Source organism: Thunnus albacares, chromosome 23 (assembly GCF_914725855.1).
Source record: "Thunnus albacares chromosome 23, fThuAlb1.1, whole genome shotgun sequence".
Taxonomy (NCBI): Eukaryota; Metazoa; Chordata; class Actinopteri; order Scombriformes; family Scombridae; genus Thunnus; species Thunnus albacares.
This window is the reverse complement of record NC_058128.1, coordinates 18,759,526-18,881,421: the sequence shown is the minus strand read 5'-3', so window position 1 is coordinate 18,881,421 and position 121,896 is coordinate 18,759,526. Positions and strand designations below refer to the sequence as shown.

Genomic DNA, 121,896 nt, shown 5'->3' with positions numbered 1-121,896 from the left:
TAGGCTGAGACTCCTGTATATCAAGCATAAGAGCTTAAAACATATGTCTCTTAAAGCCTAATTATTATCTTAAGAAAAAAAATATTTTCAAAGCTGGTTGTCTCATTCCCACTAGTTGGTGGCACAAAAAAAAAAAGAACAAAAAAATGAGGACCAGTGCCGGATTAGCGGGCTTTGGGGCCCAGGGCTAAAATGAGCCGTGGGCCCCAAATGGCCCACCTGTTCCTCCAACTCTGCATTGTGTGTGTATCCTGTTGCCTTTAAGACACAGTGTGCACAACTGGCTACAAGTGGCAGCTTCATTATATGTACTTTATCAGGCAATTCATGAATATAAATACATAAATAAAAAGCTTCTCTAGCAAATCTGGTGGGAAATTAAGATCATCTAACGACTGGCTATTGATCAGACATCTTTAAATTGACATCAAATAATCTTTCGTCACTTTGGTCAATATGTGGACATTTTAAACGCAATTGTATTTAGGAATATGCACCATGTAAGCACAATATCAATTCAAATGATAAAGGTAGACTATTACATTTTTAGATTATCATTATTTCAATTTATATTGTGCTTTAGTCATGCACATTATAAAACAGTTTTGCCCGTTTTTAAGTCCCATGCTAGGGATGAACAAAGTTATTTAAGTTACTGACTTGAAATGAAATGAACGACCACATACAGTACCAGACAATGATGCTGGGGGCCTTCGGGGGCCCTGACGGTCTGGGAAGCTGTGGCAACAAAAACCTCAGAAAAGCTTTAAAAAAAGGTGAGGTCTCAGTGATGAAATGTGGCGATTTTGAAAATTATAGTTCCACTATGGAGTCCTAAGGTTGTGTTTCAGTGACTGAGATGTTGTTACACTATAGTCTGGTTGCTGTCACATGCAAAGCTCTCATAGTCTGCTGCCTCTGCTCTGATGTTTTGGCTCAAACAAGTTGAAACAGAAACAAGCAGCAACTCCCATCTTCAATATCCCCTCATGTTGACATCACAGACATAACGTTTTTTTGTTTTTCTATAATTCATGTATCAAACTAATCCCTTCCTGTTGAGGGAACAGAATCCTCTCACTTTTCACGCACGGATCATATCAATTTCAATCAAAAACACTGCTCATTTCACAAGATATTTTCCAGTACTACCACTCCAAAGTCAGTCTCTGCAAAGCACTGCTGAACTTGAGGTAGTTACTAAACTTTGCAGCTCAGTTCGAATTGAGTCAAATCCAAAAAAAAAATCAAGTGTGTTAAGCTTTAGCAGCTGAATGGGAGACTTTATCTGGCTGAAAAAAAGCAGATCATCATCTAACATGTGGTAACTTATAATAATCTATCCAAAAGAGATGAGCATGAATGTATGACAACAGTTTGATCCCAACTGTCAAACACAGAGAGTGATAAAACTGAGAAATCTGACATCAAAGTTTATCTTTCATCCTGACAGAGGCACTAGTAACAGATCATTGATCAGGTGGTTTGATTTCAGTTACTGTTGTTTGCCTCTGTAGGACAGGACAGTCCACCTCATGTCTTTAAAGTTATCGAACACAGTGATTTAAGTTAATATGTCAGTTTATGAGCGACGTCACAGCCATTATTGCATGGCACATAAGGGATAGTAAATCCTTATGGTTTGGTTATGGCTTATCACACTGCAGTATTAGGTACTAACTGGTAGGCATCTTTACAGTAAAGACAAAACAATGCTTTAAACCTTAAGGGGTCTTACAATGAAATGCAAATTTGGTCCATTTTAACACAGTGCCAAAGGTGATGAACTAGTTGCAAAAGTGCTCAATGACAAGACACTGATTCCACGAGAAAGCTTACTGCAGATCAGGATTTCACTTTTACAAACAATCCTCTGAGGCAGCGCTATAACAACCAGTGATTGGTTCTGGTTGGATGGAGCAAAAGAATCATAATTTTGGCAAAAAAGGAAAATATCACTGGCAAAGACTTTGTGATGGAAGGTGGGCAGCAAGCTAAGTGTTGTGATTCTGTGGCTCTGTGACAAATTGAGAGTAAATGCAACCAATCAGATTATTTTTGCCTCCAAAGCAGCAATTAATAGAAGTGTCAATACAATCTGAATCATTTCTTAATGTGGTTGATGTTACAGTGAGCACTGTAGTGTGTATTCGTGAAGATAACACTTTATTAGCACTGTGAACAAACAATGTTAAAACAACAGTTAGACATTTAGGGAAATACATGTATCGGATTTCTAGTCCGTTAAATATAAGGCTACAGCCAGCCACCGCGATTAGCTTAGCTTAGCACAAAGACTGGAGACAAGGGAAATAGCTAGTCAGGATATTTCTGGATATTTTGAATCTTACAAAACCTGCCTACCAGCACCTCTAAAGCTCACTAATTAACATGTTACATCTCATTTGTGTAAGCCGTACAAAATGAAAAGTGTAAAAATGATAAGTTGCTAATAATGTGCTAATTAGTGAGCTTTAGAAGTGTTGGTAGGCAGATTTTGTTCCCTTTTGATAAAGACATGCTAGCTGTTTCCCCATTTCCAGTGTTTATGCTAAGCTAAGAGTCGTAACAATCTTCTCTAACTCTCAGCAAGAAAGCAAATAGGCGTATTTCCCAAAATGCTGAAGTAGTGCTGTAAGTTTTTCATGTCACTGCCAGTGAGACTGAAAGGCAAAGTTTTAAGCTTCAAGGTTTTAAATCAAACTTGCATGAAAACCTAACAATTATTATTAACATAATTATTGCAAATATGGGCAGTTTTTCTATTTTTTGTTGTAGTCATTATTAATCATAATGGGTAATTTACAACTATACACACACACACACACACACACACACATACACACCCACACACACCACCATACATTTTATACAGCTTCATGCATTTAAATTATATTTACCTTAAAAAGGGTTCATATTATTTTTATTATTATTATTATTATTATTATCATCATTATTGTTATGGTTGTTGTTATTATTATTAACAATTGTATTACTTTAAAAAGAACTATAAGAACTTCAGACTTTGGATTAATGACAGGTCCATTTAAACTGCATGTCAACCAGTAGTATATTCATGTCCTCTTTGTAAAAAGAAACTGAAGTCATACTGATATTTCAGTCACTCTGACACCTAATGACACTAACTTTCTCTGAATCAAATATAAAAAAGTAATCTAGGTTTATTCAGGAATTACAGAGATGTTGATAATTTTCCAGCAAAAAGAGCCATAAACTGATTGTTATTGTGCTCTGCACAGAAATCTGAAGATAGAGTCACTCCTGTTTTTTTTTTTTTGTTTATTTTATAACAGTTTTCTTTATGGGCCCTTGCTGTTCCCTTATAATAATATAGTAATAGTAATTTTATGATATGTACCTGTATGTGTTTTTAGGAAGGTTCCTTGAAAAAACTTAATTTGGTGCTAATTATAAAGAAAAAGGAGACAGTATTTATAGTTGGTGTACGTTTAAGTTTTTTCTTTTACTAAAGTACAGTAGTTTTATATACAAAATTGGAAAATAAGATTTCCATTAAATAAAGGAATATTTATATGTATCCAAATGTATCTTCAGTCAGTGACAGTTAATAATGACTGAAAAAAGTGATGGCTACAACATAATGTACGCATGTCTCAATACTGTATCAGGTGCTTCAGAAAGAAGGCAAAAAAATACAATTTACTACAATTTGTTACAAATTTACTACAATTTGTAGACAATATGTTTTCATCAGTTATGCTATTACTGACGAATACATAAAGTCAAAATGTTGAGGCGTTACTAACTAACTTGAAGCATCAATTTAATGTAGCGATGCCTTTCTTTGGAGGGAATCAACAACCGCCTGAAACTGTGCTAAACAAAGCAACTACTACATCGTTTCATTTTTCTGGATACTTACTATGAGTACTTTCTCAGAACATTGTCTATATCTTTGCTAGAATTTGCACCAAATTAAACAGTCCTTTACAGGAAACTTCCTGGAATTATTATGAAGAAATATTGGGACCCATAAAATAAAGTGTTACTGTTGGTTTTGCTGCTTTAAAGAGTACTTAAGATCACAAGCTTGTGGTGGGTTTCTGTTAGGAAATACCAATTCGACTCTACAACATTCACTAAACGTTTGCATGCAGTTCCAAAGCAGGATGAATATTTGAAGAGGCTGTCTGCTTTTGCTGCTACCACTGCAGATGTTGCATACACATCATTTGACCAAGATGAAAATGAACACTTTCAATGATAAATTATCTGCAGTCTCATTAGTAGTAGAGAATAAAGTTATAGGCTGCGATGTTATACAACCAAACCTCTTCTTTCTCAGTGGAAATTTAGGTTCTTTAAAAGTCTCTAAATATTACGTCCTCATTGTTCGCCTTAAAACACACAGCAATAGTAGGTATGATACAAATCCCCCACAAACAATATTCCGTAGTGCTATTCACAAAGCACAACACACTAAATAACGAAAAAAGAAGGACTGGAGGAGAAGATCTGAGCTGTGATGGAAGACGATGGCTGTAAGCCAGTACAGCATTTGCACCTTGTGAAATCACAAGCTCAAAGGTTGATTAGCTGTGTGATTGTTTTCTTGACCCAGTGCGTGGGGGATTTTTTTTTTTCGGTTTTATTAAAAAGCACTTTGGTAATGTCAGGCCAAGGTAGAGGAGTCACTACGTAAGCCAATATGTGTCTACAGCACACGGATGTCTGAGAAATGTGGCTGCTGGCAAGATGCTCAGAATCGCTGGTGAGCTGTGAGGATTCAGTACATTTCTCATAAGTTAACTGGAACAGTTTAAGATAAGAATATTGCCGTAGACATCTGCAAATGTTTCGGAAGCTGCATGTCAATTTAAATAATTTAAATGAATTATAAATAAATATATATATATAGACAAATCAAACATGACCAGATAATAAACAGTTTCACTGGTTGGACAAACTGAATGCAGAATACCGACTATATCCCAAGCAGTACGAGCTAGATTATGATTATTTACTGTAATTATTTACCACTAGAAAGGCCAAGTTGTTAATATCTGACTGCTGATCTTAGTTTTAGGGATCAGTCACATGTTTGGGTTGATTCTTTCTGAAATAGGCTCTCCTCCTACCATGAGCCCTTCAGTGCCGTTCAATAAAAACACAAGGGATTATGGGTATAAGGAGTGGGTTGCAGTTCCATGTCTGCAAAGATTTAACAAGAGAAAGGCTGGACTGATGCTTATATGGATCTATTTCTTCATCTGGTCTTAACTGGTATGAACAGCAGAGAAGAAACAGACAGGACAATCAATCTGAGTAAAAGTAACAGAAATTTAAATGGGGTTTGGTTTGATTCTGACTTTGAGGTGACCTCCTACATCTCTAAGAATCTCCTGTAAGGAAGACAAATATGTCAGTTTAACAATACCTTTACATGTTTTTTTCCAACACCTACCCTCTGTGTGTCTGTTCATAAATCACCAGAGGAAATACAGGTGATGACTATATTTGACATCTTCAGTCAACAGCTTGGTGGCCTTTGTCTCGGACACCTAAAATCAGTTGGCCTTTCAAGTGGTAAATTTATCTGTGGACAGCAGGTGTTAAACTTCACAAATACTTAGGAAAGAAAAATAACAGGAAGCTGAGGCTGTGAGGAGGAAGGAGACTCCTTAACAGATTAACCAGTCAGGTTTTTCTTTTAACCTGACAACTGACAGAAAGCAGAAGCGTCTGAAGAGGCTCTTAGTCGGAGAAGAGGCTGGCAAAGGACTGTCGGAGGCTGCGGATGGTCTCAGCTTTGGCCTCGTCGTCGGTCACGTTTCCTCGTAACGTCTCTGTGAAGGTGTTGGTCAGCGATTGGGATTTGCTGTGTGGTAAACAGAACAGTAGTTTACTTTCTGCTCTTTTTCAGTAAGACAGGAAGGCGAAAGGTGAAAAGTGTTCCTTCTGAATGTAACCTTCACTCCACAAATGTTCATTAAACTGATGTAGTTTTTTTCTGCATGTAAGTGTTGATTTAAAGGAGACAGTTTGTCAGCTGACTCCATGTCTCCACCTAGTAGCAGCATGAGGCATTACATTATCTTTGTGATATTACCGGAACTTCTGTCTGGACCTACTTTAGCTGTGGTGACTGTTTCTGAGCTCCAGGTCCGGCGGTGGGGATGGGCCCAGGCTGGAAGGCCTGACTGGGTGAGGTGTTGGCTGACCGGGCTCGCTGTGGTGAACCCTGGGCTGACTGGGAGGGAGAGGCGGAGGCAGAGCGGTGTCCCCCTGCAGTGCATACACACACACACACACACACACACACACACACACACACATACGTCAGTTTTTGACCCTAACACAGCAGCAGCAATACTGCTCTCTTTATTATTAGAACAGTATTCTAATAATAAAGAGAGTATTTCTTACCTCGTCTGGGCTGTGTGGTCTGTGGACAGAGGGACAAAGAGAGAAACACACTGATATAGTTAAGACAGTAGAGGAGGTTTCAGATGTACAGCATATATTTCAGAGACTGTTATTCCACCTAATATTGTACTGTTATTGCACTGTTGAAGTTATATTTCCTGGATAAAATCTGTGAGATAGTAGTAATGAAGTGGCACATTAGATGTAGTGATGATGCTTAAGTAATGTAGTACCAGCACAAATATTAGCAAAAGTAATCATAGTAGTTACTATATACAGGGCCGTAGCCAGGATTTAAAAAATACTGAGGTTATAGTCAAAATTCCCCCAAGTCACATCTCCCAGATACTAAAAACAAAGATTTCGATATTTTATTGATTCAGTTTGCTGTTCAGTTACACCTTCTGTAGGCTTAATTTCCCAACATGAAGGTTTCTGGTTAGACGCTAACTGCATCTCATTGTTAAGTACTTGTTAAATGACAATCTAATCTGATCTAATCTAATCTAATATTATTGACAGGCTTAGTAATATTATTAGTAATAGTAGCAATGGTAGTAGTAGTAGTAACAGAAGAAAAATCAGTGATGGTATTAGTAATGCTATCAATGGTGGTAAATAACATTTTTGTTTATAATAGGAGTTGAATGATAGCAGTTTTATTAGTATTAACAGCGGCAGTATTAGTAGCAGTTGTGTGTACAGAATGGTAATAATGGGTATAGTAGCAGTAATAGTCATAGTAGTATGATAAGTAGTACAGTTGTAGTAATGATAGTAGCAGTAGCAGCAGTTTGAGGTATCAACAGTACTTTTCATATCAGTAGCAGTAGTTACAGCAGTAGAATTTATTATGGTAACTGTTTAAAGCAAATGTGTCAGATGTACCTTAACAGAGGATGGCTGAGGTGTGGAAACTCCCAGCAGAACCTGCGCCATCTTGTTGATGACTAGCTCTGTGATCAGCTGTTTATCTTCCTCCACATGTTCACCAATCAGAGACATGGAGCTGTCCATCACCTACAGAGAGAGAAAAAACAGCCTCCTGGATGGATGTTTCCTAAATCTACTGACAGCGTGGAGTGACAGCTCTTCAGCTGAGGCCCAACACCATTCCTCCACTAGATGGCAGTGTTGTATCTTTTATCATACAAAGATTAGATATTGTATATGCTCTCTCTCAGGTCCCAGATTATGTCAGTGATAATAGACTCAGTGGAGTCTTGCCAGTAATGATAGTTATTTTATATAGATTACATATACAATAATGTTCTGCTATGTAGTGTGTGACTGTTGAGTTCAGAGGATGCAAGTTATAAAAACTCTGCTGATTTTAAATACAATTTATGGCCGGATGCACTGAGCATGACACTAACTTTTCTGTTTGTTCCCATGCACTGTCATGCTCCTCAGAAAGTCCCTCATTCTACATCTGTCCTACTAAACTGCAGTGAGACCCCGTAGAAGATTAGCATAAGAGATAGTTTTCTCCAATGTTTGCTTTTTTTCCCCTCTTTTATCTCTCATAATTCTCCAGCCTCTCAGCCACGAGAGCCATCAATCACGTGAATCAAAGTAAAAGTGAAACTTAAGTTGTTTACTCTGCATGTGCAGCCTGAGATAAGGTACTGCTACATGAGATGAAAAAGTTGTGAGTCACTGACCTATCCTCCATTTAATGTTGTAGATAAGTGAAATGGCATATTTCAGTGCATGTCTTATCTTTTAAAGTATTATTTTTCTGTGCCACCCTGTGCAAAAAGGGAGAAAAATTAGAATTTCCAGTGAGTGAACGATAAAATGTGACTCCATCTGTAAATATTATGTTGCCCCGGGCATGACTTGGAAGGGCACAGACCACATCCATTGCCACACAAATAATTAACCTCAAAAAAAAAAAAAAAAGAAAGAAAGAAAAAAAACAACCAACAACTTTCCCACCACTTCAGCTCACATGCACGTACACGTGTACTGGAGAACCACAGAAGCACATGGAGCTTGGAGACCCGCTGTCCTCCTCCCTGAAGACCAAAACAAACAGCAGCAGAGAAGTGTGGCTGCTGGCACTGCTGGCTTGGATGCAGATGCCCAGTGCAGCGGATGGGGCTGCTGCACCGCGCCCCGACCACAGGCTGTAAACACAGCGCCACGCATGCATGCATGTCCTGATCCGTTCGTACACAGTGTACGCCAAGCACAGCCCGACCATGTGCCACAGAAAGCATGCAGGGATCCCGTTCCAAACAGTGCACCAATTAATTTCACTGAATGGGCTTCCCCATTCTTTCTCTGGTTGAGGTTGTTTTTATTAGTGGCATCAATTCAATACAATTCAAAATACTTTATTTGTCCCTAAAGTGGCAATTCGTGACAGGCAGGTTTGCAACATAAAACACACAGATCAGGTGGTGTTTGGTTAGATTGAAATGTGTGACCTTTGATGGCACAAGACATTACTGATGTACACAAAGACTTTGCAGAGCCAGGGACTTGCTGTTGCTAATGTTACACTATTAAAATGGTCTATATAGCAGCTGATAAGTTGCACTTGGGGCTTATTTCACACCACAAAAACCTAAGAGGTCCACTTTTAGAACCATTTACAGAAACATTTAAAGGTCAGATGAAATTCGGTTCAGGGAATCTATAGTTCTACTACTATATCTATCCTTAAATTGTAGCCTAAAGACCTCTGAATCACCTCCCACATCTGTAATTTATTCAGTGATTCACTGGTGTTGCACCCACTGACAGCTATTGGTTGGAGAAACAGTCAACCAATCAGAGCTTTGTAGGCGGGATCAAGAATGTCAATATCATCTTCTTGCGTAGCCAGCTAGATACCTAGCTAGATCCATGAAACATAGTGACAGAAAAATGGCCACAAAAATGACAATAAGCAGGGATGGTATTGATGCTGTACAAGAAATAACAACTCTTACACTCTCATATTTCCTCAGATGTCATGAAAAACCTTAAATGCTCCTAGCAACCACTATTACAGCTTCTGTGCTGGCTGAAAATGACGTTGGCGGGAAGGATACGTCACTCACTACCTCCACTCCCAACAAAAAATTGGCTAACATGAACATGATGTCAGACTGAACAAATTAATTAAAACAAAATGGCAATTCAGTCTGAATATGATATGTAAATCCCACGCTTTTTGGTCTTTAAAGGTGCCAAAGTACTTAATACACTTACCACAGTGTATAAAAGCTACATCCAATAAAAATATGACATAGATTTTGGTTAAGGCCCAGGCAGACCATTCTTGATCAAGCCCCTCCCAGTGCTAAACTCTGTCCCATGATATTGTTTCATGTGGAAACATGGCAAACCACAAAGGAAAATTAAAATCTCCATTAAATTTGACCTTCAAGAATGCATGGAACAATCCAAATCTGGAGAACTGAAAGAGCTTTTAAAATCCCCTCTGTGTTCTTAGGTACCAATGTTTTTGAGATTTTTAGGATCATACTGATCCACACAGAACCACTACCCTTTCCAAAAAACCCTTTAAATCCCTTCCTTTTCTGCGTGTACCCAGATTCTTGGCTCGGGTTTGGCGGTGAGGTGGGGTGTGGCACGGTGTTTTGGCCAGTTGAGTCATCACCACATGGGACTGAGCAGAGGCCTGGCAAACAACCACCAGGCCCCACTTCAAACGGTGTGTGGTGGCAAGCAGAGCTGGGATCCACCCTGCTGATTTATTAGGATACAGAGTCATCTAGCAGAAGACTGGGACTGCCACTGGCCTTTTCAGCACTGGAACACAGAGGTGTTATTCTGCACTTTTATTGAGCTGCACAGTGTTCTGTCTGGACAATGTACCCTGCTGTATGGGAAAGTTCACAAAGCACAACATGTGAAATGTGTTCATTCAAAATTATGGTGCAGTTGTGGTACAGGGATGGGCACAGGGTAATGTTTTCCTAGGAAAACAACTTGATAGTTGCATTTATACCCCTCCCTCTTGCTAGCTTGATGGTTTTTATGATTTATGCTACTTCTGTCTCATTCAAGTAGCTCATGAATGTCATATAATGAAGAGTCATGGCTCATTCTGTCATGAAAATCATGTCATGGTATTGAGTCAAATCATGAACTGTTGTGTGTGTTGTCTTGTCATATCATTATTGAGTTACATTGTTTTTAAAAAGTATTAGCAGTAATGTCATGTCATGTAGATTTTGATTCATACTATTCTCTTCTGTTCTGTGAGGTCTTGTTATGTCATATAATGTTGCATAACGTCACATAATATATATATCATATATGGCATAACAACATCCATCATACGTTAGCCATGCTAAAGGCTCTGTGAGGCCTAAATAGTGATACATGCTGAAAACATCAGCATGTTAGTATTGTCATTCAATGCATGGTAGCACATATTAGCATGTATAATGTTTTGCATGTTCACCATCTTGGTTTACTGTGTGTTAACATGTGTTAATTAGCACTAAACACAGATGAGGCTGATGGGACTGTCATTAGTTTTGCAGGTATTTGATCATAAAACCAAAGTATTGGACACATCCAATTTTTTACCTAATGTTGGCACTAGATGAAGAGCTAAGGACCTATAACCAATGTTATTGCAATTCATCCTGAATGTTTGTACCAAATTTCATGGCAATCCATGCAATAATTGATGAGAAGTTTAAGTCTGTACTTTGTAAATGATGTATCATGACTGATCATGTGCTGTGATTGTTGTGCGATTGTTTCCTATTGTGTTGCACCATATCATATCACTGTTATGTTATATGAGATTATATAATCAAGTTCTGTTGCATTGTGTCATTTTATGCCCTGTTGTCATGTTGTTGGCATAGCTGGCATGACATGCCATTCTTACTGTAGTCCTTGCTGTCATGTCATTTGTCATTAGGCTGTGCAGTGTCATGATGTTGTGGGAAGTCATGTCACAACATCTTCCAATGTCTGTAGGTTTTTTAATTGAACTGATTCAAAGTCTGCCTCATGTTAATATCAGCTGCAGTAAACTGTTAATGAAGCGCCCGTGAGCACCTAATTACTTCCCATTAGGGAGAGGTGTCATGGCTGATGTCTTAGTCTGGAACAAAAAACAGATTCCCACCGTGATGGACCGACAGCTTCCTCCCTGTCGCGGTTAATTAAATTCCATCATGCTGAAGTGTTAGAGAGACAGAGAGATAAAAAAGAAGAGGATGAGGTGTTGCTCGTCAGAGAACATTGTTACTTCACTGTGTCACTGGTTTCTCTTTCCAAACAGCCCAGCTCTAAGACCACATATCTCTGGGGAGCTGGTAGATATTTCCTGAGATAGTTTTAAAAAAAGAGGCTTATTTTCTCACTGTTGACCTCACCCAGTGTATAGATAGAGAGAAGTGTGATGTCATGCTCTCAGTCTAAATATGGCCATGTCAGATGTCCCAGACCAGCCTGTTTCCTCAGATTTGAATACAATTGAGGCTGTTCTAAAAACAAAACTGATGACAGATGATACAACTATTTGTCTCATGCTTCTCTCCTGAGTACAATCCTTACAGGAAAAGTCCCAGTCACATCATTACATCATCTTACATAGCATATCATCAGCCTTTACCATGTGAGAGCTTTCTAAGGGAATGTTAGGATTTGCCTTTCTACTTTTCTCTCAACATTCCTTTTCTACTTCCACTTCAGCTAGTGACTTCCTGTTTTGCAATGACCAGCATACAACAAGACTGGACCTGTCTGAGCATTTTAAGAGTGTTTTTTATGTGCCAGTGGAGAAAGTGACAACGATAGTGATAGCAAAGTGAGAGTTTTTCAATTTGAGAGAAAGCAAATCATGCCCCTTACTCAAAACTCAATCATCTTGTTCCTGCATCACATATTCTAGTCTATTTTCACATCCTGTATGTGTGGAAATTGGTCTCTGCGCATCTTCTATGATGAATTTCTTGAATTTGCGTGACTGCTGAATACTGGGGCAAAATGGCAGCTGTGAAAAGAACCTTCTCTGTCGGAGGGATGATACCATCAAAACCAAAGAGAAATTGGTACCAAAACATCATGGTTTGCTATCAGAGTTCTGAAATATCTGAATGTAAAACCTCTTGCCTTTCTATCTCAAAATGAAACCTGAATTTGACAGTACTTTTGCCTTATAAATCAGGATTCATGATGTTTATATGAACATGACCCCTTTCACATTACATATTATCAGATGATCCATTGCTAATATAAAAATATTGTTTAGAGCAGCTTTAACTTTAACTTAATGTAACGTGATGTTATTCTCTTTGGTAGATCTTTTCATGAGGAATATTACAGACCTTTAAATGCATACGTTTCTAGCATGGGTGGGAACTAAGCCCCCAACCCAGGCAGAGTTAGTGCCTTTGGAGCAAGCCTCCATCACAGCTTGTGTTAGGTCACGCCAGGCAATTTTATTTGTCTACAAACTAGAAGCAACAAGTCCAATGCTTAACTTTACCAGTCGACTCAAATAAACAGGCTGTGTTAGCAGGCACTGTGAGTCAACCGCTGACTCCTGATGTTGTTTTCATTCTGCAGCCTGTGTTTGGTCTACAGACTAATCATTCTTTCAAGGCTCTGATGATCATGTGCCATCAAGTCTGGCTACACCCTTCCTTGTTGACTTTCACCATGACATGAAAAATATTATCGGCAGGAAGTAGACTGAATTCATTGTAACATTTAGATTAAATTTGCATTGTACAATGTACCATCTAACCACCTTTGCTTCAACAGGTGTTGCCTTCGTTTGTCACCTTTTTTGTGCTGCTGATATATCAAATTACAATTGTGCTCTTTTTTATGTTTTCTAAGACTAAGGTTGAGCGTTATTTTTCAAACAAACTGACCTCAATGATATAGTCATTGCCATCTTTTCCGTGGACAGCCTTCACTGCACAGATGTCAAGGCCACCAAACATCTCAGCGCAGGAGTCCACCCACAGCCGGTATCTGGAACACAATGACACCAATAACTGATAAACCAATAATTAAGGACCCCAAAATCTTTGGAGATATTATTCTTAAATGTGAGATTCAGAAAAAAAGCAGACATACTCTTATATGGAGGTAGTGAATTACTAAATTGGTCTGCAGTTAGCTCACCTGTCAGTCATGGCAATCTGTTCCAACATGGCAGAGCCTGTGTTAGCCTTCCAATTGCCAGAGATGGATGTTCTCCTAAAATCAATGGAAAAGTTCAGGAAATGAATCAATACGCCTCCAGTTAGAAAGCTTGAACGCTCCACCAAGAGTTAGTCACTCGCAACTTTTTCTTGTGCTGCTGAATAGAGAATCTCACGGGAGATGCTATCGTCAGTTCATCAGTGATGATAATTGCCATCCACACCTACATTATGTTTGTGTCAGAGCCATCTAAAGACATGCTTTCATGATGAGGCCAGGGGAAAACAAGATGAGATAAGCTTGGCTACTCTGTTCCTCTGCTTTTGGTCAAGTAATTGTTTAGATACAGAGACTTGAAAGCTAAGAGGGTGTTGACTCATATTCATTGTGACTGTACGCTCTGCTAAATTTACAGAACAAGGTCTCTTGCTTCCAAATGGGTGTGAGGGTTTGAGGAGAGAATGGGACCATGACTATCTGCGAGTGAAAGCACTGTTTCGTCATTGCTAAAATCTGTTTGAAATCCCAAAACTTCTAATCTGCTTTACTGCATTGTAAAGCACTTTGTGAAAAACAACGTTATTAAAAAAGCTTTAAAATTGTATTTGAATTTAGGGACTAACACAACTTGAAATCACCAAGTTTGTGAACCAACACTAACTAATGAGTACTGGTCCTTAATGGTTGTAAACTGCATCCTTTTCAATGAAGGTCAAAGCTGGTGTTTTGTAAGTAGACGTTAATTAAGTGATAGGATAGAATTTGGTTTATAAATAAAGAAAGAAGGTTAGGACCATCTGAACACTGCTAAAAAACAGTTAACAAGATCAGATATTCTCCCTATGATTGGTATTAAATGATAGTCTATATAATATATATAGTGAATTTCTTGGGGGTAGTAACAAATATTTGAAGTTGTTTTGCATGAAAAGTTCCTTTGTTTTGTTTTTTTTTTGGTTGTTTTTTTTTTGTGCTGTATCTCAGAGTTTCTCTAACACTGAAAAGGCGGTGGGTTATAGCTTCTGCCTTACAGATAATTCAGTTCAGTGCTGATTATATGACATAGTTTGTTATCTGCTGCCTATGCTGGCTTTATCTCTGTCAGTCTTTCTGGTTAAATGAAAGTCAAATTAAATGAAATTCTTCCTGGAAAACTTTGGTGCAGTTTCCACTGCAGGAACTTTTCCAGGAGTCCAGGCACCATTTCAGGAACTCAGGAACCTTACCTGTGTTTTGACCAGAGGAACTAGGGACTAAACTTAGTTCCTCACCCATAGCTCCAGGAACCAAAAAAACAACCCCTGGTCTGAAGGTAGCACTTCCTGGTGGTTCAGGAACTGTTGGGGCATGTGAAAATAATGCCTGAAATGTCAGCCTCCTATTCAAGAAGTTATCAGACTAATTTGAAGCAGGTGTGCTGACCCTGATGAAGGCCACAACCCAAAACGCATTGGTCTTATAATAAAGTTCTTTATACTATAAGTGTTCCTGGAGTTTTGAGACTTTGTTTTCCTCCTTCATGCACCTTGGACGTAGGTGAAGTTGTGCCAGAAATCCCTACTTTGCTTTTATCAGATTTATTATATACTTATATGCCCAATCGTGACAGTTCTTCAGACACAGTTGGGATGCAAACAGAAATAAGTTCTTGTTTAGTTCCATAGTTAGTTGTGTGGTTGAAAAAGTCTGTTAGTGAGTGGAATACTGTCTCATGAAGGTTTAAATGCTGTTTCAGAGTGTTTTCCACTCTGACAAGATTAAAACGGAATTTATGACATGAAAATGTCTGCCTCAAAACAATAGCTTTATAGGCAGCTACACTACATTTGTACTAGTGCTGAACCCTACAAGCGGTTACTACTGTTTGACTTTGTAGGTCACTCCTGTCAAATGTAGGATGCTGGTAGTGTGAAACATCTTACATGTAAGCCTTGTAGTTGTTGCCGATCTTCTGGATGCGGATATCATACTTGGACTGGACGTAGGGCTCAGTAGTGGCATAGGTCCCGGCCAAAGCCACCACGCTAGTGATGTCCTGGAAGTCCTGTTGGTTTTCAACTTTGATCTGTTGGAAAGACGCCACTCGTTAGAGAGCTGCTAATTACAAAGCCTGCCGTCAAAGCTGGCAGTGGTCGGTTAGAATCCCACAGGAATTTCACACTTGTGCACAGGCGGGATAATGAAGGGTCTCTGGATGGAAACATTTCCAGCAGTGGCTTTGAACTACGTCACCTCATTCCCATGAAGTGATTAGACTGCAGACTGTCAACACAGACTGAGGGGAAATTACGTAATGGCAACCCATCGAAACAAAACATGGCTGTTACATAAAATTCAGGTAAACTAACTTTAACTCTCTAACAATGAGGTTTGTCATTGTAAAATAGGAAAAAAACACCTAGTTGTCATTCATTCAGTCTCCCATTTGAAGAAGTGCTCGGCAAGATCCAAATTTATTCTTCATTTTAATTCCACCTTTGATACGAAAGTTGACTCTGTCAATCAAACAACCTAATTCTGATGTTTTTTTCCTACAGTTTTCTGCAGATGATGTTTGAGTTTCAGTGGGTGGCACTCTCTTCTTTGTTTCGTCTTTGATTGTGTTGCACAGATTTACGTATTCCACCAGGTCATGGGAAACAGGGCATTTTGGCAGTCAAACCTATCAAGCTTTAATGTATGGCAGACTGTGCTAACTGTCTAAGATGCAAAATGATTCAGTCCAGAGCTTCCACTCAATCATCACCATCCCTCGCACTGGTATCATTACAGTTACACAGAGGAACCAGTGGTAATGGTGGCGTGCCATCACATGAAAGAGAAACCAGAGCGAGAAAGAGAAACCAACAAAAGGAGGAAATATGATGAAAGTTCTGGTCATTGTATTGTATATATAATGTCAGGAAGCTGTGGTTCACCCTCTCCAGGGTTACAACTCTTCACTCTGTTTGCTCTACTGAAGATGAGTGTAGTTTGAAGTGGGCTTATAGTAATGGGTTTGAATGACTTCAACACACTCTAAAATGTTATGGGAAAGTGATTTCAGTCTGTTCAAACTGTTCACTTTGTTACTCTCATACTGTATCATTTTTGTGCCTCAAAGACAAATTAAAGTTTTGGTGGCATTTGAAGAATTAAAATAATAAATAAAACAAAATATTTGTATCGTCACATATGCCTTACATCTGCATGGTGTATTGAATAGCACAGAGCATAAATGGAAACAAGACACTTGCATCTACATGTGACAGTGTGAGGTCTCACAATAATGTTAAATGACCTGTTTTAAAGGTTTTAGGTTTAGTACACTTTCACACACAAACAAATCCTAAAACCCGCTGAAAAAGAAACACAAACTATCAGGGTGGAACAAAGAAATCCCAAGGAACTTTTAAAAATGAGGCAACCCTCCCAAAAATTAGCCACAACTAAACTGACAATGGGAAAACAAATAAAAAGAAAACTGAACAAGGATGAGAATGGTACCAAAACAATAAAATAGGTTTTATTGCTTAAAAGAAGGGTGGGCAGCTTTGATAGTACTGTAAATGTGGTCAAATAAACAATGTTGTCACTTTGATGGGTAATAACATGAATATGCTTGCTGGAACCCACATATAAAACAGTTGTAGAGAACTGTAACACCAAGTTAATCCATTAGTTTCTCAAATGAGCTCATAAGGCAGAGTAGCAAAGAGATAACTGATGAGCAAAAAATGTAAGAACTATTCTTCCCTGAGCTGCAGCCAAATAGTGCAGTGCAGGTGCAGTGAAGACATCGCTTCTATAGGATCTGTGTGGTGTAACAAGGATGTCTATGTTGGTCACTTGGGGAGCAGCTGTTGAGAACAACAAATTGTGTCTATAAACCTTTGTACCGTTGCTTTTTCAACAAATATCAATTGATAATTTATTATCTGATTGATTTTTCATGCTGAAGACACTTTCAATTGCCACAGTTTATAGTATCTCAGTGTAGTTGAACTATGGATAACTGATGAAAAAATATTGACATAGAGCCTCAGAAATCTGCATAGAGACTCCTTATGTCCTTAAAGGGTGACTATGTAACTTTTAAGGGAGGAAATAACTTCCTCTTTCCTCTTGCAAGTGAAAAGTTTAATTTCTAAGGAATAAAATACACTCCTGCTCATTTCAGTAGGCCCACTCTCAGGTGAATTGCTGTTACTTGGTCTGGGAAGAACAGTAGCTTATGTGGCTAATGTTAGCAAACTTTAGATATTGCTGTGTATTTGATATTTCTGAGTAAGTTTTCTGATGTTATAACCCCTCTATACTTGCTACCACTACACTATGTGTTACCATGTCACAGATTGACATTTCAGAGGTGTTATTAGGAAAGTTTATTGAAATGTTCAACCCCTCATGACAAAAGTAACACATTAGTAGAACAAAAAGGAAGTAATTAAGTCACCAAACTAATTCAGTATATACAAAGAAATATCTACTTAAAGTTTGCTAACATTAGACACCATTAGCTAATGGTCATACCAGACAAAGTAAGGCTCATTGTACAGTGTAAGCAGTATCCTGAAGTGAGCAAGGATGTGTTTTAATGCAATGAATTCAACGTTAAGAAAAATAATGTTTTCTTTTAAAAATTACATATTGTTGCTTTAACTTTGTATTGTGTTTGAAATTTGTGTTATGATAATAAGGTCACTCTGGCTGGAAGGCTTCAGTAGTCTTGCGTCAATATAATGTTAGTTTGCAACAAAACAATCCATGTATATTATTTGTTTATTGTCTTTCATATGATTTTATAAATTACACAAAGTAAAGTATGTACTACAAAGTTATTATGAGCATTTCGGTAAATTCTTTCATATTGTGAGTGTTGCTAACAGTGAGCTAACAGATGGACTAAAGTATTGAGTCAGAGTACTGAACCCTGCCAGTTTACAGCAGGTGGGCAGAAGTTGAAAGAACAAAATCAAATGAATGAAGGGAAGTGACTCACAGTTCACATCTTGGCTCTAGAAGTAGAACCTGATAGCTAGTAGCAGGTCCAACACTGAGCTGTACACATGCTAATCCTTTCAGAGAATTATGCAATTCCTCTAAGTAGCTAAACAAACCATAATGGTGCAAACAGAAAGTGAAAAGGTATCCCAGAGAAGGTGAAACACTGGCATAGAGATAAAGAACCACACCTGGTGGAAAATCTCATGTCATACTGTCAGTGTCCAGATCAAACGACATGCAAGAGTCTGATTGATAGCTAAATAACAATAATATTCCTAATAATATCTTTATTTATACAGAACTTATCAAAACTAAGTTATAAAGTGCCTCACGCAGAATCACATAATAACACACAGCAATAAAATGATGAACGTGCCAAATGAACATTAAAAAGCCATCCTGACATTAAATAAATTAGTGAAACCCACAAAACAGAATAAAACAAGCATCAAGTAAAATCAGGGAAGGCTATGCAATAAAAGTACGTTTTGAGCTTAGATTTAAAGTAGCCACTGACTCAGCCTGCCTTATTTCCTCAGGCAGGGTGTAACAGAGCCTCTGGGCTCTGTTCTCCTTAGTCTTCAGCTGAGAGTCTGGAACAGATAGAGGGCCCCTGTCTGAGGATCTCAAAGTGCTAGCAGGGTCATACAGCGATAAAAGGTCTGAGATATAATGAGTCAGACCAGTGCCTTGAAAGTAGCACGTTAGCAGAGCAGCAACAGCACCTTCAGTTCTCAGTCTGTGGTTACAAAGGAGGTGTCCAATCACAGTATTGAGTGTTGGTCACCTGTAATTTTTGATTGGTCCACAACAGTGAGGCCAGCCTTATAACAGTGAATGTCCCTGACTGACTGACTGACTTAATATTGTTTCAAGTGACAAAGTAACCATTTAGATTCTCAATACGTGGTCAATTAATCCAAATAACACCTATTGTGTTTTCGGAGATGTGAGGAGCAGCTGATGACACATGACTCTGCTAGTAGTACATACGCTGCTTTCAATGATAAAAAGCATCTGTATTATGATTAGTATTGGTCATTCTGGACCTGTTATTACATTTTATCAGATCAGAACCTCGTTTTTGAATATGAACTATGAACTACAAGAACAAATAATTTAAAATTTGCTGAGGACATCTTTACTTCTGGTCTCTTTGTTTAGTACAATCCAGCTCTGCATTTGATCAAAAAGCACCAAAACTAGCAAACCGCTAAAAACCTTTAATGTTTTTGTGGTGAGCACAGTGTTAAGCTGATAAAAGAAGTTAACCTATTTACTTTTTAGTGATACTATGTAAAATACTCACTGTAAATCTGAGTCTCTACAATTCAAAATTAATTTAAAATTCAATTACTGATAGACCACAGAAGCTTACTGTACATGCAGTATCAGTACCTGCGTACAGAGATGCTGTAACTGGGAGCTCTATTTTTGTTTTAGAAAAACTGGAAGTGACGCAGAGGAATTACAGTCATTGTGGTGAAGGTTGGCGTTGTGACCACACCGCCTGGTCTTCATAGACAGTTGAGAAGCTGTGAGTACAGAGTAGTCGTTCTCTGGCTGCAGCCCACTGGAGCACAGGAGGTGTTATCAGGTAATTCAAGTATTACTATTTTATATATATGTTACATTTCAACCTCCAGTTTTGGCACTTTCCCTCTCTGTAGTATACACAGCAATGGAGTATTATAAAAAATAATACTATTGCATTTTGATATACGATATAATAATATAATGATATATGATAAATGTTGGTCTCACAGATGAAATCTAAGACTTGTAGCTGTCACATTAGTTTGTCTGAATGTAAAGTGAAGCTTCATGTTTTTACTGGACAGAACAACAGTGCTGCCTCTGGGGCTCTATATGTACACATATCAACACATTTCAGTCCATATTAAATTTTGTTTTATTTTATTAAGCTACATAACAGTTTGGATTTTTATTATAGCTACATTACAGACTGAATAACATAATTTACTGCATCTCTCTGTCAATTATGTTATTTTTTGTGAGAAAAAATGTTTTACTGGAGCTTTGATTATTTTGTCAGTGTACAGTCAGGTAGGTGTGTTGAAGCTGAGCTGCTGCTGTTCAAATTGCAGAATGATTGTACTGCGTCCTCCTGTCCTTGGACTTACTTTGAACTTGCCAAGTCCGAACTTGGCGTACTTGGTATTGAGAAAAGCCCTGTGTCAAATTGGCTTCAGTCAAAGCCATGTTATTTTTTCCCACCCACATTCTGCAAAGATCTGCCCCTACTCTGCCTCTGATTGTCTCTGACCCTGATATTCTTACCCTAATCCAACCATCTCACTTTTCATGCCTAAACCTAACCAACAAGGACAACGAGTACTAGCCAATCAGAGGTAGAGAAGAGTGGGTCTTCGCAGAATACAGCCGGAAAAAAATGAGGCATCAAAGCCCGGCGCATTTCCAGGGGACTTCGTCACCACGTGTTGCCACTTCCCGTATCTGTCGTTTCAAATTAAAAACCCTGTAGCGTTTCATACCCAGTCTAGCCATACACTACGTTTTGACCTAGTCTTGTTATCACTGTAGTTACGCATGTAAATTGGAAGAAAATTGATTTGAAGTGTAAAAATACAGTTCGGGATGCAATTACGCATGCAAAGCATGGGTGAAACTCATGCCGTTATGCAGCCTGTATAAACAGCTGTATTGATTCAAATAAAAGCGTATCTGTTCTGTCAGACACGTGTGAGATGGATGACAGTCAAGGCTGTCAAGCCTCAGCAATCTATACATTACTCTTTGACTTGGTCCAACATTGGGTTGCAACCCAAGCTTGGGTTTAAATCAGAATCTTTCCAGGACTATGCCAAGCTTTCTATTAACATAACTACAAACTTGCTTGCTTACGTATGATACATTCACTACCACAGCCTAAAGCTTGGCTGAGCTAAGGTTAATATAGACGGTGCTGCGTGACCAAATCACAAGTAACATACAGAGGTCTATACAGAGTTTGAACACAATTTCCTCCTGCCCTACTGCTTATAGTCCAGAATGAAAGTCTAATCAAATCTGATAAAAATGGCCTACTTTAAGGATGATTTTGCAGGTTTGAGGTTCTTCTTGGACTACTTGGCATCAGCCAAATGTGGAAACACTGTAGATTTCCCTCCCCAGAATGAATGCGGTTATGATTTATTAAGAAAAAATGCTACATCTAGCACCTATAAATAAGCTTTATGTATTGATAAAGGTGATAACTTGGATGTTAATGTTGTATTAGCAGGCTGGAAATGCACATTTACAGCTCCACTTACTAAGGCATTTCAGGTTTCTGTCAAAAGCAAACAAAACATCAATGGCCTAAATCCCACATGTTCCTGTCTGTTCTCCGAGTTCTGTGAGGTCTGAGGGGTTGAATGAGGTCCTGCTCTACAAGGGCCTGCCAAATTCCCCCAGAGACTTATGGGAAACTCTATAGTGTGTCTGGCTCCTGAACAGGAAACCAAGCCCATCCAGACAGACGAGGGCAAAAGACATATACACTGTAGGAAGTGTCCCCTGTGAATCTAAATAACTGGCGGGAGAAAGGCACAGAGATACAGTACATGTTCAAGAAAAAGTATGTGAACTTTCTTACTGCTGTAGCACTCGTCTCATTCTGTATTCAACAGATGATAGACATCAGTCCACAGTTACTTCCATACAGAAGTGTACCAGACTGCTGTGTAAGAGAACAACAAACAACAAAACTTAAAGTATATCAAGATGAGACTGATGGACTGTGCTCAGACCTTATCAGTGGCGTGTGTGTCTGCTTGCTCTTCTTCTTAGAAAAGATCAGATATCCGTTCAGTGAAAGTAAACCTAGGAACACACTACACACTTCACAGCCTGATTATGACTGTGATTTGGCTGGGCTGCCCGCTGAAAGTTGATGAGTTGAATCATCCGTCGGGGACCCCTCAGTCAACTGAGATTCTTTAAGTCAAGCAGTCGAGTTTTGTGTTTTTTTGGTCACTCAGTGTGGATTAAAATAACAGAAAGAAGCTTACTAAAATGCACTTACTATAATACAGTAGCCTAATAAGCCTATCCTGTTGAAGACGAGAAGTTATTATTTCAAAGCAGACAATGCAGTGAATTATTTTAAATTTGCAGGCCTGCTGTTTTTATTTTATCTAAAAGTAATTCCAATCTTACATCATTTGATTCGTTAATAAATATGTGCTTAAAAAGACAGGAGCTAAAGCCTGTTTCAGACAGAGGCTGAACTGAGGGGCTGCATGAAGAGCTAGTCAATAAGGAGATTTTTGAACTGTGACTCATGCAAAGCTACTGTAGTGGAGTCCCAGAATAAAAATATTGAGCTGGAAATTAGCATAATAGGTCCCCTTTAAACTGTTTCAATTGTTTATTCATTTACACATTGTTTTTAATGTTTAAAGTGAAATAAACAAATTAGGCTATAAGAGCTTGATTTAAACAGAAATTCATGTGTGCTGCCTGTCTCATTATTCTGACAAATGCTTATGGTAGCCCAACATTATATGTCAGCAATTCAAATAGGCCACAATTCAAATCTTGCATCATATGCAGCTGTCTTTTATTGATTTTTAAATGCTCAAAAATATGTTCCCATGACTCTGTTGCGTTTGACTACATTAATGAGGTTGAACTCATCACTGAAACTCATGCCAATGGATTTACTGTTTGCCAGATAGTCTATATGAAAAAAGAGGAACAAATAGTCGAATCTTCCTATTGAACAGCCAAATCTGATTCGGGCACTAGATTTGACCATCATGACTGATTTTCAAGATGATAGAGAAACTGGTCCAGTCTGTACAAACTAGGACAGAAGGGTGTTTAGGTTTCCAATCTCTTACCTACTGTTTGAACCTCAGACCAGTCAAAACTGGCGTGATAAGATCACATGTTTGATTTGCATGACTGGGATCTAGACAAATCTCAATGTGGTCCCATAATCTGAGCTCGTAAAGATTGAAATATGTAACTTTTGAGCTTGTCTGCAAAAGTGCTGTTAGTGTGACGCAGGTTCAGACATTTCAGTCTTTTGAAAATAGATAATTTAAAAGTACTCTTGTGTTCCTCCTGGTTTAAAGGAATAGGTCTGCATGTTGGCATATATGCTTCTTTGCTTTCTTGAAGGAATTACATGAGAATATTTATACCATTCTTATGTCTTATGTCTGCTAAATGTAAACCCAGAGCTAAGAGATGGTTAGCTTAGCTTAGCATGAGGACTGGAGGCTGGGGGAAACATTTAGCCTGGCACTTTCCTAAGGTAAAAAAGTCTGCCTACTAATTTTGCCTAATTTTAACCTTCACCCAGCTGTTTCCCCATGCTTCTAGTCTTTATGCTATGCTAAGCTAACAGTTTCCTTACTGTAGCTTAATATTTAATGTACAGATATGAGAGATGCATTAATCATCTAGATTTAGGGTTTGATACAAATACATTAGTGTGAATGTGAGGGTGTTTATGTCTGTATATTTCCAGAAACTCACCTTTCCCATGCCGGCGTGCGCATGGCCCATCTTCACCACCACAGGGTAGGAAGGGGCTGTAACCTGAAGAAAAGGACAACATCAGATTATTAGCTGGGGTGATAACTACTGTCTTATCACAGGTGTGTGGAGAGTTTGTACTTGTCTTCTTTGCATCTAAATAGCATTCCTATTCAAAAGCAACAGAAAGGTCAAAGGTCAAATACACAGCTTTTTTAAAACTTTTCTGTTTGAACCTGCACTAACTGATTTTTGTGGCCAGCAGAAACCTTGACATTTACTTATTATCACCCTATTAAGTTGATAAGGTGAAGATTAGCATACATTTGGAGTCTTGTTTTTGGCCACCTGGCAGATGTAAGTCCAATATTTACTCTCCTTCTTGCTCTGGTTTGGTTTCCACCACCTCCTGAAGGAAATATTGGACCTTTTAGCAGTTATGCTAAATGCTTACTTTGTCTGTTTGCTGCTTGGTGCTGGTCAGGTAGTGTAGAGTGAGCTTATCAGAGCTTGTTTGCTACAAACTGCCTGCTGCATCTAGAAATAATGCTACTTAGAGTGGTGACAATGAACCAAAGCAGTAAAGCTGTAGGCTATAAAACCAAAAATGGGCAAAAAGACCTTTAAACACTCTAGAAGGCCCTGTGGGTTCATGATGAGCTTGTTCATGAGCGACACCTTTCACATTACAAGTAGTCATTTTTATACATTGTTAAGATGATGATATTGATTATAGTGGCTTTAAATAATGCATTAATGTTGATATGTTGGAGAAAGAATGAAGAGAAGTAGGGATAAACCAATAGAGTGACCTGATAAGCACTACATCGTGAGACGACCAAGAGCAGAAAACTATTTCCTTTGCAACTGATTTGAATGTGTACATAAAGTATCTAGAACTGCCTTGTAAAGAAACACGTTGGCTCTCATGCCGTCACCCTAAATCTAAAGCTTAGGGTGACAAAGCTTAGGAGGCCTGAGGTGGAGTTGCAAGAATGTTGGGTTTATTACACAAAAGAGGGAGATTCTGGGAAGCTGGCTGGAAGACCACAGCTCATTGGGATGGATTTGGACAAACCAACAGACCGCAAACGTGCTGTTTCTCATAGTTTTGCAGAACTGAAGTGGATGAAACATCAACAGATTACTTCAAACCTCCCTGTGGTTTAAACACCCCTTGATAAATCTACTGATATGATTGTAAATGGGACTGTAATCTAAAGAGGGACTTTTCCAGTTTTCCCTGTGTGAAATAAATCTAAGGCAGCAATGCCAGGTTATGTAAAGGGCCCCTGAGTCAAAGTTTACAGCAATTATGATGCTGAAACACATGTAATCACTTATATCGAGGTATGCCATAAGATCAGGTGATATTCAGGCCAGAGGCACAAGGCCAAATTATGCATGGAGAGCTCAGACCTGCGAAGAGGAAGAAAACGCCCTGGCCAGCTGCTGTCGCTTCATCCAAACCCTCCCTAACAGTCGACAAGACTGCACATCCTTATGTTGCTGTCAGCTTGTTTTGTGCAGAGCACTGAGCAGACATCGCGCAGCTAGAGGGTGTGAACGCTGCCTCTGTTGACAGATTCTAACAGTAGAGGCCTGGCTGACACGCTGCCAAGATAAAGTGTACCCTAATTGTCTCTATTATCACTTTACAAGAGCCAGATTACAGAAGGGAGGTGAGACTGTACTTGGAAGTCTACTTTGTAATTCGATTCAAGTGCTGTGCTGTGTATATGAATTGTTTATTAAAGTGTAAATTAAAGAAAAGAAGTAAATGCAAATGAGAAGAATATGGATATAGGAACTCATGACGTGAGACAATAAAGTCATTCTACAGCAATGGCAAACTGAATGATAAACTTAACATAACTAACTTATAAATGATAAACTGAACAACAAACTGAACAACTATGATTCGATTCCAACAACAGATACAAACAAAATCATTAAGACACTGGAAGTCATCCATAAAGTGTGTATTTGGACATTGTTGGCTCTGTACCCCACTACACTGGTTTAAAATGAAACAATGGCTATGATGTTAAAGCTCTGACTTTCCATTTTAAGGCAGTTTGACAAGGCTGGTTTTCCATTTAGGCAAAGTGGGCAGCTGCTCCAGGGCCCCAGATCTCCGGCGTACCCCAAAAGGTCCAGGCTTACTGTGTGTCCATTTGATTGCAATAATTTAATTGAACATTTGTTAGGAAGTATACACCACAAAAGCACAACATCAACTGACATGATAAGGGTCTAAATGTGGGCCCCATTTTTTAAAATTAATCTTGAGGCCCTATCCTGTAGATAGTTCCTGTGTCAAAGTCTACTTCTAATATCCTTCAGTGTTTTGGTTTTCATTTGCCATGCAGCAAGTCTTTGTTGTAACTCAGTTTGTCACAAAGACTGTAAAATGGCGATTTGTAGTTTTTACACTTTGTTAGAAGATACCACGTGTTAATTGGTGAGCTTTAGAGATGCTGATAGGTGGACTTAGGTTAGTCAGCCGCTAGCTTTATATTTCCCTAAATGTCAAACTTTTCCTTTAAATTCTTACATCATCATATGTGGCCAATCATCTTACTGTCACCTAGCCATCCTCTTACCACCATGATCTTAAGGATCATAATCTGAGAGGCCATAACTGTTACTCCATTACAACCAGGGCCCTGACTCAGGGGGATCCTGTCCTACCTCCAGTCTTCACAAGAGTACATTTAAGGACGATGCTACAGGTTAATGGAGTCTTTTTCATTTACATTTCCTATTGATCTCTCCATATAGAAACATCAGTCACTAATGATCTTGTACTTGCAATCAAAATGATAAATAAATTGTGATGTTATCAATTCAAAACTGAGTGAAAAAATATTAACTACTGTAAATGTGGCACACAATTAATGTCATATAATGTGTCTAAACTGTCTTTAATGAATTAAGCTGAAAGTGCATGTTCTTGTGGTTTTGTGAATCAAATAAGAAAACAAGGGAGAGCACACACCTTCCAAACAAAATGAGATAATAATCTTTGTGTTGTACATCAGTCTGGTGGGAAGTTGAAAACTTCTACCGCAGTTGCGTGTCATGTGACGAACGATAAAATTCCTGAGGTTTAGCGAGTATCTGAGAAGAGCCCAGTGGCAGCACTGTGTGGGTGTCTGTGTTTGTCTGCAGGAGAGGGTGTTTTGGGTGGACGGAGCTGCAGCCACCCACTCTGTCTGAACATGTTCCTTCCAGTCATTCTCATCAGTGTGGCAATGACGGCAGACGCTGAACATGCCGGGGAGAGACGACCACATCCTGTTCTCCTCCTGAAACTGGAGCGTCAGACAGAAATGTGTGCTCTCTCTTGTATTCTTTTTTGATTCACAAACCACAAAAACATGCACTGTCACCTTCACTGCTTTAACACTATTAGGGGAGGAGAACATACACATACGATTGCCTTATTTAAGAACATCAGGCCAGAAATTCACTGACATTTAGTCACCATATCAGCCAGATTGTCTGGAAGATAGCAGCAATTCCACTGAATGATTTCACCATAAAAAATATTTCACTGCAATCTTCCACTTTTTTTTTTTTTACAGAATTTGTTTTGTGTAATGGTGTTTAATCCTTATTTTCAACTTTTAAGACTCTGTTGCTAATATTGTAAATACATAAAACAATCAGCTAAAACAGATTCTATGTCACAGGTGTGGATTATTGCTGGAACCTTCCCCTCAGACATAAAGGAAGTTATTTTATGGGAAGTGTCTTTATTTTACAGTGATTTGATATTCTTGAGATGGTTCAACAAAACAAGTTTCCATCCTTAAAAAAAAGTCTTGGTGGCCATTAACGCTTGTGAGCTCTCAGATGTGGAACTTTTGGTTTAAAACTTCAGCTTTTTGTTTCATCCCAGCTGCATCAGCGCCACACGGCCTTTTGTTCCCAACATATCTGTAAAAGGCATCGGGTGTGGTAAAGACGTTAAGTAGTCACATGCTAAAAAAGCTTAATATATGGTGGGTGATTTCACTGGTCACATTTACAGTAAATGTTCTAGACGACCTGGCAAATTATGGAAATACTTCAGGGAAGCCCATCCAGCCCACACACACCCCCTCCTTCCGGCTGTATATACCAGGCTTGCTGTAAGTGAGTCACTACAGGTCAGTGTCTGAGGGGACTCATGCTTCCCTAACTTCAAAACACCTTGAGGCATTCCAATCCCAAAAAGTTTTTTTTTTAGTGTAGTGGAAGTTTCCAAATCCCACTGTGCACATTCAAAACATGAAGGGACCATTAGAGCATGAAGAACAGCAGGTCCAAACTAGCTGTATTTCTGTATTTTACTGTTTTAGGGCCAATCACAACTAAAAACATCTCCACTTGCTGACAAATCAGTTACTACAAGGTCAGTTTAATAGCTGTTGTGGAACTTTTGGTCATATCACACAATCTTCCTTTGCAGATATAATATATGTGATAAAATTTTTTTAAAAAACTCCACAACAGCTACTAAATTAATTGTGTGGTGAGAGTGTTCTTCAAACTTCTGTTTCCAGACCTATTTCAATCTCAAATCCCTACAAGCAATAAACCTTTTTCATAGCAGACATATCAAAGTAGGGAAAGCACAGGTGCAATTAATACCATTAATGGTGGCTGAATCCCATTTAGTTTTTCAAAATTCATGACCCTGGTATAGTGCATGATGGTTCCCCAGTATGGCTTCCTTTGACACTGGAATGAAACTGAGCCATCATTATTGTTATCAGTTATACCTATCATTTTTTCTGCTATTCCAAGTCAAACATTAGACAATAGATGAGCTCAAATGATAAAAATATTAATAAGTACAGTTCTAATTGTACTGTGACCTTCATGTTGATCTATAGGTAATCAGCAGGAATTACAACATTGACCAAACTAATTTCTACTTCTTCTGCACCAGTTGAATACTGAATTACCACTGCCTGTTAGTGACTTAAGTATAGTCACTTTGTAAAAAAAAAAAAAAAGCATAAAACTTGTGTATTTCTAAGATAAATTACAGGCCTGACTTTTTATCAGCAACTCTATCAGTCCCTTCAGATTATCATCATTTTGTGCTATGTGGGGCAATACAACTTGTATTTATTGCCAATCTAATTCATATGATAAAATAAAATAATGTAAAGCCCACTCTGTTACAAGTATTAAACACAAAGCCAAGGAGTTGAATCAGTCTTTAGGGGCTTGTGCATTATCCAGCAAAACACATGGTGCATCCATCCTGCATTTATGATCTCTTAATTTTTATTATGGCCACTCAAACCTGCCACATCAAGGAGAAGACATGAGGCACAATGGTTTGGGCAGACGACAAGAGCAGGGGACCCTGACCCAGAATCCTTTTCAAGAGTCCGACCGCAATGGCACCAAAGACAGCTTGCCCACATCAAACCCAGCCTGAGGATTAAGTGGGCCTCAGGAGACCAATAATGTTTATCGTGTAAGTCTGTGCTGAGTTACTGACTGAATTCATACACCTGACAGGAATGGATTCAGCTTTCTTTGAAAGTGTAACCGTTCACCTTAAAGGGGTATAAAAGTGGATATATGGGCCTTGGAAATAAAAATTCATTCTGAAAATAGTCCATGGGAGGGCATATTTTACACTGTGATAATGGGTACAAGAGCTCAGTATGAAGGGCTTATGAGTATTATGGCTCTTTTAGCCACACTAGTGGCTCTGTTGGTCTGATGGAGGTCGGTCCACCACTTTGGTCCAGTGCACTGTATCTTAAAAACAATTGGATTGCCATGAACTTTTGTACAGACATTCATGGTACCCAGAGCATGAATCCTAATGACCATAATGACTTTTCCTCTGGCGCCACCATGAGGTTGACATTTTTGGTTTTATCTCTACACTTGTTAGACAGACTGTCATCAGATCAGGATGAATTGTGATCACTTTGGTGATCTCTCAATGCCATCATAAGGTCAGAAATTTGATTTGTCCAATGCTTTGGTTTATGACCAAATTAATGACATTCCCATCAATCTCAGCTGTACTTTGTGTGTTGTGCTAATTAGAAATATTAGCATGCTAACACACTAAACTAAGAAGGCGAACATGGTAAAAATGATACTGTGCCTGCAAAACATCAAGTTAATATTTTTAGCATTATTTGTCAGCATATTAGCATGCTAAGATTAGCATTTAGCTCAAAACATCGCCTCCCAGGACCGCTCTTAGTCTTTTCAACACATGGAGTGTAGTGCTCCAACTGTCTGAACATACACAGTATGGAGCAATAAAGACAAGAAAAGCCAGGAAGGGTGATTTATCACCTAAGCTGTGAACCGAGGAACAAAATGTTTCCAGTTTTACAAACAAAAGGGAAAAGGGAAATATTTGCGTTGTCTCACTATGGAGTACAAATGTGGTTTACATGGTAAATTGATACTGCTCATATCTTAACAGTAATATGAGCACCAAAAACCACCTGTAAGCTCAAATGTTGCAGGGTCTTATTCAGATTATCATGTTACTCATTATTTGAGCAGCAACCACTAACTGGAGGTAAACTGTCTATTACTGTGAAAAATTAACCTTCAGATCTAAATTTAAGCTTCAGCTACCAGTTTTCACATATCTCCCACACTCCTCATACTGTATTATTGTGAAAGACACTCCGCCTGTGTTTTACCGCAGATGTCAACATGAGGGAAGGTTTTGATGTATTCTGTCTTAAAATAAGGACTAAGAATTATAACATCTGTTCTCATGTCTACGATGTTTCATTTCATAAATTGAAATGAGTTTCAAGTGAAAAATATTAAAAATTTCAAAGTGTCCCTAAACTCAGTGTCATACTGTGTGCATGACACATTCAGGAGTTCCTGGATACACCCCCATAACAGCCAGTTTGTCATGGTAACCCCTTAGGCTGACATCCGCCCAAAATTGCAACTTAGATGCCCATTGTTTTAAAGTGTATACAGTAGAGCTGTCTAATGGGGTATGGTAATTATTGTTGTGGAATTTAAGCTCATCTGGCTTCCATTATGGTCCGTCCTGGTGTATTTCCATGAGGAAGACAGTTGTCTGGAAAACACAACTTATTCTTGAGGATGGAAGTTTCCAGGGCGGACTGTTCCTGACAACACCGAGGTGCTGATGGAGAAGTTACGGAGATGATTAGTGGCATCTTTAGGTGGTCAAGCCACCTGCTTTGTCATCACAGCTTTCTAAGTGATCGAAAGTGGAAGTAATGTACAGTACAATAGCTGAGATGAACAGCCCTTTGTAATTTTTGCTCCCTTCAGTTGCCAAGAAATACCATACAGTACAAGAGTGATTCAATCTACAGTCATGCTTTGGGAGGATCTTTGCTTTCTGGGAAAATGGAACAACAACCATTTGTTATTAAGTCAGATTTAGATTAAATAAGCAACCATCTGTACAGAGTATTACAAGTTGAGTTAATGTCAAATTGCCAAAGCATCAGCTACATATTACTAAATATGTCCCCAAAATTAAGAACAAGAATCTTTTTTAGTGGAAGTTGCCATGACCGTCTGTGTCATTCTGGAAGTTTTTTTCAAATACAGGATGTTTCATCCACTTCTAAAAATAAAGCTGGCAATATGTACTTATTGAGTCAAAAACAAAATAAACAAATAGCAGTGCATACTGCCAAAAACCTTAATATAGTACAGCATAAATATTACGGTGTGCCAAAAAATGATTCATCAGTGCTTGTCTCTTGTATGCATAAAACGTGATTATTATTATTTTTAAATAACTTAACACTGAACAAGCAAATAGGAAGGGTAAATACATGTGCTCAGGTCTGTATATCTATATTCTACCTGTACTAAACTAGGTTTATAATGCTTTACTTACTATTGCCATACAGTAATGTGATTACTTTTCAGCAACAGTGTAACGATTAGAATGTGAAATTGAGCAATTACATTACATTTACTAATCCCAGTAATGCTCAATTACTTAAACAATTTGGGGATCAGCTTGTTTGCTGATTTACCAGGAGTTTGACAGTGAAAAGACTTTTCCGGTAGGGTGCTGGAAGTTGGGGAAACAGCTAGCCTCCGCCACAAGACAGGAAATTGGACATTGTGTTAGCTGGCTTGCTAATGTTAGCCAATGGAAAGCCTACATTTAGGAATCAGCTGGGTTTTGTTCAGAGTTTGAAGGTGTGTGAGCCCTGCAGTTTCACTGAGGATGAAACTTCCGGAGTGCTGCATGAAGGGCTAAAGTTAAGCTAACTGTCAATGGAGGGTAAATACCTCCAAACTATTTCTACACCTGTTAAATACAGAAGATGCGACATGTGAGTGTGAAGTCTTTGGAATTGTTTAATGGCACCTTTGATGAAGCTGGGCTGAGTAATAAAAGTACTGTAGAGAGTAATGTTAAGTAACGTAATTACTTTTTAAATGAGCAATTGTAATTTTCAAGTAACTTGCCCCATACTGATTGTATGTGAAGAGGTCATTTAATGCATAAGTTGTATTCCCCACAGTAACTGTGTTTGTACTCTTCCATTTCCTTTTGCTCATTTTACTCATAGAACTGGAGTTACATCCAGGTAACCGCACCTTACTGAATACAGCCATGTTTACATTCTTTCATTCACAATGACAGAGTCGCGATAGCAGTGAGCAGAGGGTGAAGATGGCTTAGCTAGATATGTGTTACTGAGTCTTTCTTCAACTTAGTCACTATTCATCAAAATCTCCATCAGAATAAAAAAGTTGTAGGAGAAAACAGCCCAAGATGACCAGTCGCAGGTCTTGCAGTCTCGTCATGGTACGTCTGTACAAAAACTGCACGTATAAGAGTTGCTTGTAATTATTCAGTGGTCTCACAGGTGGTTAATATTACAGATGGTTAACCAATATGATTTAATAACAGAACACAGCCACCGCTTCAGTCCAGTCTGATCATTTTAAATAAACACAGATTTGTTTGAAAGTCAGTGTTAAGTACATGTCCAGACTGTACTAAAGTGGAGCTATTTCAGTTCAGCTTCTATGTGGTCGTGGGACCTGGACAAGCCTTATTAGCGCTAATCAATTCACTAACCTACATTCCTGCTTCAGAAGAAGGAAAAAAACAAGAGACCCGCCGTCAGCAGGACAGACGGGCCTCGGGCGAGCCAATCCTGCAAAAACCATCAACGCTGTGCCACATTCCTCTCAGTCTAAAAGGAAAAGTGATGTTTCATTCCCATTTTCCAGGGGCTCCTGCAGTATTAGGTCTTGGAAAAGGCTGAGCAGAAATGAGGTGACTGTATGCAGTTTTGGATTCCCTGTCCCATGATCCATGGACTGAATGGAATCATTCAGTCAATACCTTCAGCTTAGTGATGTTGGCGAAAACAATCACAGATCCAAACCTGCATCTGTGAGCAACCTGACAGAAAAGTGTATGCAAACAGGAAGAAAGCTTTAAGTCAAATTTATTTTTTGAGACACTTTAGAGATCCCATTTTCCACAACCCAAGGAGGTCAGAGGTCAGGGTCACACATTTCTGGCTCTCCATGAAAGCTGCTCAGCTGCCGACAATTCAGTCGCCTTTCTGTCACCACGATGTTTCCAAGAAAACGTCTATGCAGCCTTTCTTTGAATAATTCCTTCCTGTTCTATGTCCCGCCCCAATATCCTGTTTCCACAGAAAGTACATTTAATGAAGGAAGCTGGATGCTCTAAACATGCAGCTTCATTGTAACTCTCAGGATGTAAAGCAGATGTTGGAGTCTGGATTTGATGGAGCAGATGGAGTGTTGCTTTAACTACCGTTACACTGGGCTTCACTCAGTGGTTTGCCACAATTTCATGCAACATTGTCAAGAAAATTACAGTTTGCCAAAGCTTAAATTAAATCCCACAAACTTAGTATCAAGTTATTTTCAAAAGCAACAACAGGCAGAATGGGAAGTCAAACTGGTCAAACAATGAACTCACTGAATGTACTTCACCTGTAAATCATATAATCAAGAACATGGAGTTAAAGTCATTCACTCTCTCCAGAGAGTATACATTTTGAATGCCAAAACCACAGCCATGGATTTCTAAAATAGTGTGATGTGTTCTTAAGTTTGGAGGTTAGAAAAAGGTTAGAGAAGACACCACATGAGTGTAACAGGTGCAAACTCAGAAGCTGGATTCTAGATTCAAAAACGCACAAATCAACTGCAGAATGCTGACACTTTCACTCACTGTGAATGTCACTACATGACAGTAAATTTAGGACATATTAGGAAATGTTTCCAGCTCTCTGTTTCTGATAAGGTACACTGAGTGAAGGGATACATGAGGCAAGAGGAGTCAGCAACTTTTTGACAGCGGAGGAAGGAAAGGCGGGCTGCTGCAGAGTGCATACCAGGGCTCAGCCCAAATGTCAGCACCGCCACTGTTTCCAATTAAGACACGGTACATAGGGAGGAGAGAGGAGAAACATCAAGGAGGAAGATGTTTTGGAACAGCTGGATGTGGCAAAGCAAGTCTGGATTTATAACGGCTGTGCAAGCAGCAGAAATGGGTGGTACTCTGTAATACTTTACTGCAATATTAGAGCAATAACTGTATTATACTTTGATATCATGAATAACATGAAGGCACTTAGGCTGTACAATCATCTAATGATATTTTAATGACGGGAAATGTTAAGGAATGTGTAATCTCCATCTGGATTTGCATCAAAATAAACATGGTGACTAAACATGTATGCTGATTGGCTGATGGCAGCCATGATTTTTGGATACTTATTAGGATTTTGTACAAGGAGGAGAAACTCAGAACAACAGATATGTTCATTGCTGTACACTATGTGCCGTCAAAGATGTAGTTGATGTGTACTTGATAATAAAAGAACTTGGCAACTGTAGGAAAATGGTAGGGGTTTGAAAATAACAACTTAATAACTTAATACTGTAGCAACTGACCATTTGTTTTCCTAGAAATCTCCATATACTGAAAGAATTGTCTTGCACCAAGAAATCCAGTGAATTTTGCTTCTATGCCTCATGTCTCAGGAGTTATGAGCCATAATATAAAATAAATGCAAACTTTAAATCCTTTATAAATGACAATGTAGTCGTGTTATTTACACCATCTATCATCCTATGATCAACTAAATTTAGTTGTGGAGATATCCTGATAGCTAACAAACAAAGACAAGAACATAACTAGCTTAGTGTATGTAATGAGCAGTAATGTTTGTTGTCATTTGTGTTAATACCAAACTTTTCAAATTATATAAAAGATTAGTATATCTCTTTAGAATCAACCAACTTCTACAGTACTACTAGTATCAACTATTCTAAAATGTTGGTACTGGCCCTCAAAAACCCAAGTTTAGTAAACCCCAGGGCAGTGATTCTACATTTTTTTTGCTTTTGACCTCTTAATGCAAATCAATGTCCAATTGTGACCCCTTGCCACAGGTTGGATGTATAAATTGTGAGCAATTAAATTGTAGAGAAATGTATCCTTTTTACAATTTTTCATTTAAATGCAGATTCAAATTGTAGTCCTGAACTATACGGTGTTAAACTAAACATTGAGGAAAAAGCAAATATTATAAAAATGTACCAAAAAAAACAACAATTTTGTGTGGTATACTTTTGTTTTTTATTGTTTCTTACACCAGTAATAACCTTTCGACCCCTTAGATTTGTCTTGTAAACCCGTTGGGGGTTCCGACCCTCAGGTTGAGAACCATTGCTCTTGAGAAATGCTGACATGAAACAACCACTCCAAGAGAGAAGCGATTGTGCTCAAGATTAAACAGCACATTTGCATTAGTTCAACAAATGAAATTGTAAATGAAATTCAGGTTTTGTTCATCTCCAGGGGTTACAATAAAGGAACAAACACAACAGAAGGTCAAGTGTTTGTGATATGACTCAGATAAGGCAGAGATCCTGTGTCAATGTTAAACAAAAACGCTGTTATTATAAGCTATCTAAACACTATTATGAATTTCTTAACAGCTAGAAAAATAATTGCGTAATGTGACTGTGTTTCCATGCTGTGCATAAATGTTTGTGTAGAGTCTCCTGTCTGGTTAATGGGGGATTCCAGCCGTAAAAAATAAATGTGGGATGACTTACCTCCTACTGCGGTTTGTCCAGCAAATCATGGTCAAATAGTCAACAAAGCCCACACCCTCTGGTCTCAGCCAGGGGAGGGTTCATCACCCACAGAAAGACTGAGTTTTAATGGAAAACCCGCCCTTAACAGTTTGTCATAGCTCAAAACACATATTGGTGAAGTATGTCCATTGAGATTGGTGTATTTTATTTTCTTCTCCTGGGAGACTAACAAATACACATGATGTCACATGATGACATTCACTTAGCAGAAAATGAACAGTGGTTCCCAACCTGGGCGTCAAGACCCTCAAAGGGATCCCAAGAAAAGTCATAGGGGTAATGAGATCATATGGATAAACAAAGAAAAATATAGGGATTGTCTTGGTGGCCTAGCAGATGACCATGAATAAGAATGTCCCCAGATCAAGTCCCACTGGATACCTTGGTCATTCCCCATCTCTATCTTCCTTTATTTCCTCTAAAACGCCCAAAAATCCTTTAAAAAAGAAAAACATACAGTATGTATCTCTTAGAATACTTTCACTTTTTTCAAGCCTCTAAAAATCCTTCAAATGAAACAGTCTGACAAGGACAAATCACTCTTTGGTTGCACTACTTTTTCATTTTAAAGGGGTTACCAGCCAAAACATATAGGGGCCACTGATCTTAAACCTACAGTAATTGATTTTTTTGGCCACTTGGGTGCAGTGCAACAAGCTAGAAACACAACACTGCCATATTATCACCATATAAAGGTGTTACAGCGAACATGTTTGCAAACAACCAACAGACACAGAGGAATATTAGCATTCATTTGGAGGCTTGTGTTTTAGGCACCAGTTGAATGCAAATTAGCAGTCTAAAGTTTGGACACACCTTCTCATTCACTTGAATAAGAAAGTGTGCCCAAACTTTTGACTGGTACTGTTAGTTCAGTAGTCACTCTCCATTTATCTCTGTTTTGTCTTCAAACTCCTGAGGTAAATATCTGGCTTTTTAAATGATTCATTAGGTTCATGAGTAAGTTACTCACTCACTGCTGTTTAGACAGGTCACAGCGAGTTTATCAGAGCCTTTTTGCTGGAAACCTGCTGCCTGATGCTGCTAGAAACAAGGTTGATGAGAGCAGTGAGAGTGAACAGACACAGTGAAGTTGTAGGCCGTAAAAACAAAACAATGAGCTGAAAGACACCAAAAAGCTTTGTATAGTCAAAGAAAACTACAAAGTTGGCGGATATTTCTTTGAGGATTTGTCACTAGAAGCAACATCTTTCACATTAAACATAGACCAATTGTTAATATAAAAATATTAATTATTGCAGCTTTAAAATATCAACAGTAAACACTACATGAGAACTAGAGCTGTGTTTTAAAGCTGCCATTTTATACCAATGTTAAACAATCACACAGATAGAAATCCACTGTGAAAGAGGCACAAAGGCAGTATTGCTTGGATTTAGTGATAATCCATAGAACTCAGAAGATTTTGTTGTGTTTTGTTGATGTTTAATGATAAATAGTCATTTCTGTGGTATTTGCCACATCCCACAGAGACACTGAAATGATACTATTTTTAAAACAATAATTCTTCTTTAATCAAAGGTCAGATGACTCATTATTTACAAAAGTAACTCGTTAACTGCTTCAGTTTCCTGCCAAACATCAAGGGTAGATAACAGAGCTTTCGAATGGTTTTGCAGAGAAACTCTATACAGTATATGTTTCAACAAGAGGGAAATTAAACTGACAGGGGTGTCCTAACACTGTGATGCCATTTCTAAATTTAACCCTGCCTGAGTCCCTCCACCCTCGCAGTGTGTGACGTCAGCATCCTGTGGACCCTGCTGACACCCTTGACCTCTGACCTGTTGGTGACTCACTGGTTCTCCCCTCTTCCCTAAATTAACTTTCTCTGTCCTCCTCCCACACACACCTTCCCTCCGCTGCTCAGGTTTCTGGGAAACACTATCTTTTTATAGTTCTCTCAGCGGAAGAAACACTGGTACAGTTTACTGTGTCTTCAAGATGAACTCTACTTAATTTAATTGGAGCACACTGTGATACTTAAAAAGGAATAACACACGGGTTTATAGGGTAGCGATATGAGTAAACACACTTCTCAGTTTGTGCTCCTTTCTAAAACAACTTAAGTGGTTGTCTGAGACAAAGTTATTGCTTTTAGTTGATATTTCTAAGAGCTCATCACAGAAAATAATCTGACCAATACTGTAAATATCAGCTTCCTTAGAAGGAGGTGAAAGTCATGAGTACAGTGGTATGCAAGCATCAACACTTGCTCCAGCACATGTTTTGTCCAACACAAAAGTTAGCATGGCAATTATTAGCCATGCAGAGCCCTGGTTCTTGTGTTTGCTAAGTGGGTGTAGCTATACATCGCATTATGGTGTCAGTCAACCTCAGCCAATATTGGGTGTATATGAAAACTTTGTACTTCTTATCCAGGGTTTCCCCTGCCTATCAAACTCAAAGGGGGGCCACCTTTGCATTACTGGCTGCCACCTTTGTTGAAAATTCTGGCATGTGATGTTGACGGAACTCCTACTACAACGGCAGTGCTGCATCCGGACCGTCTACAGCGTGCACACGCTAGCTTTACCTTGTTGTTCAGTTTCAAAAAAATGCAGCTGTTGTAAGCATTTTTTGATTTAATGACTAAATAACTACCTTTGCGAGACAAATATATATTGTATATATTGTTGACAAATATATAAGTATATTGTGAACTCTCTACGCCGTCACTCAGAGACTAATGTTAGCGGAGGGGAGTAGTGAACTCCAGCAGAAACAAACAAGACCGGCTGACCAACACACACTGCAGCATTAAACAACGTAAACCAACTCTGTTGCAAAGAAAATAACTCTGTGCCCAGTCTGTTTCACTTCAAAAACCCTGAGCTTGCTCACCGTGTTGGACAGCAATGTCTTTCCCCGGAGCTAACAGTGCAGCAGAGAGGCTGCTCTCCACTGCTGGAGACATGACGTTAATAATAACACAGTGGAGCACTCCACCTCCCCCTCATTTTGTTATTCGCATACAGACAGGAGACTGTGAGATGCTTTCAAATGAATTAATTCAATAATTTATCTTATCTGCCAGTTCAATTTCATATTGTATTTCAGTGGACTAAGGACACCAGTGAATGGTTTGACACCCAGTATACTGAAGCAAGAGACTGAAAATAGCACCCATTTTTCTATTCATTCAGTCGAGAATCGGTATTGAATTGAGAATTGATTCTGAGTCGAATTGGCACCCAAGTATGATGATAGCATTGAATCAGGAGATAAGCATAATGTCCCAGACCTACAAAATAAACACCATCATTTGTCACAGCCTTTATTTTTCATCTTTCTGTTCCACCTTGGTGTAAAATTTAAATCGATATGGACACCTTCTGTCAAATCATGATTTTTTTCACTTTGTCACTTTCACCAGTGCACAACACTCTAAAAGTGTGCACTCAAACTGTATACGTCACACCATGCATGTCCTTTGAAGCCTTTGCCACCTTTGTCTCAAAAAAAATCCAGGGAAAACCCTGTTATCAGTAGTATTAGTTTATTTTTTTCAACCACTTAGGGACAGCAGAAAATGCTGCAAACACAACACTGAAATATTCATAGTTATTAGTCATAATATTCAACTTGATATGGCAAACGTGTTAGCAGTTGCTTAGTTACCCATCCACCAGACACAGAGCAACATTTGCATTTATTTGGAGTCGTGTTTCCAAACACCTGGTGAATATGAGTCCAATATTTACTCTTCTTTTAGCTCTGTTTTGGTCTCCACCAACTTCTGATGCCTATTTAGCTGCTAAATGCTCCAATATGTTGGCAAGCTAGTCACTAACTTCTGCTGTTTGGCACTTGGCAGTAGTTGTGGACTTAAATCCATAACAATGACCCAAACCATGCTACCAGGTTCCATAGAGTTAAGGGAAACTGCAGAGTTGGATGCTCATTCTTTGTGGGTTCATCACTAAGAGCAACAACTGTCATATTACACATAATCCTTTGACCCACTGCTAATATATAAAAGTAGTGGATTTTAAGATATGATTGGACACCTGATACCACTTACTGGTGAGTCAAGAACAGAAACCTTTCCACATTGTTAATTCTGCCTTTCCGGAGAATGGGTGTAATTGTCAAAAATAGATTTATTCTATAATTACAATTATTATAATTATTTTAAAAATATTTTATATTTTATATAAGTTTATTCACATGGAAATCTAACAGATCATTGCTATGATGACCTAGTTTCAGCGTTATATATATATATACCACTATAAAACCTTACAAAACTCTTTTTTTCACTGTGCTCAGCATCAGACCTTGTTTAGGCATTCCCTCAACCTTAAGGAATTCCTCAAAGCTATTTCCATGCTGTCATATGCCCGTGTTTATGGTTAGGCCTGGTGTCTCATTGTCTCATGCTGTAATGCAACATAGTCATTTTGTGGGGTTTCCTGACCGCACACACACCAAATATGTACAGTAGAGTACAGCAGGGGACCCTGCGTCTGTGCAGCAAGCGCTGTGGTTGCATTTGGCCTGCCTGAGTAGGAAGTTACTGACCGTTCATCATATTTTATTGCAGGGGGAGTCCCATTGTGAGCGGGATCATGGGTCAGGGCCATGTTTGTGTTTCCTTCTCTGATGTCTTAACTCCACATCAGATGACAGACGTGCTGGAGTTGAAAAACAGTGAGCATCTGTTGAAATGTTCAGTGGAGTGGACAGACCAGGCCTTGATATCACTTCCTATTCAACTGAGAGGGTGGGGACGCGGAAGCCACCCAAACAATCAATATGTCACTGCACTGACAGCTCTCAGATACTGAGCTTTGAGCTCATTTCCAACTATTCAGCCTGCATTGTTCAGATAAAAGCTACAAAGATATCAAAGGATAACTAATGTCACATAGCTCCGAACCAAATTAATTCTGACAGCACTTGTGTCCATTCTGTCTTAACCAGGCTTTTATGCTGCTTTCCTATAGTAATTATTTTCATTTATATTCATTCTGTCTCCTCCTTCCTCCAACTGGTCCACTGATGTGCTGGCCAAGCAGGGTCGAATTGACCACTCTTTGTGTGGTCAACTTTAAATTATTGGGTGAAATGGAGTGGAATGAAACATTTTCTGAGCAGTTAAGCAGTTTGTAGAGAGCACCAAATAATAGCACTGAGGCTAGCATAGGCTATACATTCCTAACTATGTAAAGACATGACAACAAAATATACCCAATAAAGGAGCCCATCTTTTGTTTCTTAGTAATTAATCTTTGAACCTAAAAAATGCAAAATGATACTAAAGTAGCACATATTTTATAATAACAACAGATGTGAGGCCTTCTCACACCTGAAAGTACGAACCAAAGTCTGAACCAAGGTTCAAGTTTTTGGTAAATTGTATACATTTGATCTGGTTAGTTTTGATTTCACATTGCAATTATGTGAGCGCACTTAAGAACTTTACATGATATACGTATGTCAGGTCATCATCACCTACGTGGGCTGCGTCCCCCTATACTTGACATTGATTGGTTTGTAGAATGGCGTGCGTCTGTTGTCAGTGTGTTGACAGTTCGGCAGTTAGCCTTCTATCCATTTTAACTAGTTAATTAAAATTAATTGAGAAAATAAATGAACGGATTCATTTCATTGCCACTATAACAGTATTATGACTTACTTTATCTTCAGGTGGCATTGCTGTCCTGTCCTCTCATATCTTCTCTCTCTCATTCTCTCTGAAAATACTTTGAAAAGTGTTGGCATTTTAATGAGTTTTTTCCAGTTTATTTTCATAACTTCGTCAGGCCATATTTCAATTAAAAACTTGGTCTCCTCCTCTCCCCATGTGCTACCACGGCTTTTTCCTTTCTCTGGTTCTGACAATAGCCTGCCGGAACTGCCTGTAATTGGTCCGAAAGTTCAAACCATCCAAAAAATGTTTTCACACTAGAAATGAACCAAACCATTGTTCAGTATGATTCAGACCACCTCTTTTCGTCAGACTGATGTTTGGCTGTCTGGTGCGGACCGTGGTCGGGGAGAGGTTTCACACCTGTAATTTTGGTTCGGATCAAAATGAAAAGTCTGAAAGTCCGGAGCAAATGAGGTAGGTGTGAAAGGTCCTTATATGACTACATGTAATGTCAAAGACGTTGCTCATAGCGACCAAATCACAGCCAATTGTCACCCAACAGCTTTTCCTTTCAGGTCTATGGAGTGTTTTTGCGTCTTTCAGCAATTTTTTAAGATTTTACTGCCACCAACTTACTGTTTTGCTCCACTCTTCTAGATCTAATTAACCTAATTTCCTGCAGCTTCAGGCATTTCTGATAAACCCAGTGTATACTACCTATCAAGTAAATTTTTCTTTGCAATTTATACAGCATACATTTGTACGACATACAGCATACAACATCCTCTATCCTTAGAACCTCGATTTGAATAAGGAAACGCTTCCCCCAAAAAACCTCAAGAAGAGCAACAGAGGAGGGATCCCTCTTCCAGGATGGACAGACATGCAATGGATGATATGCTTACAGAATAGACCAAAATGGAAAAATTACAGTATACTTGTCCAGCACCAAACACCAGACAGACAAAGTTAGTAAAGAGGTGGTGAACATAGTGGAGCATTTGGCAGCTAAACAGCCAAATAATACCAGCGAGTTGGGCCAAAACAGAGCTAAAAGGACATTTAATATTGGACTTACACTTTTGGGTGGCCAGAAACACAACTCCAAAAATAACCTAACACACAAAAGAGGGCGAGAAATTGTGCTTTTACTTTAACATTTGTAAATATCCCAGAATGGAATATTTTATTGCACATACTCTGATTATCGTGATAAAGTACTAAAACACGATCTGGGAAAATCATATTATGTGATATCACCATCCTACCAATAACCACATTCAAAAGCACTTTGTTGGCCATTAGTAGTGGTAGTCAGTATTCCAGACAGGTGTTTCCTCTCTGATGATGCAGCCACCCAAGAAGCTGGAGAGAGATCCAATGCTAAACCACAAGATCCCAAATCCTCCTTACGACCCTAGAAGTGAGGTCACAACTCTTTGCAACTAGGAAACATCCAATTACTGTTTTCCTCCTGTGACATGACTTCCACTACCCGTCTCCTTGCAGCACAGCGCTGCAGAGCAGGGGTCGTCCTGTCTGTCCCACTTAACTAGAATGGCATGTGGGCCGAGCAACAGGGCCGAGTGAGTCAGGGCTGGACGCTTTCCCTCGGTGACCGTCGCTCCCGGCGGTGCTATCTTTTCAAGTTTCGCCTCTTCCTGTGTCTCTTTAGCGGCTTGTCAGTTGGATGAAAGGTATTTCCTCTGAGTCACTGCTCTGTTCTCTTTTGTCAACCCAGAAGTACGCAGGCCTTAAAGACCTCCAGTACACAATGCTGTCGTCTGCTCCCCCGGCGGCCGGCCAGCCTCAAAACAGGCCTTTTTCTATAATTGGACTTTTTTCAGATGAAATGTACTTTGCTCTGCATTATGCTTACAAAGTGGTGGCCTAGTTAGGAAACATCATTTCCAGAGGGTCCTCAGTTTTTTCAGTTGCGTGGATCAAGTCATAGTGACAAGCTGTGACAGACACACATAACCAGAATATTCTGGAGACTCTTCCGTTTTATGTTGTCCCATTTCTGACAGTGAAGTTAAAGTAGAGCATCCAGTTTTGCACATAACTGGCCAAAGATTTCACTAGTATTGCAAAGATATTCAAATGTAGTGATCTTCTTGCTGAGCTGAAAAATAGAGAGGAGGACTTCATCTATCTTATCCTGTGAGGACAGCTGCATGCCAAGAAGACACAGTGATCCCACACACATATGGTGAGCAGCTCTCCCTATTCAACTGTTCATTCTTAAAGAAAAATACTCCTTCATACTGTATACTGTTACACAATAAATTATTTCTTCTTTCCATCAATCTGCCTCGTAAAGCTCTATTTCAGTTTGTGACTTCCTACATTTTCAAGAAGGCCTGTTGACAGAAACCAGAGAACGAGGTTGAACTTGGTGCTTTCTGTGCAGATTAGAGAGAGTATAAACAGACTGAATGGTGAGAGGAGAGTGGTGTAAGTTCAAGTCCATTTATAGCTCTTTATCACATGAAAGTCTACTGAGGACTCTAGAAGGCCTAAACATTTAATGAGTCAACAATCAATCACACAACAAAATGAAGCGATACAGAATCCAAAAACATGAAACGCATGGCAGAAAAACAAAGCACAGAACAAAGAAAAGCACTGTAAAAGTCAAAATGATATGTGGCCCTGTTGCCTTCTGGCCTATTTTCTGCTTTTGTGGGTGTACAAATTGGTCTATGGCATGATGGATTTCTCCCTGTATGATAGTTGAGCATCAGTGAAAAATGGAAGCTCCTGAAAGAAACCATTGTGCTTCGAATCTGTACAACTGATATCCCCGTCTGGGGACCTATTTTAATCACGCAAATGGCAAGTGGTAGGTGTGAATGTCTCCAAAAGTGGTTCATGTATGTGCAGCAGCACAAAGTGCAAAAAAGCTGGATGAAGTGGACTATAGATTGGAGGGTGTGGTGATTAATAAATATACTCTCAGCCAATCACAGCACTGGTCTGATAGCTCTGAAACAGTTGAGTTGATCACAGTGAAGTATGACAATAGTAGTTCAACGAATGGAAATCATATTGGTGCCTGGAAAGTGCAGAGTGGCATGACATGAACACACAACACCTCAACGTGTTGCTTTTTTTTAACGATTAGTACCACGACAACAGAAATAAGAGAGAAAAAAATTGTTTGGTGAAGTTGTTTATATGATCGGATCTATCCATGTTAATTCTGCTCTATCTTATGTTGTGACACAATAACACTTGCACCACAATGATTTCAATCAAACATGAAACATTGGAAATGAAGAGAGTACTGATGCACGGGATTAATGAGCTCCAGTATGCTAATGTCTCCAACATAAACCGGCAGAACACTAAGTTATGACCAGACGAAAGTGTGCAGAGGTATGTGTGGTTTTTTACTAGTAGCCTGGTGTCATTTGCATGTGATTTAATCGAGGTAAACAAAGTGAACAGAGGCTGCAGATTTATCAACATATCTCCCCTACTGCTGTTAGATGTTACAGGAATTTAACGAACTGAAGAAGAAGCTTTTCATACGGCATTACACAGCTGTGGACAACACTGTAAGAGTGGACGACACAGTAAGAATCAACCATATTAATTCATAGATTAGTGCAGGCTGCTTTAACCACATTAAATGCTATTTTTGATGTCAAGTGTTCCACTGAAATAATTTATTGCTGCGCATTTGCTCCTAGTATTTAGTCTGGCAGTACCTGACATGTGGGCGTGACATCACATGTTTTACATTTGGTCAGTTATTGACTGGAAGACAGATGTCACATCAAACACATTAGTGGAGCCACACTGTCACTAAAATCTGTTCATTTGTGTTAAAGGAATCGTTTGACGTCTTGGGAAATATGCTTCTTTGCTTTCTTGAACAGAGTTAGATGAGATTAATACCATTCTCATGTCTGCATGCTAAAAATCAATCCAGGAGATGGTTAGCTTAGCTAGTATAAAGACCAAAGGTAAAAAAGGTTTTCCACCTGCCAGCACTGCTATCTCATTTTCTTGGCCAGGCCAAGAAATGGATTCAGCACGCAACTCGAGATGTAACGTGTTAATTAGTGAGCTTTAGAGGTGCTGACAGGTGGATTTTTTTGTACCTATGGACAAAGTCAGTTTCCACTCCTTATGCTAAGCTAAGCTAACCATATCCCAGCTCTAGCTTCATCATTAATCGTATCAGTCTTCCCAACTAACTCAGCAAATAAGCTTATTTCGAAAAATGTTGATCTATTCCTTTAAAGGGTGAACTTTCCTTTAAAGCAGTTGATGCAATAATGTATTCCCTTATTAGGTCTGCTTCCTTCTTTCTGCCAGATTTATGTTGTTATCTTTGTGGATATACTGTGTGTGAGGAATGCAGGGCTGTTTTGCCTCTTTATGTATGAGTGAAGTCATATGTAATACTGACTGAGTGAATCAGTTCTCTCATCAGCCTTCCTCTGACCTCCCATGAATCTGAACCTTCCTGTCTTCATCACAAATTAAAATCCACCTGTCACGCATGCTGCTCCACTGTCTAACTGAGGAATGTTGCATATCTGTTGGTTCAGACTTTAGTTTGGAGGCTGAAATAATATCTGACTGGGCATTATCAATGGTTAATGACAGCCAAGCAGCTGACGCATTTCCGCTTGACGTCTGTTGGAGCTGTTACAGCCATCCAACCTGCTCTGGACCTTCAGGCGAGACCGTACCCCTGATTAAACATGACTTTCAGGATGATGATGATGATGTTGATTTTCCACAGATGTTGTACTTATCTGTATTTTGATGTACAGCACCTGAATGCACCGCTGAATAAACAATGGCTTGTTATCGTGGTTATAGTGAAAGTACTAACACATAGCAAATGATGAATTCTTGATGTGACTCTGACTCATGGGTCAAGGGTGAATGGAAACTGTGAAAGCATTCAAGACATTTTCCATGTGCAACATGTATACAGCAACATATCCTGTTTGTTGCATTATTACCTGAAGTTTATCTTTCTAAAAACAGTCTTCAAGTGGCCGACCAAGTACCTAATTTGCCAGACGCACTAACATCAAATTCATGAGAAAAGCAGTCTGAATTTCCAGCTGTTACTTTGAACTGAATCCTTTCACTTTTAAAACAGAAGTTTGAAAATTTGAGCAATATTACAGAACATGCTTATCAATTCCATGCAAAATAAAGTCTTTAGCCTACCATGCAGGTACTCTAAATGGAGATAACTGTTAATGAAGACACATTAAGGGTCATAATTCCTCAACCTGATTATTTCTGGCTTGGTTATGTAACTGTTAGTAGCGTCAGCCCTTTACATAGCTCCCTCAGTCTCTGCAGATAAGCCTCTGCAGCGATAACGCAGCACCACTCAGGTCCATGAACATAGTCCGAAAGAGGAGAAAAGAGAGTTTACTTGACTAAGTAGACTGATCGTGCCCTGCAAGTAACTTGAATCAATCCATTTCAGAATAAAATCTAAATGAGGCTGTGAACGCTGCCTGCAAGCTCAGGCACAGGTAGTGGTAATTGTCTTTACATTAGATATAGGGTCATCCACGATGAAGACCCTACGTATATCTGAAAGAGAACCAGGACCTTCATTTGCCTTCACGGCTATTGTTTCTCACAGTTTCTCACAGAGAGTAAGCAATCTTCTGGTTGCCACTGATTGGTGCTGCAGACTGAAGGAGTCTGGCTGCACGTATTGACTGTAAGTATTACTAATTAAGGGGGCGTTAGAGGGTGGGCAGGATGACTAACTGAGACTCCTCGGTAAGATGTGAACAAAAAGAAAAGGCTTTTTTAACTAATCTATCTATCTATCTATCTATCTATCTATCTATCTATCTATCTATCTATCTATCTATCTATCTATCTATCTATCTATCTGGCCCCATCCTAATGGTCTCAAGATAAATCTGATGGGTAGAGATAAGATGATTAATGGGATAGGGAAGAAGAAAAAACAGTTCTGCTACACAAATTTGTATTTTTAATTTTTTTTTTTTACATTCCTCTTATCTTTGTTTTTTTGTGAAATAATGGATAATTTAACCTGTTTCGGCTTTAAACACAGTCTAAATAAAAGCATGTGAGAAGTTAAGAGGGGAAATGTCTGTTTGGTGGAACTACTTACAACTCAGAGACAGCCTATAAACAGCTTTTTTGTAAGTGGTCATAACCCAAAAAGGTTGGGAACCACTGGTTTAATCTTTAACTGTGTGTTGTATTTCATGAGTTTATATGTTTTCAAATGTAAAATCTTTAATCTGAAAAGTGTTTGCTGCCAAATAAAATTTGTGGAATGAAAAGTAAATCTATCTATGCTCTATTCTAGTCTAATACTGTATATTACTACACTACATACTGTGGGATGTATGTCATTTATAGTTGTACTATGCTTTTGTTATTTTATTATGCAATATGGAAAAAATGACCGGCAAGTTCCAGTATGCACAAATAATATTTCCCGCCAGTCTTATACATTTTTATTTCTGTGCTCCCTTGAAACATTCTGCATGTCTAACCAGGTTTTTTTCATACTTTTTTCAGCCAGTCTGGGAAAATAAGACGAAGCAGGGTAAAGTTCCAGTATGTCATCGCGTCTGTTATTTCTGATGGCATCACCGGCCGCTGATTGGCCGCCCCGCCTGCGACTTGCAGAGGTGGAGAGGGGCGTGAACGTGTGTCCGGGCGCGCTATATGTACGGCTGTGCGGCTCTCCGGGATCAGGGAGAAGCGCTCAAGCGAGGCGAGAAGCAACTTCGACAACAACCAGCCAGAGCCTTGGACATTATATACACAGCCTACTACCGCAGCAGAGAACAGGAGCGGACCCAGGCGGACTCCATACAGTTTATTACAGTAGCAGCAGACAGCACTTGGAAAGTTTGGAAAAATGCAGTCAGTGTACCAGCACCTGATCAGCCTGCTGTTTGTCTTCAGCAGCCTGCAGGTTAACCAGCTGACGGAGGGCTGCTCGTGCGCTCTGACGCACCCGCAAGACGCCTTCTGCAACTCCGACATCGGTGAGAAACAGATTAATCTCGACCTTTTTATTGCTGTAACTCAGTGCATTTGAATTTTAACCCCGGTACAGAGAGCAGATATTGAGATATAAGTGCTGCCTGTCAGTCAGTAGAGGACAGAAGACTGTATGCACGTCGTTGAAGTTTCAGGTTGTCAGTTAAATCTGTCTTGGCGCTGCGCAGAAAACATAATATGTTGCAATGAGGTTCTGTGGGGACACTACTGCGTACTTTCACTCACTGTTTACACCAGAACTTTAACTTCTGCTTGTTTCATTTTCAGAATAGTGTGTGTGAATAGTGTCGCATAATATACTGTGGCACATTAGAGTCAAGTGCTTTTTCACTATTTAATGGAACTATCTTAAAATATAACACACATTTAGGGCTGGGTGATATGGACAAAATTCAAATCACGATTTTTTTTTAACCAAAGACCAAATATTGTCGGGATGACTATTGGTGCTTTCACAAAATATTTACACAATGAGATTTTTGATAAATAATCATCAGTTATGTGGGTAAAGTCAAGTAATTGAACTGCTGGTTAGTAAAGCCTTTAAAATCAGGAGAAGACAACACTTATGCCACATCACGATATTGTGATATCCAAAATCTAAGAGATATCTAGTCTCATATCACGGTATTGATATAATATCGATATATTTCCCAGCCCTACACACATTATATATTTTTAGTCAGTAACACCAGTGATGCTGAGGCAAACCTTTTCAAGCCAGATCCCTAAAATGACCCAAACTGATCACGTTTTGATTTTATTTAAGACATCAGGACATTCCTGATGGATTCCTGGAGACAGTTCAGGGACCAGTTGTTTATACTTTTCACCAACCTGATTTAGTTCACAGGCTTTCAGGACTTGCACATTAGCAGAGCATGTCACTTCTCTTCACTTCCACTGCCACTCAGCACTCTGATCATGTTTTTTTTCCCCACCCTTTCTGGCTTAATGACCGTAACTCAACATTCCTGAGAATCTCTTACACTGATGCCTAAAAATTGTTACTGCGTTTGGAGGTAGCAGCACATTAGGTTTGGTTTTCATTCTCATCAAAGGTTTTTGCTTTTGGCTTGGCAGAACATTTACATCTAACTAAAACTGAATCTTTTCATGCTACTGGGTTGTTCTCTGTGGTAGCATCAGCACATGGTGTGAATTGACACAGTAAGCTTAGATGTTTTAAATCCTGGTTATTTATCTGCACATTCTGGTATTTCTCTGCCAGACAGCCACCTGGTTGTAACTCAGATATTCCCATCCTCTGGTTCATAAACAACGAGTGAAGGGGGTTAAGATGGCTTGTTTTACTGCCTGCTTATGCTTTCACTGACTCCCCACAATAATATGAATTAAGGATTCGGCTTAGCCTGGAACGCCAGTCCAACCTGGCCTCTGTTTTTAGAAAACACTGGTAAAGACCTGGGGATTATCTGATCTGCCCTGTTGGGAGAGATGGTGTTTTGGGTCATCTTGGGGGCACGTAAATCTTTCAGATGGGACAGAAGGGCTTTTGATTTCTTGTGTAGTAGCATGAGCTTCCCTGATTAATCACCTGCCAGTTAAAGCCACACACAGGACAGGAACACACACACATTGGCAAAGGCAGAAGCTTTTTTTTTTTTATTTCTATTTTATTTCTTCTAAATATCTTTTATTTTACTTATAATATAATTTGACCCCAAAACGTGAAACCATCATGAGGCACTTTAAAACCCTAACCCACAATCAAACAATAACCTCTCAGTCTAAACCGAGCACACACACACACTGCAGCCATGTGTGTAGCCCATGTGTTCGCCCTATCGCCTAGTGTCGACTCACAAGGGAAGTGCTACTTTCTGCAGCAACTCCCCCTTATACACACAGACACAGACACACACAGACATAACTCATGTCACTTCTAATGATGTTGCACTTACTACTGATCACCACTAGAGGCTGATAATGGTGATGGATTACAAATGCTTTAAAATGATGAAATGAAAGACTTTTTCATGTTTAGATGCCTACAGAATAAGAATTTTTTTTTTTGTAATTCTATGTGCAAATTTAATTTCTTATTCTTACAGGTACCACTGTATCCTTAAAGGAATAGTTTGACATTTTGGGAAATATGCTTATTCGCTTTTTTGCAAAAGTTAGATGAGAAGATTGATACCATTCGCTACGCTAGGATAAGCTAGCTTTTACACTTTGATTTTTATATGAATTAAAAAAACAAGATATAACTTGTTAATTAGTGAACTTAAAATATGCTGGTGGGCGAATTTTGTTGCCTTTGACTAGCCAGGCTAGCTGTTTACCCCTGATTACAGTCTTTATGCTAAGCTAAGCTAACTAGCTGCAGGTTATTTTTAACATACAGACATGACAGTGGTATTGATCTTCTCATCTAACTTTTGCCAACAAAGAGAATAAATATATTTTCTAAAATGTTTAAGTATTGTTTCAATTATGACCTCACACCATAGGAATAGGTGAAAATTTAAACCCTTGATAACTAACGATATAACATATGTCTGAACAATCTTGCCTTTATTACCCTTCCTGTGAGATAAAACCGCTTTTCCCTTCCTAACTGATCCTCTGTTGAATAACACTTTTGAATTATCGCTCCGCACCAAGACAAAATACTTGACATTAAAGTCACAACATGCCTTCAAAATACCATTTCATTAGCAGTGGCCTATTTCAAGACTCAATACATCATAGTCGCTCTAAAAGGCTTTCCTTTTCCAAAGGCTCCTCCAAATGCTGCTGTGAAAGGCTTCTTTTGCCCAAATTTGGAGGACACAATCAGTGTATCTTTTGTTGGTGTTCAGTCACTTCTTTCAGTTCTGGCATTGGTGGGAACTTATGATGATGCTTTGGTGAATCTTTTGGTCAATCGCAGAGGGGAGGAGGTGCAGGTTCAGCTTGCCAGCCTTCAGTCACACCTTTTTATAAAAGGAATCCCCTCAAATAGTACACAGATATTGTGACTTTAAGGATCCAAAACGGCCACTCTGTGTCTCTTGCTCTTTGGTAACCCTCAAGCCTGCATCTTCAGCCAAGTGACCTGTTTGGAGTGAGTGAAAATGCAGCTTCCACAAAGACTCATGCAATGCCTTTCAAGGTCTTTCAGATCTTCAGATAGCTCATGGTGTTGGCACCAGCTGAAACTTGCCAGTGTAGAATCTAGGACTGACTTCAATGGGGGCAGTGATCAGTTAGGAGCCCCACAAATCCCATTTCCAAGGTCCCGGCTTAGCTCAAGGTGTGCTTTGAATGCTTGCGGTTCCCTCTTATACATCTGAGGGAAACACTTCTGAAACAGTAGTGGGACGCAGAGCAAAAAAAGGTCACACAGATAGTAACATTCATTAATCTGGGTCAAGAAATCCTTTTTCCTGGACTTCCTTAACTGAAGTAAACAAAGGTCCAGATTGTCATGATCTGTGCTGGAAGCCTGAATGGTTTGATCTAGCCTTTGATGATGTTGTAATTTCATCATGTTTGGCTGAAAATACTTGTTACATCCCCGGGCTAATGATTTGATTTGCATATCCTTGACATATTAAACTTCAGGTGTCGCAACTAAAACTTGCAGTTCTGTTTGCATCACTAAACTTGGTTAAAACATGAAGAGGTGGAAAACAAAAAAGTATGGGGTTGAAATGCTAACGCAGCATGGGAGAAACCCTGTAATTCTCACTGTCGACATCAAAGGCGACAGGCCTGAATCTTCCCAATTTAAAAGCCGTTGTTCAGTTCAAAGCGTTTTGCTCTTGTTTTCTTGGCCCTGACCCATAATCATCTGCAGGCACTTCAATGGATGAATCACAATTAGGTTAAAGTGTTGGAAATTTGGTTATTGGAGTTTGTCTCTCTTTATTTGAAAATTTTAAATAAAAAATATTTAACAGTTTTTTTTGTCTCTGAGCTCTAATAACAGACTGCTGTAGTGTCTGCTCTTCCCTTGGTTTGCTGGCCTGGAATACATTTGAGTAGATTTGTTTGAGTTGACATTTAAGTATTCACTCGTAAGATGTAATTTTTGTGATTTTTTTTAAAAATTTTATTTAGAGAAATATTAGAGGGAAAGGTTCTACGGTGCATTTGATTGGCTAAGCTCTGTCCTGAACAGGGTCAACACATCCAGTCTGTTTCCCTGCTACATACCTGAACACCAGGCAGTGACCTGACTGCTTTCTTGTGCAGAGACCTAGTTGGCTGCTATTAAGCAGCTGAGTTAAAGCGGCCCATTCACAAGTGGAAATGAACAGGGCTTGTTTTTCCATAGCTCACCGAAAGCAAGATTAGAGGCCTGGCAGTAAACTTTGACCCTGAGATTTAATATCACTCCATAACGACGCTCGTTCCCAAGCGCTCGGGGTGACAGGAGCAAACCTTTACATGCTTGCACCGTGAACCAGGTCAGTTGCTGAGGATTAGCATGATATGTGGTTATGCTCGGTTTAGGATTGAGGATCACGCATTGAGAGAAACAGATCCTGCCCTGCTGCTGGTATTTTGCTCTGTATAGAAGAGCTTTGTCAAACAAGTACAGCATAGTGGGTTTAGAGTGTTGCGTGGCCTAGGGCTTTGTGACGGCACTCGCCTGGTACCAATACATCCTCCTCCTCCTGCTGTTAATGAGTTATGTACTGTAGCGTTTACTTAAATCACTACTCCCTCTGGCAGGCGATCTCCGCTTCATCATCTGCAGGTCAACAGGTGGCAGGTGATAACCTGAGCGAAGCCAGGACTCCTATGTTATGAGATGCATTATGTAAGCTTGGATCAGATATCCACGGTTTTCCCAAAAGTGTGTTAAAATACGTTGAGATGTGAAAGGTTCTGGATTCCATACAAGCCTGAGATGTTTGTCCCCTGAGCCAGGCGTATTAAATCTCCAGCCCAGCCCTCCCTTCTCTGATGACCACACAGCCGCTCAGGGTTTCACTGTTTCAAGCAGGAGGCCAGCAAAGGGGAGATGGACATCAGCCTAACACATACTCATGAAAATACAAGCACTAACCCTAAACAGGGGATTTTAACTGCATTTAGTTGTATTTTTAAAGGTGCCATTAAGTAATTAGTGACCTATATCAACCATCACTTATATCTATGGTGGCCTATAAACTGTAAAGTCAGATTTTTACAAAAGACAGCAGTATGCTAGATAATCCAAGCAAGACTAAAGATTGCAATTAATTTAATATAACTGACACGGAAAAGGTTATGTAATCATATGACCAATTGGTCTAAAAAGAAAAGGAGACAGGCAGCCAACGAGCAAGAGATGCAGCAAGTCAGTGAAAGAGATAAAAAGAGAAGGCAAGATAATAAGAGAAATGCAAAGCAGAGGTAGCAGGGATGCAAAGATGGGGCTGGGCCAACTGACAGAGCTTGAGGTGTTGGTTATGACTCTTTTTCAGTGCACTCATGGATACTCTCTAATTTGGAGACAGGCCTTTGTTGTGAAGCAATTCATTTAAATTACTTTGGCCAAAGCCTACTAAAGGCACCAATTTTAGCATCCACAACTAGCATTTTGCAGGTCAGCTAGCATGACATTTGCATTTAAATGACTAGTTGGTTAAAAATTCCCACGCTTTGATACAACAGAAACATGAAGTGAAGAAGAAACATATAACCTCACCAAAGAAGATAAAAGTAAATATTTTATCTTTTGTCACACAAGACTTTTGTCACATTGTAGCTAAAATGTGTAGCTGTTTTAACCCTTTTCTGTGTGTAGATTTGATTTATTACAGAAGTTGATTTGATGAACAAAATGTGCTCTTGCTCAATTCAATACACTGGTATTACTTGGTTCTGGTACTACGTGTTCCGGTACGACCAAGTTAACGTTAGCTAACGTAACACAAACTTTAGCTAACTTAAATTATTTGTGTAACTGAATTACTCAGCTGGCTTTGACTCTTTTCTACTTGTTGCACTGTTACACTGCAATATGTTCATCAAAAGTCACAGTATAGTCTTACTTTAAATTGTCTCTAGTGTGGCAGAAACAAGCTTCTGTGGTATCAGAGGTAGTGATGAGAACTGTTTGCTTCAGACGCTACCTTTGCATTTCACCGACCAGTAAGTGTACGTAACAGTCTTTCCACTCCAGCATTTTCCATCTGATACAAACCTCTACAGCAGGGATTCAGTTTCAGTGTTTATTTTTGAGCGTGGTAGTGTGTCGTCCTGAGAATTCCTCTTCCTCCCACTCACCTCCTCAAACTTGGACCACTTTCTGCATACTAAAATCACCGTCACCCGCCCTGTGCCTCGCTTTCTTTCTCACTCTCTCACACACATAGACACACACACAAATGAGAAACCTTATTCTTGTCATGCCTACAGTTTGCAACATTGTACGTAGGCTGAAATGAATGTTTAACTAAATTACATGCTCAATTTAAGATTAAGCGTTTGCATTCACGCTTGTATAATCCCTTGCTTTAGGCAAGAGATACTGAGTGAAATGAATTCACTTCCTTTTTTTGTCAGACCCTGGTTACCTCTCTTATCACGAAAAAGCCTCCCACTCTTGAAAATGTGTCAGGTCCTCTGCAGAAGAAGAATCCTTGTGCGTCACACCACTAGCCTGTAATTCCTTGTGTTAAACAAAGTAAGAGGGAGAAAGACATTACAGTGTGGAGTAGCTGATAGATATTTCAACTCAACTATACTATTAATTAGGTCATTTGACCCCAGTGGTACCCTTAACCTTAACATTAACTGCATAATTTAAAGTTGAAAGACAAACTGAAGTGAAAACAAATTTTTCGCATAACTTTGGCAAGGTGGTAATTAATCAAAATGACTCAGCAGGTGTTGAAATAACATGAAACAAAGATCTAGTGTTTGTGTTCTAGCAATGTTAGCGCTCAGATTTCAGTCAACCGCTGCCAAGGGAAATGCCTACCCAGAGGCTTGAAGCTTAAGGACACTAAAAAAACAAAAATCTGATCAGATTATCGTCTCTATGGGGGAACAGTGATGTCAATAGGAGTTCAATAAAATACGAAAGTAGGAATTGGTGAATATAAATCATTTATGAGGTAGTATATAAAGAAATATGTACATGTATAGGTAGTTTAAGTACAAGGGGTATGTAAAAAGAGGTAGAACAGACTGAAGAAATAAGACTCTTATCTACACTAGTGTTGTCATGATATCAAAATTACGACTTCAATATGATACCTGCCTACATATCTCGATATCAATACTGAAATGATGCCACAGCAAAAACCTAAAACATCAAGAAAAGTAATGGAGTAAAATAGAACTTACATTTTTTAAAATGTTTTTTATTATTAATGGGGGGTATTGCGATACCTAGTATCGGTATACTGAGCAACACTGGCCTACACACTATGTCCATAGTATTTAGTTGAATAAGGTGACGTGAAATCACTTTATGAAACTGGGTTAGATAAACACTCGTAATGTAGACTTTTTGACGTGAGCAGGCAGCCCAGAGGTTGTATGTAAATATAACCGCTGAATGGAGAGAAGGCCAAGGGGTCACTCAGGGGGAATGACACAAATCCTCTGTCTCCGGAGCAGCTGAGGCCTTTCACGCATTCCTTTGGGTGATGGCACCATCACTGGCCAATTAGTGGCTGCCGTCCAACAAGAGGGGTCCTATCTGGATGTACTTCAGTTGAATCAGCTGACCTGTAGTCCTTCAAACACTAACATTTGTTTCTCCTGAGGGTGGTTTTGAGGTCAGGGCAGCATAGGAAACTAGACTTTGGGGTGACACTTGAAAATAACGACAGCAGTGTATTTAACGGAGGCAAAAGTATCCTATTATATCCGCACATTCCTCTGTAATTGTGCTCTGGTTCCTCTATAATTGCTCCGCCAAACATCTGTCAGACAGAATTTAGGTAAATTTAGCCAGAGGTCGATCAGGTAATAGCACTCCTGGGTTCATATTAAGAGAGTTGACAGATTAATGGATCAAATGCTCTGCAGCAATTTATTATGACAGTTCAGAAAGCGGAGGGCAGACGGAAGGTCGGTACATTGATACCGACAGATCTGAAATGACCTGAATTTTACTTGGCTGTGTGTGAGTTCTTGTGAAACTGTCAGTAAAGTTTGTGATTGATAATATATTGCTGGCAGGTGGAAAAAAAAACACCTCCACTAAAGACTTGGACCGTCACATGCAGTTTGAAAGCTTTTTCCGTTTTGCAGTTCTGTAGTGCTGCGTTTTTAATGGATGGTTGAAGCTAGATTTTAGTCTACTTCATGAAAACAAAGAACTATCCCCAGTTTTTTGCTTTTTCATCAACGATCAGAAACATTTCTCTAATATTACCAAATTAGAGAACACTCTGTTAACTGCTGGATGGCTAAATTTCTTTTATTTGTTCATACTGGCTAAAAATAAAGACTTTTGGGGTTATTCAAATAAATTCTTGGTTCAAATCTGGGTCTTCATGTCCAAAACAAATTGTGGTCGCCACTTTTGGGTGGCCATGCTGTAACTGCTTCCTGTTTGAGTCTTATTTTTATGCCCATTTCCATTTGCCTGGAAGTAGGGCAGCTAGACAAATACAGACCAAACAGAAGATGCCACATGCCTCATTTCTTTCTCCAGTCAGAAAGAATGAAAGGCTTCTCACTTTTTTCATTTCTGGGGAATGTGAGCCCCCGAAGAATGTGGGAAGGAAATTCCACTGTGAGGAGATAACAAACATGGCCAGTGTTAGTTGTGTCTGCGGCTTCCTGGCTGTGGGCAGCAGGTGAACTTCACAGAGGACTGATCGCTTATGCAGGACCCGCAGGTCTGCTTAGGCTCTATTCACCGGCTCAAATTATCACTCATTTCTACACTCCCCGCTCCCAGCCTTCCACAATAAGCCCCCTTACTCCAACATGAGGGAAAGCAAACAAATCAAAGTCGCCACTGAGCGTTTCCACCTCGCCAACGTTTACATGAGGGTCCTGCACACAGATAAGATCTTTTTCAAGCCCTGATCCCAGTATAGAAGGCAGTCTGTTTAAACAGAGGAGACACACCATGCAAGTTCTGTTGTTTTTAACCAGCATAAAGCTGATTGGAGTCACGTTTTTCCCAATTTTGATCTGGATAATAAATCTACAAAATCAAAACCAAGGTACAAAAAGTGGATGTGCTGTCTCCTGTACTGTGAGCAACAAATCAGCACAGCATGAATGAAGCCTTGCTTTTATAATACATGGACAGGGCCTCTCCTCTAATTTCAGTATCACACTCAAACATCCCTTTAGAGTTTTTTTTCCCCATTTGCCCTCCTTGGCAAACAGCAGTAATGCAGAAAATCGGATAAACGGATTAACTGTGGTGCCAACCTGGTCCTGAAATGGTATTTATTTGGGGGGGGTTACTAATGCCTCCTACTGGCCAAGGCAGTGTGTTATTTAATGGATTGAGGAAGACAGCTCGAAGTCAAAGGAATGTGACAGTTTGTTCTGATCATCTCAAAGTGGCTGACCAGCCTCTCTCCTCTCTCCACAGTGATCCGTGCTAAAGTGGTGGGCAAGAAGCTCCTGAGAGATGGACCTTTTGGAACGATGCGCTACACAGTCAAGCAAATGAAGGTGAGAGCTTGAATCCTGTGCTGAGGTGCTGCTGAGCAAGACACTGAATCTCTTCCAGCTTTAAAGAATTAGTTTGACATTTTGGTAAATGCACTTAATCATTTTCTTGCCAAGAGTGAGATAAAAAGATTGATACCACTCTCATGTTTGTGCAGGAAGTATGGACTGCCAGAAGGTAATTAGCTTAACATAAAGACAGGTAGCAGGGGGAAACAGTTAGCCTAATCAACACCTATAAAGCTTGGTAATTAACATGTTGTATCCCATAAAACCACAACGTTTTACAGTTATGTTTATTACATTATGATACAGTGTTTTAATTAGTGAGCTTTAGAGATGCAGGTAGGTGTAATTTTTGAACTTTGGACAGAACCAGGCTAGCTGTTTTCATCCTGCTTCCAGTATTGCAGTCTATGCTAAGTTAAGCAAACTGCCTTTTGGCTTTAGCTATATACTTGGTGCCCAGACATGAGAGTGGTATCGATCCTTTCTAACACTCAGCAAGAAAGCGAATGAATGTAGTTCCCAAAATGTCAACTATTGCTATTAGAAAAGCTGTTCTATAGCAGACCTCCCGACAGATCACATTGTTCACATTTACAACCAAGCCTTGGTTGCATTGTTGTGGACATGTGTTTGAATTTTTAATTGGTCTGCAAACTTACAAAAAATGTAAAATCTTCTTGAATAGGAAGTTAAACTTCAATTGTTCAATAAGAGTTGACCACAGGACGAATACCCTGCTGAGTGAATATTATATGTGTGATTGTAACCACAAGGTCATTGCATAGAAAGAGTTGATTAACATGAACCTTATTTTCCTTCTGTCAAATCCCAGTTTTTGGTCTCCTGTTTAACCGCACAGGCAGATACAACCGGTCATACACTGGATGTTGCAGGAACTCTTTAGTTACAAGACTGTCTCTCCGCCCCCTCAGCCTCTGTGTGATAGCTGAAAAGCAGTTTGTGGTACTTAGCCTGAAAGCCTGTTCTTCACTTCCTCTATATTCTTACATAACGCTGCATATTTCTGACAGATGCTGACATGGGCTTGCTGCTCAGACAGGAGCCAGGCCGAAGGATTAGTGGGCTTACAGGCATTACAGCTCAACCAAACTCCTCACTCCGAGTATAAACATTTCAACAGAGTCATGCACTGCATCACTACAATCCCAGTTAGTAACAAAAGTATTAAGTGGCCTATTGTTAGTAAAGCACACCAATCATCACTGTAAGGATTATCCTCAGGAATCAGATGTGACCTTTGCACCTCTTGGGTTATTTGTTTGTATTACAGTCTGCTGTTTTATAAAGCAAACAGTGGTTTTACTTGTGGGCTAATAAAGAATGCAATTCCCTCCAAATTTCAACAAATCCTATGAGACAAACGCCTTTGGCTTTCCCCAACCTCCACAGTTCTGGGCTTAAGTAACAGTTTGTTCTGCTTTTCTGGGAGCGACACGTCTAAACAGGGATTTCCTGTTGTTCCTAGACAAATAAATTACACTGAAGAAAACACAACAGTTCTCAGGGCAAACCCTGGCTTCTGGCTCTGCATACCTGAGCTGAATAGAGGGGGATGTGGTCCATGGTTTAGCAATGACCTTGCCAAAACAGCATCAAAGTCAAAGCACATTACACAACGTAATCATGTTATCTATGATTTAGTTAAGGGCAGAGCCTAATACTCTTTCTCCCGCGAGGCATTCCTTGAGGAATGTCATCTGATGAAGCCAGCATGCCATTTTCATTCCTGATTATTTATGTGTAGAGGTTGAGTAAGGGGTGCAGTGCCAGGGTGAGGATACAACATGGCACTTTTTTCAGGTTTTTAACTTAAGACATCGTTCTCATGTCTTGCAGATGTACAAAGGATTTGAGAAAGTCCAGCATGTGCAGCACATTTACACAGACGCCTCTGAGAGTTTGTGCGGCGTCAAGTTTGACATCAACAAGTACCAGTACCTGATCACAGGTAAGCTATCTGTCACATGTCCTTGAGTGTTACTTTACGCTTGTATGTGGATGATTGAATCTTTATTAAAGGGGCACTCAACTGACTTTTTTACACACCAAGTCAATTTACTAGTCACTGTAAATATTACTCAGCCCATGGAGACAGTTGTACACCACTGTCAAGTATGAGAAATGTAAAGCCAGTGTGTAATGTCTGCTGAACTCTGGCCACTGTGGCCACAAGAGACAATTACAGGATAGCGGTAAATGCTAAAACAGTGTAGCAGTAGCACAAGTAGAGTCATTAAGTCAGTGAGGTGACTCACTAATGTCCCTTACACAGCAATATTCATCTTAAGTTTGCTAACATTAGCCACCATAAGCTACTGGTCATACCACATCCAGTAAGGCTGTAGCAGCAAGAAGTATACTGAATTGAAGGAGGCTGTACTGAAGTGCAGTACTAAACCATTTGAGTTCCCCTTTAATTATGGAAATGATGTGTCTATCACAGCTTATTTTCAAAAGTCAAACTAATATACTTAACCTATCTGTGGGAAAATATTCTTAAATCAAGGTTCAGTTACATTTGACCACATCCCACAGACTTCCTCAGTTAATGGAACTGTCTCAGGTGTCATCATGTGACTGACCTAAACACAGATCTTCGGTCACATGAACAGAATGTTTCATTCACTGATGCAGACTGTGGGCCTATAAAACAACCTGTTTTTCTTGTATTGTTAAACACATATATTTAGGAAACTCACCTGCTCCTGTATACAATAAAGAAACATGAGGGCACATATTTTCTGTTCCCTGTTCCTGACTGCTTCTGTAGCAGTCTTGAAAGTTGACACGGATACTGTGGACAAGGTGTTTTGGGGGTTAAATATTTTAAAACAAACTTTTTAGAACTTATAAGTATATGATATGACACAACTCTCAAATCGAAATCCATTTCCACCCATTTCCCTTAGCTTCTTAGGCCAAAAAAAGCAGAAAGCTGTTTTTTGTTCTCACACAACTTGTAATTAACAGCCATAAGGAAGTGGCTGGCATTTTCCTGCAAAAGCACTTTATGAGTTGCTATTTCCAAGAGAGGTGCAGTTTACTTTGGACCCTGCGGTGCTTGGTGTATATAACTGTCGCTAAGTCCCGACCTGTAAATACTGTAACTACACCCCACAGTGCAAGTGAACAAGCTGGCGTTGCCAGGCAACAATGGCTATGTTTACCCAGTCCGGGTGCGAGTGACATCACCGTCGTCTTTCGCTGCTCTTAGGGCATCTATAATAAGTCCTGCATATGATCAGGAGTGCATTACGAGCAATTTAAACTCACCAGGGCCTGTGAAACGAGCTGCTGGAGTCTCTTTTGATCAAGCCTTGAGTGCTCCGGCCCTGATTAGTATTTTAGGAGCATGTCACACACTCAACACCATATAATAAGCCTGCAAGTGACTCCAGTAATCCCAGTGCGGGGATGTGGGTCGAGCAGGAGGTTCAAGCAGGTCGAAGAAGCACATATTTGTGAGCTGCCAAATTCCCACGTGGTGACAACACGGTGAAGTAGACGTATGGTGACAAATCATGATGTTCCTGAGTGCTCGCGGGCCGCCGCAGTGCACCTGTCTCAGGAGTCGGTAAGCCGCAAACGGTCCGGCACTAAAAATAGACGTCTGCTGACATTTGGATATTCAGAAATAGGGGTGTTGGTTTAATATGGGCTTACTGTTTAAGATTGTCTTACCATACATAAACAACTTGGATAGCTGGAGTGGTGTGTTTACAGTATCCAGTGTTACATGTGGAGGATTATGAAATTAGACGAATAATGAAATAGCACAAGTGCATTCGTAGCTACAACGTCTGCTCTGGTTCCTTGTGGCTCAAGTAAAAGAAATGATTTTTTTTCCCAAAATGAGACAATGTGATGTCAGCTTTGTTTAAGTGAATGTCAATGACATTAAGATTACTAAAGTTATCGGCTTCTTTGAGGCCTTGGAAAACACTATAATTCTGGTGGATGTCTCAACAGCTATTGGATGGATGGGTGAATACAATCATAGTTTTTTTTTCCAAAAGTTTGGTTTAAACCTGCAGAACTGTGGTTAGTGGTTAGTGCTAATTAGCATATCTAACATGCTAAACTAAGATGGTGAACATAGTATTATACCTGCTAAACATGAGCATGTTAGCATGCCATCCTTAGCATGTCGCTCTAAGCATCACCATGCCTAAGTACAACCCTCACAGCGCCACTAGCATGGCCGTAGACTCTTATACTGAGCAGCAAACAGCAGGTCATCAAATGTGTTTACTTTCAAGTTGCATTTTTATAAACCAGGAATGTGAGTTTAGTCAGCACCTGTCTACAGTTGTGTTTACAAAAGAGTCCTCGATAAACTAGAATCAGGTGTTAACCCTTAAATCAAAATTTAAGAATGAAACTCCCAGAATCACAATTCATGAATGAAATGCCAGGAGTCTCTGAAACAGCACCAAGCTGCCAAGTTTTCAAGTGGCTCTTTAAAAATGCCCTTTTTCAAAACTAAATATAGTTTATGGATTTAACTTGTGACTCAACATGTTAACCAATTCCCTTGATTCTTTTCCCTCAGGGCGAGTGTACGATGACAAGGTCTACACAGGGCTGTGCAACTTCAACGAGCGGTGGGAGCGCCTTTCATTGGCCCAGAAGAAAGGCATCAACCACCGCTACCAGCTGGGCTGCAACTGCAGGGTGAGTGGAAACCAGCAGCCGCCTGGCAAGGACAAGGAGGCCAAACGGCCGCACAGAGATGAGGGAAGAGGAGGCAAGAGGAGGATCAAGAGGAGGAGTTAGAGCTAACATGAAACCGCTGCAATGGGTTGACTGCTTATTTAAAATCCACTAGAGAGCTTATTAATGATTACAAGAGGAAGGAAATACTTTAAATATTCTTAGTACCTCTGTAGGTCAAGAGTCAAACCAATTCAGACTCTGTAATGCTACTGTTTAACTTCGATTGAAAATATGACTAGCCAAAAAAATAGATACTGAAGAATCATTTACTTATACTTAAAACAACCTTCATGGTTACATGGCTGTAGTGGTAGCTGAACTCAAGAGTATTAAAGTTACAGAGAATGAATTATGAGGTCATTTCAGAGCATAATTTCCAGTATTAGACTTCTTGGATGTACAGCAGAGAGAAAACAAGTTTTATTACTATCATTGGGAGTTATTAAATATCAGCACTGGAGTCAACCCAAGTCCTCAATCCCAGTTTTATGTGACTGAAACATGTAGCCTGCCGCTGTGCAGCTGCTGGTTCGCCTTGTAAACGTCCTACTGTACAGCCGTATCCTGGACATCTGCTAACACCATTGGCCCCTATCAATTTAAGTGGATTAGCAGAGAGACCTATTTGTTCCCAGTGCGGGCCAGCGCCTGTAAACCGTGTTCGGTGTATACATGGCAGTACATGGCAGCAGCCCAGAGGCATCCAGAGAAGGCCATCGATCAAGCGAGGCTTCAGTGTGAGAGTCAGTAAGCACAGGCGGGCATAAACATCATCACACTTATTAAGCGCACTCCCCCGTCCTCCGCATTCCTCAACAAATAATGATGAACGGCGCGGAACGCAGGAAGCGTGTCGTGCCGGTTAGAAAATTGTTCTCCACAGATCATTAAAACCACTCAAACCAGGAAGTTATGTCGAACATCTCTGAACTGTAGAGGACAGACTCTCTATCCAACCTTGAATAACAAAAACACCCAAAATGGGAAGTGTACGTTTAACTTGCTAATTGAATTTGCAGGCTCATTCACATCCAGATAAGTGCAGCTCTTGGCAGCTGATGACTTCGTGTTGCTTTCACTAAACACAGCGCTTCCGTTCATCACCTCTCCGAGCAGTTATGTGAATCTTCCTGTCAGTTCATGCTGTATATTCATTTTTGTGAGCTTTTTGTGTGAGCACCTGGAGGTGTGACGCACGAAAGCGTCTGAGTAGAACCTAAACTAATAATTTAGAAACTACAAAAACACCACTGCTTCAGACGGCTGACGTTCATTTAACTTTCCACAGCGCAAAGAATCCAAATGCCAGCGTATGCTTACTGGATAGTTTGAAAATGCTGAGCATGTTTTGCACTTAGTTATTTCAAAAGCTGCCTTTTTTTTTTACATCTGATCTGTCAATCTGCTGCAGTAAATGACTGAAAGCAAGAGCTGGAAAAAGGAGAAAAGCAAAGATGAGATTTCATGTTTTAGATGTTTCACCAAGTGCATGTTCCCCATTTACTATTCCAACCAAATCATTGACTGTATACTCACTTTCTTTCTAAACTCTTTTGTCTTGTACAATTATGATATTCTTTCATATGATAATGGCTCATTAAGCTAATTCTACTTTGACCTTTGCACAAACTTCTAGACTGTAGACTCACTGTTGTTGAAGGTACATGATACTACTGATCACATTTAGCTTCAGCAAGAAAATAAGCTCAATACGTCCTTCAGCAACATTGAAGGAATGTCTTCTTACCAAGATTTAGACAAGGAGAATGATACCACTCTCAGGTCTGTATGCTAAATGTGAAGCTACAGTCATTACTTAAGTGTAAAGACTGTAAGCAGGGAGAAGCAGCTAGCTTGGCTCTGTGCAAAAAGAGCCAACCACCAGCTCACTTATTAACATGTTAAACAAACAAGGTACAACTTGTTAATTTGTGATAAGGTATGTTGATTTTATAACTCTGAAAAGCACTGGACTAGCTGTACCCATCTTAAGATAAGTGAAGCTAACTTGCGTGCTGATTCTACCTTCATATTCACCGCGCAGACATGAGAGTGGTATCGATCTTCTTATCTAACTATCGCCAAGAAAACCTATTTCACAAAAATTGTAATCATTACTTTAAAGTCAACTTGATTTTAAAGTGTAGTTGAATTAAATTCTTTTAAGTTTGAAGGTACCAAATGATCTTATTAGGGAGACATGCCAAGAAAAGGAAAATTGGGGAAATACACACCATTTAAAAAAAACACACACTGTTTATTAAAACACAGTGAGTCTTCACTAGTTGTGGCTAGCTTCCAGTTTTGTTTCCTGCTTCATGGCTACATCTTTAGTTTCGCCTGTGTCTCTGTAGATTAAGCCCTGCCACTACCTGCCCTGCTTCGTGACCTCAAAGAACGAGTGCCTATGGACGGACATGCTGTCCCACTTCGGCTATCCCGGCTACCAGTCCCGGCACTACGCCTGCATCCAGCAGAAGGAGGGCTACTGCAGCTGGTACCGGGGATTGGCCGCCCGCGACAAAACCATCATCAACGCCACCGACCCCTGAACCCGAACGCACCCTGCCCGAAACCCACTGCCGCCCTTTTGACTCCGTCTCGTCCCTGATCACTTCTAGAGTATTACAGGACTCTTAAAGCTCACTGGCCTGGGTGACTGTCCCTTTTAAAGGAGCAAAAAAAGAGAAAAGAACAAATCCATTACAGTGCCTGTTTCGTAGCACTTCTGATAGAAAACAATACCTTTTTTTTTGTTGTACAGATTGCCCAGTTGAAGTCTATGATGTTTTTCCCAAACCATGAATTGCACCGAACTGTCTCTTTAGGGTTCAGTAGTAATGAAAAGGCGACAAAGACAGAGATTTAAAGGGCCAATAAGAACAGTATGACCTTGATCAACATCTATTGATCAATAGAACTAATCTCAGTAGGTATCAAAATTTGTGCAAAATTTTTACTTATTGCCCCTTTGAAAAAGCAAGGATTCTCATAACAAAGTGATGAAGAATCACATGAATTTCAATTTGAAAAAAAGTGCAGTCAACAGTATTCACTATGTAAATTTGAGATCCAAAGTTGCAACATTGTTGCTACAGAACTGCACTTGTGAAACATGCGATTCCTGCAGTTCTGCACATCAGAAATGTAGAACAGAGACAAGAATCTTAACGAGAACACAGATCGAGTGCCAATGTGAGGTATGATCTCTAAAAATTATACCTCTTTATTTCGGCTACAAAGCGATTTTGAAAATGGTATTGTTTCACAGTGAAGTATACATCGATTATGTTCACAGTTTTTACTGTAACATGTGTCTTTATGGATGGTAGTATCTCTACTTCCCTGAATGTTTGTAGTTTAACTATTTTTGCAGTTATATCGCAAACAACACCCTTTCTGTTGAGCACTGATGAATATCAGAGAAATGTTAAAAATGTATATTACAGTGCCAACACAGGGAAGAGCTCATGTTTTGCAGAGATGGTGATATTTTATTTTTTGTTGTACATAACATAAGCTACAGAAATGAACTATCAACTCAGCTGAGACCTCTGTCCTATCTTTATTTATCTGTTTATTGGATCAAACAATAGATGTGCAGTATATTTACCCCTCCCCCACCCCCACCCCCTCAAAGAAAAAAAATTACAGGCCACATCCTGTGCAACCGTCCAGAATGAAGAACCAGCAACTGCAAGTTAAAGATTATGGTACTTCTTTTTTTTTTTTTAGCTTGATCATAGTTCAGCTGACTGGTACTCCACCAATCCAATGAAAGTACAATACAAGCAGAGGTTTCAGACAGTGAGATATTTTTTACGTGTATATTCAATTTTTTGTATTTAACTATTTGAAATGGATATATATATATATATATATATATATATATATATATATATATGGAAGTAACAATATTGTCACTAAATTCATTCTTCCTCACCTGTTTTATTTCTTATTTCTTCCCAGTACAGTATCTTCAGTTCATTCCATTAATAGACACAGATTTGCCTCAAATGGAGTTAACAGGCCTTTTATTACTCACACTAAAAGAACATAACATCGCTAAGGCGCACAGCACTGAGGATACAAACTTTAGCTGGTTTGTGAAGGCCAACAGGTGATAATTATTAGGTCTTATAGAAATAATTTGACATTTTGGGAAATGTACCTATTCCCTTTCTTGCCAAGAGCTAGACGAGAAGAGACATGAGAGTGGTATTGTTCTTCTCATCTAACTCTCTAAAAAACAAACATGAACATTTTTCAAAATGGGAAATTTTTTATTTAAGAGATAAATTTTTCCATTTCCATTCCAAAATGACAAAAATTCTGTGTTTTCCCTCTGTTTTAGTTTGTAAGAATTCCATTTAGACCCTCATGGGACACTGAAACTCTCACTGTAGTCAGATGAGAGGAGGAAGACAGCAATTGGCTTTTATCTGATACTCAAGAAAATGTCAAAATGCCTGATCATTTCATAGTAATGTGATTTCAGTGACTTTAATCTACCCTATTTAATTAAATGCCAAAGCTGAGAAATTAATAAAAGTATGCAGCTTTCAGCAAAAGATGCCTCAATCCATCTTAGTTTTTAACTCTTTAATGCTCAAATGTTTGGTTTTTTCAAGTTAACTTATTATTTTTTTCTCTCTTCAGTCTGTTGGCCTCTTAACAATGAATATTGGTTTTGAGATGCAACATACAGAAAGTCATGATGAGGCATCATTATGTTTTAAGAGATCACAGGAAAAGCCGAGACAAAGTTAAAAACTACAAACATTTTTTCTGTTACAAAACATCTGCATTCTCTCTCCGTATGCAGTGACGAGGCTCTTTCTCCAGCTGAGGCATTTCTGTGTCACTATTTCTGTGGTTCATGTTTGTGTAAATATACTGTCTGCTTAACACAGAAATTGTTGGTCAAGTCTGATCCTTAAAAAAAGAAAAAATCCAATCAAGGAAGCTGTGTACAGTCTGTGTGTAAACACTGATTCCTGAAGTGTGGGTGGGGGGTGTTTCCTTGTAGGGGTTATAGAAATGTTTGACTTAATTTCTGTGTTTTATATTTTTATAATAAAGATTTAATGAAAAACGGGCCACAGGATATCTATGGTGATTTGTTTGTGTGTGTGTGTGTGTGTGTGTGTGTGTGTGTGTGTGTGTGTGTGTGTGTGTGTGTGTGTGTAAAAAAAAAAAAAAAAAAGTAAAAATTAATATCTGCACGGAACTCACCATCTGTGTGTGGTTGGGATAGAAGGTTTGTTCATTCAGGGGAAATTTCTCAGGACCAAGGGAGTGGTAGAGCTTAATCATCTGAGAAAACTGTAAGCAGACATAAACAAGAAAGTCAGATGTCATTATTTAAGCAGCGAAGGACAGGAGAGGCTAGATAGATGCTTTTGGAAGATACATCTATGTTCACAGCATGACATTCATAATTGGAGGACACACAACGTCATGTATGATGAATGGTCTGGGACTCTAGAGGCCACAAATGTGATGGCATGGGAGAAAATATTTTTCCTTTCCTCACAGATGCTTATGAGATACGACCCAATGAAGCAGCACAGTTAGACCCAACACCTGTTTTGCCTCACCTTCGTCAAGTTAATAGTTTTGAACTTGTTGCATCCAGCTGTGGGTTAATGTAACAGAAGTAAAAATAGCTTGACATGTAGCTGCATTGTACTCTGAGCTATGATTGTATTCTTCTGCTACACTGGATGTTAAAATGTCTCTGCCTCTCTTAAGATGTATGTTTCCCTAAAAGAAGCAGCTCTGAAAAGAAGCCCTTACTCTCTTACTCAATTTATATTGCTGTTACCAAACTAACAACAAAATAGATCTAGAAATGCAAAGTTCAAGTAATTGACCTTCAATTTACATTACTGCTAATAATTTTCCAAACATACCAAAGCTTTTTAGATTGATTTCCTGTATTCCAGGCAGCCATTTATTTTTGGTAATATCAATATGCTATGAAAATGTTTAAAAAAGTTGCTGTCAAGAGTGTAGTAATGCAGAGGGTGAAATTGTTCTCAAAGTAAGGGATGCTGAGGCATAGTATGGGGGAGAACATGAGTGACCACTGGGAAAAAGACGTGGAGTGGGACAAAAGAAAAATGAATTTGATACATTTGGGAGCAAAAAAGTACTCTGATGCTGGCAAGGTTATTAAGATCTTTTAAGAGCAAAACAACATGTAGCTTACTGTACAAGATGGACAGACTTTTGAAGAAAAGAAAAACATGTGATTTAGGTGATTAAATATTGATTTTGATGTCGTACCTATCGCAAGCAACATTCAGATTTTTACCATTTGATTTTCACTGACCATCATAATTAATAGGATAGAAACTTGACTATCTAGAAAATATGGTAAAATATGGGCTAAATGAGTTAAAACATCCAGTGTTAAGTCTGTTCTTTCACCAAATCATCAAAGTATGTCTGTTTTTGTCTCTTATGGCACATAAAACCTCCTTTAAACGTAAAATTATCATTATGAACCCATGCAGAGCCACATTGACAGCCTTTTCACTGCAGTCCTGTAACTTGTTTTCTCTCAGTACAGAGTGAGTAATAATGTGTGACTGTGGAGGCCGCCTGCTCCGCCAGCTCCAGAGACAGGTGTTACAGCTCCCTTTAATAGCCCAAATAAATCAGTCGAAGGCAGCCGTCGAGGCAGGGACGCACGACACCTTTGTGTGGGTTAAAGTAGAGCAACGAGGGCCATTAAAGATCACTTACCACCCAAGGTTTGCTGCAGAAGTTGTAGATGGAGAAGAGAGAGTTGATGCTGGGGACGCCACCAAAATGCAGGCCAATTACAAGGTTCCTGAAGTCCTCTCCTGGGATCATGCTGTAGGCGTGCTGGCGAATCAGGACAAAGTCGGGCTTGAAGGACCTGCAGCCAGATGGACATGAAAATGAAAACCATCAGTTACTGCATTTTGGCATGATTTAGATCTTGTGTGATGAAGTGAAAGGTAATTTAGAGGTATAATAAAACAGGGCAGAATTCACCAGTACTAGAGTTTAATTTTTAGCCAGGCTAGCAACGTGGCTATCTTAACAGCTATTTGATGGATGGAAATGAAAGTTTGTACAGACATTCATGCTCCCAAGAGAATTAATCCTAATGTTTTTGATGATCCCCTGACTTTTCCTGCTGCGCCACCATGAGGTTGACAATTGTATTTTTGAGTGAAATATCTCAACAACTATTGGATGGATTGCCATGAAATTTGGTACACAATATTCTTGTCCCCCTCAGGATGAACTGTACTAATGTACTGTACTGGTGATTCCCTTACCTTTTCCTCTAGCATCATCATATCATCATCATCATCATCATCATCATCAGGTCAAAATTTAAATTCTTCTAATGCTTCAGTTTGTGACTGACTGACTTATGACTGAAACAAAAATGACATTCCCATCAACTTCCCCAGATAGCAAAACTAATCTGGCCCATACTTGGACCACATGTTTGTGTTCCCTCTGGTCCAGTGTACGCCCGGTTCCTCGGCCTGAGCCTGGCCCATATGCAGCATGATTGTCAGATCAAACATAAATGGGCCTGATCTGTCCCAATGTGTTTCACACAATAGTAAAAGACTATGGTCCAGTTCTGATCCACATACTGTAACATTCCATATTTTAATATTTTGGCCCAGCTGTACTTTGTGTTTAGCACCAATTAGTGAGTGTTGGCATGTTAAAACACTAAACTGAGATGGTGTACATGATAAACATTATACCTGCTAAACATCACCATTAGCATTGTGAACATGTTAGCATGCTAGTGTTAGCAATTACTTTAGTACAGCCTCACAGAACTAACTCTGATCTTGTCAAGTAAAAAAAAGAAGAAAAAGTGATGAGCTGTCACCTGTCCAGTGGATAAGGTCTCTAAATCCGCCACAGCCACATGGAGCTTCATGTTTATTTTATTTCTCCTTTTACTTTTGACCACCCATATGACACAAATACAGGAGAAGGTAGTTTACACCACTGAATGTTCTGAACATCATTTTAAAAGCCAATGTCAGGATGACAGGTGCACTTGGACTCATACACATATAGTGATAAATATACATCATGACTTGTTTTCTGAGACTGACCTCTCTGTTAAACACCTTTAACCTGACCGAGCTTAAGTCAGACGTCTCCACCACGCCGGCTTCTCCCGGGCCGACAGCTCTGTCAGCACATTAACACACTGTATCTGGGCCTTGTGTTTACAGTCAAGGGCTCCATTATTCACTGACTATGTCGGGCTGAAGGGGTGAAGAAATGCTCCTCGAAGCACCTAATCTTTTTGGACCATCTATTCAATTAACACAGGCTAATCCTTCCTTTACAAACTGTTCTGGGAGCAGGGCCAAGTGACCCATCAGGCTCCTGGAGGGCTCCTTTAAACCAGCCCGCATTTTACATTAATGCAGGAAATTCACTTTGACTGCAGTTATTTTTTACCTATTAATGTTTTCATTTTCAATTCAGGTACTGTGCAACTGAGCATGTTTCATGTTCCTGTCATTAATTGCACTGTTAACCTGCATTACTTTAGAGTTTTACAATACAATTCTCTTTTCATATCATATATGTGATAGGAAGTAACATTTACAGTACATACTGTTATGGAATTTTCCATCTTTAGGGGTTACAAATTGGATTACATTGGGTCAAGCCTGGGCCTTGAGGTCACACTGTAAAGCTTATGCAGGAAGGAGGCTCCAGCTGTCTGTGATGTTTTGGGGAAAGCAGAAACCTCTCTGATAGAGGGTAAATCAGCAATGCCAGGGTCACCAAGGTCGGAGAGGGCCTTCCTAGACAACACAGATAGGTGGAATGTGTAGCCAGGATGTGCTAACAGTGACCTGAAGTTCCATGCAACATGACCTGAACTAACACGGGTAAAATGCAGTTCCTTGTTTAGAAACTAGTGAACCAATTAGACTAATTTTTCATATTGTAGGCTGATCTGCTGAGGTTAAAGACTAAAGGTCAGACTTTCAGAGGGCAGAACGGAAAGAGACAGCATCCGAGTGGCAGATGACTTCGATGTTCGCTATTTCAGTTCTCCTTGATCAAGTGCTTCAATAAACATTTTCAGCTTTAAGACATCAAAGACTCGTGTTTGCTTTTCTCCATCACTCAAAATATCCACAACACATACTATACAGCACTTTCTAAATGTATACATACTGTACAATACAAGAGTATTTTGCTTACATAATTATAGACTCTTATACAGACTTAGCTTCACAGCTATTTGTATTATGCCGGTTTAATGCAACACACCTATATGTTAGCACACAGTAGCAGTAGTAGCATGAATAGGTTTTATATTTGACATGAATTTAGTCTATTTTGAATTTAATTAATGTGGGTTTCAAGTGAGACCTTAAAACAATAGTTTGACATTTTTGGGAAATACACTTTTTTAGAGCTTTAAACAGTTGCCTGCTGCAACTGCAGATGATGTGAGAGTGAACCAAAACTGTAAAATGGCAGGCTGTAAAACCAAAACAATAAGCTGAAAGACATTAAAAAGCTCCATAGAGCAGAGTCAGGTGATAAATATCTGTGGGTCATCACTACGGGCGAGAATTTTCACACTACATAAAGTCATGTGATCAACTGTTAACCTGCAGAAACAGATGAGGAGACTTGCACATCACACATGCAGAATAAAAGTATGCATGCATATGTTCACAGGTACACACACAGTATAGTAGTTTAAGGGCTGCAGGTTGTAGGCTGAAATTACAGACAGGCTCTTGAGCAGACTCCGGGTCCTCAAGTGTTGCTTATGTTAGACGGGATGGCCAGGACTGGCAGGATGACTGAGGAGTGATCTGGTCTCGGCGACAGAGCGACTACAGCTGTTCCTCCCTGCTGCTGCACTCAGCCGCAGTGGCAACAGACCAAAGGCTCTGCTATTTATACTGGATGAAGCTGTTTATTGAGGCTCCAGAACCAAACCAGACTCAACGGTTCATGTGAAACACAAGTTCCTTATAAAAATATGGGCTGATTCATGTAGCGTGCAGTTTCTGACAAACACCCGATTTTAAATGAGAACAACATCATGTTGAACTGTGGGCAGTTTGACACTGCACCAGTCAAGACACTGATTTAAAATACACCTGTCTTATGAGAGTAAAACAAAATGTGTTGCATCCAAGAAGAGCTTGCCATCCCTGGTGAATGATTCTCACCATCTGCTAAGGTTAAAATCTCACATCAGGTAGGAGTATCCCTGTTCGACACCATATCCTGGTTTTAGTAACCTGAATACGCTCCTAACCCTATCAACATGAATGTGCTACCTGCAATACTCTCATAGAACCTGGGAAACTGTGGAATGTGGAATAAATTAGCTTTGTGCGCAGGTGCATCATCATCTTGTGGTTTATAGTATTTAGTCAGTAAAACATCCATCCCTGAACAGCTGAGTTGAAGGCAAGATTGGAAGCAGGTGGGTTAGTATTTTCATGATCAATTAATCTGCAAATCATTTTCTCAACTAATTGTTTAGAAAATGTTAGAAAACAATGCTCATTGCAATTTCCCAGAGCCAAAGGTAACATCTTCAGATTGCTTGGTTCGTTTGACAAACAGCCAAAAACCCAAAGATATTCATTCAACATTTAAGCAACAAAGATTTTTAGAGATTACTGACCAATCTGCAATGTGCCCAAAGGAATCACATTGATACTCTTTCAATGTATTCTTGCTTCCATTTTCAACATCTCACTATGCATTTGTACATAAGTCAAGACAAACTTTTATGCCTTGTTTTTATATATTAAGATCTGGACACTACTACAAACTCGGTGCTTGGTGCATGCGTGCATAAAAACAAAAAGACCACACCTCTGCGCTACCTCATTACCACTGAAAGGCCCGATGCAGAAGACGTTCAGCTCAGTGGGATGGCTTTCACTGGGATACAGTTAATGGAGGCAGTGCCCTATAGCAGCAGAGCATTACCGAGGTTTGTCACCCATTAACTTTGTTTTTCTGTCTCTTCACTCTGACTCGTTCTGCCGAAGCAAGGCTCCCTGCGGGTCGTGGATTACACTGAAGCGGCACTTTTATGCTTTACGGTCCAAATCATTCGGGCCCTACAGTCATCAGTTCACGGGCGATATGCTAATGCGCCCTTTGAATGGGTTGTCAGTGGTGCAATAAAGGCTGATAACAGGCACTGATATGGGGATAGCAAGGTTATAGATTAGAGCATGAGGACAGAATGGATCCATGTGGAATAATGAGCCCATTCATGACACATGAATAGTAAATTGAGGAAGATGGGGACAGACGTGCTGGAAAAAATATCCATCTTAACAAGTCATCCTTAAATTCAACTCAAACTAAACCTGTGAGAAGAAGAACATTATTTTATATTATTTAAATTAAAGTTCTTAGGAACAGTTTGTCTCAGGTGTCTCAAAACCAGGTGATTTCTGAATATAGCCTTACAAGTGGGTAAGTCAACTAAGAAGATACATGAATGTAAGACAACTTTCCTGGAGTCACATTGCTCCTCCTTTGATGGCAGCTAATCACGTTCCCACACTTGCAACCCCCACATGAATTTATTATGTACCAGATCAGTCTGTCCACTGAATACACAGAGACCAAACTGATACCAACCCTCCATCAAATTACCCTGAATAAAGTAATCAGTCATATTAATGTGTTATTGCCCAACACTGCTGATAAGCCCACTGTACCCTGCCCTAACATTATGGTGAAAGGCAGGTAAGGCCCAAAAAGCCAACAAACATTTTTAAACCCAGAAAGAAATTCGGTTTTGACTCCACTGCAAGCCTGACAGTAAGAGTATCATACAACATACTGTGCAACAGCACCAACAGGATGTTTTCATCAGAATTCCTAGAGCAGGAAACTATTCAAACCAAGACAATATGCTGCCATTTTGTTCTCCACATCCATTTATCATACAGAATCTCTGACCTTCTAACAGGCTCCACAGGGATGTCTGAATTGTGGGGAACATTTGTCCTCATAATGCCCCTGTGCCTGGCTCAAAGGCAAGCAAGGGCTTTATCTTCCTCCCATTAGTCTGTCTCTCATTGATAAGGATAATCGGGGTGGAACTCAGCGGGAATGCCACAAATGTCAAATAGTACATACCGAGGATCTGCGCAGCACTCATACACAATGGTGCTTTGTGCCAAACTGGCTCTCCGTCATCAGAGCAAAATCCACCTTGGAGAGAAATATCTTTCCTGTGAGGAGGACAGACACTCATAGCAAGGACTCTAAATAGTGCCAAAACATTGCCGTGTCAGCTAGCAAAACAGAACTCTTTCTTTGCGTTTTGGGAGCATTTGTTTTCTTAGAATTAAGTATGAAGCTGAAGCAACTAACCTAGCTTAGCATAATGACTAAAAGCAGGGGGAAACAGCTAGCTTGGCTCTGTCCAAAGCTAAAAAAAAAAGCTCACTAATTGCCTAGCAACACAAAATTGGCAGCACCAAATGGCAGACCAACAAAGTTAGCAACTAGCTAATGAACAGAGTAGCAGCTAAGAAGCTGAAGAACCAGATATTTCCATCAGCAATTAGTGGAGACTGCAAATGTAAATCAGCAATCGTTTGCTAGCAGGTTTGACGTATCAATTTACAAGGTGCTGCCCCTAATTGACAATTTGTATTCCGAACTTAACACGATATACTATATGTTTTTTGTTAAATCTGTACACAAATAGCAATGTAAAAACATCAGGTAACTACACTTTGGCAAACAAAAGCCTGGCAATACTTGCAGGAGTCTTGTTGTCTCAATGAGGTTGTCTGGCTGCACAATTAATGAAAAGCACAGATAAGAAGAAATAGTTAGATCATGTAACTCTCGCTAAAACTACAAAATAGTTTTATATTTCTCTTTGTCTATGAATTAAACAAATGAGATACATTGTGTTAATTAGTGAGCTTTATAGCTCCCAGTCTTTATGCTAGGCTAAGCTAATAGCCACCTGGCTCTAGCTCTGTGCTTGTCGCACAGACATATCAGTCTTCTCACCTGACTCTCGGAAAGGAAGTAAGCGTATTTCTATAAAATTCAATATTTGGATAAAGTTCTCCAGAAGGTACAGCTTGAACTTTAATGCTGAAGAATCCCACAATGTGACATCAGTAAACTGCAGACGGGACTGGACTTTAGTGAGCTCACTTTTTTCTAAATGGCATTCTCGCTCCACTCCCTGTTGCAACCTCACTTTGTCTTCATGGCAAACAAAGCAGCTGTATTTTTACATTAGTAAGTAAGTATGTAAAGCTTTATTTATATAGCACTTTTTAAAACACCGTTACAAAGCCCTTCACAAACACACATGCAAAATTAAAACAAATCGATTGACAAAACAGTGTAATTTACGGTATAAAATATAACACTGCACAGAGAGACAGACCAAACTGAAATGAAACAAGACATGAGAACAGGAAAGGGCGTCTATACAAAGGCTTGTCGATATGAATGGGTTTTTAGGCACCGTTTAAAACAGTCCAAAGATTCAGCAAATCTAATAGATTGTGGAAGATGATTCCATAGAATTGGGGCTAAGACTGCAAATGCGTAGTCACCTTTTGTTTTGCGGTTAGCACAGGGGATAGATAAAAGGCAGAGATTTGAGGATCGATCGTAGTGGTCGAGAAGTGGAATGAGGAACAAGGAGGTCAGAAATGTAGCTAGGGGCAAGGTCATAGAGTGCTATATATGTAATCAGCAGGATCTTTTATCAGCAGGAATTTTATAGGACGCCAGTGGATAAAATCTTGCCTTGTGCAACTTTGGGAATATAATAATTGTTGCAAATTGTTGCAAATCCAAAGCAATTAAATGAATCATTAAAATATGAGACAGATTGCTTTGTTACATTTTTGGCAGTGCAGCAGCTCTTACATTTATGCAACAAAATGTTTAGTCACATAAAACATTCAACATAGAAATTAGCTTTGGGATTTACTGTAATACTTGTATTGGCCCTCTGCTAATGATAACTTTGTATACAGTATTTTGTTAAAATCAATCCAGAATCCCCCTCCATCCAATCTGTCTAATTTTGAGAAAACGGTTTTGAGCGTTTTAATTGGTGGATTGAGATTCACTTGGCTCACAGTAGGGGAAGAAGTGAAGTTTTTGTCCAAAGTTTGATAGAAGGTGATCGAAGTGAGTTTTTGAAAAAAAAATTCTGAAACGTAAACAGGTTATTAAGCCTTGCATCTACAAATACGTTTTTTTTTAGAACTGTGGCTCCTTAATTTTATGTAGGCAAGTGAGCATATTCAAACAAAACAAAAAGGTCTTCAATTGGGTTTTCATCCATACTGTACACATACAACTATCATATCCAAAGAACCCTGAAGAACCCTCTGTTCCCTCTGTGTACAGTTACTGGCCGAAGCATAGTATCATGTTGTGGTCCCCTGGCCTGGATCTAGGTCTTGTTGTAGTTGCGGCGGTGGCTCCAGGCCCAGTGGCACCAGAGCGACCTGGCAGGGGCTCAGATCCTGGGCGGTGGCCCGGTCAGGGCTGCCAGAGCCCGGGATCGCCTCCAGCCGCGATCACACTCCAGGGCTCATCTCCACACCACACTGAGCACAGTGAAGGTCACACAGAAAACAAAGAACATGCGCCAACAACTAAAATAACAAAGAGTTGTAGATTAATTTGAATTACACCTCTGAAATACAAACAGGAGAGGGTGTAACTTAAGCACATGTGCTAGCAAAACATATTAGAGAATGTTTAGTTGCTTAACAGTGATTGTGTTGAGGATTTGGAGAAGAGTCCCATGGGAGTCGAATGTAATGAGGAAAGGAGCTGCAAGAGCGATAGAGCACCAAATGACCTCTGGCAGAGGGGGAAATGAGTGTTGTTATGAGTTTGAGTGAATTAGCGGGGCCATTTGTATTCATGGCTGTATTACAAAAGCAGGGATGGTGGAGTGGGCCTCATAGCCGCTTTATGCTTTCATTACTGTCTCCTAAAGGAAACCACCCTCAGGCACCCTAAAGCCATGTCTGAACTCACCATGTCTGTGAGCAGGATTTATTTGCTCGGTAACAAGATGAACCTGTCTGAGGTATTAGGTGTTGAGGCTGCTCCAGGCAGACAGTTCTTTCACTGATTAAAATGGGTTTTCAAGGGGTCAAGGGAAAAGGGGGGTTAAGGCTTGTCTTTGTGTATGTGTGTGTGAGTCTGAATCGTCTCTGTGTGGTCTGAGCAGTAAATCGTCACCTGAGGTAACCAAAGGAGGGGAGCCTTGTTATGTGTGCTGTAGGGATTGGAAAGGAAAGAGGAGTGGTCCCGTCTGGCTGAGACCGGTAGCTTTCAGGATAGAAAATTAAATAGAAAGAGACAAAAAAAAAAAAGGAATCAGACAAGGATCTGCTAATGTAATCTGGCTGCCTCCCTCCATCTGTGGGGCTGAGAACAGTGTGACGAGGCAGTTTGGCCATGGCAGGGAACCCCATATGGCATGAACACCCATCAGTGTATTAATTAATCAAGTTTAGGGAACTTCCTGAAATCCAGTCTTGACTCTAGTGACACTGGATATTTCACCTACACTGACAGAATATTTCTGAACTACATTTTGTGTTGAGAGCTAAAATTGTAGGACATCCTGTTATGGTGGCTTTCAAGGAACATAAATGTAACTGACTTTCGACATCTATACACTGACTTTTACCCTTAATGCCAAAACAACTTGATGTTGAGACAGCTCAGTTTAAGTGATACGTTGTTTATGGCCCGTGCCTGTGGCGTGGGGATGGCAGTTCGGTTGGTTGGTCCATCGGTTGGGCCAAACTGAAAAATCTCAGCAACTATTGGATGTGCTGCGATGGATTTTCGTACAGACATTCATGGTGCCGAGGAGACGTATCCTAATGACTTTGGTGATTCCATGACGTATCAACTTCTACGTTCACTTCTACTACATGAGCTGGCACAATAAATTGGTTATAGCTATTCATGGTTATTCATGGACAATGTATCCTAATGACTCTGGTGACTGCACCACAATGGGGTTGGTATTTTTTGTTTTTTAATTAAATGTCTCAACATTTATTAAATGGAATGGTATGACATTTAGTACAGACATTCACATCCCTTTAGGAGGAATTGTTATTGGTGATCTCCTGACTTTTCATCTAGTGCCATCATAGGGTTAAAATTCTAATTTGTCTGCAAATAACTACAAAACTGATATTCCCATCAGCCTCAGTTGTACTTTGTGTTTAGTGCTACTTAGCAAATTATAGCAATGCTCACACGAACAAGAATATTATGAGCATGGTGAACATTATACCTGGTAAACAACAGCATTTTAACATCGTCATTGTGAGCTTGTTAGCATGCTGATGTTAGCCTTTAGCTCAAAGCACTGTTGTGCCTAAATTCATTCTCAAAGCTAGTACTTTAACCCAATCACTAACAGCTGACTATTAAAGTGAGACTCACATGGAAACTGGCTTGCATATACAGTATGTAACTGTCAATCTACATGCATCAATTATGAGAAAAATTAGCTAGCGTGCTTGGTTACAGCATGTTTTTGAATGTTGTTATGGCTATTAAAGCAACATGTTTGCACCAAGTTTGGATGTGTACCACTCTCCAGAGAGTTCACTACTACTATTGCTAATCGTTGCTTATGTTATGTATTGGTCGGTTATGATGATTTGACCCTTAACCTCTATGAAGTCAGAAAGGTTAGCGACATGGTTTGACTAAACTAAATGGTAAAAGTTGTTTAGTAAAGATTTGTTGTTGTTATTTAGTGTTGTTATAATGCTGTTATCAGCCCAAGTAATTGCTGTCAATTACACAGAACATTTCCAATATTTCACTGATTAGTTGGATTACTGTTCTGTAATGAACTATCATATTTGACACCTTCAGAACTGTCATGAATGTATTTTTAACTAGATTTTTTTTTGCCGAACCAAAAGTTTTTGTGTATATAATCCATCATAAATCTTAAACTCATTTTTAGATTGTTATTGTTATTCTAAAAAAAGTGTCCAATCTGTCCACATTTAAAGCTAAAAACAGACCTTGATAGACAACTTAATGGAAGTTAATAGAGGAGTGGTTGGGTTAATAGCAGACATAATGATTGGCACAGTATTTTATAGTGTTAATTAGGCCCTCTAAGAGCAATAAGTTTTTTTTTATTGAATACTGATGTTTGGTGTTCCATATGGCAGAAAGCACTCCCAACAGTTTAAAACCTCCTCCTCACATTTACTTTTACCTTCACATTTTAGGCATCTAGCTGACTTGCTACCCAAACCTACTTCCAGTGAGCGTCACAGTAAAACAAGCTTAATAAAATCCTCAATCACTAAGAATTAACACATCCACTGCCCGACGTTAATCACCACTAATTAATCAACGGGTTTTATTAACCACAGGAGGAGGGCTGTGCAGAAGCAGGGGATGGGGGGAGGAGAGAAACACTCTGTGGCTTATCATACTTGGCTGCTGTAATATGTCTTTCAGCCAGACCAGTGTTCCCACTTTGAGCTGAGCAGCTCACTGGAGGTTTTGGCAGCAGAGAGCAGAGAAGCCAAAGGGCTGACTACAGCAGTGCAGCAGAAAAAAACATGTCATAACTACTGTACCTTGTGGCATGTCGTTCTGCTGTACTGTAGGCTGAGCATGCCACGTTGCACATAGTGGTAGCAAAATTATATGCAAACTTCAGTTTTTATTTGATGCCCTGTGATACTAATTCACAGTAAATTTGAGGTTTTGATAAACAGGAACCTGCAGTCATGGATTTGTTTTCTCTTCATGCCCGAAGGTTAGTGTGATACTGTTTGTGACTCATAATAATAATAATAATAATAATAAATCCAATAAATTCTCAAACTGTTGTTAGTCATGCTAGCAGCATGGCACTATGGAGGGCAGTGCTGGTCTGTCGTCGGTCTGTTGATCAGTCCAACTTTTTGGTTGGACTGAAATATCTCAACCATTACTGGATGGATTGCCATGAAATATGGTACAGACATCCATGTTCATGTTCCCCTCAGGATGAATTGTAATCACTTTTGTGATCCCTTAACTTTTCATCTAGCACCATCATCAGGTCAAAATTTTAATTTGTCCAATACTTTGGTTCATGACCAAAACCTGCGAAACTACTAACATTCCCATCAGCCTCCACTGTACTTTGTGATAATTGTGTTTTGTGATAATTAGCAAATGCTAGCATGCTAACATGCTAAACTAAGATTATGAATATGGTAAACATTATACCTGCTAAAGTTAAACATGTTAGCATTATCATTGTGAATATGTTAGCCTGCTGAGGTTAGCATTCGGCTCAAAGCACTGCTGTGCCTAAGAACAGACTCACAGAGCCCCTAGCATGGCTGTAGGCTGTATTCAGACTAAATCAGGTGGTGTGGCCCACCACCGCAGGGTTGAGTGGAGGTGTGTCGGGGTGTGGGCATGTTTATTTGTACTCTAGAATGTAACCACTGTGAAATAATCAGAAAATAACATTTTATTGATCTGATTCACCAGATTTCTTGCTACCAGTGCTCCTTCTCTTCATTCACTCTCCAGCTCACTTGACCACATCTGCTCTCTCTCTCACTGGTGCTCTCAGCTCTCTCTCTTTTTCTCTCATCTTTTTTAAAAAGACTCAGGACAGCAAAGTCTAACTTTACTTTTAACGTTATCAAACAAAGAGAAACATCCTCCCCTCGTCCTAGTAAGGTCTTTGCACTCCCTCATGGCACAGTTTACAGCCTTGATCAGTTTAATCTGCATCTGTGATTGGCCACCGCAGCCTTCAGCCGCAGTGACGTCAGGTTGCATTTCTCCAAAAGTTGACTCTGGCTCAACTTTCCGGCCACAGTCCGGTGTGGCGCTGCTGCAGCCATAACACCCACAACGGACACGCAGTATCCCCATTCAAATGAATGGGAAGACGGGTATTTTCACTGCACCACCTAATCTGGTCTGAGCATGACCTTAGTCTTGTTTCTAGATCTGGGGCAGTGATTAGTTTCCAGCTCTCATTTTTTAGCTCTATCTTACTAGATCACCCTCAGATTGCTCTGGAAAACCTTTTGTATGCATGGTCTGTACTAGCATGTGTAAGGTGCGCACATGACATGTACGCATGGCTGTATAAAATGGGTTATGCATAGTTTTTGTGCATTCACATAGTTTATACGTCTGCAACTTTACAGCTCAAATTCAAACTCACCATATCATTTCATTTTTCATTTCCCAACCGAAATGCTGCCACGCACATAACTTTTGTCCATGAGAATTGAGCTCTCTTTTATCTTCTTTCATCTTGCTATCTCAACTGCCTGTAGCGTGTTGGTTGTGTGTGGATGTGCACCCAAAAGTAAATTCTTGTTTATGTAGATCTTGCATTTCAATTACAGTAGAGCTGCTTTTACTTTGATGCTAAAGTGGCCAAATATTTAGCTGATTGCTTCCAAAGCTGGTTTGGATTACTGGATCTTTACATTTACACCTGCCTATCATACACAAGATCTGATTACAGAGCAAACATTGGATGCACTGTAATCAGGATGCATGTTTATATCAGGTGTAAAGGCAAACTAAATCTATTTAATCACCACTTGTAATCTGAGACAACAGTCTGCAAAAGATAACCAAGATAAACAAAAACCTCATTCACACTCAATACTGTGTTATATGCTTCTTGCCTGGTTTAGCTTCTTTCATATTAGTTAAGTTGTTATGTGAAATACATTGTCATTGTTGATATCTTTAACCATATCACAAAAGAATTATTGTTTTATTGTATAGCAAATATGACAAAAGTGAGAGAAACCTCACTGCATAAACAACTCTGAAACTACAGAACTGTGAGAAAGTGTGCCGCTGCACTGAGCCGACAGAGGAGATGTGTTAAGCGAGCATGCCTGTGGACAGAGGTCAGAGATCACAGCGCTGCGAGCACAACAGTCATAGACACGTGGAAAAGCAGGAACCTGCTGTAAATATACAGTGTAAACGTGCCTCTAAGCATGTGTGCAACCCTCCCAACAACACTCACGCACACGGAAAAATGTCATCAGACAGAGTGCATTTAATTTGTGCTTGGGAAATTGGTGTTGTGTCTGTCCTCTGTCTATCTGTCAACATATTACAACATTCTTGTGACTCAGAATGAAACACGTTGCTATCAAAGAAATAATACATTTTCATTGGCCATAATCTAAGACAAAGACAGATTCAAATCTGTAACTGATTTTTTTCATCCAGCAAAACATTCAGTGTCTTACATACAAACATAAAAACTTTTAGGGGTTTAATTGGGACCTTCCATTTAAAGAACAGTGTTTCCAGCCACTATCAACCAGAGTGCTTGCTAGACCATTGCACTGTTTGTAGTCAAGCACAGAGTCATAAACCACAATCTAAACCACAACAATTTGGCGATGAATGTCAGTGTTTGTGAACAAGGCAGCAGTCACACCATCTGCAACCAATTTGGCCTTTCTATCATTACAGCAATATCACCAAAAATATTCAACCTGCACAATAACCTCAGTGTCAATTTTGACAACAAGTTGCATTGTAACATCGGTCGTATTACTGCCCGTGGTCTATGATTATCCTCCCTTTATTTCACAGTGCACTGCATGGCAATGGTCAGGCCATTTCCGGTACAAATACTACTTTCAACACCGATAAGAAGGTTTTTGCATAAAACTGTGTGGAGCTGAAGCCAAAACACAGATTACTTGATCATTCTCCAGGGAAGCTGTGAAACAGAATGAAGACTGGTGGGCTGACGCTGGATGGCATGCACTTGGTTGGCTGATCTAATCGACCAGTCGCTATGCAGAAACTCAGCAGCTTGGAGAATAAGAAGCGAGGGATTATTCAGACTTTGCAGATATAGTGTATGTGACCACTCCTTAAGCAAAGGCAGTTGATGCCATGTCAAACAGAGAACTCGCTGGGGCGGTTTAAATCCTGCATTGTTTACATCAATGCTGCTTCCTCTTTGTCTTTGTTGGAGCATTATCACCATCAACTGTCAAATATAATCACACAAGAAAAAGACAGCCAGTAAAGAACACTGTGGTGCAAGTGTAGATGAATGAATAAAAAGAAGTATTTCCAATTTTTTTAGCCAGAATTCACTTATCCGAACACTACTAGTTACAGCAAAAACATTGATCTCTATACTCATGTTTTTCTATTATTCTTCAACTGTACGTTAGCTAAAGTTTAGCTAACATAAAGTTGAAGAAGTTGTTTTAGTTGTTTATCTGCTTAACAACTAAACATTAATAGCATTCATGGAATGATACAGATGATTCAAAATTGTTTGTTTTACCAAATGACAAATAATTCAATTATTAATTATTAAATTAGCAGTCTTGTTTTGTCTTATGTTAGTTCATGCATTGCTACATTTGTTACCATGTTACCAGGGACCCACTCATACCAACACTAACTCCACTGGGTACCTTTAATAATACAGATGTAAAGTGTGCTTATTACCAGTTTAAGAAATACAGTTTGCAAATTTACTAACATTGATTAAAGTTGTACATTTTAGAAGTACATTTTCTCTGAAATTGTGAAAATATTTAGTGAAAAATTTAGCAGAAAATTTAGATGATACATCATACAGTTTAGCAACATTGTTACTTAATTTGATTGTAATCCTACCATTCAAAATTCAAATTCCATACATACAATACATTAAAATAAAAAAAGCACTGATGACATTCATAGTGTAGGTTGAAGAGGAGCATGAAGTTATCTTTGCCATCCAGATCAGCTGATCATCACTGATCTCCTTGAGCCCCAACTGAACATAACAGAGCAGTCTATTTAAACACCCAGCTTCACGTGTCCAACTGCTGCTGCTGCTGCTGCTAGAGGAGCTGCTTACTGGCCACCACTGCCACTGCAAGACCATTTCTATTTTTCATATGTACCAAAAATAACCCAAAATGTTCAGCACCTGCCCAAAAATGGCACATAAATGATTTGTGTGTTTAGTTTGATAGAGAGAAATTACTTTTCACTTTGATTATTTGCATGAAGGTGATGCATAAAGTGCAAGCAGGTGTCAGCATTAATGAAGTGTAATAAGACTCAGCAGTAATCTGATTTCTACAGAGTGATTAGAGGTGCATGTGCACAGACTGAAAAGCTTTGTAAAAATGGGTATAAATATACCTGAGCTGGCAATACAACCCGGTGGTTTTATGGGAATTATCAGTATTGCCAGAATGCTGCTTTGCTTAAACTCCTGATTGTATAACATGTGTTTTGCAAGACTGAGTGGTGACATTAGGCTCAAACTGTGCTCAGAAAGACTGAATGAAGTGATTAAATATTTGCCTCTTTTTTCAACATGGTCACACGAATTTCCCACCTGGGTTGAACATGGATAAGAAGTCCTATTTTTACTTTTCCGAATGCCTTAATTTCTCTGAGAGGCAATATACAGCTCAATGCCACTGAGAGAAAAGAACTGCAAGCTTTGTGCAAGCTCACTGAGGCAGATTATAGATTGTGTGGGCAAATGCACAGTAGAAGGACTTGAGTTCTTTGTCGACCTCAAACATCTTACCTGACCACTTTGGTGCCACCTTTGTTGACTTGCATATCCACCATACATCCTGAGTTGACGTAGGAGGCCAGGTTGATCTCTGAGAACTCCGCCTGAGGAACACAAAGAGGAAACACAATGAGATTAGATGTTACATCCTGTAACAACCCATCAGGTCAAGTGTGTGTACAGTAATTGAACTCTCTGACTCATTGCAGGGTCATGTGGTGCTGTAGAGCACTTCAGTACTCAGATGCATAAAAGATCTTCTTGTTTCCTTTGGCTTTCTGACAGAAATGTATTTATTTTAAAAAGCAAAAGTAAAAATGTTCTGTTGTGGCACTAGATTAACCACAGTGCCTTTGACTCGTGAAAGTCAAGTGATGAAGCACTTTTACTAGACATCTTTGCCTTTAGAGGAGAAAAATTATCAAGAAAAGTAACTAAAACCATCATTTCACATTTCTGCATAAGCTGAGAGAAAAAGACAAGAGTCAGAGCAACAGAAAAGAGTTGGTGAGAGGAGGCAAATTAAGTTATCCCCAGTCTGTGGCCTCCCGGACAGTGAGGGCCTTGTGAAAGGCCGTAGCCTGGCTACCTTATGACTCAGTCAAACTCCCAGAGACACTCGAAAGGAGGGGCGACAGTCGACTTCTGGGAATGGACTTTCTGGATGGACGAGGACAGAGAGGGACAATTCAATTTCCCCTCTAATGGTTGTCACTGCAGTCTAGAAATCTATTCATGTTAATGCTTCCTGTTAAACTGCAGGAATTTAGTCTTCCTGAAATGAACTTTTCTTCTGTCACATTAATGATTGCGCTATCACAGAGGGGTTCTTATTCAATAGTGAAAGTGCAATGCAAAAATAAAAAAAAAAGAGTGTGTCATCGGGTATAGCCAAGGGGCATAGTTTTGTCAAGTCAGTGATATCAGTCATATTAGGTTCTTTAAAAAAAGAAGTTCACTTGATGTTTAATCCTATTGTCCTTGAAGGAGATTATTAAAATACACATTGTCAAGTGTGGATCTTCCTCTCAGGCTCTATGTATCCTGTTAAAAAAAAGCTAGACTTCCTAAAGGTTATGGCTATGAGCACATAGTAATAATGCAGGCAATCCAAGTGATTGTATCATCATTTTTTATGAACTCAAAGCTTCTATCATCTGGATTATGACAGCTGGACAGTAACAAGACACTGTTTAGAGAGATTTTAGTGAATAAATCAATACTCATCAATCATTATACTGTAGTAAAATTAAAGTATTGCTTCAAACTGTGAACTTTACCTGTAAATGAAGTGTTCATTATAATAAATACATGGATTCGTCTGTGGTATTTGAGGCTAATATAATCAAGTTTGTTAGGAAATGCATTACAATAAAGGGCTTATGAATGATTTTCTCAAGGGGACTTCCAGTAGCCACACTGCTTAAAGCTGCTGTAGTCAATAATTTGATGTCAATGATGGATCAAATGACGATGATCAAATGCTGTGTCCCTCGTAGTGACAAACCCACAGAGAATCATCTCCTAACTCTGCAGTCCACCTAAGCTCTATGGAGTGCTTTAGCGTCTTACAGCTCATTGTTTTAATTTTCTGACTCACAACTTGACTGTTTTGGTTCACTCTCACTGCTCTCATCAACATTGTTTCCAGCTGCAGCAAGCAGCAAGTTTCAGCATAATAGCTCTGATAAACCGACTGTACACTGACAGTACACTCAAGCTCTCAGGGGGGAAGTGAAGGTATTGTTGAGTGCTGGGCGGCTCATAGACAATGGTTTCAACACATTGTGGGATCACACGTATCCCATGTTCCCTGACAGGTTCCACCTCAAGGCAGCGTCATCTTAAACTCCCATCTGCTCCAGGTACAGAAAGCCCTGGAAGGATGCAACAGCAGCCCTGACCTCAGGCATGAAACTGTTGTTTGTCAGTCTTCACATCACTTTTAAGTATGAGGAGTGACATTAATGTAGTGGACTTAATGGACCCTAAACAAGCAGCCTGCTGTGGAAAAACAAAAATTCACTTTGACGTGACTTGGTCAACTACCAGACAAAACACTGCAAAAAGAACATGGCTGCATTTCATTTGTCTGTGAGTACCTTAAACGTGAGTCAGTAATGGGTCAGATTCAATATTTCACTCCCTATTAACACTGAAGTGATTAACAATAAACTTTACTCAAAGGAAAAAATAATAAAATGAAAATGTCATCCATAGAAGTGCCAAACCAAGGCTGTTATTAGCATGTGAAAAAACAAAAGAACAAAAATTCTAGTTTGACTATCAACTTTGATTACTTCTGTTGCATTAAAGGTGCAGTGTGTTGTGTTTTCGTTACCTTAAAATGAGCCCTTTATATGTACACCTCTTCCACGGAGCCCACCATATTGCACCGCCATGTTTCTACAGTAGCCCAGAACGGACAAACCAAACACAGGCTCTAGAGAGTGCCTTTCACATTTTTTGCTTCATGTTTTTGTTTTTGCTTTCACAGCCACCGTAGCTTCTCCTACATGCTTGGAAGGGGAGGGTGAGGGAGAAGTATTCAGTTGGTTGCAATCTCACCGCTAGACGTCACTAAATCCTACACACTGCACCTTTAAGGGTTTTATGCTATAGAGATCTTTAAGGTATTAAGTTTATTTTTGGGGAACAGGATGATTTATGCTATGTGAACATTTCCCAAGGACACTCAAGGAGCAAAGTCTGTCTCAGAAGGATAAACTACATTTTGGAGTGAAGCCCTGCACATGTGCACAGCACATGGCTAATGGTATATGGCAGTTAGCTAATCAAAGAAATAGGTTTCTGACTGGAGGGTCAATGGATGAAATCCTGGAATGCCAAGGTAAATGGCCTGATCACACACACACAGCTATGACCTTGTGACTAACCCTTCCTCTCAGTTCAACGGAGCATTTTAGCATCTTTTAGCTTTGTTTTGGTTTTGAGGTCCACGGCATGACTGTTTTGGTCAGTTTCATTGCTCTTATCTACTTTGGTGCAGCAGGCAGCAGTGAAAAAGCTCTGATAAATCCACTGGACTATACCTGCCTGGCACCAACCTCAGACAGACAAAGCAGAGCTTTACATAAGGAGAATGAATATTGGACAAGCTATGTTAGTCAGATATTCTATACTGTCCGACTTTATAATGAATTGCTTTGTGTTTATGATGAATTTGTGATTTGCACTTTAGTTTTACAGCTAGCACAATAAAGAGCAGCTGACTGACTGACAGTTGATCATTGGCTGATACCGTAGCGGCCTTGTGACAACCCAAACATAAGCTGCTCTGCTTTGTAGGCTTCAACAGAACCCTCAGTACAACACGCCTCATATAGATCAGTCATCAAAAATGCCAACATGGATGGAGATGGAAGCAAATCCTCCACTTGACCCTCTTCTCAACCCATCTCCTGCCAATTTGCATAGCAAGTTAAGTCAATTGCTATCTACCCATTCTCATGCAGCAATCATAATTTGAGACTTTAAGCCTGCTTTACCAGGCTTTACATGGGCTTTCATCTACATAAAAAGGAAATATTATCAGCAATTTTCTCTCAGAGATAATTTTTCTTTCATCCAGTGCTGTGGCCCATGTAAACTCTGTATGGGGGAGTGAGTCGGTTTTAAAAAGAATGTGCCAAACTGGGTTTTTTTGCCAAGAGAAAAAAAACACCCACCTCTTTTATTTATTGTGTTGCACTCTCGAAGGAAGAGCAGGGGGCGAGTAAATGCCATAATCTTATTTAGGGGACAACGAGGCGCCACTCACACTCAATGTGCCTCAAGGACATGCACTTGGCTCCCTTCCTTTTCTCAGCTCTTCTTTACTGATACCCGCCTCTGAAAGAAACATCTGTGTGCTCAGCAGCACATGCCTTGCCAAAAAAGACACTTGAATACATAACACACCCAAATGCACGTACACAGGCACAGGAACACACACATCCTCCATCATTGCATCTGCTAAGCAAATCCCATCCCAAACACGGGGGCTTACGTTGACTTTTGCCACGACAAGAGAGTGGGCAAAATTTTGGCAAGAGCCAAGCATTCCTCGTTGTCTGTGATTGGCTGGTTCTGGGTAAGAGGAGTGCTAACGGCCACTGTCATTGGGCAGTAATGGATGAAGTGGCTGGTGCAGGGCACAGGCCCAAAAGCCAGGACAGGAGGCTTTTCACAGTCCCATGGTTACCATCACGGTAACACATTCAGACACTTGTCTTGGAGCAGCTCTTGCCCTGGGAAAGGAAAACAGGAAGTGATGCATGGGACAACTGTCTCCAGAGCTGATTCTTCTCATCTGTTGACCTGCATTCAGGGTGAATTAAGAATACATTTCAGCCGACCTGTTAGGAGGGACAGAGTAGCAGGAGAGAGTAGGCTTGTGATTAGGTTCAACCATGTTTCAAGCTGAATTTAACAACCCAAATGTAAAAAGTTCCATCTTACTGAGCTTGTATTTCTGTTATTGAAGTTTCTGCCAGCTAGAACTGCTCTCACTGCAATTAGAAATATAAAATACATTATTTTCTCTGCACCAGATGGAAACAGCTTTCATGGGCTTAATATGTGCTGAATCACTGTGGTGTCACACAAAGGAGCACCGCACCACAGACATTTATTCACATGAAAACAGCCCTTTAATCAACAGCATCTTGTACTTCAGTCAACAATATCTCATACCTGACAAAACTGTACTATAGTGCAAGGCACTGTTCCAGTATGACCACAGACATTTAGAGGCAAGCCTCATTTATCCCTGCAGTTCTGTGTGAACTCTGCCACAACTGCCAAGCCATGTGAACCTGCGGACAGTACAGTCAACACCACTTGACAGTAGCTCATCTGGAATCTTTGCGAGTATTTTTAGATTTGCACAAACCCGTGTCACTGAGGTTCAGGTGGTTAAGGTGCCTTTTGTCATGAGTCAACTTGTAAACAGGATCTTTTGTCCTCTGGCAAAAACAAGTGAGAATGACCATTCAAGCTACACTTGCACTGTAATCTGCAGCTTTTTTCTAGCTAGCTAAAAAAGGTTTATAAAAGAAATTGTGCGTATAAAATTTCAGGCACTGTAAATATTTTAAAATGTCTTAAAATAATAGTTATTTGCATGTGAAATATCATATGGGAGTTGCAGTGTTTAAGTTAAACACTTAAAGGAGTTGAAGTGTTAGTGTAAGTTGGAGCACTTAAATACTTTGAATTGTCAGTTGAAGTGTAAGTACTGATAGGAATTGAGGTGTCAGTTGAAGTGTAAGTACTGATAGGACTTGATGTGTCAGTTGAAGTGTAAGTACTGATAGGGATTGAGGTGTCAGTTGAAGTGTAAGTACTGATAGGACTTGATATGTCAGTTGAAGTGTAAGTACTGATAGGAATTGAGGTGTCAGTTGAAGTGTAAGTACTGATAGGACTTGAGGTGTCAGTTGAAGTGTAAGTACTGATAGGACTTGAGGTGTCAGTTGAAGTGTACGTACTGGTAGGAGTTGGGGTGTCAGTTGAAGTGTAAGTACTGATAGGAATTGAGGTGTCAGTTGAAGTGTAAGTACTGATAGGACTTGATATGTCAGTTGAAGCGTAAGTATTGATAGGAATTGAGGTGTCAGTTGAAGTGTAAGTACTGATAGGACTTGAGGTGTCAGTTGAAGTGTACGTACTGGTAGGAGTTGGGGTGTCAGTTGAAGTGTAAGTACTGATAGGAATTGAGGTGTCAGTTGAAGTGTAAGTGCTGATAGGACTTGATTTGTCAGTTGAAGTGTAAGTACTGATAGGAATTGAAGTGTCAGTTGAAGTGTAAGTACTGATAGGAATTGAGGTGTCAGTTGAAGTGTAAGTACTGATAGGACTTGGGGTGTCAGTTGAATTGTAAGTACTGGTAGGAGTTGGGGTATCAGTTGAAGTGTAAGTACTGATAGGAATTGAGGTGTCAGTTGAAGTGTAAGTACTGATAGGAGTTGGAGTGTCAGTTGAAGTGTAAGTGCTGATAGGACTTGAGGTGTCAGTTGAAGTGTAAGTACTGATAGGACTTGAGGTGTCAGTTGAAGTGTAAGTACTGATAGGACTTGAGGTATCAGTTGAAGTGTTACAGCTGATAGCAGCTGAAATAAACTGAAGTCCAATTCCTGAAAACATTTGAAATGAAAAATGTAAGCACTCAAAGTAATTGAACAAAGTTTGCAAGTATAAACTGAAAGGAGATGAATTGTCAGCTGTGATTTAAGATAACTGTCACTTTAAAAGTTACAGATGAAAGTTGAAATGTCAGTTGAACTGTAAACCATCAAAGCAGTTCATTTCAGTTGACGCACTAGAGATAGTTGAAGTGTGCACTGTAAAACGTTGAGGTGTCAGTCAGTATGTGAGCAGTTGTAGTAGTTCAACTGTCAGCTAAAGAATAAGAATCAGTTGACATTTAGACACTGAAAGCAGTTGAATGTCAGTTGAACTAATTCAATATTATATGGAAAAAATCCTGTATGGAAATGTTATACTGTAAAAATTGCATATACAATTTATGAAACATTAAAAAAAACAACAATAAACATTAAATATTGACAATAATGTTGACTTACATTAATTATGATGGTTTACGCTGATATTATAAGTTTACACTGATCACAACTACTGTAAGATATCACTAATCTTACTGAACATTCATTTCTCCTTTTCCTCTCTACAAATGCCCATTATATTCCTTTTAACACTGACCTTGTTTCATTGACAGGTGTTTTATTTTAGTCCCCGGTAGAAGCCCAAAAGCTGTTGACAAAGCTCGTTTTAGCCCAGATGGAGCCTCTTATTGTGTGGTTTCCTTTCATTTGAAAATAGATGTTTTTCTGTGGCACAAAGTGCTTCTTTTATTGCTTTACCTCTTACGTTCCAATGTAGAAAACCTTAACCAAGCAAAAATTGGATCAAAAACAACAAGAAAATATGCATGGATGCATTCATTTGCATTTGTTTGAAATGTTACTTGTGAATAAGAATGTGCAAATAATTGTCTGTCAAGTGGTAAATTGACATGCTGTTATATGAGGTACTGTACAGCTATTCAGTTTTGTGTACAAATGTTCCGAGAGAGCAGACTGTAGTGATTTAATTTTTAGCTGCAGGACAGATACTTTTTTGTTGACTATCCCAGAATTTTTCTGTATTTCTTGATAAGCTCGGTTGAATCACAAACTGATGCAATCGATAGGTCTAAAGTACAATGGGCCATTCATGTGCACCACAGAGAGGTATTTGCCGCTAATCACTACCACCTTGTACAACAGTGAAATAATCCACTGAGGCACTAAATGTTGAGATCTAAGACAGATGCTAAATGCAACAGGGCAACATAAGGCTTTGGAGCAGCTGGATCAGTAAAATGTCTGCAGCAAGTACTGAACCAAATGATCCATCTTTAGCAAGTTCTGCACAGATGCCCTATATAGTTGGCAAGCCAAGACAGGGTACGGATAACATACAGCCAACTGCCTGTGAGCTGCCATGACTGCAGCAGAAAGGAGCGTGGACAGCGCTGAGGTCATACGCCTGCTGAGCAGATGTTGCCCCACACGACCCAAACCACACATGGTCCAGCAACCCTGAAGAACTGGCCCTTGTTCTTTCACAAACAGGCCTCTTCAATTTTAACTGCTTAATTTGTCCAATTGTGTAAATTGCAGTGTTTATGACTCTGCAGTGCTTGTGGGTTGCAAACAGGCAGTTTGTTTGGCAGCCTTTCAGTAGGTGTCATCATGTCTGTGATCAGCTTTGTCTGCAACACTCAAATTTTCATTTTAACATTTTTCACAATGTGCCATCATAATTTTGTCAGACATCACAAGCAGGGTGCACTAGATCTCAGATGAAGAAGCCCTCAGCTCGGCACTGCCACTGTGCTCCAAGATACTTCAAAGGCATACAAAAGGCATTGTAGGCAATACCTAATCCCCTAAGCTGCATGGATCGCACCACTATTCTCAACCAAATCTCTGGGTCAGAGTATAAAGTGGCAAGCTTATGTGTCAGGATAAAAAACTGTTGGCCCGAAATATCTTCAGCCACCTACTGTGAGATAAAACTCCCTGAGGAAATCTGTAAAAAATAAAATATGTGGGTCAAAAGCTGGGGGTCAACCTTTAAAGTGAGACTGAGTCACATTTGAAAGAAGAAATAACACATTTTTTCTCTTACCAATAAAAAGTTGAATGCTTAAACAATAAAACGCATCCTTGCTCAATCCAATATGCTCAGGGGTTTTGCTGCTATGGTCTTACTAGGTCTGGTATGACCAGTAGCTTAAGGTGGGTAATGTTAGCTATCTTGAGGTAAATATTGCTGTAAAATAGACATTACTTGGTCACTAAATTTATGACTTGTCTCCAGTTTAGGTGCTGTAACAATATGTATTAGGATTTATCTCACAATTTTCACTTGTGGTTGCAGTTCAGCAAACATTATTGTACATTATCTTGCCCCATCTGGCCCCATCTGTTATTTTTTGACCATATCAACTAGGGCTAAATTTACAGCCATAATTGAAGAGTTTTACAGTGCAAAACACTGCTTATCAATCTGGGAGTGACAAAAGGTTCTAATCCCTATTCTTTTTCATTGTGTGTATTCTGTTTTGGTGGTGGTTGGACAACGCTGTTGTTAACATTTGGATCACTGATTGTGCCTTTAAAGGAAAAACATTGGGTTAAAAATGCATATTCACTTTCTTGCAGAGAATTAGGTGAGAAGATTGATAACAGTCTCATGTCTCTTTGTTAGAGTGGAGTGTGTAGGATTTAGTGGAATCTAACAGTGAGATTGCAAATTGCAACCCACCGAATACCCCTTGCCTCCCCCTCCCCTTCCAAGCATGTAGGAGAACCTACAGTGGCCGTGAAACACGAAAGATCCTCTCTAGAGCCAGTGTTTGGTTTGTCCGTTCTGGGCCACGAAAACACGACAATTCTTATTTTCAGGTGATTATACACTGATTATGAATATTATATTCCATTTCTGCAAAATCCCTTCAGCTAGATGCCACTGAATTCTACACACCGCACCTTTAAGTATAGAGCTGGAACTAGGAGGAGGTTAGCCTAGCAAAGTATCAAGACTGGAGGTAGGGGGAAACAGCTAGCTTGGCTCATCCAAAGTTAAAAAAAATAAATAAAAAATTCTACCAGAATCTACTTTTTGATGAATAAGAAACAGTTTATGCTAAGCTTAGCAATTAGCCTCCTAGCTCTAACTCCTAACATATTGCACAGATGCGAGAATGGTATCGATCTTCTCCTCTAACTCTCGGTAAGAAAACAAGTAAGCGTATTTCTCAAAACATCATTGTGACATTGAGATGCAGTACCAGTAAAAGGTTTGGACACACTTTCTCATTCAAGAGAATGGGAGGGTGAGTCCAAACTTTTGACTCATACTGTATATGTATATACAGTGCATCATCCCCTGTTTTGTGCAAAGTTTTACGAGTTGTGCCTCAGATATTACACTTATGTTAAGAATTTTGATCTTGAATTTTGATCTAGGTCAGTGCTCTAGGGAAGTCAGTGTTTTATTTTATCCAGTAGTTTGGTTTATGATCAAATACTGTAACTGCAAAACTAATGACATTCCTATCATCACCGTGAGCATGTTACAGTTTAGCTCAAAGCACCACTGTGCCAAAGTACAGCCTTAGCTGACTATCAAAACTTGTCAAAACTTTTACCAAGATTATGATTGTTTGGTTTAAAAAAAAAAAAAAAAAAAGGAGTACAACTTGTGTGTGTCACAGGCTCATGATATATGACCACTGACCTAATGTAACAGCACATTAACTCCCTTTAGACCACAAGGGATTAACTGAAGAGAATGGGAGTGAGAGAAGTACAGCTCCCAGCTCTATCCATGTAAAGTGTATTATGGACCTTTTTGTATTTCTCCCTTAAGTGTCAGAAAGGAACCTCTCTTCACATATTTGGCTGTGTTTTTCATTTGGAATTGAAAAAGGTATGCTGTTACACAAATCTGAGGATCACATGTATTTGGCACTAAGAGCATCAAGAATCATTACTGAACATATTTCATCATTTTGCAAGAAACCAATGACTTCAAGCCTGTTTTTATTTCAGTTCAAAGAATGATCACCAGTGCTTCCACAAGCATCTGTGTAGTGGTTAAAAAAAGAGTTACTCGGTGGACACAGGACTTTAAGCGTCTGCCAAATGTACCTTCAAAGTGGGTCAAGTAAATGGGGGAATGCCAACAACAATGGGCTTACAAATCTACTGTCAGGCAGTGGTTTTGGAAGGTAGAGGTGCCAGAGCATATTACACCTTAGAATCAGAGCACCCTGTCTACCTCTTTGTCTTCATACAGACTGGCATCAGATCAGGCTTCTCCACTGCAGCATCACATGGTGTGCTTGACTCCAAAGATGGTACCTTATATGGCAGCATACAAGCGAGCCAGCAAAGAGTTATGTTAGTTTGGGACTCGTGTGCTGGTTCAGTGAGCTCACGAAGCATGAACATGACAGCAAGCTAATGTTGGCCAGGTTCAATGTCGATTGAAATACAAACAAAATGTTATAATAGTGCAGCAAAAAGTCACACTCAAATAAATGCAAAACACAAATTTAGGTAGAAACTACAAGTTTGCTTTAACCTTAATGTTAATGCTGTGTCTCAGTGTTGTTGCAGGCCATTGTAAAAAGACTATTCAATTTAAAAATGTTTGCTGGGTAGAGATGTTAAAAGCCAACAAGAAAGTGGGACTAAAGAGAGGGGGAAAAAGTGCAACGGGCCTCTCTGCTTTTATTGTCATCCCCTAAAAGGGTTCATCTCAGCATGTCGCTAACTTTTCACACAGATATTGGGTTTCCATCATCCTAAGGCTCTCAGCGAGGTGCACAAACAACCTATGAAGAGTCTGGCTGCTGAAGGCAATTAGCGACTGACTTGTTAGCGGAGGGCTTCTGGGAAAAAGCAGAGGGTCCAACAAGATCTAAGTAGGTCAGTTGGAGCTATGGCTGAGCTTTGGGGGGCTCATATGGTGCGACGCCCATAATGGTCCCCCTCACTGTCGACTAAAGGGGCCTAATTAAGTTTACCACTTTTTATTGGGGTTCAATAGCTGTGACACAGCAAGATAAAAAAAAAAAAGTCACGTCTCATAGAAATATCTAGACTCATATTCCAGCCCCAACCCCTCCCAGAAAGAGGATGTGACCACAACAGTAGAGAGTTGAGCAAACAGGCTATAAAATCACCGGTCCAGCTTTTTGTGGTGCCTTTTTCCTTCTCTCATAAAAACCCACCACTCCATTTCAAAGACAGATCCAGTCTCAACAATGGCTTGCAGATGTATGACTGAACAGTTATTTGAGGTAAATTAGATGCCATCTACACACTGTAAATAGTGTATGTCTAGACTTATAAACACATTTCTATGCATACAGTATGTAGTGGTACAATTGTGATGAATCAGAATCGAGCTGCCTTGAATCAATATTTAGACATTTTGGGAAAGACGCTCATTTGTTTTCTTGCTGAGAGCTAGATGAAAAGACCTCCATGTCTGCTCATCAAATAAAGCTGGGGCCAAGAAATGATTAGCTTAGCTTAGCATAAAGACCAAAAGCAGGGGGAAACAGCTAGCCTTGCTCTGTCCAAAGATCAAAAAAATACACCTACTGGACTAACTAAAGTTCAATGATCAACATGTTTCATCTCATTTTAGTTTAATCAGTTTTGGAATTTAGAGGTTATTTTAACATATCTGTTCATGCACAGATTAAACAAACAAGGCCAAACATCTTAACTGGTGAACTCTTAGGACAGAGCCAGGCTTGCTGTTTCCCCCTGCTACCTGTCTTTTTGCTAAGCTAAGCTAACAGCCTCCTGGCTTTAGTTCTGTAACACAAGGACATTGGAGTGGTATTGATCTTCTCATTTAACACTTCAGTTTTAAGATACTCGCCCCATTTTTTGATGCTCTAAAGATTCAGAGAGTGACCATAGTATAGGTCTAAGTGTGATAATGCACTCTGATGTGTCCCAATATAGGAAATAATACACTCAGACTAATAAACTTTGTTGTGCATTATCACTGTCTAGTTTGTGAACTAGCTAACTTGCACTGAGTAAGGTTTACTTCAGCCCATTACTGTACATTATTTCTGCCTCAGAAATAATCTTTTAATAATATATACATAATATATATATACTTCAGAGCCAGTTGCAGGCAGGAACTTGTGAGGGTCATCCACAATACTATCTAATTTAAGGCTGACTGAATAATTAAATCAATTTTATATCTTTTAAGTTATTATTTTCAAATATCTAACTAAGCAAATATATGTTAAATCTACCATACCTGTTCTACGCGGATGTCATACTCTCCATTCAGCTTCTTGCCTCTGAAATACTTCGCCCTGCAAGCAAACAGACAAACTGTTAAGAAAATGACAAAAAAATATGCTTTACATTTACAGTAAAGGCCTTTTATTTAGGTAGTAATCTGCAGACATGATATTTCAACAATGGTAATAAAGTTTTTGAGACCAATCAAAGTGTGTATCACTGCATTACATAGATTGATTTGTCAGCCTTTGGGTCATATGCGTACTTCAGCATGTGGTTTCCTCCCCTGGACCAACAGTACTGTGTGCTCCAAACACTCCTAACAGTCAAAACAACCTTAAAATATCCTTTGTTTATTTAATTGAAGGAGAGCTGAAATTTCAACAGACCTTCCAAAATACCTTGTGAACCGGCAAAATAATGACTCATATTTTCCATGATTGCAGAATCTGACCTTTTGGGGCTTCAAGTAAACAGAATCCCCTGGAAAACAGTAACTAGTGAAATAAAGAGCTTTTATTAAAGTGTACTCGTCAAAGGATCCCTGTGTTTTGAATTTTTTAACCTGTAATATTCCAGTGTGTGTGACAGTAGTCAAGGTGAATTGGAGACTCATACTCTCTTGAGATAATGGTATTATGGAACAAAACTGTTTTGTGTATTCTTCAAATGAGCCAATATGCAGTGAAATGACATTCATTCTCAGCCACTAACAACATGAATGTTCCCTGGTTGCTACTTTTGGCCACTGATCTCTTATAGTACTCTAAAAGTAAGGAGCCATCTGACAATCACATGGAAAAAATACAGGACATTCTCTCCTTTCCATCAACCAGCACTGATGCACTTGTTTTCTTTCTTTCTGAACTTGTGAACTCCCAGTTACTGGAAGAGTTATCTTCTAACCATCACACCTGTGGTATTTAGATTGAACGATAGACATGTGTGGATTCACTGTGCTATTTAAAGTTGGCATTTGTATACAGAAAAGCCATAGTGGAAAATTAGCATCGTTGTACTTTTGTTCATTTGAATGAACACTGCACAACTGGACTTGTTTATTGGTCTTTCGCTAACATGCCACCACCATGTTTGTCTTCTTTGCACACTTCTTCTCCTCTTATGTTCAAAGAGTTAACATGACCATGAGTCTTCAGGCACACTAGCAGCTCTGTGAAGATGTGCTTAGGCCCAGCAGTGCATTGAGCTAAATGCTAACATGTTCACAGTGACAATGTTAACATGGTGTTTAGGATGTGTATTGTTTACCGCATTCACCATCTTAGTTCAGTGTGTTAGCATGCTAGCATTTGCTGATTAGCACTAAACAGCTGTTGTGCAGTACAGTTGAGGCTGATAGGAATGTCATTCATTTTGCAGGTATTTAGTCATAAACTAAAGTATTGGACAAATTAAAAATTTTGACCTGATGATGGTGCTAGATGAAAAGTAAAGGGGTCACCAACGTTATCATAGTTCATACTGAGTGGAACATGAAGATGTACAATCTAGATCAAAGTGGTGAACCAACCAGCAAACCAATATCATAAAGCATATTTGCCTGATCCTATTGTTTCTTCACTGTCTGGTAGAAAATGTTCCAAGGCTTGGTAACCACTGCTTTACGGCACAAAACATGTTGTTCTAACAGTGCCAACTGCGCTGAATCTTTCACAGTTTTTATGACAGTTTGGTGAAAGGATTGAAAGTGGATGGAAAACATTATTCAGCCTGACCATGCAAGAGGGTGAATGGGAATTATGGTCTTATTTTGGAGAGGCACTACTACTAAACATAAAACTGGTGTGAGACTCTACCAAGCATTTCCACTATAACCCCATTTGATTACGGTGTTAATTTGACAATGACATAAATTCATAAATTGTGGTGTATTTCCCTACACATTTTTGGCAATGTTATTGTTTTGTCTTTATAGCCATGTTGTGTCCCAGTGCTCTGAGGGTCTCAGTATTGAACTCTCACCCCTTGCAGGCGTAAGACAGTTAACAATCTGTCGAGGGCTTAAGGCTGGAGCTGTGTGTAGTTGAGGATCTAGGCTACATGCTAGAGGCCTTCGGTTACTGGGACAGGCTGTTTGGGATTTAGAGTGCTTCTTGACCTACTCACACCAAAACACATTTTCCTTTGCAGAATTTTTCTCAGAACCTCTCACCAAACAAAGACTCTTTACTCCTCCACTTGTCTTCCCTATGTCCGCCTCTTTGTTTTTCATGCCCCTACATCTGTCCTTTTAGGTCCATTCATTAACGTTCATTACGGTCACTGAGGGGGATCTTGTTCTTAACATTTGCCAGCTGTTGGACTTTAAAGTTTTGGGTCCCTAGCTGTCTCATTCTCTGTAATTTTGGAAGCTGTGAATCTTCAGCATGACTGACCTACATACTAGACAGGCAATGCCCCCTGTCACCCTGGACCACCACCTTCACAGAGCGTGAGGCAAACCCTGCAGGCTCACCGGCTAAAAATGACTGGTATGCGTTTCAAAATATTGCAAAACATGTCGTCACTCCAAGTGATCAATTTAATTTACAGGCTGCTTGGCTCTCTGGTTTGAACAACCGCTTTACATGTGTTCTAACATAAACATTCAGCTCTGCAGAGAGGTCTGGGCTTTCCCTCTCCCAGTCGTGTACACACCCACTATATAAACACCATAGAGCTGAATGCTTTTTTTTTTTTTTACCATGAGAATATGTTCCTTCTTTTGTGTACCACTAATAGGAAGCGTATGAGTCACGTTTGCGGACAAAACAAATTGCCCTGCCAGGTTTTTTTAAACAGTTATTCCTGCTTCTATTTGTATCCATTCACCGCACTAAACCTGATGTTGTGTTAAAGCTGCTGTGTTTACAAAGGAGATTTTCAATACTGGCCACGTATTTTTACATGCAGATTAAATTCCTGTGTGTTGGTTTTGCTCATGTTGTCTCTTGAGGGGCGCAAGCTTCCCAGTAATTAGAAACAGTTCAAGTTTCATCATAATCGGGTTAGTACAGTATAGCTTGTCATGGTTAATATTTTGCTTTGCAGCACATATCAATTAGGACAGAGACAATTTAAGAGACAATTACTTGGACATTAACTGTAAATTAAAACTTTTTTGTGTTCTAATTGGATCAATTAATAATTTGTTGTAATATGACCAACTAACACAATTGCCAGTGTTTGTAGTGGGAAGCCAGTGAGGGATCACATCCTTGTTGGTGCACAACTGACTCCCACTGGTTGGTTAGGGTAGTTGTTTTTTTGTTGATTAATGAGCCTTATCCCTGTCAAATAAACAAATAAAATAAATTATGCTTGAATCAAACTAGGTAGTTTGATGTCATTAAAGGCAAAAATGTTTATACTGAGGCCTTAACGCCCTTCTGAAGAGTTGAAAATAAGCAGTTGCCACATGGCTGTCTACACCTTCCCTACACCAGTAGAGTTAGCAAGGACAAGAACTGCAATACAGGGGAACTGGCCATTACAAGTTGGGGAGATAAAAAGGGCAAAAGTGGGAAAAAATTAGGTCATTTGCAAGGATAGCTGGATGTGTGAAGTCCATTTTGTGTCAGTCGGACATCATCGTCTGCATCGATCTTCCTATTGGTTTAAGCTGAAAATGTTGACATTTAATTACAGGGCCCCTGTGAGGCCATGAAATACATTTGAATTCTGAAAATCTGACCAGAGATCCTGGGATGTTATGTTTTATGGATCTTCCTGGTGATATACACATAATACATATGCAATGCCAACAAAATAGACAGCTGGAGATAATGGGAATAAGTTGCTCTGATCATGTTAAACTGAGTATTTTTATGTTGGCCTGCTGTTTTTTGCACTTTGCAGTTTCTGAACTTTCGCCCCGTTCGTGAGGCTCAGCATGGATGTTCAGCAGAGTGTGGGCTTCCTGCTTTTTCTTTAGACAAAAATGAAATTAAAACCTTCTACATATGGCCCAGGGCAAGCAGAGGTTCTCATAGTGCTTGGCGAGGTACAAGAAGTAAACACTTCGCTAGAAAAGGGCTGAATTGAGAAATCAGATGCTCATATCATTCAGAACACAGAGCAAACACACTGACAGCTACTTGGCAAAACGTCATCAGCCTGAGAGAGAGGGAGAGGGAATGAGGGAGAGACATAGGGACAGAAAAGGAGGGATTGTTGGTGGTGGCGGTGATGCTCTTGAGGACTTTGCCTCAGTGCTGTGTACTGCTATTGTGCGTCAGTCATTGCTGGAGGCCAAGCCTGTCAGGACAGAGCAGCGTTTCCCCAGAGACCCCAGCCTCTCTGCTGGAATGCCCAGGAGGAAATTCAACCCCAAGGCAGGGAGCGATAGATGGACGGACACCCTCTTCTTACACTTTGATATGTTCACTGTGCCTTTGAGTCAGGACAGTTCAGAGAGACTGCACAATCTGATGAGCAACCTGCATCACAGCAAATGTTCAAGGAAAGGTTCATGAACATCGATAAAGATTTCTAAATACACCGTAATGTATATTAACATCAGTTCAGAATGATTTCAAGCTCTCACATGGTGATGTTTTGATGAGTTTAATAAAACTAAACCATTGTTGGTTTGTTTTCAAGGCATTTTGCACTTTTGTAAATCTTGCTTTGCTGTGTATCCACATTATTGGTGCAGCATAATGAGTCTTAGCTGATACATTTCTATATATTTTAAGTGCACCCTTTTAAATCCAACTTGCAGATAGGTGATCATTATAGAGCTAAAACTATTTGTAATTTGGGCTCTGGCAAAATGTGATGGTATTTTTCACCATTTTCTGACACAGACTAAATGATTAATTGAAAAAATAATAATCAGTAGGTGCATCAATAATGAAAATAATTGTTATTTGAAATCCTAAATCATAATATGGCTTGAAAAGCACCTGAGACTTTGATCGGTCACAATAAGGTCAGTGGAGGGACTAGGGATCAACCCTGATCCATCAACTCTGAAAAGCAATTGACGACAACTGGCATCATATTCAACATTCAAACAACAGAATAAGACCTGGATGACTTATCAGGACCATGACTATAACAGCTGAGGATCCAGGGAAGAAAAGTTTTTCTAACTTGTACAAGGGTTGATAATGCTGTTTTGGTTTAAAAAGAAAAAAAAACAAAACTGCACTTAATGCCATCGGGCTTAGCAAATTTAGATATTTTTTTGAGTTTTTCCATAAATGCTCATGGGTCTGGAGAAAAATATCAAGCTTACGTCCCTGCCATGCACTGACTGCAGCTGTGTGGTTGGCTTCGTTGCTGGGAGAGAATAGTTGCTGGTGGATGGTTACAGTTTATTGTCATTACTTATCAGCTGGGCAGTTTTTCCTCCAGATAAAATAGTTTTGTTGGCTGCTGTGGCCCCAGTTAAAATGTTGCCCGCAGATGGATAAGATCAGTGTTGATTTATGTAAATGCATGAAAAACATGCATCTGTTTAGAAAGTGACTGTTGGAAAACACATAGCGACTTAAAAAATAAAAACAAGTTTACATCTGGAATCAATATCGGGCCATGAAGTAGATTAGACATTTGGACAGTGTGGCTGAAATTTATAACTTAAAGGTATACTACACAGGATTTGTTGCTTGGTGTTTGTAAACACACAGCATTCAAAGTTGGCCCCTCCTCCCCGGCTCAGAGAGAGAGAGCAGCAGTGGTTGAGCAAGCTAGAGAGTGAATGAAGAGAGAGAGTGATGCTAGTGAGAACAAAGCAGTGAATCAGATAAATAAAAAGTTATTTTCTGATTGTTTCACAGCAGTGAAACGTTCTACGGCACAAATAAACACACCCAAACCTCCACACACCTCCACACAACCTTGCGGGAACGTGCCACATTACTGAATTTTGTTTGAATGCAGAGCTTCATCCTGTCCACTCTGGCCTCTCTGCTGTGTGTGTGCGTAGCTCAGCCCTGCCTTCGGTCAAGCAGACACACAGACCTGCAGCTCTTTATGCATCAATGACACAGAGACAGAGAGCAGAGTGGAGCAGAGGAGAGAGACGGAGACAGCGATGTAACCTGGTTGCTATGGTACAGAGTCCCGACCTCACACCCTGTGCGCTGTTATTGGCTGGGGGCTACACACCCACTGCCCAAACTTTGACACCCAGAAGCGTCTAGAACATAGCAAAATAATAAGAAAATAATAAAAAACAGTCAGAGGGCAGGGTCTCTGCGGATAAATACACCGCCACACACTTCCAGTGGGTCATAAGTGATGATTGAGAGGGATTACTTTTGTATGAGTCTATACATTGTTTTTTAGGAAAATCTTGCATAGTGTACCTTAAACGTTTGCCTTTCCACAACATACACAGCCAACAGATTTCAACAGCAAAAAAGCATACAGTACACCTATTTCCTAATATTTCTTGTATCAAGAACTGTGAAAGGACTCAGTTGCCTAAAAGCAGGTTTCACATTGTCCTAAAAGCAAACACTGTGACAGAAAAAGCCAACACCACGACACAGACACGTTGCCAAAGCAGCAGCCAAATATTTGGCCTTTTTTACAAGTTGCACTTATCTCAGGGGGTCGGACGAGCTTTAACTGTTCAGCTGCTGCTTTCTGCTCTACCTTTCGCTTTTGAAGTGACCTCTGAGGCTCAATGACAGTTCCACAGTATATTATACTTAGATTAACTCAGGTTTGGAGTCATGTTTTAAATGAAACACTGCCAAAGATCTTGAGGCAGACATTTAGAGTTTTGATTTCAGTGCTGCTGATATCTTATCTTTAACATGAGCAGTATAACAGATGCTAGCATTTGTCCCTGATGTCTTGCATATGAACTACCCCAGAAAAGGTGGATATAGAGATAAAGTAGAATAAAGTAACAATCCACAGCAGACAGTGAGGCTTCTCTTATACTGTTATAAATAAACACTAAAGTATTCTCCTGTTTATTCCAAACAAACCGATAACTGGCAAAAAACCTCAACCAAACACGTCAAGAATGAGCAGCAACCACCAGGTTGAAATACAGAAGACGATACAGCCCTATGATACCCTTCCTAAAACAACCACTAGATGCTATCTTCTAGAAAACGCTGACTGTATTGAAGTGACTGAGAAAACCCCCAGCGTCTCTCTCACAATACAAGGCCAATAAAATGTTGAACGACAAGCTGGGATCTCAATAATGTTTCTTCTTCTAATGTGTGACTTTTTGCTGATTTGTATTTCAGGGAATGTTTGTCTGATTGACAACAAACTTCGCCTCTAACAGTCATCTGTAAAGGTGTTGCTTGCTCATTGAACCTTAGCTCCAACCAGGCGTTTTCACTGTTGACCAAATTTGGGTTTCCTGAACCCATCGACTTACTAAAATAGTTTGTTGGAGTCAAGCTTAAGAACATCCCAAAATACTACTGTACAAAGGAAAAAGCTTGAACTGGATAGAGGTGGTAAAAATAAGTGGACATTTCCAATGCTATCATTACTTTCAAGCTACATTTTTACACACTATATAATTACAAATAATACATAATGTTCAATGTTAAATGGGAGTTAAACAAATTTTGAATGTTAAATAAATGGAAAAGCATTAAAAGGTTGGTCTTAGAGATAAAAATAAAACCAACAAGATGAGAAAGACAAAGACAAAGAACAAGGATCCAACTGTCTCTGGTTTAAAGTTGATGTACTCAGTGCTAGGGTAAGGGTTAGCAATAGCTATGTAGTAGTGCTGATTTCATTCATTACTTAAGTTCACATGGAGATATTTCCAACCAGTCACCATGGTGACATCGGAGGTGAATATGGACACAGTGAACAGGGTCTTAGCTAGTGGAGATGGGGCAGTCTGTCCTATTGGAGCCCCACATCAAGATCATGTCTAAAACTGCTGCCTAATTCAGCTTTTTTCTCATTTTCAAAATAAAATAGAAGAATAGTAAAATATTTCTATCCGTGCTTGTGGACATCTTCCTGCTTGCAGAGCATCTGCAAACTCAAACAGCAAAGGAAGAGTGTTTTCTATAAACCCTCAGAAGCAATCAGACATCACCATCTGCTGGCCAAAGCTCTTCACTTCTACACAGAGACACAAAAGCATGAGGGGAACCATCTGCATCTCCAGATGAACTACAGCACCACTTGGTGGTCAACAAAGGAAAATGTATATTCATACATTAAATGATCTTTTTTGGCTTCTTGTTCAGTGGCCATTTCGTTTTAAGACAACTATCCTTGGATTACCAACAGTGCAAGTGTCAGACATCCTTCATTGTCACAGACCATTAGTAGGCCCCTATTCCAAAAGGCCCGCAATACATGGGTTAATCAGCACTACAAGCACTAGGCAGCTGCATCTCTCACTTCTCATCTCTTTTTTATGCTGCTTTTTATCTTGAGTAAAAACAGAAAAAATCTGGTGATCCATTTTCTAAGTCTGATCTAAATTGTTTTCTCTCGTGTTTGTGACTTTTCTAAGTGTTTGTTGTAATACTCATTTCAGCCACAAGCGGCTGACATGCAGCACTACCTGATGTTCTAAATAGGACTAAAATCATTTGTTTTCTTACAGGTGAGTTTTAATTTCTCCATGTACTCTAAACACAAGGTATATATTTTGTGTGTTAGCAAATTATGTAAGATTACTGTCATGTCTTTCTTATGTCACCTGGAAGAAAACAGGAATGCTTTTAGTCCTATATAGAACATGTGTAGTGGTGCACTTCAGCCTCTTGTGGCCAAAATCAGTATTACAACAACAAACACTTCGAAAAATGATCCTGACCAAAAAAAAAATCTCCACATCTACACCCACCAATCAGCAATAAGTGACAAAAGAAAATAAATGAATTACTTCTCCAACTACTCTAAACATATAGTGTAGAAAATTACAGCATGTTCAGAACACACAGTAAGGCTACATGTTACACTTTGGAATGCCAAACATAGGGAGCACAGAAATGTTAATTTATTACAATACAATTTAATCCAGAACAATAACAACATAAACTGTGTCCAAAATGTCCAAAGAATGTAATCAATCAGTTTTTAGTCACAATCTCAACAAAAAAAATTCACACAGACAGGATTTATTACAGGACTGTTGCACTGGATTGCATTATCTCATATGGTACAGGTGTTGCTGTTACTGCATTGACCCAGAGTCCTTCACAAAAACACTTTCTTTCTGGTAAATGTGCAGAAAGAGTAACCAACCACTTTCATCCAGCATCTATTATTCTCTCTTTATATAAGTAACTGAGTTTGTTTAGGGGTGAATAAAACCCCCCGCTGTTCTCTCAATAGTAAGGACGGTCCCTCAGAGAGGCTGAATGAGCTTGAATGCTCCACATGGTGGATGATCCTCTGACAATTCATTACAGAAACACTGAGATGTGAAGAGGAACGGGATCCTTTTGGGATTTCAGCCAGCCGGATTAAAGAAAAGAAGCCGGTCGTCTTTTCAGAAAATTGAGAGCAATCTTGGTGCTTTTGACACGACTGTCAGCGGGGCGCTTTAATTTAGTGATCATTTTTAGACCTCAGCCTGATCTTCCCGCAGAGCCTCAGATACAGATGCTATGGTACATAATGATCCCTGCTAATACTGTAGATAAATTCAAAGGGCTGAAAATAGCTAATAGCAGCTTCACTGAGGTCGATTTACCAGCAAATGTCAGGCAACAGAATAACAATTCATGAAACGGAAGAGTGGTTTATTGATTCAGCTTGACAAACATGATAAACTGACTGCTGCATGTCTTGACTGCAGTTCTGAAAATCAATTCCTCCACAGCAAGCAGCAAAAGGCAGCTGATGAGCCTCTAACATGCATGCATGTGTTGTCGGTGAATGATGAACTCATCTCTTCTCATTAAAGATCGTTTATTTTTCTGTCATCTCTGGAGCAAAGGACCTTCCTCATGTTACCATGACAATTTCTTAGCACAGAGAGACATAGTATAAGCCAAGGATATACGGGTCTATCATAAACAATAAGATGTCTCACTCCTTTCAAAACTGAACCTGAAGAATGTTTTTCACTTAACAGGAGCTACAAAAACAAAGGTAAGTCAAATAAGTAGTGTAAAAACAAACTTTTCAAACCTCTGCTACATTTTCTTCACATGCTAATGGGTTTTAATGGCATTGATTAGTTTAGTGACTCAGTGACTAACTACAAGGACACTGATTGTTGCTTCCAAAGCAGAACTTTAAAGGAATAGTTTGTGGTAAAATACATGTACTCGCTTTCTTGCCAAGACTTAAATAAGAACTTTGATACCACTCTGTCTCATGACTGATTGTGGTATTGATCTTCTCGTCTAACTCTCTGCAAGAAATTGAGCGCGCATATTACTTTTTAAATGACTTATGAAAAACCACATATTGGCTAGATATCACATTGAATATATAAAGTATATGTAATTTTAAAATGGATTAATAAGATGACATCAGGTCAGTTGCCCCCCTTTCTAACAGCTACATTCCACACAGGTTGATCTAGAGAAAGTCTAGTGATATGTTAAGGAAGTGTATAGTTTAAACATACTTACGTTTTGAAAACAAAGGTTGACCTGTTTTTTTTCCATTTGCAGAAACTGCTTTGTGTAGCAGAACTGTGGTGATGTTACCTCCAGTCCATAAACACAGTGAGCAAATACACTCATTGGTTTTCATTGTGCATTGTGGAAATTTTCAAGGGAGTTAAACTTCAAATGAACTGGAAAGATTTCGGCAATGGGGCACTTGAAGTCAAATAACTCACACATTACTTGCATTGCAGTTATTTGTAAGCCTAAATGGGAACTGATTTGAGACAAACCACAAATTGTGATAAAAAACTCAAATATCTCCAATTTAAATGATTTCTCTTCTAGACATGAGCAGCAGAGTTCAGAAAATGTGCGGCAAAATGTGAAAGTATACTGTTTGTTGCCACACTACACACACTTATACATGATGACTCACCAGTCTGTGTGCTGATCATCGATGACCAGCAGGATCTTGGGCTTGCGTATGACAGGTTTGGGTGGCTGACTGCTTCCTGCTTCAGCAGCTGTTGCTGCAGCAGCTGATTTAGCGTGTGCAGCGGCTGCAACGTTCTGGGCCATCTGGGCGCTCTTCACCACGCTGGAGAAGGAGCTGAGGAAGCTCCCCGCGCCTGAAGCCGCGCCTGAGGCCGAGCCTGAGGTCGAGCCCTGGGTCTGGCTCGGGATGCTGGGCGGTTGTCTCCTCTCTGTGGCCGGGGAGGCGGGAGAAGACGTGGATGAACCTGGAGGGGTCGGCCTCTGCAGATCCATCATGTAGCCATTGGGTAGGTTAGCCACAAAGCTGCTGTCTGACAGACGCCGGCGAAGGTAGTTCATGGTGACGGGCTGGTGGGTTGGTCAGGCCAGAGGAGATGAGGGGAAGAACACCTGTAATCCTACACAGGAGACAAAGGAGGGAAGAATCTGTTCAAGGTTTAGTTCTGCTGAACTGTTAATATCTTATTATTTGTGTCACTCCAGAAAACATATTAAGGCTGCAGCACTCTTTTTTGGATATTAACATTCAAAAAATGACTATATATAATGTGAAAAGTGTCCTTTGTAGTGATGAACCCACAGAGAATTATCACCAAACCGTGCAATTCCCCTCAGCTCTACAGAGCGTTTTAGTGTCTTCAAGCTTTTTGTTTTGGTTATATAGATTTACTGTTGTGGTTCAACGTGGTTAGTTGAGCTGGAGGAGACTAATCAATCAATCAATGCAGAAGTTGTGTTCATAAACAAGCTACTCTATATATATGTATTACTCAGGATCTGATTTTGTAGCATGTGTGTGCAGTATTTAGTTCAGATGGAAACTGTAAAATGAAATGTGATGCTCTTTCTGAGAATCACATGAATTAGCATACATCAGATGTGGAAAACTAAGCTCTGATGTGTAAGTGTAGCTTCAGAAGGCGCTAAACAAATGCTGAAATACCATTATTTAGAAAGTTTGCACTAAGGCAGGTTAATAGCAGCTATGCATCTGCCAGACCTGATTTGCATGAGATTAAGTTACCCAGGCAGGGTGGGACAGTAACCGCTGGCAAATAATTTAGTGACACAGCAGTGATGATGCAAAGTTGGAGCAGTGATTCACAGCTCATTTCTTTGTAAAGCAGATAGAGCCCCCTAGGAGAAAAGACGCCATTATATAACACATGGAAGCCAGCGTGGCAGAGAAGAGACATTCAAACAGATTAGCTATCAAACTGCAATGAAGCAAGCGTACCAGCACAAGGGTGAGGAACCCCTTAAACCTGATTAAAACTAGGCTGCTCTCAAAGTAAATGGAGCTTGGATGAGATGAAAGCGCATTTCTTATTGAGGCGTTATGTCTCAGGCGGATGTGCCCGGTGTTTGCAGCAGTGTTTTGGTAGTTAAAGGGGGAGGAGGGTCTAACAAGCTTGCAGCAGAAGGAAAAGGATGTAGGGCAAATGTTTCATCTTGACAAGTTAATGTAGTCAGACGATCCCAATCAGGAAGTCTTCATGCAAAGTGAAAGTTGTAGCTTCTGCCTGAGCATCTGCAGGCAAGAAACTGAACTTGCCTGCAGATGCTCAGGACCTGTGGCTGGACATGAGCTCTGATGTCCATGGAGGGTGTATTATTTTTGAAGTAGTAGTAGTTTTTCCACAACTGTAGTCTCCTGAGGCTGGACCTCAAATCTGCATTGGGTGGCTATCACTCAAAGATTTTTTCTTTCTTTTTAGTGATGTTTATTTAAAGATTTATTCAGTTTTTAAATGTTTTTCTGTTTGAATCGCAAAAATGTTAATGATGTTCTGCTGGTAATTTAGTTTAGAGTTAAATTCCTCATAATATTGGACTCAGGTTTTATTTCATTTATTTATTTTGTTGGCTAAGGCATCTGTAAGATATCACTATATGTGTCATGCTCAATTTTGATTTTTCAACCAATTTACTGTATTTCTAGTTATGTAGCAAATGAGAGGCTAAGGTTTGTTATTGTCTACCAAACTCACGGAAAGACCAAAACTAAAAATGTTTGTCCATCTCTTAATTTTGCTACCTTGTCTGTGAGACAAAAATCTTAAAAGCAGTAGGAATTGATTTTTTTGGCCACTTGAGAGCAGCAGAGCTAAATACACTACTTACATATCATCACCTTATAAAGTTGTTGTGGCTAACGTGTTGGCAAACAGTAGTCTATCTCCAGTACACATTCAGCCACCACAGCGCAACATTAGTATCAATGTGGAGTTGTGTTCCTGGCCACCTCCAGCACATTAGTCTAATTCTCACTTTCTTTTTAGCTCTGTTTTGGTCTCCTCCAACTCCTCAGGGAAATATCTGTCTCTTTAATGGCTAATTGCTCCACTATGTTCACCAGCAAGTCGCTAACTAGAAAACCTGCAACTGGAAACAGGGTGGATAAAGCGGGTGAGACCAAAGCAGTACAGTTACATGCCAAAACCTCACTAGGAACGACACCAGTCATTTGACCCACTGTAATATAAATATATTGATCAGTGCAGCTTTAAAAACAGGTTACAAATATATAGTTTCATTTTTTTTCAAAAGGCTCAGCTGGGCACTGTAGTAACACTTAGTGAGTATTTACAGCAGCAGGACACTGTGCTGTATGTGGGACTGAGTGATTAACTACAACGCCCATGTTTATTGTAATGAAGGAACATGTTACCCAGACTTATGATGTGGCTAACTGATGTGTAATAGTTTTTGGATATCAGTGGAGCTCTATGGCACAGAGAAACATCAGGCTTTGGCTACACAGACAATACTTGTTAGTAGGATCAGTTCAGTTAGTTTTGATCTTTACATTGTATTTTTTGAAAATAATAAAAATATAGAATATTGCCAGACGTATTCTTTGTACTTGTGTTTGGAGATTCATTGCTTTGCCCAAGGGAATTTCAGCAAAGCAGATGCACGCTGTCACAAGTAATAACACCAAAACAGAATATGTAATATACCCTCCAGCAGCCAGGATGAACAACCAATACTATCACTGAGTGGGGCATCCCCAAGGGAATTATGCCTATGTGTCAACCCCAACAAAGCTCTTACAGAGAAAACTAGCAGGGCTTACGGCAAATGATAGAAATTTGCTAGAAAACAGACAGAATAAAGACGAACAACAAGCAGTGGCAATTACATTCACACGGCCACTGAATGCCAGCTCAGGCCTCTTTGTAACGACTTGATCCCCATTGGACAGATAAGGAGCTGTCTGCTGAAATGCTGGAAATCACTATCTTTACACCACTGGCACATTCCCCACTTTCTCAACACCCTATAAGCTGCTTTCTCTCCACGCCTAAGCACATCTGAAGCTATTAAATCCTTCAAGGCTTTGCCTCTTCTTTCTCCCCGCAGTATATCCACAGTGGGAGGAAACCACAGGAACCCCAGGCTCTGTTGCTGCTGACCTGGTGGCAAACATTAGTGATACGAATTTCAGTGAGAAAAAGAAAGAGAGACAGATAGATACAGCAATAGGACAAAAAGAACACCTCAGGTTATCCACATATTTCTGTGATCCTTGTGTGGCGGTTGTGTTGAGGTGAAAAGCAACAGAGAGGACAAAAATCTAATTTGATGCTTAATATTTCCAGACTTTGCTCCACCCAGACAGAAACCTATGATTGAAGGCTGATGAGTGGTACAGAAAGCAGTGTATAAAGGAAATATTAGATAAGTCCTTAAACTCTAACAACAAACAGGACTTTTTGCTCAGCTGTAATCACATATAATGATGGGGAAGAGCAGGATAATGCAACACCAGTGTGTGTTTGTGTGTGTGTTTCTCATTCTATATTTAAAAATCTAATCGGCTCCTTCCTGCCTGACTCAAATCAACTTTTTTTCATGTTTCACTACTCATTTTTTGCATCCTGACTGTGAATCTGTTAAATCTATCACATTCTGAATGACTTTGCACATCAAGGCATGACAAAACTGTTGACTAATTAGTGGAGAACAAGCAGTACAGTGTAGCGTTCCTGATTTACACCCACCATTTCCATTTAATGAAATAATAACTAATATGTGTTTGCAAATATTACAGCAAGCACGCTAAATGTTTTCCTAATGAGATAAATGATGTGAGGCATACTTGAGGGTTACTTCTGACTGTAATTTGAAAGAAGTGTTCCTAAATAATGTTTTCAAGTATGAGCCTCTCATAAATGTGTATAAAAATGTTAAACTGTGTGTATTACTTTTAGGAAGACTGTGAAATTTAGTGAGGGATCTGAAAGTGACAGGGAAGCCACTGCTTTTAGTATCCTTACTTGGAACTGCATTATATGTAGTTCATGCTAAAACACACATTTTAGCACTGACATTGACATTAGTAGTTATGAGTGAAATGTCTTGATTTTATTTTAGATTTATGTTCCCCTCATGATAATTTCAAGCACCTTTTGAGCACCAACATCAGGTCACATTTTTAATTGGTCCAAAACTTTGGCCATGTGACAGTTATGGCCAAATATCTGCTAAACTAATTACATTCCTAACAGCTGCTAACACATTATGATGATGGTGACTGGTGACTGTGCTAAACAATATACCTGCCAAACATCAACACGTTAACATTGCCATTGTGAGCGTGTTAGCATGCTGATGTTAGCATTAACTTCAAAGCCAAAGTACAGCCTCACAGAGCCACTAACATGGCTGCAGACTAACACAAAACTGGCAAAAATTAATTGGTTTCAACCACCAACTGTATATCATAGACTGTGTATAAATATGGACAACGCGTCTCCACTTCCTACCGCTAGTGAAGCCAAAGTATCTCCTTTCTGGGAGCTGCCATCTTGCTTGTGTGACGTCATTTGGAGTCAGAGTCTGCGCAGTAGAGTCGGGCGGCGGGATAACAGCCATGGATGTATGATAACGTTCCGCGGCCTGACGGAGGTTTGAGAGCGGTTGTCACAGCTGTCAATCATGACGTCAGACCCCCCCCCCCCTTCTATATCGTCAAATAACTAATTAAAAACAAACTTATAAGAAAATGAGCACTTGGATAAACATGAGCATGATAAGAACTACCTGAAATGACAGAAACCATCTTTGGGAAAAATTTATTTGACGTGTATTTTGATTTTTTAGTTTGGCTCATGTCCCATCCACTAACATGGAGGGGGCGGGACTCATGACCTATACTGCAGCCAGCCACTAGGGGGCGATAACGATGATTTGGCTTTACTTTTGAGTAGCTGTCATGTCGTTCATCTTTATATACAGTCTATGGTTCAGTTTATCAAATGTAAAAATTGCAGGTTTTCTATTAAAGTAAATCGAATACCTTTGCGTATTGGATTGTTGGTCGGACAAACAAGCAATTTAAAAATCGATGAAATTGTGATTGTGGTATTTTTCAATAATTTCTGACATTTTATAGCCCAAATTATTTATTGATTAGTCAAGAAAATACAGTACTCCCTTCCAAAGCCACAACCCTCCTCGCAGCACCCCAAGACACACATACAGACAGTCATTGTTCAACACTGGTAAACAGTAACAAGCTTAAAAGGATCAGTGTGTGTCTCCCTGCTGCGTAACGTGTCACCACGAAGAGTCTGACATGGCTTTTATTATTCATGACAGTCTGAGCTGAAGGGCTGGGGGCTGGAACCAGTTAGAGCGGAGGGTCGCTGGACTCAAGTCAAAGTGAGGAAAATTAAATTGAAGAGAGGTGGGAGAGCGGAGATGAAACGCTGGGATGGGAGGTGGCGTTTAACCTGCCCCAAGGCATTTTGGGAGATTATAAATAAACGTGTAGGACTCGCTGCCAGATGGATGTTCAAGAGCTCATGACAATTGCTGTCCTGGAGTTTTACTGTAAAAATTCCTTGGGAACAAAACTGTTGTCATGGTTACCATAGACTGTATTTTTAATCTTTGATGTCAGTTAGTATATAGTAGAACAAATAACTCTCGCACATTGTCTTCTTCACTTGCAATTAGAGAAGATTTCTTGGGAACAACATTTCAGTACACAGACCTTCATCAGGTTATTTTCAGTCATTTTCGGTCAGTCTCTCCATCTGGCTGTCCAATATATCTCAACAGCTACTGACTGGCATTTGGTATGAATATTCATGGTCCCCAGAGGATGATTTCTATGGATTTTGGTAACACTCTGTCCTTTCCTCTAGCACCATCATTAGGCCAAACTTTTTGGTCCATGTGAAGGTATCTGAAAAGCCAACATTTCTACAGAAAGCAGAAAATAGCTAAATATAATAAGCAGGCTGGCATTAAATTTACTAAGCCCCTTTCTGCTCCTCAGATCCTTTTGAATTAGGTTTTTCCTTGACCTCTTCTGTAATTCCTGTCTGGCTCCAGGTTCTAAGAATAACAAAATCATGAGTACATTTTTGTTTCTGTCCAATGCTTCCGCCTTCCTTCCTTTTCCTTCCTTTTAGATTATTACTCATGTTTCAGTTAAAAGCAGTTCGCTGGGGTTACTATCAGCTTCCTCCTATTTTTCCTCTTGCCTTTTTTAACTTCCGTATAACACACAGTATTTGATTCCATCTGCCTTGTTCATTGTACTTTGCACATGAAAGGATTCAGATTCTAACGATAAAATGATCCAATGACATCAGATGACGTATTTCTGCAGTCACTTAGCAACCCGCTCCTTATTTTACTTATGGTCCTACATGCAGAGCAGAAGCTCAACTAAGTAACACATGGCTCTTACTCTTTAGAGAACAGTGATGGCAATATTATGACTCATCATTGTGTGTCTAGCACTCTGCCACCTTCCCAATGTTGCTACTATGAGTGCACTAAGAGGCTAAATATTCCATGAAAAAAGCCTCTGGGGAGTTTTCTTCCAAGAAACTGTCATCATACTCCAGTCTTGAATAAATGAAGGAGTGACTAGAATAATCTGGCATCTAAAATGTTGTAATTAAAGCTAACAATAAAAAATTGTTAGATAATGAGCATGTGAAAGTGTGTCGGTAACATGAATTATTGAATTATGTGACCTTCATAGGAGTTACATAGTATTTGAAGTCATTTCTGAAAATTCTCTGTAAAATAGCATATTTGTAATATTCAGTGCTGACATTCAATACATTTTATACTGTCCACATTGACCTACACAGTGTGCAGAACCTCAATAAACTTCAATTCAGCTTCACCAACATTACAAGCAACTACATTTCATTTTGTGCCAATATTTAACATCTTTAAATCTGACCAATTTCATAGAAAACATAGTAATATTAAATGTTTCCTCCAAAATTAAATCCTCAATACTATTTGGAGTATCATGATACACTAAAACTCCTCACTGAATTCCACGTCCTGCATGTTGTGACATCTGCAACCGGGCGTCTACAGCAAAGATGGTGTTGAGTTGTTGTGGGAGGTTGTGTGGATGCCTGCTGCTTATTTTAATCAGCCATAACAAAACTTGTAAAATACCAACTTGTGAAGACACTGTTAGACTTAGACTGTTTCAGTGTGTGAAAATGGAAGCTTGTTGTGAAATGCTTTCAGTGCACAGTGTTTAGTACAGACTTCACTAGCAGGACAAGTGTAACCAGACGAGTGCGGCACGACCTGATAATAACGGGGACACACATTATGATTACAGTACTTCACCACACAGATCAACCTACAGTTTGAAAAAACAAGGAGGCTTTAAGCCTAATCTGAAAATCTTGATGCTTTCCTACACTTGCAGAAAAAACCCAGGAGGAATGAGAAAGTCATCCTTGAACTGTGAACCTGCAGACGACTGCAGAGACAGAACGCACTCAGCGACACTGAGTGTCTGCAGCAACAGTGACGAGCCGGTGAGGCGAGGAGTCACAGCCGAGTCACCATGCAGTGACCTCACCCCACTTCTCACTGCAGACGCCACATTAGTATCCACACAAACAAAAACAGACAAAGAGGCGGTGAGGTAAGAGGAAGAATCCAACTTCATATCTGTCTCTCTGCCCCTGCATACTGGACCACTGCAGAGGTTAGACAGGTTCTCTCGAAACTATCTCAAGAAGCTTTCAGGTTAAAAATGATAACTTCTTTCAGCTCACGAAAGAGCCAGAGGTTTTTTCATTACGGCCTTTTTTCATTGTTTTAGTCAAACATCAGTTCATTATCAATTCATTGTACTGAAGCTCAGAAGACTAGACAATAGGCAAGAGAGAAGGAAGCACATGTTTGACCATTTTCATGCAAAAATGTATGAGTTTTAAGGATGCTGAATAATAAAATGTTGGCTTTCAGCACTGCAAAACAAAACTATAGCCTGACTTACGACAATACAGTATCCATCCATTCATTTTTCATTCATTCATCCATTCATTTTTGAGTTATGAATAACAGGCTGCTGATGAATCATTTCCATATAGGCTAACCAACATCAGCTGCATATTGATCCAAAGCTCCATTCAAAAAACCCAGCCCCCTCATTACTACAGCTTGTTTCTACATCGTATCCCCACCGCTAACAAACTGGATACTTTTCTCCATGAAGTCTGGTCCACTGTAGCTACTTCTTGGGACGAAAAGGTCAGTGTTTTTTTATCAATTCATCATTTCACCAGAGAAAAAGGGGGGTCATTAGCGGCTGCAGCCAGCCTTTCATGCTGAGGAGCATCTGTTGGGAGACAAAGTAGATAACTGGTTATGGAGGGAACATTTGTGTCAGCCTCCTGATTGCCTGATTAATATTTCATGGTGTTTATTTGACAGCATGGCGTCATTATCATCAATATTCAAAGCTGAACTGTGTCCACTGTATGCCTAGAGGTAGAGACGCTTTTGAGCCAAAAATTAAATACAATAAATATGAAGTTATCAATCTGTACGTTTAAACTTAAAGCCCCTGAAACTATTTAATGTTTTTAACATTAAGTATTAATGACTAAATAAGCAACAATCAAAGTTAAGGATTAAGAATTATTAATTACATTTTGATTAAATGTTGCTCTGACTGGTGCGTGGAAATTTATGACATCACCTTTGTCATACTGAGCCCACCTACTTCAAACCAGTGAGAAGAGCTCAGACAAAACAGCACAAAAAGATTCAAATTTAATAATTAAAACTGTTGTAAATTTGGCATTAAATTGTATATTCATGTAGGACTCCATTGCTCGTAGTAAGATGATGATTAATATAATATATTTACAGAGCCTTTAACTGACAAATTAAAATGAATGCTAATGCTATTCTGTATCTGCCGGTAGTGTAACTCAGCAACTGTTTGCTAACACATTTTCGCCACATAAAATTTCTAAGTTGACATGTCAGTGTTGTGTTCACGGCTCGTTTCCGCTGCCCACAAGTGGCGAAAAACATCTGTTATTGCAGGTTTGAATTAAAACAACTGTAGTGACCATTTATTTATATATACCACGATATGGATATAGCTTTTTCAATATTGATAAGGTAATAATTTAAAGTAGGGTCCGGGGACCCCCAGGGGTTGTTCCAGGGGGTCCCCAGCAAAAAGGGGAATAATTTATATTCACTATAATTCCATACATAAGTAACACAGTGACAGAATATATGACTATGTTGGTCATGGGTTTCATGCACTTCCTGTAATAAAACATCTAAAAGCAAAAATCTTATCAGATGGGGGTCTGTGGTCTAATTTGTTGTCAGTTTAGGGGTACTTGATGAGAAAAAGTTTGAGAACCACTGGTTTAATATATTTAATATAGGTTGTTGAATTTGGGAACTGTTTGTAAATAAGGGTTAAATATAAATATGTCCATCACCTTGAGGCAAACAAGCATTTAAAACGGGGCTCAAATAAAAATATAAGCCTAATTTACCAAGATTTTTCCACTTGCTGCTTGTCATATGCCTCAAACTGCGACCAAATTGACTTGATGATCCAGCATCTGCCCCGGTCACAATCATGTAATGGATACCCCCTCCTCCCTCCTCCCTCCTCCCTCCACCCTCCCTCTCATGCAACGCACCGCGGAGGAGTGACTGGACTGTCGGCTGCAGAGACATGGCTGAGGGAATCCCTGCAGAAACCTGCTGTACATCACCCAGCTGCACAGCCACAGCAGTCTGACACAGCAAAACATCACCTTTACAGGTCAAACAGCATCTAATCTGGAGGGTAATGATTAAGAAAAATGAAAAGAGGAGCTTCATTGTGTGAAGCAGCTGATTTCTCCTGAACCAGTAAGAAAACACACACACACACGCCAACAAATGCTGGAAACAGAAGGTGGGGATGATGCTGGAAATAAACGCGTAAATATGCACAGTTTACCTGAGCGGCCAGTGATGAGCAAGTGTCGGATGATGACCCTTCTTCTTCTTCTTCTTCTTCTTCTTCTTCTTGTGATGCTGCTGCTGCTTCTTCTTCTGCGTTCAGGTCCACGGTCCTCCTCAGCCTCCCAGTCAAGCCCCCCACCCTCTCTCTCTCTCTCTTTCTCTCCTCTCCCCGCTCTGTTTTTTCACAATGCATGCCGGGAACGTGAGGGGTGTTGTGCATTCATTACCGCAGTAGGTCCATGAAGCTGATTGGCCGACAGCAAAAATTGGAAGAGCGTCTCTCAGTAAAGCAAAATGTGAAACAGAGAAAAATAAATAAATAAATCATGATAATCTAATAGGCCTGTTCTAACAATTTAATATTGCTTATAAAACAATATTTTCCTGTTTTATTTACACCATCAAATGTAACTGAAAAATTATCTTAAAGGTATTTTTCTTATTAAAATAAATATGAATCAGCTAATTGATATTGCTTACATAATCCTCTCTCTCTCACACACACACATTACATGTTGATATATGATCCATCTAAACATAATCTGAATGTCCTCTTTAAAACTGCACTAATCAATATTTTTTATATCAACGATGGCTAAAATGAGTATGCGTAATGTGAAAGGGGTCATTTGTAGTGATGAATCCACCCCCAGCCACAGAGTTTTAGCATCTTTTAGCTCATTGTTTTGGTTTTACGAGCTTTACCGTTTTTATTCTTTCCCACCACTCTTGTTTCCCACCTCAGTAGGCAGCCGTTTTAAGGGAAAAGCTCTGGCTCACCTGTCAAGCACAGCTGGTAAAATTGACAACTAGCAGGTAAACACAGTGGAGCATGGAGCTGCTAAAGAGACAGATGTTTGTCTCAGGGGTAAGTGAAGACCAAACCAGAGCTAAATTATTGGATTTGTCAGATGGCCAGAAACATGATTCAAAAATAATACTAGCGCTAATAGTTCACCTTCTGCAGAACTTTAAGCATTGAAAAACAATTAAAACAATTACATGTAGCTTTCTGGATCAGATTTTGGGACTTTCATGCAGGTATTAAAATTGCATATATGATTCCACATGATGTTGTTCTGCGTTCTGATATTTAGCAAAAATCTAAATTAGCTGAAAAAGCTGTAATAAACCCAGTGTATGCTACGTGCCCAGCATCATACAGCAGCCAGACAACGTTAGCAACTAGCTGGTGAACATATTTGAGCATTTAGCAGCTAAATCCAGATAATTCCCTCAGAAATTGGTGGAGACCAAAATAGAGCTTAAAAAAAAAAGGAGAGTGAATAATGGACTTAAATTAATGAGGTGGCTGGAAACACGACTCCAGATGAATGTAAATGTTGCTTCGTATCTGCTGGATGTGTAATATGTGCTGACAATGTTTTAACAGATTGTTCAGCTGCCCCCAAGTGGCCAAAAAAAATTGCTGCTTCAAAGGTGACCTCTTGGTCTTTGCTTTCCAACATGACTAATTACCACCTCTTTGACTGAAGAATTAATGGAAAAAACATACAATGAAGTTAAATGATTGAGATAACTGTCATGCTGGTATCAGCAGAGGTAAATATTTGATGACGGCACTCAGGCGCAGAAGGAGAACACGTCGACCCACAGCTGTCACTGATGTAACAGAGTGTAAGAACAACATCATTAATCTCTTTTAACCCACAGAGTGCTGCCATGAAGCCACTGAACAGTGCTGCTACACATGTTTGTTGAGGGTTGGCTGTCCTGAAAATGTCTACATGTTAACATGCAGAGTCTAATTATGACGCTGCAGTCTCCACTCAACACATTAGACAATATGATCATAAGCACAAAGCTGGATTTAGAAAACTTTAAATTAATTCATAGATAACTGAATGAATGAATGTACAAATCCTTGGATTGTGCTGAAGCTAATTACACTTTAATGAGACGCTGTGGTCCAGTTTCCAGTCCTCTGGAAGCAAACAGCACATTCACAAATGCTGCGATAGCAATTAATTAATTCCACTATTTTATGTTGCACTGCCATGTCATCCTTCGTCAGCATGAAGTTGGACGTTTATGGACAAATATGTGAGTCCAAATCAGCTTCTGTAGGTACGTTTTCGTCACTACATTAATGCATTTATTGCCCCTGCTCGCTCTTGGAGCAATGAAACAGCTGTTGCAGAGACAGAAACAGAGACACAGCCTGTACCCCAAATATGTAGCTGCAAATGTCATACAGTCTTAGCAAGACACATCTGGATACAGCAGCTGTGCAAAGATAAATCAAGTTTCAAATCAAGTAAAAGTATTTTAGTAAAAGGCACAACAGTAGCGAGTGAAATGACATCAGTAGTAAAAAGGCACAAATATAGTAAAAAGGCACAAATAACAACAATGAATGGCAATGATAAAATACAG

At 39.6% G+C, this 121,896-nt stretch overlaps 3 protein-coding genes across 8 annotated transcripts; 1 reads left to right on the top strand and 2 right to left on the bottom strand.

The window, feature by feature from the left end:
- Positions 1-2,547: 2,547 nt before the first annotated feature.
- Positions 2,548-119,671, bottom strand: LOC122975607 (synapsin-3-like). 6 transcript variants are annotated; one of them, XM_044344129.1, is made up of 15 exons: positions 119,495-119,671; positions 119,190-119,326; positions 109,169-109,625; positions 98,223-98,280; positions 85,866-85,957; positions 69,968-70,124; positions 68,450-68,539; positions 24,046-24,108; positions 15,471-15,613; positions 13,528-13,602; positions 13,272-13,374; positions 7,297-7,428; positions 6,409-6,427; positions 6,114-6,267; positions 2,548-5,860 (listed from the first exon to the last, which is right to left on the bottom strand). In XM_044344129.1, the coding sequence occupies exons 3-15, from the start codon at positions 109,564-109,566 to the stop codon at positions 5,737-5,739; spliced, it is 1,608 nt and encodes a 535-aa protein (XP_044200064.1). In that variant the 5' UTR covers positions 109,567-109,625; positions 119,190-119,326; positions 119,495-119,671; the 3' UTR covers positions 2,548-5,736. The 6 variants fall into 6 exon arrangements, with proteins under 6 accessions (XP_044200064.1, XP_044200063.1, XP_044200059.1 ...); XM_044344128.1 differs by lacking the exon at positions 119,190-119,326 and adding an exon at positions 112,373-112,646; XM_044344124.1 differs by lacking the exons at positions 119,190-119,326; positions 119,495-119,671 and adding exons at positions 112,373-112,646; positions 114,000-114,136.
- LOC122975609 (metalloproteinase inhibitor 3-like) lies at positions 48,253-67,452 on the top strand. The gene is given in 6 exon segments (XM_044344132.1): positions 48,253-48,712; positions 48,715-48,855; positions 58,389-58,471; positions 60,335-60,446; positions 63,051-63,172; positions 65,569-67,452. Coding segments are annotated over 6 exon segments (948 nt in total). The 5' UTR covers positions 48,253-48,420; the 3' UTR covers positions 65,767-67,452.
- LOC122975608 (mucin-2-like) lies at positions 90,111-94,725 on the bottom strand. Its single transcript, XM_044344130.1, has 2 exons — positions 90,315-94,725; positions 90,111-90,211 (listed from the first exon to the last, which is right to left on the bottom strand). The coding sequence occupies exon 1, from the start codon at positions 91,998-92,000 to the stop codon at positions 91,014-91,016; it is 987 nt and encodes a 328-aa protein (XP_044200065.1). The 5' UTR covers positions 92,001-94,725; the 3' UTR covers positions 90,111-90,211; positions 90,315-91,013.
- Positions 119,672-121,896: the final 2,225 nt, after the last annotated feature.

Coding starts and splice junctions, on each gene's coding strand:
- LOC122975608 (XM_044344130.1), bottom strand. CDS start 92,000: ATGTTTTCAGGAATTGGACTTCAGTTTATTTCAGCTGCTATCAGCTGT.
- LOC122975607 (XM_044344129.1), bottom strand. CDS start 109,566: ATGAACTACCTTCGCCGGCGTCTGTCAGACAGCAGCTTTGTGGCTAAC. Junction 98,281..109,168: donor GATGATCAGCACACAGACTG/GTGAGTCATCAT, acceptor GTTTGCTTGCAG/GGCGAAGTATTTCAGAGGCA. Junction 15,614..24,045: donor CGCACGCCGGCATGGGAAAG/GTGAGTTTCTGG, acceptor TCTTTCCAACAG/ATCAAAGTTGAAAACCAACA.